At 32.7% G+C, this 144,179-nt stretch overlaps 1 protein-coding gene across 1 annotated transcript; it reads right to left on the minus strand.

Annotated features, from left to right (window-relative positions):
* Window positions 1-36,549: 36,549 nt before the first annotated feature.
* Window positions 36,550-103,859, minus strand: LOC129004110 (protein Skeletor, isoforms D/E-like). Its single transcript, XM_054432541.1, has 14 exons — window positions 103,736-103,859; window positions 80,699-80,848; window positions 79,084-79,156; window positions 77,099-77,207; window positions 76,771-76,933; window positions 75,186-75,445; window positions 61,209-61,308; window positions 54,366-54,553; window positions 52,301-52,496; window positions 50,299-50,450; window positions 44,006-44,168; window positions 41,402-41,595; window positions 39,983-40,210; window positions 36,550-39,026 (listed from the first exon to the last, which is right to left on the minus strand). The coding sequence occupies exons 1-14, from the start codon at window positions 103,776-103,778 to the stop codon at window positions 36,798-36,800; spliced, it is 4,248 nt and encodes a 1,415-aa protein (XP_054288516.1). The 5' UTR covers window positions 103,779-103,859; the 3' UTR covers window positions 36,550-36,797.
* Window positions 103,860-144,179: the final 40,320 nt, after the last annotated feature.

Here is a 144,179-nt window from a genome sequence, read left to right on the forward strand (position 1 = left end):
TTTTTCGGGGTCTTTTTAAAAAACGTTAACACATTTTTGGAATTTCTAAAACCCTTTATCAACATTACTTATCTAGTTGCCAATTCAAATCAGCCATAACAAGAAGGGTTAGGTATATTTTTACTGAAAAAATGCATTTTCTAACTTTGATTTTTTGGCGATTTTGGTCGTTATGGTTACTATTGTCACTTTATTCTTTCCTCCACAACTGACTAAATGACTTATAAATATTTTTAAGTTAATAAATAAAAAAGTAAAAGTTTTGAAATATTGATGATAATACAGCCACTTTCGTAAAAACTCCAGTTCTAATATTTTAAACAGTGATTCAAAGGAATTAAATATTATTTAATACTAGACTTACAGAGACAATTCACATAATTAGAAATTATCAACTCCGACAAAAAATCATACGTACCTTATATTTGATTACAAATTATTTAACAAATTGTGTTCGATGGTATTTTCACGCTTATTATAATGACCTGATTTAATTTTCAATATAATGTTTTATGAATGTATATGTAAAATTTTTGAATCATCTGCCTTAACATTTTAGTGGTGTCGTCGGTGTTCTTCTAATACGTATAATTGTGTAATTCATTCCATTTGTGTGTGAGATTATACGCCTAAATAGTTATAGCATGTTTAATGTAATATGTTTCATAAAACAAACAAAAAATGAAAATAAATATAAAACCACCTTTACACGAATCTGGACCTTAAAGGAAATACATATGTCACAAAGTTGTGTATGGTGCTATGTTAGCAGAAGAACTTATTTCATGTGACCACTGGGGGTCTTTTACGATCCGTAACTTCTGACAACATTGTTAGAAACATACTTGTTGACAGATATACCTCATGCTGCATTTACTATCTCCATGAAATATTTACAACACATTTCATTTACACCCACAGCATCCTTCATATTGCTTTCCCAACACATCATAATTGTTTGAAGCAGATTATTAGATGTTTGAGACGGATAAGACCTTATCGTTATTAAGATGTCCCGCTTTCTTTGTGATAAACTACAAATGATTTTTAAAATTCATTAGGTTTTTGTAGCCAAACACCATACATAAATAAGATCTCCTCTGCAGCAAACCTGCTGACTAAGCGAATTATTTGTCTAATTAGATTTCCACTAAAATATTCCCTTTAACAAGTCAGATTTATTTTCTGTTGCAATAATATTAAGTTTTATGAGTACTTACGTTTTTCGTTACAAGGATATGTACCCCTGCCACAGCAAACCTGCAGACTAAGCGAATTTAAATTTACTAGGCTAGATTTATACTAAAATATTCCCTAAAAATTGCCATATTTATTTCCTATTTAAATAACATTAATTTTAGTGAGTACCGTACTTAGGTTTGCTGCTACAGGGAAGATATTTAGGTGTGTTTGTTTTTATTCTAATGTTGATAGCTTAGTATTAAATAAACGAAATCCCTAAATCTGGTTAAAATATATCCATAAACAAGCAAACTACATCAGTTTATTTATTCTCCATAAGAATAACATGGAAATAAATTTACAACGTTTTTAAATTATCTCAATTTATATACATTATATACAAAATATTTTTTTTTAAGCTCTACAAAATGGTTTGGAGAGATATTATGAATTAGGTGTTTTTAGGGTAAAAATGGGAATAATCAATTTTTGCCACATAAACCCCCCCCCCCCCATAAACTGCAAACATAATAAAGAACAACACATGTAGGGTTAAAGAAGTGGCGGAAAGAAGCAAGAAGATTCCTTGCAACGGGTTTAAAATTTATTATATAATGAAGTTAAATGTTTATTGAATTGTTGTGCAGTAATTTATTAGATATTTTTTAACTATTTAATTTCTAAATAAAGCTATTTGCTTGCATTTTTGTTTTCTACGCTAAATTGGGGGACTGCATTAAACAAAAAACTACGTTAAAAACTTAAATAATTGGCATTAAGATGTTTTTAATTTCAAAATGTATCATTAAATGTTGAAGAAAGTAATGAAAATATGTCAAAAGTTCGCAGGAACCTTATCTTATATAATTTATTACGAAATGGAATGAAATATTATTTTAATGTATTGCATTATTCTAGTTTTTACCGTACACTTCGAATATAGGCGTAATTTAGTCAAACCTCTCAATTCCTGACTTTGAAGCACCGAGTGGTTTTAGGGGACTTTTGACAAAATGTATGTCGTTTTGTGTAGTGTCCACAATTATTTAACCATTGCAGTTGAGTGTGTTATATTCGTATATAACACTTAAAACAAAACATTGTTGCACATACATACAACATTGTAAACTTAAACTGAAATGCTAATCCTATGAGTTTGATCATCAAACACAAAGTTTTCTTGGGGCTACTTTAAATTGGCTTAGGCCTACTAAAAGTTTCTTGTAGCCTATTAGGCCTACGGTCTATAAAGAAGACCTTTTAGCAAACACTATTGAGTTCAACACACTCGACTGAAAGGGCTAAAGTTTCGAGTTTCTGAATTGACGTAGAAAACAAATATAAACAACAAATCAAGCAAACCCTAAACGAAGTTATATATTTAGAAAAACTTCAATGACCTATTTACAGCTGTTTAAAATCTGCAAAAGATATAGTTATGCATTATCAGGAGTTAACAAGAATTATTTAAATTTGTCGAGTCATCGGTTAAAGGTTTTAAAGTAATTATGAAGACGAATATCAAACAGTAGAATAAACATACAAAGATATGTCAATTATTGATCATCATTCGATAAATGGTCAATAATTGATATTATTTCTGTAGATTAGTATTACATTTGGATAGGTGAATACCCTAATAAGTGATTATTATTACCTATATACTAATGGAAGAGTGTTCCTGGCGAAGTATAACTTCAAGGCTAGAAAGGCAACTTACAACATCCTTCACCTGATATGTCTGCTGCTGAGTGCAACTCATAAACATTAGACCTGTCATGACTTGTATTCGTAGAAGACAGATACATTAACTCCTTCCTGCTTAGTTTGATGAATAGTATTGTGTTTGTAACTTTACTCAAAACGCATCCATACCACATATAATTTTCTCTAAATTTTGTCAGGCCATTTCAAGGAATAATAAATTATTAAAAAGGAAAACATTTAATTCAAAAAAAATTTTAATTTTTATTTTTTGTGGTCACTACCTTACTTATTGTAAAAAATTCTAAATCTCAATTAGATCCTTTGTTACTATAATTTTTGTAGTTGTTCCGTTATAAATGTAGGATTATTTGTCTAGGTGATGTCTTTATAGTCCATCACATTATAAGTCTGTTGTTGTGCAGTTTGTAGCTTCAAAAACGTATTTTTCTTACACACCGCATATAATTCTCAAAGTTTTTTTTTTTTTTTTTTTTTTTTTTTTTAAGGATGTTTAACTCTTCAAAGTTTTGTTCTTGTTCTTTATCTTGTTACGTTTGCATTGCATTTTTATTGTTATGCACATTAGTTGTTGTTTCCACCATTGCAACTTCTGCCATAAGACTTGTACCAATGAATACAAATAAAGAACGAAGATGGGTCACCCTAGGAGACATTGCCTTTCTTACTTTATTCGTCCGATCATGCTGGTTCGAAAACCCGTTCGCAAAAACGTAAATTTACACGTTTGTACCAAATTTCACGACAGTCGAATGATTTTTACTCAAATTATCGTGCTATTGTACATGTGTATAAATATAAATAAACAAGGTGTTTCCGAATTGTCTGGACATATTTTGTGGACTTGTTCCCTGGGCTAAGACAAACATAAAACACCACATAAGTATGGGTTTAAAGTGCCTAGATTTCTGTCTGTCGGTCTGTTTGTGATTTTTATCAATTATTTTATAACTTGGGCATTTTTCAAGATAGAGATTTGACATTTGGTATGAATGTGTAGTTCTAATAGTAAAAAGAACTGGGAAAATTTCGTTCGAAATTAAGTCGTAATCTTTAATCCGAGATTGTTTAAGTGAAGGTAACACAAAACATCGCAGACATAGGCACAAACGAGATAGGCACACAATGAAGTAACTCTCTGTAGTTATAAACACAGTCTTTACCAAGGTACTTCACTTGATATCTCTGCTGCTGAGTGGTTGTCATGAAGATTTGATAAACACGACTTGGCTTTCTCTATTTCCCCTTAAATGTATGCGGCGAGTTAGTGTTATTAAGAATAAATTAATGATAAATTGGACTAAACAAAGTGAAGTCTTTATACAAGAGTGAAAAAATGTAACGCCAATTTTGTGTGACACATACGTTAAAAGATTAGATTTTCGTACTACAAATATATATTTTGAGTGGTTCATTCTTACTTATATTTCAATAGTTTTCGTCAATGTTTTCGATTTAACGTTATCAAGTTGATTTTGTATTTTGTTTTTTTTTTTCATTTACGTAGTTCATTTGCAGCAGGTTTGAGCTCAAAATAACATCTGAGTAAAAATGGCAGCCTACAATCTTGAACCTTGAATCTTTGGAGAAGATTCAAAGTGGCAGATTCTAGAAATCTTTGAACTTTTTTGACACGCCGAAGAAGTGTGTGTGCGTGTGTGTCCGTTAGCGCGAAAGCTCGAGCAAAAAATCATCCCGATTTGATTACATTTGGTATTCACTTGTAAATCTACGTTTTTTTCAAACATGTTAAAAAAACCAGCACGATCAGATTATGGGGAGGGGGATTTATTTCCCCAGTTTTAACCGTAAACAAAGTTTGCAATTTGTTTCTAAACAATTTGGTAGAACTTAAAAAAGTCTTGAAGCAATATATTGAAGCATTGTTATATGTCTGATGGTTACTGAGTAATTAAAAAAAGTGTTAATAAAATTCCCTTTGTTAGTCTTATAAAGAAAATAAAACCTGTTGTAATTTGTTTGTTTTATTAATGTATTACAATTGAATTCGGCAAATTTGTTTATTTTGAACTAATCTATCAGCAATTTAATTAATTGAAAACAGTGAACAACAACAAAACGGCTTTAAAAACACACCAACGGTGGAAACACGCCTTTTTACCTTCCTTGTTGCATAAAAACTAAGTACTTATTAACATTAATGGTATTTAAATCAGAAAATAAAATGTTACTTTTTAAGGGAATATTTTAGTGGAAATCCAGTCAGGTAATTAGAAATTTGCTTAATCTGCAGGTTTGCTGCGGCGGGAATATTTATTTCTTACTCATACAACTAGATGAAACGCTAACCCTTCCAAAATAAAAATATCAATAAAGGTTATTTTAACTAGTGGTAAAACAAATTACTTAAGCTCCTCTTAAGCCTTACGTTCAAATAAGTGTGTTTACTATCTTAGCCCAATCTTCTACCACCTTCTTTTTACTTTGTGTTAGTTTAGTTCTAATTTTAATTAGGGGTTTTCAACAATATGTTTAATAATTCAACGCCAAAATAAATGTGTTTATTGTTATATATAAGCGGTTTTAAAAGTTTGCTATGAATAAATTTATTATTATTTATATTTTTTAACTTTCAATACACCTTTTTAATGTATAGTTACTAAAATACTCGTATACTTATACCAAATATATGCATACAAAATACATAAAATAGATAAATGTATTTAGGGATTTTTAGTTTTGAAATACGTTATGTATGTATTTGAAATCCGTAAACTATTTTCTTGAGAAGTATCCTTTAATATTAATGCCTTGTTTGAGTTATGATTGATCTAACTAAAGTTTGAGCGGAGATCTCTGTGGCCATGACTTTTCTCGTAACTTTGCGGACATTACAGAATAATTATTTTTGAATGGAAAATGGTTTGCTTAAAAAAATTGATATCGGAATTTATAATAAATGTTATTTTCAAACATAGTTATTACTATCCTGGTTTGCCCAATGCATATAGGTACATTACATAAGCTCTCAATTCAAATAAAATAAACAACATATTTTACGTAATTTAAAATTGGACTGGATTAATTAATTTGTTTCAACAATTTGATTAATCTATATTTAGCGTTTTGCAATAGTTTTTTTATTATTTACTAATAGGCAAAGTCTTAAAGAAATAGTATACAAAACCCAACTTAAGTAACATATCCAGCTCCGCAAACAACAGTTACATCCTATAGCCTTATAATGTTTGTTTTATATTTGAAATCTTACAAAAACCTATATCGATTCCATTGTTATTGCTGATTTCATGTCTGTTACACTTATAAATTAGGCTGTTTGGATTCAACTATTATAAACATACTTTTTCTCCACCCTTGTAATGTTTGGCAGAGTGAACTTCGAGCTAAGTGACTGAGAAAAGCGATTTATCACAGCAATACATGTCATCACTTAAAATTAATTTCTTGTTTATAAACAAGATAAGTAGGCCACGGCATTCTACTATTTTTTACAAACTAACATGGGGATATCAAATTATCTGTTTAGATTTTCATCATAACAACTAAACATACATCAACGCTTCAAACAATTTTTGTTTATTTTTTTATGCTCTCTTAGAGGAAGCTCTATAAAATAGTCTTAAACATAGAAAAATATTTCACTTCATATACATCTGTTCCTATTTTCAGATATATTATGTTGGCTCAAAAATAATCGATCGTATAAAAGTAGGTTTATACGTTTGTACAAAATCTTATCAACATTGGATGTTTTTTTCTTGAGTAATTGTGCTATCAGACACACATACAAAAACTTCGAACGGATAGTCGAAGGGCCCTATTACACTTGGTCACCAGGCGATGTCACCGGTGGCGTCACCGGTGACCAGACTAGTTGGTGGGCACTGGTTCTTATAGGGCCTATTACACTAGGGTCACCGGTTGCGTCACCAGCCTTTGGTGACTGACCGGTGACTCTGCCCCGTGACCAGACGAGTAACCACTGGTGACCAAGATTTTTCGCTGGGCATTGAATCAAATGGCACATATTACACACAATCGCCGGTGTTGCGTCACCACTGTATTTTTGTGTTCTGCAAGTTCAGATTGTTGCTAGTGTAGTGGGTGGACGTACTGATGGAAAAATATGAAGAAATGCTAATTCTTGCTCTTTTGTTGAGGAAAAGGAGGAGACGAGCAAGGAAAATGTACGTGCACCCCCAAGGAAAATGTAGTGGTATCTTTTTCACCACTACATTTTACACTAGACTGACTTACTTTTACTGAGTCTTCTTCTCCTTTTCCTTTCCCTGCATCTCTTCCCCGTTTGCAAGAGGTATGACGTGGATAACAGAGTACTTTGTCCTTCAACGAGGTGACAGCGCTGATTTTTTGTAGACACTGGAGTGGAGGAACTTTGGGGGTTGGTCTCACTCCTGGTGACTTCTCTGGTGTTGAGGCTGGCTGCCCGTACAGTAACCAGCGACGTCGCCGGTGACGTCGACTGGTGACCAAGTGTTAATAGGGCCCAAATAGTGTTCTTTGCTTCTGAGGACTAAAACGTAAATAAGTCCCGAGTCTAGGTATTTTTATGAGACCAACGGTAATATAGTTGTATTCTTATAAGGAAAGTTCCTTAATATTAATTAATATCAATAATTTTAGGCTTATTGATGAGACTACGAAAACATATTTTAAAATGGTGAACTGAGAAATATTATAAAAAATACTATTCGTTAAAAGTAAAGTAACAATCGCACAACTTGCATCAACACTGCATTTGACTTCTAGATAAGTCGCCTTGCCATTTTGCCGTTTCAGATAACTGAAACACGGATATCTTTTATGTTTCCCATCGTCATAATTAGTCTGCGATGGGTAGCGTTTCAAAGATTGGTCCATTGTAACTGAACACTTCGTTAGTAACAGGATTTCTGAGTGTTATTTAAAATTGTAGATATAATAAGACATTTTTAACCAACTTCTCCACCACCAACAAAAGGAGGAGGTTCTCAATTTGTTTGTGGTAATGTTTTTTTTTCTATGTATGTTCACTAATTTCCCTGTGATCCTTTTACCGATCAGTGTGGTTCCACCACCAAAATAACCAGGAGAGATTCTATTCGGTACCATATACAGCATTATGTTTAAGGGTAGTATTTGTTTAGGTGAAAAATGCTGAAAACCTCAAATATTTCACATTTATTTTGTTTATATTTGTGTAGAGAAGACAATAAATAACAATAATAATAATCCTACAGCTGTTAGTTGAAACCATTTAAATGAAGCAACAGACAGTTCTCCATGAACCAGTTGCTTTATATTGATTTATAAACTATTTATTGCCATGGAGCCTAAAAAAATATATTGCAACAATGCATTTTGTCTTGGTTACTATAAAAAAGGTATTTCGACGTTTGACCTAATTTGTGTAAAATCATAGATTAACGTAGGTACTCGAAGTATGTTTTATCTATGGTATAATTCTGATTTGAGTATTGACTATTCTGACTTATAAAAACATAGTGAATAGCTGCTGTATGATATTGACAAATAAAGGTGTATTGTGAAAACCAAATAATTCTTAAAAGAGGTCCAAATATAAATTAAAAGCAATTATTCCCTACACGATTAAGAAGTGTGAGAGCCCATAGTTATCAATCGTCTTAAAAGTGTTAAATATTTTAATTACTAAACATGCTTTTGCAGATGTGTAATGTTTATTATTATTCCCCACCCATGTACTACATCATTTCAATACTATTATACATGCTTTGGAAAGTCTAAGAGGAAGCTGATTTGCAATTTTGATTACATCTTAAGTAAAAAAAACCACATACCCCTTACACCACTTTTAAGATGAACCAATTATACATATTTTCCAAAGGTACCTAGTATACTTCATAATATCCAATTTTGTACTTTTAAAAGATTTTTTAGTGCTGGTGGCTGAGGAATAACTTTCATATTGTTCCAAAAGGCTTGAGACGGTACTGAATTTATTTTTATAATGTAGAAGTACAACGATTGCAGGAAACGATGATGTTTGACATTTCAATGTCTCTAGGAAAGACATTTAGTTTTTTATTAGGCCTAATGTTATGGACAACTCTTTGTCTTTTATGGAAAATCTAAAAATGTTAATATTTATAGCTATTGATGATGTAACCTGAACAGGTGACTCAGGTGGTTTTAAAATAATGATCGTTGACAAGAAAAAAATGGTTTTAATGATCAGAACTGATCATCTGTATACATTTCAGGTTCAGTGTGGTCCTGGTACATGTTCAATCAAGGCTCATGGTGCCTGACGAGAGTTTTTTTTTTTTTTAATTCCTAACTTGGGTATGGCAAGCTACACAAAACCGTAATGCTCTGTCCAATCAGCTTGACCTCAACCCTGCTCAATAAGCTAACAAATATCATATTAATGTACTCGTTGTTAGGTCCTTTAGGTCACCGTCAGCACAAGATTCTGCTGACCTCCTTTCTTTTGGAACGTAATATTAACAAGGTATGTTTGATCATAGTATTTATGACTGCCATGATGAAGGATAAGAACCACCACATATACATCACTAGATAGGTATATTTATGGGCGAACCACAAGACGAAAAATGCGGCAAGATTGAGATCTTAAAATAAACGGGGTCAGCAAAACTTTCTCCTGATAGACTGTCAACCACCTATGGGTAAGCTGTGGGACTAACTACGCTTTTTAAGGGGGAAATCACAAAATTTTCAATTACTTTCAAACCATAATTTTGACAGCAATTATGGTTGTACTATTTCTTTTAGAGTGACATGGTATATTTCGTACCTAGGGCCGAAAATGAGGTTTTGTTGGCTTGAGGTAGTTTTTAAGTTCGAGACGAAGTCGAGAACTTAAAACGATCGAGAGCTGCAAAAACATTTCGGTCCGTAGTACAGACGTTATTTTTCACCACACTTACCACTATTCACCACAATTAAAATGTACACTGATAGTCAACACCTCTACAACTTTAAGGTTATGTGAAGAAATAATTTCAGGAATCAGCGAAAATAATATTAAATAGTTGCAAGGCAGCGATGACAATAAAACAATCTATTGCAATGCTATGAATACTGATTGTTTTTTTTTAGTTTTTATTTTATTTTAAAGAGGTTGGCGGTCTCTATTTAAAATGAATTCATGTTTTAGGAAAGTAAGTGGGCACTTGATTGTGTGGTGGGATGTAAAAACCTGTTCGGTCCCCAAAATGACAATGACAGCTGTCATGGCCAGCAAAACGTAGCTTTCAGCCACCAATTAATGTATGTAAAACAGCTAAAACATCATTGTGTGTCGAAAGAGAATGTAACGTACTATATTTCAATCAAAATCGGGTACTTTAGTATTACCAACCACACCGATAAATCTACTTCCAAATAAATAAAATTTTAATTATTTTGAATAACAAAATCTTAAAATAAGATTTTAACATTACCTAACCTAACTTAACCTAAGTGTTTATTTTATCAATTTAGGTGTAATCGGTATAATCTGAAAGTACCCACTAAACCCTTTTCAAAGCCTTTTTTCGTTATTTTATGGGTTTTAATAAAAACGTCTGAAAAAATTTAAACAACTGAAAAAGTACCTAAAGATACCATGAAGTAATAGACCCAAACTCGTAAATTTTCACAAAAACAACTCTTTTTTCATATTGTGTAGAAGAAGAAAGTAAAAGGCTAGAATCAGTAAGAGCTGGCTCCTTTAGTAAGATTACTATGGGAGAGACAGCTTTAATCAAAGGGATCTATAATCTTTTGAGGTGAACAAATATTGGGCTACCTTTTTAAAGGCTTTTTATGGGTGGTAAATCAAACTGTTAGGTCAATGACTGCACTCTGAAATGTTATGAAGGTAGTTAGATCTGAAGATTTGAAAACATGCCTTTGCCAGCTTGACCAAAAGATTTGTCTGCCAGTAAAGCCTTTTTTTAAGGAGCTTCATATAGTCCAAGGTTCTCCAAAGTTGTCCAGAGATGTTCTTGAACTATAAATACCCCCGCTGCAGCAAACCTGCCGACTAAGCGAATTTCCATTTGTCTGAATTGATTTTCAGTTAAATATATTTTAATAAAATTAGGTTTAACGAGTACCTACGTTTGCTGCTACAAGGAAACTAATAAAGTGTGTTTTTGAGTAAAATATTGATAGCTTAGTACAAAATAAATAAATTTGCCAAGTTTGATCAAAATATTTCCCTAAACAAGCAAACTACAACATTTGACAATATTCTCCATAAGAATAACATGGGAATTTTAAATTTACAATTTTTTAAATTTTCTCCGTTACTAATAATCGAACAAAAATACTTTTATATACTAAATTATTTGTTTTTTTAAGCTCTTTAAAAAGTTCTAAAGAGAAATCGGAAAATTTTGTGTTTTAAGGGTCAAATGTGAGAAAAACCAATTTTTACCCCATAAAACCCCCCGTAAAGCCCCGTTCCCATGGTCCGATCGTGCTGGTTCGCGAACTCATTCAAGTTTATCCCGCTTTACACCTTTAAACCAAATTTCATCAAAATCGGACAAAAATTACTCAAGTTATCGCGTTCACGGACGTATATATATATATATATATATATATATAAGTCTATATATATATATATATACATATATAAAAATTTGAACGGATGGTGTTTTTGGCCTCTGGGGACATCAAAATGAAAAAGTAAATCGGTCTCGGGTCTAGGTCTTACCGTGCCACCTACGGTAATAGCTACTTCCCTATAGGGAAATTCGCTAAAACGGGTTGACAAGATAATTCAAGCGATTCTTGTTGATTTAATGGAACGAGTAATCAATGGATTTGTTTCGACCTCGAGGAATGTTGAGTAATAACGTCACTTGAAGGATTTTGTCGAAAAATAAAATATCCCTGCCATAGCAAACCTGCAGACTAACCTGCAGTGAATTTCCATTAAATGGATGGAACACCGAAATAGTTTTATAAGATTATCAGATTTTCCTTATTTAAATCATTAAGTTTAACTGGTACCTATGTTTGCTGCTAAAGGAAAGGAAAACTAGACTTTTGTTTTTTAAATTCTTATGGCATGGTTTATAAAATATATTCTCCAAATGTGATCAAAATACATATTCCTATTTATAAGAAAGGAAACAACTAAAGTTAACTAAAAAAGAATAACATGCCAAATTATAATGTAATTTTTTTTGTATATTCTAAATAACGATTAGATAACAAAAATAATAAAATATACTTCATTTTATACATTGTATAGCTGTACAAAATATTTCAGAAAGAATTTGTGAAATTTTATATTTTGGGGGCGAAAAAGGAAAAACCAACTTGTATGTGAGATAAGCTTAATTATGTGACATATGTATGAAGTAGTTGCCAATAAGTTTTAATACTTATTGATTGCTGTATTTTCATAGTCTTGCTATGTATTTCCTAAACTTACCTATTTATGGGATTTGTTAGAATTTCAAAGAACGCAATTGCCATAGGATAATATTCTGGTGTCAACATAGTGCAACGCTGTCTTGTAAGGGATTGGTTGAGGGGGATGGTGGTAGCTACTAGATAATGTCGTGGTTAGCTTCTATTATCCAATGGATGTTGGCTCCATTGTCACGAACACAAAAGATTGTTTGGTTGGTAAATGATGGCATATTTTGTGTGCCAATGCTTTGAAATATTTCTAAAGAACTAATTAATTTTGTAAAAGTAGATAATCACAACAATATATTTAGATGCAAATGTATAACGTTATGTTCAACGGTGTTTTGGCTGTCTCCAAATTGTATTCAATGTATTAAATTCTTAATTAATTTTAAACAACAAAACGTGTTGAACGATTTTTTTCACAATTATTTTCTATAATGTAAACGATTATTTTGATGTGTTTTGTATTCCTCCAATCTGAGTAGTACCTTGGCGCAAGGCCCCACTAGACCCCTCAAACAATTTTTATTGATATTTAAATCTGATAAAACCCATGTATTAGCAAGCAAGTCTTAAAATTATTTGCAACCTTACTAGAGTTAAAACTAAAATGTAAGCCAGGCTTTTAAACGCCTTAAGAAACAAAATTAACACTCTCTGCTAAATTTAAAACACATCAAGCATAAAAAAATTGTATTATTTCAAACTTAAATGTAAAAACATATCATACACATGGTAAATTATATCTCATTGGGTTAAATAGGTACATTAGTTATTATAGACTACATTAATTGTTTATCTATAAAAGCTATTACTTTAAAGAGTGTAAAGCCGTGCAATACCTTTTGTTAATACTTTCCTCAAGTGGTATTACAGTAATTTGAAACAGCTCGTTACAGGTTAGATAGAGTTTTAACATCATTAGGATGCTCGTTTTCTTTGTAAATTGTAATCTTCTTACAACATTTTGAATATCTTAACACTTTGTTGTATATTTAGAACACTCTTCTGCCCTAAAATATGAAATAAAATTGAATCACTGTACGATCCAACTATACAAATTATAGAATGTAAACTGTAAAACTCAGCCCTAAAGGTGTGAAAAGTAATAATAATTATATTTAATACGTTACTTACTTCGTATGACCACCAACACTTATTGTGTTTAACTACGTCTTTACCAACGGACCATGCTTTAAACACTTACACTCTAGATAATGTAACAGTAAATTATTATTGTTACAATCCGCAATGTATGTGTGTGTATCGATTGTATACACTGCTCTGAAACGTGTTTTTGAACGTGTTTAGTCTATTCAGCCTGAGGGCTCTCTAAATTAGGTAAATTGCTCTTTGAGAGGTTCTTTTGTTACAGTTTATCATTCAGTCTCTTTAGTAAAAACACTCCTATACAAAGCTCAATTTATCTGACTCTCAAACAACAGTTCCACTTAAAATGATGTTGATACAATATGTGTGAGAACTTAAAATTTAAAACAAGATAGCACAAGTTAAAATGATTTGAAAAAAAAAACAACCGTTATGATACTAGCGTCATTCTCTGAGTACTTATGACATTACGACAATTCTGGCTTTTTAAACAATCCGTATTAGTTTATTTTAGTCAAATAACAATCTCCGTCCCATGGAATTGATTCTCCATAATTTAAAAGCATGGAATAATCAAAAAATGTTTCTCCTTTATACAGTTTATGTAGATGGATAAAATATTTAAAATAAAAATTTAATAAACTTTGATACCAGCAGTTAAAGCGATTAAGTTATATGAAGATTGTATAAACCGTAACTATTATTGTGCTCCTTATAACTTTGGAAAACTCTTATTATATTTTGACTTAATTTTTAAATGAAACTAAAACTACTGTCCATTTAGTGTAACTTGGTACAGCCATATTCCTCAAGTTTACGCAAGACCCAAGGGGAGGAAAGATTTGTAAAGAATATTTTACCAATCCGGTCATTTTTATTATTTTTTTCAGGATACATATATATTTTATAAATTTGAAGGGATGGTGATTTTGGCCTCTGGAACCTCAAAAAGAAATGGTCCCAGGTCTAGGACTTACCTAGCTTATTCCCTAATTATAAGAATTTCGCTAAAAATGTAGAAAATTAAAAAAGCTCAAATTCCTATGTTACGGTAAGTTTTAGAACCTATATCATTAAAACATCTCTAATGATTTTCAATTAACTGTGATTTTATTTGTACAATAATATCTTTCATTTAATAAATTGTATTTAAATTATATTTATATTTTTGCTATGTTAAGGAGCAATGACTTCAGTGCATATAAAAATGAACTTGTAACCCCTAAGAAAATACCAAATAACTAAATAAATACATTCAGTTATATTCTAACAGCTCGAATAGAGTTTATGGAAGCGAAATATGAACGATGAATATGGAATAGCTTACTTCCATAGCCCCGACTGCGCTATCAATGATTGCATAAATGTTTGTTTGTTCATGTTAACTCGAAACATAAAACACATAGTTCAACAAACCTCTTTCGAATGAAAAATTCGTTGCTTGACTATTTTCGTTCCTTATGTTTAACATTTTAGAAATATATAATATCAGTGAGTTTTTTTTTTAACTAACCTCCATGAATATAGAAATCTAAGGCAAGATTTTAAAGACTTTTAAAGTTAATTTAATAAAACACTATTTAACTATACTGCTCTTATTTTTAAGAATATTTGTCATTTGATCATATACAGTAGCTTAATTAATTGAATCCTAAAAAGGTTTTTGTGTAATACCGGTTTTATAACATTGTTTTTCGATTTAATCCATAAAACAATTATGTTTTTCTATATTTTTAAAATTAACATTTTAATGATTCCAGCTTAAGTTTGTTTATTTGACCAAAAATATTAACAAATAAAAAAACTGACAAATCTACTCACTTATTATTATCAAAAAGCTTCTAATAAACAGTTTAAGTACGTAAAATCGTGTCTAACTAAATATATGTCAATATTACATTTAGGCCTACATATTGATGCAACTTCCTTTGTCAGATAAGTAACAAGTTGGTTAAACTGCTGAGCTCTGATAGATGAGTGTACACATTGAAAGTAATTGTTTTGTTTATGATTTGTTAAACAAGAGTATTCCTCCAATCTGAGTAGTACCTGATGTTCTTTTAACTTCTCGCATGCATGCATCGAGAGAGTCCATCTCGCCACATATATATGTATATATAAATATGTTGTCCTAATTGCACTAAGGCATCCAATGAAAATCTTTTTGGACCAATACTAGAAATGTCGTTGGTCTATTTTATTACTTAAGTATGTATTCCAGCGAATTAGAATGAATTTCCTAGATAAAGTAATTAGGGTATTAGAGTATCTTAATAGATAGTGTAATTTTAAGTCTTTAGAAAAATAGAACATTTATTATTCACAAAAATTGGGAAAACCTATTTATCTTAAATAGTTTGTTTTAATATTTTACTCATAGTTGTATTGAAATGATTTTAAATTTTGTTTGCAGTTAATTTATTACTCGAATATTAACACGCAAAAGGCAATCATTATTTAGTTAAATATTTTTCTGACAAGCAAGCGGAAGGTTCAGAAGAGTAACTTTACGATTATTTTACTTTCCAACGTGAATGCCCTACGTGTTTAATCTGGTTCACTCTTGGCTGGGATAAATTGGATTACTTTACTGCGCCTTTTTTGGTCCATACTTTTCAATAATAATTTCAGTAATATAAGCTATGTGTTTTAATAATACAGTGATATGGGTTTACTCTTATAAGGCCTGAGGATTATATTCAAGTTTAGCAAAAATGACTCGTTTGTAAAATTTTCTTAACATGTCTTCTTGGGTCTTACGTAAACTTGAGGAATATGTTTGTATCAACTAACACAATTGAAATTGTAGTTTTATTTTCTTGCCAAAATAAAAAAAAAATTGGTATCCATGCTTATTATTGTGATTTTGAATAATCTATACATCTATTTAATAAATTAACCTCATAAACTAAATACTTTTAACCTACCCTTGTATGTTTGTTTTTGGATTTAGATTAAACCTTCGCTGGGGTACAAGTGGATCCGACAATAGCGTATTAGTCTAGAGGTAAAAAGACAGTTTATAAAAAAATACCACAGCTGTTTAATCTATCACGTAAATAATTGGTATTAATAAAATGGGAAAAATCGGAAGATAATTAATTAATTCTAAGTTTTTTTGTTCATGTTGACAAGGTTATTTATAAACTTTTGCAGGATTATTTAACCATACGTGCATCTTAGGGCACCTATTAATTTTGTTGCTACTTCTAACTAGTTAACTTTATTATAGACTAATTAAAGAGGCTGCTTGTGATGACATTCTGAGAACCTCTAAAAACGTCAAATATATATAGACTCATTTCCCTTTATACAATTTGTTTACACCACGGCATAGCATTTCTCGCGTACAAAATTATTTTATTGTAAGCCAAAACATATTTGACAAACCAAATATTTTCCTGTTGAAATGTCAATTTGATCTTATTCAATTTATCAAAGTAGTATTTGTATTTCGAGATAAAATCATAAAACCAGTTTACATTGTGCTAATATTAAACACTAATATTTACCACTAATCGTACTACGTCTCTATTTGGTCTTGGATCTTTTCAAGATTTTTTACACAATGTACCTTATCGACTAAAATATTGTATGTTCGCTATAGGATTAAAGATATTTAATAGGAATATTAACTATTGGCTATTCTTATAAACAGTAAAAACAAATTTTCGTCATACTGCAGGAAAAACGACTGTTTTTGCTTGCGTTGCGGGTCTAAAGTAGCATGTTTACTAACTAGGGAGTAAAAATTGTTTGTAGCCCCTAGGGAGTAAAAATCGTTTTTAGCCCTTAGGGAGTAAAAATCAGCCGTTATTAACTCACTTGTAAATTTCGATTGTAAACAATTGTACGTATGGAAATTGTGTTTCGGTTGTTTAATCGATTTTAGCTTCTTGTTGCCATATTGTAAATAGTTCGACATATCGATAGTATAATGTTCACTAACATAATCGTAATAGATTAAACTATGCACTTGCTAAACAGCTTTTTGTTTCTATTAGCAATTGCAATTGAAAACAAATTAAAAGTAGTTTTTCGGGGTAATCTTAAAATGAAAACTATGTTTGTTCAAATAATGGCGAAAAATATAGTTCATTACACGGGAAAAAAGTGTCTTTTAACCCTGGCTTATTTTTCGACCTCGGCTTCGCCTCGATCATAAAACTTGAGCTTGGGTCAAAATAAGTCACTTTACTCAGTAGTGATGAAATAATACTATTATGCATTACGAACAAGTGTTTAACTATACATAAACAATTTTACCAAGCTTAGCGAGTAAACTTAGATTTTAACAAATATTAAATAAATAAACATAATATTTAATAAAGTAAAATCTGCAAAGGTATTTTTAACGATTAAAGCAAATGGCATTTGATATATTTTTATTTCATCCTCGTTTCACTCCTTTAGCCTCGATTGATTGATTGATTGTCATATAAGCGACAATCCTCTGTCATTATATCCCACTCTGTCATCTTTCAATGGTCCACATGAACTTATGAAAGAAAAACTACCTTACATTCAAAAACTCTGAGTAAAACTAATTCCGCAATAACGGTCGTGAATGTATCTAAAACATTAATTAAATACAAGTTTTTGTGTGTTTTCCCTGTCCTCTTCCTAATGAAGCTTCGCCAACTCTTATCTTGAAATAATATAAAAATACTGGTTAGTTTACGTGTAATATATCCAAGTGTGTTGTATACAATTAGAAAGGCATTTTAGTTTAGTTGTAGTTTGTTGTCATTGTAAATAGACGTATAGTAAAACTACCAACTTTTGTTTCAAGATAGCTTAGGATTTTATTGTAGGATGAAACTAGACATTTTATTCTTATGTTGAAGTTTTATCCAGCTATATAATAAAAAATAATGTGGTTGAATTGAACCACTCTGCCGACTGTGATAATGATAGTCACTAATTAATTGGCGTCGATCCACTATCATTTTAACCAAGCCAAAATGTAAACGTATCGCAAACTATAGGACCTTTTACGTCACATTAACCATCATTGTAACAAAACTTAAGTAAAAATTCAAACCCTGGCATACTCTGTAAGAGTTACTACGCTATTGTTTATACAAACACTATCCTCTCTCTAGTCAACAACGGTGGCCATGATAAAAAATAAATCATTGTCTGCAAAGAAGCAAACGATTACGGTCTCAAAACTTTAGGATAACCAATTAAGTTTTTTTAAGATCATCAGCACGAAAACAGCTCCCAGACCTATACCACAATAAAAATATAAAAAAATAATACGAGTGGGACAAAAAAAATAGTCTATCTTTAACTACACAGAGATAAAATGCAGAGGAGACATGCTTACGTACGATTACGCTCCTTCAGATTTAGTATCTTGTGCTGGAAATTGTGAGCAAAAAAATCCCGTGCAAGGATCACTGTGCATAAATTCCTATCGCACAAGGCACAGGACCTTAATTCACCGTGAACATTGTTGTACATAAGGACTAGGGGCGGACTTTGCCTTAGACACCAGCGACTATACTAGTGCTAAACGCCACATAAGTGCCCCATTGAATGTACCTTAAATGTACTTCCATGTGCCTAAACACACCACGTATTACTGGGTCGGGCCAGTGTAAGAGCTCATTGCCATTATAAGATACAGCCCAAGTTTAGGGTCTATTTTCGTTTCCTGACATCTCTGGGCAAACGTTTATCAAGGACTGTCAACGTAACCATTTATCACATCTTCCTCCTTGGGACATTGGCTCTCCTGAGACTAGTACAGTTATCGTTAGTGTGTAGTTTAAAATGCTTCGATTATGACAGTTCGTTTCCTCTTTTAAAACTACATTTCATAAATTTATTTTAGTCGATTTATTTATCGTATCGTTTACTTTATGGTAATACGCACACGATTACAAAACCAAACGATTGTATACTTAGGTCTTCAATTGGCTTACTATACTATCTCATAAACTATTGTCAAAGAAAGGAATGTGCATATACAGTTCGTAATGTAATCAGAGAAGGACTAATATAATTATAATAACATTTGATTAGTCACTATGATATAATGACGTGCATATGTTTGATTTGTGAACATTAAAAACACTATCAACTTACAAATGCGCAAGCTTAATTGAGTTAAATATTTGAGTTTGAAATATGGCAGTATGTAGAATTTTCGGTAGCGTGTGTGGAGTGGATGGAGTGGACTGTATTTATAACATAAGCGGAGTTTGATTCTTTATAACACAAATTACCAACACTTGAAGATACAATTGACAAATAGTTTTAATATCAACAAGTAAACTTTCAATAATTTCACAGAACTTTAAAAGAGATTAACATTGCAAAAGAGAGGGAGAGAGAGACAGAGAGAGCGATCTTCATTCTTGATGTTTTGTTTTCAACTAACAAAAGTAGCCAAATTACTTCATTGTTAAATCACATGTTGTTTTAAAACATTAAATCAAGTAAAAAATCCATGCCATCTATATTAATTTTAAAATAAAAGAAAGCATTATTATAACAAATCACAATTACACTGAATATTACAGAACACAATATAATAGCAGTTTTTTCATAGGGGCCAATATTTGCCTATCGGGTCTATATAGCCTATATTTACCATCTTGTGAGATAACAGTATGCGTGTATGCGTGTAAATATATATATATATTTCAAGTGATATAAGACCATTTAAATTTACTTTACCTGACTTGTAAGTGTCAAACGAAAATCTTTTTAAGAAATTTTGAATTTTTTCATAAAACAAAATTAAAGGTATCAGCAATCTGACACATATTTTCTCCCATTATAGCTTGTCAACAACTCCTACCATGGGCAAGCTATGGTAGTTACATTGATATTTTATGGGGGGATTAAAGTTGTAAAACCTTTTGAACCATAATGTTTACATCAATGGAGATTGTACCATTTTTTTGGTTATAAGATTCATAAGACACTCAATTTAAATAAAAATCGTTCGAACCGTTGTAAAACCCGATTGTTCTGTTATTTGATGGTTTTCCATAAGAAAGTCACTATTAAGAAAGAACCACTGGAGATACCGTAAATCAGTACACAATATATACTAAATTCCGTCAAACTTGGACCAAAGGTGGGGTCTGTATCTCTGTTCCACATACACACACAAACACACACGCACACACTCAAAGAGACATACATTTTTGGTGCTGTAGGGATATATCTATTAAAAAATCGAAAATTTTGACGAAAATAAATTGTTTATACATAAACTTAAAGGGTGAGAAAGTTAAAAGCTGGATAATATAAAAAAGTAATTAATACTTGGTGTTAAAGGGGCTAAAATTAGTACAGTATCAGATTTTTAAAATCTTTAAATTTAAAACGAAGACACTGAGTTGTATGACGGGTTTGTTTAAGGACGCTATGTGCCTATATTTACGGTTGACAATTTTCTTTAGAAGCCATTACATTGTGTGGCGTCCTCTATAGTTAATGATCCGTATCGTATATTCATTGTAAGCTGTCGGGGTGAGCAAATTTGTCACCGCCTTACATTATCATATTAGTAATGGTGTCTCACAAAAGGAATTTATGGAACATGGTTATTACAAGTACTTGTTAAACCTCGTGTTCTTTCTGAAAGTATTAATAGCAGATTGCTGGATTGAATCTTGAATATTATATTATTAATTAGTAGAATCACAAATAAAAGTTTAAATTTATATAGCAATGTGTGTTCTGTATGAAGTATTTTTCTGCTTCTAAATCTAATCGTATAATTCTGTATATTTCTAACAGATCATCGCCAAGCCTTTACTCTGTTGCCAAATAACGAATTCTACCTAAAGACTAATGGGTCATATAATCCATTAGCTAACGGGTTAGCACATGGAGTATTAACCAGCCTGAGAGTGCTGGGGTATTTACAAACTTGCTAAATGATTTCCCCATTAAGGCCAAATGTTGCGGAGTACTGTATGTATAAGCACAGACTATATACACCTATTGTCTGTTCTATAAGCTATTATTGTTCACTGTTAATCACACTTATAACACATTAGCGCTGTTTGCACGACTAAATACAACATAAGTTTTTTTTCTTCAAATTAATGATATACTTGATAGTTTGGGTATAGCTCTTTAAAGCTATCACTTTAACAGATGTTAACGGAGAATTATCTTTATTTTTATTTTTATTTCATTGTATTTTACGACGCTGCTCTTTTACTATTATAACATCTAGGAAATTTCAAAGGAGAACGCGAAAAATCTATATCTATAAAAGAGGAACTACGTATGTGTGTGTGTGTGTGTATATATATATATATGTATATACGTTATGGACTCAAAACCGCTCGACAGATTGAAATGAAACTTTCAGGCATTATTAAGCATCTTTCAAGGATGGTTCGAGTGAAGTTTAGTGCAGATCTGTCAAAAAGGCTTTGCCCCAGAGGGTTTTAAGTGGGCCAATGTCAGACTTTTTAATCTACAATGTTTACAAATAAATATAATTTAAAAGCAGATGTTTACCTTCACCAACTGTTTTGTACGTTTGAATAATTACAACAATCTCTATTAGCATTAGTCATGATTTGAAATAGTGCCACAGTGTTTCTACAGAGTGCAGCACAGAAAACTATTTTACTTTTGAATAAGTCCAAATGTATTAAACCCCAATCGCAGCACACCTGTGCACTTAACAACGTTTAAATTCTCCAATGTTAAATATTAAAACCTAAAAACCTTTATCAAAGTATTATAAACAATAAAAGGGATGACTTTTTTTTTAATTTATGAAAACAGCTAATTTGCAACCAAAAGGTGAGTGAGCGTAGCGAACGAACTTCAACCGGGACGTGATTGAGCCATGCGAATACTTCTGAAGTTAAACGGGGCAAAGCCCGTGGGTACAGCTAGTGCTTATATCAATCAAACCATTTTTGTAGTAAACTTTTTTTATTTAAATGTCATGCAAAAATATTTTGTCCTATTTTTTTAGATTTCTCCAAATATACATTTGAATTTTATTCTTATGATTGATGATAAAAAATACAAATACAAACAAAAATAATATTTGGCCAATGTATTTAATATAATGTATGTTGTTAGTTTTAGATTGTAGTAATTTAATAGCAGTAATAAATAGCCTAGTATGTAATATTAATATAACTAGTTGTTTTCCCCGTGCTTCTCAACGGGGCAAGATTTCTTAATAGAATAACGTGAGTCTCTAAATCATCTGTGGAAAAAACTGTTATGGACACCATGCAAATAATTTGGAAAAATCTCAGTCATACTCATCGCTTATTTCAATGGAAATGTCTTGTGCATTTGCCTAAAACTGTGTTGAAAAATCTAAACTAATAACTTTATCGTAATGCAATCATCTATATTGAGAGTTAAGCTAACCTAAGGGGAAACATAAACAAACGAACAATAAATTAGAAAAACATATTACTATGAGATATATTACGAATCAAATTTTATAATAGTTTCAAGTAAAGTAGTTTTAATTATCTTTAAGCATTCAAGAGAAACCTGTTTCTGAAGGTGGACAAAGAGCTGAGGATGACAATGGTCAGACAAATTAGTCCCTGCGTCCCCTGAACTCAACACATGAACCCATAGCTAAGCCCAAAGGGCATTACTTTAACTTCATATTATTAATCAGTTTAAATTTAAGTTATTAAAAAGTTAAAGTCTGCATTTAAAGTTCAACTAAATTTGTTACAATGTTACCCTGAAATATATAAATATGCCTACTCAGTAATAGCCATTGTGAGTGACAATAACGTTATCGTGGTTTTTGTTGGACAAAATCCGTTCAAATACCGTCAAATCTTACAACTAATCTCCTTAAGTAAAATATGCAAGTTACAATTAAACTGTTACTATTCTTTATATCTAACTATTTATACTCTTTGAAAATCGTTGTTAAAAGATAACATCTAATCATCTTTATTGTTGGTCGCCAATGACTTGCTTTCAAATCAAATGCCTTTATTCTAGAGCACTTCTCAGAATAAAACTGGTTAACAGAATAACTCAGGTCACTAAAACCTAATATGCAAGCCAATAATGGAAATGTTAATGAAATTATATACATGATCTATAATATACATGTACAACACACGGAGTTCCTTTTCTATTAACACACTCTATAGTGTTGCCATTAGTGCTTTATTAAACATGATTGTAAACTACAGTTGCCCATAAATTGGCTGGCTTGGTTGAAAGGTTTCATTAGTGCATTCACTAAAGTTGGAAATTCATCACGAACACGTTTAATTATTACTTTATAAATTAACTTTAGGGCACACGATTGTGACATTCATTATAGGTCTTCAACTGAATTATTTAATTGTTTTAGTTACATTTCATAATTTGAGGGCAAGTAGTTGATAACCTTAATTACGTTATAAAACCTTAAACAATTTAATACCTAAATGAATTGAAAAATAAATATATATATAGTTAATTTTGGCATAATTTATATTTAAATTCGCAGATCCATTTAAGTTATGTGGTAAAGTATGTCCTCTCTCATGTCCACTATACTACTTTAGCGGGGAGTGCTTTGTAAAGTAGTTTCGTAAAATTTTTTGAGCCTACATTTAAAACCTACTAAACAATTGTAAATATAACGTAGCATTGGTGTTAGCTGACGTTTGAAAGCCCGTTTTCACTGTCACTTATTGTATTAAGCAGGTACATTTAAATCAGTTAATATGAAATCTAGAGTCATACCCAAAGATATTGACCCGGACGTAAAAAACTCCTTACTTAATATTAAACGCATTCTTTGGGTTAGTTGTGTTTGAAATTAATTCACGTATAACTGATAAATAATACCCCCTGTTGCAGTAAACCTGTTGACTAAGCGAATTTCTATTTGTTTGAAAGGATTGACTAAAATATTTAACTAAACTTGTCAGATTGGCTCCCTATTCAAACTAAACACATTAGATTTAACGAGTACTCAGGTTTGCTGCTAAAGGGAGGGAAAACGTGTTTTATGAAAAATGTAAATAGTATGGTATGAAATAAAATATATTGGCCTAATTAGTTCAAAATATATTCATAAACAAGCAAACTACAACAGTTTACTTTTTCCTCCATAGGAATAACATATGAATTTTAAATGTACAGTTTTTAGAATTTTTGTTTTATGCTACACTTAAAGATGCAAAATTAACCTCTGCACGACAAATGTATAATTTTTATGTTTGCAAAGTAAATATTTGGAAAAAAGTGTCGTATTTTGTAAAAATTTCAAACCTGTATAACATCCCCGATCCCATAACCCAATATTGCTGGTTCGTAAACTTACTTATAAGGTGGATAGAGGCAAAACTTACCATAAAATCATATAAACATTACTTGATTTATCGCATCCATATGGATATCAACCTATGCCTACATTAAAGATTTCCTTGTGATCCCTAGTGGACCGTCCTCCTGAAGAGTTAACACATCTTCGAATAATTTGCGAAAATTATAATAATGCCCAGGAACTGTGTACCAGGTTTTGAGACTCTATCTTTATTACTTTTTGAAATATCCAACCGTCCTGGGACTTTCACTCTGTATACTAATGTTCGAATAATCTTTTTGGCCTCTGGTAACATCAAAATCAAAAAGTAAATCGGTCCCGGGTCTAGGCGTTACCGTGCAACCTACAGTAATAGCTACTTCCTAATAAGAAAATTATCTAATCCTTGATATATATATATATATATATATTACTAAATGAAATAAATAATTAAACATATAGTACCCTTTAAGTTATTAATTTATTGTATAACTAACATGTTTCGGCTCTTAGGCCATGATCACAGTTATGAACAAATAGTAAATATATAGAAATGTAAATAATAAAGAAGTAAATTATCATACGAATTTGGAATTTTTTCTAGTACATAGGTTGGCTCAGGTGTTGTTTTCTTTTGTTTTATTGTATAAGATTTTGTGCTTATATTCTAGATGAACCGTAATAGTTAATTTTACCCAATTTTTTTTCTCAAAATAATAAATACACAAAGCATTAGAGATGTAATTTTATGTTTCGTATTGTTATTATGATTCTGTTATTGATTCTAGGTTTATTATGAGGGGTTACATGATACAGTGAAAAATGTTTTCCTCCACAAAGATTCATTCTTCAGGGTTTCATTTATAAACAAAAACCAGAATAACATTGGTTGTATAAAACGTTACCGACGCAAACTAAATTTTAAAAGTTTTAGTCAAAAATTGGATTATCATATTTTGTTACTCATTTTTAATAATTACAGGACCATTGTGTCTCAAAATACACAAACAAACAATTCAAGCCCAAAAAATAATTATCCAATTTACAGTGATATAAAAAAAAACTTTCCTTAATTAATTCTCATTTGCATTTATGTTTAGTTAAATTGGTTTCATATTGATCGGGCAACGTAACTTTCATTTGTTTTAAATATATTTTCTTAGTAACCAACATGTTCAGAGAAGGGTGGAATCTTTTTACGAGTGTTTCACTTTCCGGCTTTAATGTTCTACGTGTTTAATCTGGTTCACCCTCGGCTGTGTTAAATTGGATTACTTTACTGTGACGTTTTGGGTTCGCCGTTTTATTTTATTTTCAGAAATATAAAATGTCTGATTAATATCTATATTTATGAGGATATATCTAATCATCCTAAATCCTACAATCTCGTTCATTTATTTGATTTAAAATGAAAAAGGAGTTCTTATGTAAACTCAAAGAAGAGGATTTGTATAAATTAATTTGCGGAAACAGAGTGTGGCGGCCTTTGAAATTTCCTATGATTTAACTATAAGATTTTCAAATTTTAGAGTCCTCATCTATTCTTCTAGCTCACAGTCATTTATTTAGTTATCAAAATCCTAGATAAATCTTAGCGTTGTAAAGTGAACCTTTTACATTTCAGCCATCAAATAAGTTACAAAAACCATTTATGAATTTTAGACTGAGTAAAAATTAACCTTTTAGAGGACCCCTGATTAAATAAAAATATAACAAGAAATAATCAATAAACAGTAAATATAAAATTTGAAAATTGATAACAATAAATAAATAGTTCAGTCTATGGCGAAAGCAATAAGTGCAATAAAATCTACATATAAATAATAATAATCAAACATACCATAGATAAACTTGAGGTATACGTTGGTGGGTCAGGAGTAGCACACCGGACGGGCCTTGAAGATGGGCGGAGAGTGGGCAAGAGTCCACAAGGAGGCCATGATGTAGAATTCCTCTCCGCCGCGGCGCATGGTGTTCAGACGGATCTCTTATGGGCCCTTGGTAAAAAAAAAACCCAGAAACCCGTTATTAAAAAGTCCAAGTCTAACGTTCATACACTTTTCACTGCCACATGAAAACTGTTTCTCAAAGATCCCAAATTTCACTTGGACTAACATTAGTTTTTCAAAAAGGATTCAGAATTTCAAAAAGGGGGTGTTTAAAAGCTTTTAGTAAGTTGAACCATATTTAATCAGCTAAACAAATACTTTAAGCAAACATAGACACGATCAAAAACATATATTTTTTAGTTAAAAATGCTAGAAGGACAGATGAGTATGTGAATGTGTCAAATATCACAAATTGAAGCAAAAGGTTTAAATTACCTGGACCAAAGTGGCCAGGAGTACAAGTAAAAAACAAAACAATTACATTAAAACATATAAATATACTTCAATATCTGCTTTAAACGTTCTTCAAAAAACTTCTAGGTTATCGTGACAACACATGTATTCTCGTTAATAATTCCAAACGTTACAGCCAGAATTTGCTCCGAATGGTCTTAAAAACTTGGGGAAAGATTCCAGCAACTTTTCTAGACCGTACCAAGCCTGACATAAAACCTGAGGCTGAGGCCGGTGGGTCTTACCCATGTGACACCTGACTGACAACTGCCAAACTTAAAAAATGCTCATTACTTAATTATTTCTTATCTTAACTGACTCTAAACTAAGGACAAAGGAACAAAATTTAGTTTAAAACCATGTGACTGGATTTCACAAGCTGACAATTTACAGGACAAAAAACACATTTTACAGGGGGGAAAATACAAACAATTGCTACAAAAAGGAGGCCTAGGCCTAGAATTGAACAGCCAAAGAATAAAACCTATCATTTAGTTCCTCTCAAACTGCAGTTTCTAACAAGACATATATCTGACAATTTCTGTCCTTTAGCATCCCAGGAAGTCTTGAAATTAACAAAACGATTTGAATTCAATAAACTAAGCAACAAAAATGTTTGACGTACGCCAGTCCTAGGCTCGAAGCCAGAGAAACGATATTCTCAGAGCAACTAACCTACGCAGATTAGTATGTTAACAGGAGTCACGCCGCAGAACCTCTAACCACTAAATTGAACCTTGCACATAGACAGGTAGGAAGAAGAAGAACCGCGTAGCACACAGTTTCACTTGGGACGTCGGAACAGTGACATGGCAAAACACATACTAAAATACTACCTATACAAAACTCACTTGAAACAAAAATGAGCCGTGACATTCGTCGGTGGAACGTAGTCACGGCTTACCAAAATGATTAGTTTCAAAACTTCATCCAAGTTCAAGTGTAGCAGACAATGACAGTAACATATTAGTCGAGACTAGAGTTAGAAAGACAGTTTACAGCAGATATTACCTCTGCATTTCAATATAACACGTGAACACTGTACTTGACATGAGTTTCATTCATTCCATGCGATACGAACACATAACGTAATTCATTGTTAGCGTTGACGGCAAAGTCAATAATGTAATTACATGTTTTGTTCGCTAATTGTTTGTACGTAGCCTAAACATTTAGTGCCTCCTCCTGCAATACATAACCTAAAACTAACCAATTTACTATGTTATATTTAGTAAGAGTTAAGAGATTTAATTAATAGTTAATTTTTCCAAAGTTTCTTTCAAAATCATAAAACAGGTATAAACAAATTCAGTATAAACTTTCATTTTTAGGTTTCTCATCAAATATTTTGTTGGTGTAAAGGGTAAAATATCATGTTTATTTTACGCCGACGATACTCAGACAACCCAAATATAAAACCATTCCAAAGGTTTATTTTGTAGAACCCATTCAAACTATAAGTAGTGTAACGGAATGCTAAATGATATTGCAAATATATCAACACTGTATATTTACCATAATATTGAATACATATTTAATTGGTTTTGGGTATTAAATTTTATCTAATCAAGCAATTTACATGGGTTATTAATTTTCGTTTCAAAGTTTATCAAACAATACATCCATGACTGAAATGTATTTTAATAACGACAGTCGACACATGGAGGCTGAGTAACATATTTATATATTTCTAGTTGTTGTATAAAATATTCAATTTTATAGACCGTCAAATTATAACAGTCCGTCCCGTTATGGAACCTACTGAACAGTAGCGGTAAAATGATTCATTGTTCTATCTCAGTCAGATCCCTCAAGGGTCTCAATGGATCACAAGTCCTCTGGAAGATGAACGACCTGAGTTACGAAAATACCGAATGAAGTGCAAGAGCTATAAATGCTCTTAAAACATGAGTAATATAACCACTTGGGGTAGGCAAATGGCTAGAAGTGCTCGCTTTTGCTGGTTTGATTCCAAGAGAGATCATTACTGGACCCAGATGCTTTCATTGGGTCATCAATTAGTGTTTGGACCGCTCCTTACAAAACAAAGTAATAAATTGCTACTGGCGTAGACATTATTATTATTCAATCAATCTGGTGTAAAATTGCATTGATATTTAGGGAAAATCAAATCCGGTTAAACGTGTACTTGAGACTGCCAATGTCACCATTACCCTTCCTGCCTTCTAGGACGTGGCCTATTCATAGGCTAGAGAATCTGATGTAACCTATAGAGACGGCCCATGGGAGGTACGTTGACAATTTCAAAGGTATAGGTTGATATGTATGTAATTAAAGGAGTTAGTAAACTAAAATAATGCCGCAAACCGGATCTCAAATGGACAAACGAGTCATAAATAGCTGGCGTTCGATAATTTCTTGAATCCATTGAAGCTCTTTTGAATCTATAAAAGGCTGTCATTTTTAAATTCGTGGCATTGTATTCTACTAACAAAGATCTTTAGTTTGATGTGCTTATCGTCATAGCTTACGTTTATGGTTTCCGTCCGTCTTATAGCGGGTGCCCGCTGCGAAGTTAGCGTATAATAAGTTAGCATTGCAAAATCCAAGGAATCTTTGAACAGCTGTCATTTTTTACTCGATCGTCCATTTGAGGTTCGGTTCAATGTTATTAAAATAGGAAATAGATCTGAAACTTTTTGGGATATATCGACCCTCACAACACGAAGTAGCGTAACTGACATTTATGGCAATTTTGAGATACGCCAGCTACAGAAATAGTATTTTGCCCTCTACAACGTCACGAAGTGGCGTATCTAAATGCCTAACCGTTTTAACGTTATAAGATATTTTCCATGCGTCGTAACTGTGTCTATGGATTCAGTGTACATCAAACAGGCGAATGGAAATTATTTTATTTTATAAGCTTACGGCGGCGAGTATATTTATAATTTTCAACGAATTACTATTACCTTTTAAATTTTTAAATTCAATATGCTATACAAAAATATTTTAAACATAATATGAGGTTGGGTTTGAAAGAAAAAATATAATCCCCGTAGCAAAATCACCATAGCAACATATGAAATCATACAAACATCGGAAAGAAGCTTTCAACTTGGAACGATCGGCTTTGTGGAGAATAGTTCCTCGTTTTGATCTTTAAGTGTGTCAGTTCTAAACCGCCACGTGTCATCAGATAAGATCCTTAATACGTTACCTATTTCACTTTGCAGTTGCGATTGAAGGAAACGAGTTATTTTTTCGTCTGAAACAATTTAATTAAAAAAAATATTATTTTACATTCATTTTTAAATGGTAAGCAATAGTTCTATTAAGTGCATCACAATAATTTCCAGTTTACAAGTTATTATTTTAGGATATTTTCATCGATCTAAAAATCATTGGAACGCATAAATTTGCATGTATATGTATAAAATAAATTAATTTTCAAAAATTCCTCAATAAACTTCCATTAACAAGCAAACTGCAACAGTTTTTTTTTATTATTTCAATTTACAATTTTAAATTTTGTCTGAATCTAATACCCATAAAAAACAATTAAAAATGCCAAATTATATGTTCTTAAGGCTCTACAAAATGGTTTAATGCGACGAGGGGAAATTCTATGTTTTAAAGGCAAAACCCTTAAAAAAACAATTATTACCCCATAAAACCTGTTGCCATGTTTTGATCATGCTGGTTTGTTATTTCGGTTGAGCCAACAGGTTGGTTAAACATGGTTGTACCAAATTTCATGAAAGTCGAATGATTGTTGGTCGAGTGTTTGTGAGATAACGAAGAGACACACACAAACACACACAAATATGAATTCAAAAGGATGGTTTTGTTAGCCTCAAAGTACATCGAAACGAATAAGCAGATGTTATTTACTTATTATCTTACCCTGTCTACGGTAATAGCTAATATATTGTACAATCAAAAATCGCTAAAAGGCCAAAAGATTACCCATAATGATTAACGGATGTTTACTAGCAACTAATTTCACCCAATAAGTGCTAACTACCGCAGAGTAATGGGCCGTATGTACCATTAGTTAACGGTTCAGAACATTAACAGGCCTGAAAGTTCGTAGGTACTACAAACTTGCTGGATTATTTTACCATATGTTATCAAGTAGATGCATAAATTTATATTCACTTTATATTAGCTCAGTTTTCATGCTCGAAGATCAATCTTGTAACACAGATAGTAAACTATAACAGATTTGAATAATCAATATGGCTTAGGTACTGTATTAGTAATTAAAGCTATAAATTCAACAGAGCTATGTGCAAAATAAACTTGCACGTACGGTATCCATGTTGTATTTAACTTTTGAAATTTTAGCAACACCATAATATGTTAGAAGACAATTTTGAGCTTCATTTCATTATTAATTATCATAGATAACTAAATCGTTTTTTAACCATAATTTAATTCTTTTTTCATAGAAAGAACATTTTTCGTATTATAAAGATATTATTTAAGTTTAATGCAATGTCGGCTTACTCATGTAACTTAAGTTGTAAGTTTTACGTTCCTGTACAACATTGAAAACTGTATCATTAGAGTACGAATATTATGTAGTTTGAGTATTATGAATAAAAACACACAAAGTTTCAGGAGTTTTCAATTAAATGTGATTGTATAATTTCTTTGAAGCTACCATAGGCCTGAAAAAGGCCAAAGAGCTAAGAATGGCATTATTCAGAACTAATTATTCCCTGTGCTGTCTCAACTCGGCAAATCAATCCCAGAGATTAGCCCTGAGTGCACTAACTTTAACCTTATGATCAAATCAATGGAATGAAAAGTCTGAGTTGGTTTGTGTGTTAGACCACTATTTTAATAAACTTATGAATTTATCAGAAGTTTATATAGTTATATTATATTTATATTATATTATATTTATATTATATTGTATTTATATTATATTGTATTATAAGTTTATATTTATATAAGTTGATGATTCATTAGTATAAATAAAAAAAAATTGCAAAAGCGTTTACTTTGTTTCAGTCAGATATTTAATTTCGAAGCGACAATAATTTGGTGATCCTCCTATTAGCGAATCAGTGTATGCGTTAATATTATTTAAACTCTTAGAAGATATGTGTATTTATTCTAATTTACCATGCAGCGGTTTGTTCAAAACTAAATTAGAGAGAGTTTGTAATAAATTCGCTTAGTTTTCTGGTTTCAAATGACAGGAACTATATTTTATTTTGTACCGTATCGTGTTTCATAAAATCATATCCACAAAAGTGTATTACAACTTAATATTGCAGCTTACCTCATTTTTGAATTTTTAACAACGGCTTCCAAATGACGGTATTCCGGTGTTGGTTGTATTGAGGATAAGATGGTAGTCTCGCTGTGTAATTTAATTTTACGTTAAAATATATTTTTAATGTCTATTTTTTTTTTTAATACAATTTCCAGTCCTTCAAAGAATAGAATGATGAACGTGTAAAATATATACTGTAGTTTTTTAGGATCACGCTATTTCCAATTTAAAATGTTGATACTAATGTTTAAAATAACAACATTAAATAGGAATCTACCAATGTTATAAATGAAACTCATTATGAAATGGGAATTCCCAATGTATTACTATGTAAAACTTTGCTTCGAATCATATATTTATCAGCAGCATGTAAAACAGTAAGGACAAGAAATATTCTCAAACTTAGGTGTATTAACTTTTTTAGCTTTTTTATAAATATTTTTTGGAATTATGTTGATTTATATTTCAAAAGATGCATTGAAGACCTAAGAATACACAAACAATATAAATATTAACCTAGAATTGATTATTTTGTTAAATCGCCATAAAATACAAAAATAAAAATTATCTTTTAAACACTCAATACATTTTTTTAAACCACGTATTAAGCAGTCAAAATAATTGTGTGTTCATATTTTTAACCGAAATTAGTAAAATGAAACAAAACTAAATAAAAAAGATGAATATGGATTAGCTCAATTTGAACACCTGTCACAACAACCAACTCTGACACAAACAACTGAACAAACAATCACTGACTGTGCAAATGTTTGTTGCGTGCAATGTGCATACTCTTCCATTTGAAATATTATGACTCAAAGAGAACTTGTTTAGGAAACTCATAGTAGGCAATTATGTTACGATACTCATGTTCTTTTGCATTTGAATACAAGAAAATTTTATACAAGAAAGGACCCTATATTTTCTATAAATACTATTTTTTTCGGTTGGTAACTGTCCATCCATCTGTCTGTTTGCCTGTCCGGTTATCAAGACTAAAGCATTTGAATTGTATAGCTCCAATTGAGCACAAAAGTGGTCCTTATATCGAGGAATGTCATAAGAATATTCACATCCCTAGATTCCTCTTGTGATATGAGGTGAGTATTCCAGTGAATATTGATTGGTCCCCAATGCAGGATAAGAAAACTTACAAAGTTTGCCTTGTCATTTGATGTTAAAAACAGAACTATCAATCAAATGCACTTATTTCACCAAACCCAAACAGCTGATCTAAACAAATTAACTATAATATTTGGCACAACTAATTGGGAAGAATTAAAATTAAAAAATTTGTCATTGATTATGGCAATAATTGGGTAAGATTTTAAATAACCATTGCTGTAACAACGTAGGCTCTACTCTAATTTTTTTTAAGTGTTAAGATTATGAAAACAATTGTCTATAATAATGGTACAATACCTCGTCAAGTAGTCCAAATGATGATTGAGGTTAGCCACCTACATGTTTCGCCGTAAATACGGCATCGTCAGGGTTACAAAAACGAAGACATCGATGTCACACGCACACAATAAATACACGAAAATAAACATTTAATTACGGAGAGTAAACATTTAATTAACATTGATAGGCCTATCGGCAGTCTACTACCTGCGCCGGGACCGTCCGTGTCGTGTGCGTGTGATAGGCCTATCAATGTTAATTAAATGTTTACTCTCCGTAATTAAATGTTTATTTTCGTGTATTTATTGTGTGCGTGTGACATCGATGTCTTCGTTTTTGTAACCCTGACGATGCCGTATTTACGGCGAAACATGTAGGTTGCTAACCTCAATCATCATTTGGACTACTTGACGAGGTATTGTACCATTATTATAGTCATTAAAGTAATCCAGGGGCCATCAACATGGAATTTAATAAAACAATTGTATTTATATATTTGTGTGGAAAAAGATTTTGACGTTAAAAATTGTAATGTATAAATGTCAAAATGGTTTTAATGCGATAGATTTTTTCCTACAAATTGTAACTCAACTTGTGTTTTGATCAGGATCTAAAATACATAAATAATTTTCATAAGTATACCACAAATGTAAATTTTGTTAAGAGAATCGCAGTTTACACTATCATTTGCATTGCGTTGTTATACAATTTAGCCATTATAATTTTTAATTACTATCACCAATGTTTCTTCTTAGAAGTAGATACGACTTACCTTTTCTTTTATCGTTGGCTTTGGTTTCTAAAATTACTAAGAGTCTACAATTTGCTAATCTAAAGCCTTTTGATTTAACTGAGTTTGATTTCATAGTTACAATCGAGTGCCCTGATTTTGGTAAAATATCTTTTTACTTCAAGGAACTTCCTTTTTACTAACATTTTCATATTTAGAGGAAAAGGGGTGGTTGTTTTCCCTATACCACTGCTTTGTTAAGCAAAGAAGAATAGATTTTATTATAACTCTAAGTTGAGCGCATTTATTTACATTTGCTTATAAAATCAATTAAGAATACGTTGTAAATATGTTTCTTTAATCAATTGTTAGCTTGTAAACTAATGTAAATGAAATCAACTATTGGATTGGTAAAAGGAAAGAGTATGTTCAAATATTGTTTGTTCATGTCTCATTTATGTTGATGAAATTTGTGACTTAATTCACAACAATAGTAGTTTGTTTTACTAAATACTGGGCTGCAGGTTAAAGGATTTGGCAGAAATTTCGGAGTTTTGTTAAACGTATATATTTCATGGGACATGAAATTTTTACACTAAAAATGGCTGTTTATTGGTTTACTACATTACCCTATGTTGTACGATTCTTCTCACATATAAAATTTAAATATAGGTAAGTCTTTCAACTAAATATGCATTTACATAAGGCTAAATTTTAAATGTTTTAATTTAAATTTGATTGTATTAATTTACTATAAACGTGCATCACCACCTCTTACTATTCGTACTATGTAGCCTAATAAGTTATCCTTAATTAAACGTAAAGGTTTTATATGCCAAACAACGTTATAGCGTATATATAATAGTGGTTTTCATCACTAAGAGCGAAATTAGCCCTTTCGTTTTACATTTTTATATTATGTTCACACTATACGATTAAGTTCCAAAAAGACAATTTCAATCCGTACCATTAAAAACAATTTTCATCATACTGTCGAAATAACATTTTATTTAAAATTGGACCAAATATTAAATTTAGGCTATGCAAAGTTGTCATCATTGTTTACATTCTTCTGTTTAGAAACATAATTTAAAATACCATGTAATTAGCAGCGTTTGAAAACAAACTTTGAGTTAAGATGAACCAAAAGATTTACCATATGTTTTTTATGTTCAATAGTAGAAGTTACCCCCTATTCGAAGCTACCCGGAAACGAGGAATTTGCGGATGATTAAGAGAACGAAAAACGGTTGATTTCCGAACAGTATGATGAAAAAGATAGGAATAAACTAAGTTTTCTTTCCGCGTTTTTCTGTCCGTTGCGCTATCTACACTCATCCGGTGCAGTTCCAACGCAGGTCCGGCAGTCATTCCGTACGTCCACAGATTTTTCCACTAATATTTTGGGATTGTTCAGACGCCTGACGGCTAAGTGTTGACTGTGTTTGACGTAACAAATTATTGTTTTTGTTATCTAAATAATTATGTGTACATATAATTATGTACCAAATAAAGTTCCAAGAGTACAAAAAAATTACAATTGTCATAATGGACAATAACAAGTTTTAGAATATTGAGTATAATTAAAATAATCTTGACTGTAACATCACTGTAAATAAAGTGACTGAAGACTGACTGAAACCAACTGACGTACAGTTGACTGAGGAAATGCGGATGCAACTGGGACTGAACTGGTATCGGTTGCAATCTCAGTCTATGGGATTGGACTCTGACGGAACTTAGACAGGGCCGATGTGTGTAAATCGGCATCTAAACCATTTAATTTGCTTACATTATTGAAACGAGGTATAATGTTGGCGCCTTTTAATATTTTACCAATTATTTTTTTTAGTTTAGCACGATAGAATTTTTCAAGGTTTATATATTATTTTGTATATTATTTATATTATTTTGTAAAGAGTGAAACATTTTATTTATTTACAGTTTTTTTTGTGTATAACAATTTTTAAAATTTACTAAAATCTGTAATTGATTTCGAGTCAAAATTTTAGTAATTATTTGGTAAATACTTTTTTAGACTAAAAATATATGAAATACTTTTCTACTTATTATTTAAGATTTACAATTGCAATTCAAGAAAGGTGAATGGTTGACTAAAATATACTAGAAAATTCGAATGTTTATTTAACATTCTTTTTACAAACATATATTTATATACAACTTAATTACGAGCGGTAAAAATCAATCAGCTGTTGGACTGACTCACACATTTTAAAATACTTCAATCATACAGTCACATGACATAGTTTCAGCTACATATTGTCTAGTCTCAACGTTACAAATGAGTATTTTATTGACATAGGTAATTTACCAAAGTCAATGAGTAATATCGTTTTCATGAAACATTATTTATAACATATAATAAACAAAAAATAACAAATTAACAATTACGAAGGTGGGTTTTGTCGTTATCCTGAGACCATCGTTTCTTGACAGGGTTCCGTTCTCCATCATTTTATGATGATCATGATTGTGGTGCATCTCATCAGAGTCGTCTCCACTTACTGGAACGTTATGAGCAGACCTTCTATCTCTTTTTTGAACGTGAGATTTTTCTCCTACATCTTTACTTGTTTCCTTCGTGGAATGTACTTCTCTGTCGTCTTGCGTCATGGCCGTTCCGTTTTTTAAAGTTTCAGCCAAAACTATAATGACGTTATCTTTTCCAGTTGAGCTATCGTCTCCTTCTGATACATCATATTTGTACTCTTCTAGTTCCGAAGCCTCGGGAATCAGTCCATCAGCATCCTCTTCTTCTTCAACTGGCCTAATGACAGACAGCTGTGTTCTTCCTTGAGGAGTTGAAGGTGCAGGGTTTAACGTTAGAGCCATGGCATGAGCTGGTCTCTTATCAGATTTAAATTTTAACTGTGGGATGTTTTCTGGGCGGATATTGTCAGGTACAGGGGGAGGGACATCACCTCTAAAGGGACCGAATTGGGGAGTGCTCCTGAGAAGTTCAGCTGAGGAAGACTTCCGTTTTAATGTACCATGGTTAAGAGGTGGGGGGACAACGTTGTTTCCTGACACAGGTTTGCCATCATATGTCAACAGAGTGGGAGTTCCACTGTCAATATTGGCGGGAATCGCTACTTGGCCGGACTGGGACACTCCGTAGATAGGACCCGACGGAGGAAGATAATAAGTATCCATCCTCTCAGCTGCCATTGGAGTTTCATCCAAACTATCTTCCTGTGACCTAGATGAAGGACTAATCGGTCGTCTCCTTATGACAATCATGTTTTGTCTAACAGGTTTTCTACTGGTGTATGCCTTCTTTTTGTCTAAAACGTCATACTCTAGACCTGTTGGTTTCTTAGCGTGTTTCTGCATACTATCGGGAGGAGAAGGGATAAACATAGGCTCAAAATATTCAGTAGCTTTTGTGTCTATATTTATTTCTTTAGGTATTTCGTCAGCTGTAAGATCGATCGTTCCTTCAGTATCATCTGTTTCCTCGGTTTCTGATATCCTGTCTTGAGCTTCTTGTGTGTTCTGAATGATTGGCTTAAAACCACCTTCTATCACTAATGATCCGGGGTTGAATCCCCCCGTAGTAATTGATTGGGATATCTTGTACTGAGGAGCAGAATTTTCTGGTTTGTATGGTTTATGTTGTGGTAAAATGTATTTCTTATTTTCACTCGGTTCACTCTTCATTTGCATAGGTATTTGAGGCTTTACTTTTCCTTTAGATGATGAGTATGAAACTGATACTGTCTTTGTGACCGGAGAGTGAGATTGAGTTATAGGCGCACGAGGTGGCATCATCACTGTCTCTGCGTGAACAGACTGAGGAACCATCATCACTGGACGATGCATTGAAACAGCTGGCATCCTATAGATCGGCTTCTTTACATAAACTGGGCGGTACTGAGAAGGAGCTGACATCAGGGTGTAAGGACGGTGCATCACAGGCTTCGCAACCATCATCATATGATGGTGAGGTGCTGGCCTTCTATGAGGTCTAATGATAGTCATAGTTGACATAACTGGTCGTCTCTGGTGGGGCCCAGGTCTCATACCATGTGGATGAGGATTTCTGTTAAATGCAGGTTTGTATGATTCCTGCTGTTGGTGGTGATTTGTTTCACTTACGTTGTATTTATCTTGGCCTTGGGGTAGGATCGGTCTGTTGCGCTCGGTCGATACGTCTTGACTGGTATCTTCGCTAACTGGAATCATCTCTCTGCCGTCCTCAGTTGAGCTCTCTATCTGCTTGTTTATATACACATCCATTGTACTTGCAGGATATTTGTGATTACTTGGGATTCCGTGCTGCAACTCATACTTTTGATCTGGGGACACCTGGAAGTTAACTGGAATTTGAGCAAAGTTTTTCTTATACTCAGCCATTAAATCCTGGTTCTTCAAACCAACATTTGATACAAGAGGTAGGTAGTTTGGACCTTCAGGTTTGATTCTGGTGGCTACCCTTTGACTTGGGTGGGATTCGAGTTCGTCCTCATCCGGTTCATATTTCACTCTTGTTTCTACTGGTTCACTTGCAGACACCACAGGTAAGTCGCAGCGATCGTGAACGTTGATTTTCCAGCCCAAGTGACGATGAGTAAAGCACTGAAAAAGAAAGGACACACGTAAATAAACTAACTAATGAAATATACTGAAAACACTAGGTATGTGTTATTTTTAGCAAATGTTTCTAAAAAGAAAAGCTATTGCCGTAGGTGGCACGGAAAGACCTAGGACCGAATTACTTTTTTATTTTGATGTTCCAAAGAAGCCAAAAACATTATTCGTATAAATTTATATATGTATTTTGTTCGCATAATACTCTTCATTGAGTTGACGAACCAGAAAGATCAGTTAATGGAAACGGAGTGTAATGAATGCTTGCATGTCATTTTTTATTGGGTTTTAGAAAATGTTTAACTATAAATCATGAAAATGCCTAACTTCTTATATAGGCCTAGTAGTTGTATGGAGCAAAACAGTTTTTTACAACGAAGCATTATTGTACAATTTAAGGTTGCAGATAAAATCCTAAAAACTGTACATTTAATATTATGTTATTATTCTCATGCAGAAAATAGAAAATAAAATTATGGCGTAGTTTGCTAGTTAATAGATTTTAAATACAATTTAAAAATGTTCTTTATATTTCTCTTACTATTAGCATTAAACTTTTATCAAAACACTTTTTACCCTTTTTCGTTGCAGCAAATTTAAGTACCTACTCATTCTATTTATGTGGTGAATAAAACACTTGTTTATTGAAAGATTTAGAGAAAACTCTAATCAAATTCCTTAAAAAATATTAGAATTAAAATTGTAAATTATATAATATATTAATAATAATATAATTATATTTTAATAAAAATAACAATTATATAATGTATATAATAATATATAATAATATTATAATATTATTATTACCTTTAAAAATAAAATAATCCAAACTAGTATAGAACTAGTAGACACTAGTTCACTTTGGCGGTATTATTTTACTATTAATTTTACCCTGATAAAATAAATAGATTACGTTTACTTAAAAGACTATATTTGCATCTAACCTGGTAGAAAACCGTGTCAGGAGTGTCTTCGTCAGGGGTCCACTGTATGACACCAGGCTCGCCGTGGTCACATATGAGAGTCAAAGTCCTCTGGTAGGCGCCGAAGGAGACGAACTCATCTGCAGGTGGCTGCTCGGGATCTGGGGTCCAGTTACAGAGGCGGCCTACCCCAGTTGGCACTAAAACTCCACTACGAGTCTGCTCGACTCCAGCGAAGATACGAACTTTCTGCAAACACAGTTGTGTTATAAAAATCCTTAATTTCATTTAAAATTTTAAATTATGTGTTGAAAATTGAAAATTTTGTAAGTTATCGACTGTTATTATAATTGTTCACATCTATGTTTCGTTACTGTTAAATTTACATTTGTAATTGTAATTATTGTTAGAATCTTAAGTCATTACCCTCAGGAATTCATGGACTATGCCATTTTCTGTATTACATGGACCAAATGCAATAAAGATTCATGATTCTTGATTCTAGAAAAAATTCATATTTACAAACTGAATAAAAACTGTTTGTTCATATGTTCAAACTTAGCTAAATTAAAATTTGTATTTCATTGTTTCTTATGAACAATACTTTTACTCACGCATGTAAATTAGAAAGATTATATGCATGCATGAACAAAGGTTAACAGAATCAATTTGTTCACACTACAACAGATGCAAATATAACCTTAATTACATTTCCTGTTCATTTTATTTAAAACCAACTATATGTACTTACGTATGATGTCATTTTTAAACGTAATTATATCGCTTCCAGGAATCATTTTTTTATATATTATAATATAAAATTATTTATAATTATAATGTTATTTATATTTTATTTTTTTTATCTTATAGCAAATTGTATTTAATGATATAAATTGATTGAATGAAGAAAAAATCTTTAAAAAAGTCTGATTATCCTTAGACAGATTTCCGCCCATGGAGATTAACATATGCTGATAGAAACTGAAACTACCTAAATTACAATAACTTATTTCAGAATTTAATTTATACCGCTTTAATGACTTAAATGCCAATGTGTATTTTTCCATCATACAAAATACTCAAAAACACCATAGTCAACTGTTCGAATGGGCCATTTTGCGAATTCATTTATTTAAGTTTTTAAGAGATGTGACACTATGTGTAAGGGACTTAACCTACCCATTGAAGTTTTTTTAACACTCGTTTGCAAATTAGTATGGTTGTAAACATTTTATACGATCGATCAAGTCTTATTATTTGTAGTAAACCTTTTTAACTCCCTCTCCCCTTCCCAACACATTTAAAAGAATAAGAAACATTGCAAAAAGGTTTTATTCTGTTATTAGAGTTATTCATATTTATTCCAAACGTATACACTAGAAAGTGTTTCAGAACTAGGTAAACAATTTTGCAATTATCAATGTTCTTTCAAGTTTTCACCTTCTGCTCCTCGGGGCTCTTGTTGGCATATCCTCCCACGGGGTCGTCTGTGATGTAGAAGGGATGGTATTTGGCGGGAATGCTGGGGTCCAATCCTCCCTCCACCACGAACGTGTACGTCTTACCACGGACCACGTTGATCTCGGGGATCAGCAGCCCGTTGATGTAGTAGCTGATACCCCAGCCGACATGCTCTAAGGGCAAATGTTACCAGTTATTTTACCACGGACAAAGTTGATCTCGGGGATCAGCAGCCCTTTGATGTAGTAGCTGATACCCCAACCGACATGCTCTAAGGGCAAATGTTACCAGTTATTTTACCACGGACCACGTTGATCTCGGGGATCAGCAGCCCGTTGATGTAGTAGCTGATACCCCAACCGACATGCTCGAAGGGCAAATGTTACCAGTTATTTTACCACGGACAAAGTTGATCTCGGGGATCAGCAGCCCTTTGATGTAGTAGCTGATACCCCAGCCGACATGCTCTAATGGCAAATGTTACCAGTTATTTTACCACGGACAAAGTTGATCTCGGGGATCAGCAGCCCGTTGATGTAGTAGCTGATACCCCAACCGACTTGCTCTAAGGGCAATTGTTACCAGTTATTTTACCACGGACCACGTTGATCTCGGGGATCAGCAGCCCGTTGATGTAGTAGCTGATATCCCAACCGACATGCTCTAAGGGCAAATGTTACCAGTTATTTTACCACGGACAAAGTTGATCTCGGGGATCAGCAGCCCTTTGATGTAGTAGCTGATACCCCAGCCGACATGCTCTAATGGCAAATGTTACCAGTTATTTTACCACGGACAAAGTTGATCTCGGGGATCAGCAGCCCGTTGATGTAGTAGCTGATACCCCAACCGACTTGCTCTAAGGGCAATTGTTACCAGTTATTTTACCACGGACCACGTTGATCTCGGGGATCAGCAGCCCGTTGATGTAGTAGCTGATATCCCAACCGACATGCTCTAAGGGCAAATGTTACCAGTTATTTTACCACGGACAAAGTTGATCTCGGGGATCAGCAGCCCTTTGATGTAGTAGCTGATACCCCAGCCGACATGCTCTAATGGCAAATGTTACCAGTTATTTTACCACGGACAAAGTTGATCTCGGGGATCAGCAGCCCGTTGATGTAGTAGCTGATACCCCAACCGACTTGCTCTAAGGGCAATTGTTACCAGTTATTTTACCACGGACCACGTTGATCTCGGGGATCAGCAGCCCGTTGATGTAGTAGCTGATACCCCAACCGACATGCTCTAAGGGCAAATGTTACCAGTTATTTTACCACGGACCACGTTGATCTCGGGGATCAGCAATCCGTTGATGTAGTAGCTGATACCCCAACCGACATGCTCTAAGGGCAAATGTTACCAGTTATTTTACCACGGACAAAGTTGATCTCGGGGATCAGCTTTCTAGCAGCCTGATCATCTGGGGATTAGCAGGTTGATGTAGTAAATAATAATCCAACCGAAATTATCTAAGGGCAAATGTTACCAGTAGTTACTTTACCCGTTCGATAGAAAATGAAAAGAGAATAGTTAAAATGAATATAATTTAGTGTACCCCTCCAATTGAAACTAGAAACAGCACTTAACCAAACCACTAGGCTTTATAGAATCATTTTGGTCAGCTGTGCTACTAAATCAAATCAATTTATAAAAATTTAATTGACGTAAATGTACATGCAAATTTTAGTATTTGAGTTTTTTATTTCTATTGCCAATTTGACCAACTCAAAATTACCTAAAAGAGACCAAATTTATCACTCTGGAAAGCTACAGGTCGTCCTCTTAGAGTATTTTAATGTCGTAAGTTGGAGGTGTTCGAATAGTTCATAATAACATTTTAGATTTGAATTATATTAACTCACATGCAAATGAAAAGTGATCAATATAGCTTATCAATTACTGTTTATACTCCTTGGAATGGATAAGATAGTGTACTTTGTTTATAATTGATGGTAAAATCAACTGTCCTTTCAGTATTTGGTTTTAGTTCAGTTATCCTAGTGCTGTAATTGTACTCATTTTCAACTAGTTTTATTTTAGCTGCATTAAACATAGATGAAACAGTATAGTGTTTCTAATGAATCGTGACACTTATTTCTAAGTGGGATTAAAAATAGTTATATACCAAAATCTACATTTTATACATTTGAGCTAAAAACCCTTAAGTGACAGGACGTTTAATTACCTAAAGCCAAACTATTACATAGTTTAGTTACGATAAGTATGGAATTATTTGCATAGACAGTAAATGAAAAATTGATTTCCATAAGTTATTGTTGGAATGCTGTAGTATTTAAGGTGTGTTAAAAGTATAAAAACACTTATTTTGACTTAATACTTAATACCAATAGTGCTTGGCTGCTGTCTAGGTTCTCAACAGCTTATGACTATTTTTCCCAACTGATGAATCCAAAAGTGATATTTAAACATTTATTTTAGACTTTCCTCATTAGTAAGGGCCAGTGATAGGAAACTTTTACACTATCAAAAGTACAAGCACATAAACTTTTTTTAGTTTATATATCTTGTTTTAAACTACAGGAAACTTACAATTATTAACCTAATGAAAAGACTTACTGGTGATTGACGGGTAGCCTCGCTTTCCTCCCGTAGGTCCCATCTGGGCGTAGAAGACTCCGTCGTCTGGTTCGTTACACTGGATGGGTGGAATCTCCCAAGCATCGGACTGTCTGACGGCTGCCGCGGGGGGAGGTGGTGTCTGGTGCAAGTCTCCGACAACCTGTAGAGCAGGAAGGTGTGATTTAAACTAATTGAACTTCAAATAAACTATACATCTGTCCATCCGTGCAAAACTAACGATATGGTGTCAAACTGTTGATCTTTCTACCAATTTCCTCAGTTGAATACACTTTTTTCCAAATATTATCTTGTGTTTGGATAATTGGCTTTATATATAACTAGGCTTTCAATCCACCTACATCAATGTCAAAGAAGTACCTGCTGTTGAATTTTTTGCTGCATTATATACTAGTCTACTTTTTTTATTGTTTTACTCTGGGAAATTATATGTTGAAGGGAATTAACTTACAATCTTCCAAATAAAATTTCCTTGAATATATTTTATTACAAGTACACAGACAGCTATTACATTGCTATAGGAGCTGATTAGTTGGTTGTTGATTTTTATATGTGTGTGTGTGTCCTTGAACGCGATACCTCCAGTTTCATTGGCTTGATTTTGATGTAATTTTTCATGGATGGCAACATAAGTTCCACCATAAGTGTTCACCATAAGTTCAGGTTAAGTGTAAGAAAGGGCCATGTGGCCCTAACTTTGCCTGAAAAAATAAAGGATTTTTCATTTCATTTCATAAGTTGAATGAGCTCGTGAACCTCTCATAGAAGCTATTTTATGGTTTGTCTCATTTAGTTCGTCTCAAATGTTTACCCTTACAACATAAAATTTCCAAATTAAATTATAGCTTTAGCCATCGTCGAATTACCACGGACGAAATTGATCTTGGAGATCAGGAGTCTATTGATGTAGTAGCTGACACCCCAGCCGACATGCAAAGGGCAAATGTTATAATTCTTTGAAAACTCTTGTATATTTAAGCGTTGCTATACAATTTTGGAATAAAAAAAATTTCCAAAAACATTACATTTAAAAATCTAATGTTATTCTTATGTATAAGAAGTAAACTATTGTGGTTTGTTTGTATAATGATATATTTTTTTATTTGGCAATTTTTTTAACTTGATACTAGTTTTTTACATTTCACAAAAAACTCGTTCCTACCCTGTAGAAGCAAACCTAAATGATCGTTAGACCTAATGTTATTTCAATAAATTGGGAAGACATCTTATATGAATATCTCATATATTATGGTTTAAATCTACCTAAGAATTAAATATTCATTTCACTTATATAAACGCACGTAATATGCCTGAATACCTACGATAATAAACAATTTTCGGTTGTAGATCGTAGAAATACTTCAGGCCTTTGATAATGATGTCAGTGAATTGGGCACAACACCAGCTGCAATATGTTTTAGTTTCTAACCTTTGTGATCCAGGGCTATACACCTAAAAACGTAATTTTAAATGATTTATAACTAGTTCAAAAACATATTAGTTATCTGATTAAAACATAAAGTCGATCCTTGCATCAATTTTAATGCGTTGAGCTGCACTACTCCTCCAAGCGGACTCAACGCCGAGACTGTCTAAATTGCATCACATCCCTGCAGGCGAGAACGTAATCCATTTCCTGTCAGGAAATTGTAGCTGCGCCGTGCATCTGGCTCGTTTGAATTTTAAATCATCTTAAATGACAGGAAAACGGTTGTCTTTTCATAATAATTTGAAATTGCTTTGGATGAAGTATTGAATTATTATATTAGTTTACATCACATTACATTTTATTACTCTAAAACATGACGTTGTGATTATTTTTTTTTTTTATTAAATCATATTATCATATTGCAAAGAGGCAAATTGAATTTTATTTATTGTTTTAGTATTGGTGCAACGTATAATATTACCGTTTATTGAAGTTACATTGGTAACACATTGGTAATATGTGTAACCTACTGTATTTAATTAGTTTCATCCACGATTTTATTTTTTATACCCTCTGACTAATATTTAAATATCGTAAACATAATAAGCTGTGGTACAAAGTATAACAGTTTTATTTATATCGTTTATTTGTAAGTTTTTCAAACATATTTTGCTTGGCTATACTTGTGCTCTACAGTACGTCACGTTTAATTGCATTGTTCAAAATTCTTATTTAAGGTCACATTGGAGGTGTAAATCAGTTTTTCCCTATAAATAAGCATATACTAAAATTATTATTCTATAGAAGTACATGGAATTGTGTTTCTCAATCCATTCATTATTATAGAGTATTCAGTCTCAGTATATAAGTTTCAACGAAATACTGAGTTAAAGTTGTTCTTGATTAAAGGGATTTACTGAACTAAAATACACACTTTGAAGACACGACCTACTTCAACATACGCAACAAAATAAATTACCTTTACATCAACAACCGCAAAGGGAATCCTAGTGATGAAAATCGAAGCCGCAATCGCGGTTGAAATAAGGTAGGTCGATTTGTAAAACGAAACGTCATAGATGCCAGGTAGTTGAGGACCGTTTGGAAAGGACTGAACCATTACCTCCCATCACTAGGCCGTTGACTCTGGGATGCGGTTTTGTAATGGCTAATGGTAATGTAGCCCCTTCACCTGCTTGCTCAACTACAAAGGTCAAATATGTAGGTCAAGGTCATTCCGGGATGTGCGAAAACGGAGCTGCCGCGTCTGGCGGCAGTTGATGTTTTATTGCGTTTAATTAGTTAAATGGGCTACTGTTCACAAATATAACATTTTTTTATATTTTTTCCAATAAAACATAGTTTTTTAATTATGGCCAAGAAAATGTAAAAATTTGATTTTGCATTATATAAAATGCTACATTGACAATGACGGTTTAGGCCGTCTCTCAGCCACTTTAGTAACCATGCCAAGAAAAAACATCTCCAGCCTATATTAAACATTGGTTGAAAAATCCTAAATACTGTCTTAAATTATTTAATTTGCATGGATAGCCACGAAACAAATATTTTGGTTTAAAAGCCCCTCACAGGAAACTTAAGTTAAAAGAGGAAAAACAGAGTGGTTCACGAAATTTACAAAATAAATTGTGCCAATAATTTTTTTTAAAAGACAATGTTTTAAATTGTAAGTGAATACTTATTAATATCATGCACAAGATTGTAGTTTTAACAGTATTTTTAGGCTCTAAGTATTCCAAAACGAAAATGCATTGTTGGACCAAAGCCTATTAACTTTAACTAACCATGGTAACAGCAGTGCTACTTCTCTTTAGAAAAATGGAGCAATTTTCTCAACGATGTTCTAAATTTTAAATCAAAATTAATTTTCAACACATATATTTTATTTTTCAGTACCTGGGGACCAAGCTTTACTCGGGGAGAAATCATTGGTATACTATTGGACAGTCTTTGGTCACTGTCATTAATCCAAATATTCGTTTTCATTCTAATAGTATATTTCGTTCCTAGAGCCAAAAATGAGGTTTTGCCGGCTCAAGATAGTGTTTAAACTTGACACGAAGTTGAGAGCTTAAAACGATCGAGAGCTGCACAACCATATCGGTCCGTGGTACCATCGCTATTTTTCAGCACACTATACCCTATTACCACTAATCACCACAATAATAATAATGAACACTTAACTGTCAACACGCCTACAGCTTTAAGGTTATGTGAAGAAGTAATTTGAGGAATCAGCAAAAATAGCAATAAATAGTTGCTAGGCAGCGGTGAGAATAAAACAAGTACATTTCAATGCTATGGATACTGATTGTGTATTTAATGTGCATTAATGTGTCATGTAAGAAAGCGAACTGCTGATTTTGGTCCCTAGGGATGTAAAAACCTGTTCGGTCCCCAAATAACAATGTCATCTAGCATGGGCAGCAATACGTAACTCTCGGCCTCCAATGAGCGTTTGTAAAACGGCTAAAAACATCGTAGTGAGGTGAGAAAAAAAGCATAGTTTTAGGCCAGCTGCCCAGTCTTGCATATTGCAACGGACTAGAACTAATGTTGTTGGGCTGTCAACATAGCTTCCTCCCCCTCCACAGTGCGTCTACCTTAACAATGTAAATGATCTACTACTTTGAGTGACAAGCGCCAGCGTGAAATGTGTTACTGTGGCTATACAGGGTGATCAACTCAAGGAGGCCACCATTGGGATATCGAAAACGGTAAGAATTAGAGAAAACTTTAAATGGGGGGCATTCCTTTATTTTTTGTGGCAGTAAAAAATATGATTTTATTTTTTTGAAATTCAGCCGCCATTTTCCAAAATGGCGGCCAACTTTGAAATTTCTCATGGTACACCCTATATTTTATCATGTTTTCGGATAGAACAGGCAGTTTAAAAACTTTTTTATTCTTGACATTTTTTCGATAAACCCACTCGTTTAGGAGTTACAGCCTATGGAAAAATGACTTCCGGTGTACATTTTACATCATGTAGCTCCTAAACAAGTAGGTTCATAGCGAAAATGCGATGAGTAAATAAGTCAAAATAAAGACCATAAAATACACAGTTTTCCACTTTTCAAGTTTGCCACCATTTTGGAAAATGGCGGCTGAATTAAAAAAAAATAAAATCATATTTTTTACTGCCACAAAAAATAAAGGAATGTCCCCCATTTAAAGTTTTCTCTAATTCTTACCGTTTTCGATATCCCAATGGTGGCCTCCTTGAGTTGATCACCCTGTATAGTTTACCCACTAATATGAATCTACGACTTACTGTCTCAACTGTACTTTAAATGTAGGAATTATCATATGATAAGCTGACCTCTTGTTTATGTGATATTTAATTTTATTTTAGGCTAGTTCTTTCTGAATACAAAAGTGTTTCAATGATTTATAATCGCTTCTTTTAATTACTTTATTTTGTTTTAGTACATTTATATAAGGCACAAGCCTTATTTGGTGACTCCTTATTATTGTCATTAATTCAATTAGACCATCATGAATAAAAAAGAATCTTTTCCAACTCCTAGTACAGCAGAGGCTTCACAAATCTCACCAATTCAAGTGAAAATACCACCAAAAATACAAATAAACTGAAAGTAAGATATTAATCAGTTAAGTGTTGTACATAATTGTATTTTGTGACAAACTGGTCTAAATGTATTTATGAAATTAACAATGAATCGATTTTTACAAATGATTTGTAGGTAAACGGTTAGTTGTCCATAAAAATATATTAGGTAAAATAGTAAAAACTAAGTTTCGTCTAATTTAATTCTTTTAAAATACATTATTCACTCTGACACTGTTGATTAGAATAGAATGCTATTATTATGCAAAGACTCTAAGGCAGGCGCTCCTTATATTTCAAATTGGAAAAAGAGTTAAGCTGGTGGATGGGAGTGCTCCTCAAAACGATCAGTAATGCTTTAAAAGCTGTTTCAAACTGTGATGCATTAAGAGGGCTTTTCAACTTTAACGTATTAGTGTTCTTTTCTTAGAGCTATCTTCTTTGTTCTAGTCAATAATTTCACGAGATTAATTGTAATCAATATGTATATATACAGTATATTAGATTTTTCGAGAAAATTATTAATTAAAGATGCGAATTTAACAAATGATATAAATATATGTTATATAAATTAACCGTGGTTTTTTGACCAGGACAAGAGAGAATGTTACAAAAAAAATTGTTATAAGGCTATATCACAAAACCGACCTACCGTTAAGTGACGTGTTCGTTATTGTCAGAACTCTTTATTATTTATATAACCATAATCAGTTTCATCCTATTTTACTCTGTTATCGAAATGTTATAACCATTAATTTATTAAAGATATTGAAATAATATGATATTATAATAATTGTTTAAACTTGTTTATATTTTTTTTATTTTAGAGTACACTTGTTTTAATAAATCTGTTTTTTTTCAGTTATTCCAAAGGATTTTCTGCATTATTACAACAAATAATCTTTTTGCTGTCTACATCATTCTTTGAATCCTAATGCAAAGCATATTTGCTAAACAATTTATGACGTCTTGGTTTTCTTACACTTTCATTCATTGGAAAAAATGTTGTGGTTAATTAGGAAAATAAAAGTAAAACAAGTGTTTATTGGTACTAATGAAACGTTGTTTATTATTCAAAAGAGTTTTGTTATATCTTATATACTAAAAACACTTTTGCAAAACCTACGACAGCTAGCCTGGCCATTCTACTGGACCGAATTACACGTGGTTGGTACTATAATTTGTAATATAATTCGACTCTGACCAAAACAACAGTAGGTGCAGTACAGTTAATGCCTAAGCTCCAGTTACCTGTCCGTGGGTGTTGTCCTGGCCATGGGCAGTGGACGACGCCCCGTGGACGTCCTCAGGCTGTTCATGGGTAGAGGCAGCCAGGGCAGCATCCGACTCGGGAATGGGACAATTCCATTGCGGAGTCCGCCCAAAGTCCAGCAAAATGTTTTCTAGAACGATCCAAAATGTTCATAGTTTTGGTCTGTAATTTTCAGATTATCACAATTATACGGGTTGACTTTTTCCTGTTTTGCCATTCTTTTTAGCATCCGGATAACAGGCTATTTGCAGATTAACGTGATAAGGGGAATCTGAATGGGTTGAAAAAGGACAATGGTTTAAAGTCTGTTGTGAACACCCAAACATTGGTTTTAAGAGCTTTGCTGTACACTGTGTGTGTGTATGTTTTTGTGTGTGTTTTTTATGATATGCTATTTCTCTTATAGTGGCGTTAACTATTCACGAGTCTGGGATTAAATAATAAACCTCAAAAATACAATGTGTGAGAAACTATCTTTTTCTCGCTAAGTAATCAGGTTATATTGTTGAAAGTCACTAACTTATTGTACGAGTTGTTATATCTTGTTACATATTGACTATGCATGCCTAATAAACGATGCTGATTTAATATTGAGATTACTACATTTCAACCAGCTTACTATGATAAAAACCATCGATAAATTTATTTGAAATGGTTGAGTTACAACATTCAGAAATGAATTCTCTATTTCAATATAAATAAACGAACCAATATTGAATACGCTTTCATGAGTATTATTGAAATGATATTTATGATTAAATTCTCTTTATTTGTTCAATTCGTCTGTAACCGCCAGTGGCTTTCATTATTTTTGAATAGAGATACGTATTTATCCATAATACTCCAAAGTATGGGATTAGGGATTAAGTTATACGAATTATTGAGTTATTGTTACGAGTAGATAATTGCTTTTAAATTAGTTTTCCGTTTTATTCACTTTTAAATGGTTTCATTGGATAAAAATTTATAAATTACGGAAATTGCTGCATCTGCATTGAATTAAATGAATACAGTATTTTGTAGGTTAGTTGAAATAGTTTTACTTTTCTGAAATGGTAGACTTTTTTTCAACGATGGTATTTTGTGGGTTGTTATAATAGCAAAGTTACACCTCAGTAATATTCCAGAAGCCATGAGTCTAAGAGGAGTAATCTATCTTCTATGCTTCACGAGAAGTGAAAATTTATATTTTTTATATGTCCTCACATTTAACCTGACTTTGACTTCGGGTCAAATCTCATCGGGTTATCTTTAAATGTTTTTTTTCTTTCCTTAGCTACCTGTGTGTAACAATTTATTATTAGTTGGATGGCAAGAATCGTTACATGTGTAAAATTTATTTTATAATTTTGATAATTTGTTGTTGCGATTTTTATTTATTATAATAAGTTATTGGATAAATAAACAGGTTACTACATTTAGATTATTTTAGAGAATATATTACAATGGCAGTCATGATTGAAAAACAAAATGCCTAATATTCTGTTCCAAAACTATACTAAATAAGATATTTTTTTATGATCAAATATATTAAGGTACCTCGTAATAGTGGAAGGGACATTTGCAAGCACGTTCATAATAAAGTAATTACTTTACTGACAGAGGCCATAAAACCATTTAATCATTTTTTTACAAGTAAAAAGTATGTTAAATCCATCGTAATTAAATTTTTAATATTAATTTTGACGTTTTTGACGAGATTTTTTTAGGGAACTTAGAAATCATAAGCTTACTACCATTTAACACAATGCATTTCATTATTGTCAAACATCCGTTTTTTAATCATTTATGTAAAACTTTCTATTTGCAATTGGCTTTGGGTAAGGTGGCGGAAGTTTTATATTGTTTTATTGTTGAAAATCATTTGTAATTAAATCCTTACTGGATTTCAGCTTCCTTGTGTATCAAGTTGGATTTTTAAACTTGTTTAGAATTCAGCCTTTGTCTTTTCGAACCTAACGACATTACCAAGTATCTCACCTTTAGACCACACAGAGTGGAAAGAGACTTCCTGTTTCTGGTTGAGAGGGCCGACTCCCCAGATGACAGCTTGGCTGGTGTTGGTGAGGATGGGTCTGTCTAGAGAGTCGTGAGCCCTCAGTGGCCTCTGGTAGGTGACTATGGAGTAGCCGTTAACAAGGGCAGCATTCAGCAGTCGAACACTGCTGGTGTTGTCCTAGACATTAATAATAAACAGTTAAGTAAATGATTGAGTATAGTATATATTAAGCGAAAGAATTCACAGTTTTTCTAAGTATTATGAAGAAGTTAAAGGATACCTGTTCACGCACTTAAAGAATCGTTTCCGAGCAGAGTTGTGTTATAGCAATAGGTTCATGTAAGATAGTAACAATACCGGAGTTTAAACTGTTCGTTACGAAAACGCAATGAAAAATGCAAAAAATTTTAAATATATCTAAATAAAGTAAAATTAAATACACTATATGAATAAACCAAGATAATTAAAATATGCAAATTATTTTAACTAAGTGAATGGGACATAGGTACCTTCTTTCAATAACTTGGTTAACAATTACAAAAAAAATACTAATTTTGAGTAATAATTTATTTTGTAATCCGGAACTTATTCCAGGAAGTTATTCCACTTAATCAATGGTGGCTAGAATGATCAGGCCAATATCTTATAATTTTTTGTGTTCAATTGAATACAATTATTAAGGATATTAAGTTTAAGTAGTATATAATATTGTATTAGGATTTCAAAATCCCATGCATTATAGGAACATATATGCAATATATTTTATTTTCGTTGGTGTTAATACTCAAAACTGTTTGCTTAATGTCCCTTTAATTTTACAATAAACTTTAATCTATTTAATTTTCAATGTTCTTTGTTTTATGGTTCAAATTCATTCTTTTTTTATTATGGTTTCAATTCCACAAAAGAGGGAGTGTTTTTCGAAATGTCACAAGGAACAGCCAATAAACCAACAACGATCCTGATCTTTATTGAATCATTGACGAGAAGCAATCCTGTTCCCTACAGCTATTCTCTTATCCTATGTGAGCGTTGGAATGCTTTTATCTTCTTTCATTTCCGTAACGCTCTTAAACCGCTTCGACTCCGAAATGCCAAACTCACTGGTGGTTGTGTGTAATGCTCAAATGTCTTTGTCAGCTCTATGCTCGCTTTGTGAAACTAAGCAAACAATACGTTCTCTTTGACAGGACTTTTTATGGTTCTAATTATTCACATGGCTTGATAATTAAGTAATTGTAAAGGTTAGTTAAACAAATTGAAACATATTATACCTTTTATTGTGCCACCACTAATAATATCCATGCACATAAGCTAAAGTTTGTAATATTGACTTTAGGCCTATTATAAAACTTATTCAATTATTAACACTTTTTTTGTCTCCAAATTACAACATTGCAATGTTTGATATGGTGGAACCTGAATTGTTTTTTAATTAAAGTCAATGTTACTAATAGCCTAGTCTATAAGCTTTAATACAAATAAGTTAAAAACTATACGCTGCATACATAGATTGTGTTCATGTTTGGCAGAAATAGCTGTAGATACCTTCAGGTCTCAAATTATGTTATGAGGACTTACTTGGAATGAAATATTTTTAGCTTATTATTGTTACACTTTTTTTTAAATAAACTTAAAACACCCCCGTAGCAACAAACCTGCAGACTAAGCAAATTTTAATTTCACTAATTTGATTTTTACAAAAATCCATTTAAATAAAATTAGGTTTAATGAGTGAACCTATGTTTGAGGATAATAAAGTGTTTTTGTAATAAACATATACATATTTGCATAAATATTGTGAATGGACTTAATGTTTTCATTTTAGCTTCCCTTCATAAAAAGGTATCACAGAGACATTTAAATTGATAGTATTATTATCACACAACCCGGTGTTTGATATGTTGCTATGGGAGTTTCCGGTTCTGAATTACCTATTTTATATTTTTATGACTAATATTTACTGCTCATTACACTAGGGCGATTTAAAAATGATTTCACGTACTTTACCCTCCAAAACAGCATGTTTTATATCTAGTGTCTCACCGGCTCAATCCTGTAGTCTGGGCAGCTTCCCCGGGTACCGGAACACTGACTCTTGTCATCCAAGAAGTAGTCCACGGCGTAACCGTTGAGCGTGGCGTGGTCCACCCAGGCTACCACCACGTCGGCTCCTATCATCTGGTTCTTCCTCTCGTGGCCCGACACTCCGAACGACATGTACTCTCCATTCTCTGCAATAATGCAAATGGATCAAACAACAGAGCACGCATGGTACAATAATAATTAACATAGAAACACTCCACACTATTCCACTCCACTGTTTGTAGGAAGAGAGCCAGTTTAGTCTTTACTGCAAAACTAATTCGTCTCATTAAAAATACACATTTACAGTAAAGGGTAGGTACTAGTTTCAAAGGTAATGAGAATCACGATGTTAACGTAGAAGGTAGTATACACACTACAAACAATGAAGGTGTCTTAGACAATTTTACAAATCAATCAAGTCACAGAATATAAATTAGTACTTTACGAAATATTTGGATGAGTACGTTGATATGTTATCCTTTCAAAACATGTTAAACCTGAATAATACACGTTAACAATGGAAATAGTATTTTTAGCGAATTTCCCTATAGGGAAGTAGCTATTACCGTAGGTGGCACGGTAAGACCTAGACCCGGGACCGATTTACTTTTTATTTTGATGTCCCCAGAGGCCAAAAACACCATTCGTTTAATTTTTTATATATGTATATATATATATAGACTTATATATATATATATATATATACGTCCGTGAACGCGATAACTTGAGTAATTTTTGTCCGATTTTGATGAAATTTGGCTTAAAGGTGTAAAGCGGGATAAACTTGAATGAGTTCGCGAACCAGCACGATCGGACCATGGGAACGGGGCTTTACGGGGGGTTTTATGGGGTAAAAATTGGTTTTTCTCACTTTTGACCCTCAAAACACAAAATTTCCCGATTTCTCTTTAAACCTTTTTTAAGAGCTTAAAAAAACAAATAATTTAGTATATAAAAGAATTTTTGTTCGATTATGAGTAACGGAGAAAATTTAAAAAAAAATTTTAAATTCCCATGTTATTCTTATGGAGAATATTGTCAAATGTTGTAGTTTGCTTGTTTATGGATATATTTTGATCAAACTTGGCAAATTTATTTATTTTGTACTAAGCTATCAATATTTTACTCAAAAACACACTTTATTAGTTTCCTTGTAGCAGCAAACCTAGGTACTCGTTAAACCTAATGTTATTAAAATATATTTAACTGAAAATCAATTCAGACAAATGGAAATTCGCTTAGTCGGCAGGTTTTCTGCGGCGGGGGTATTTATAACTAGAGGCCTAAAGTGACTCTTTTTTGCCCTAGAACAAGTTTTAGGATCGAGGTAGAGTCGAGGTTGGAAAATGAGCGAGGGTTAAAAAGTCAATTTTGCCGTGTGGTGAACTATATTTCTCGCCATATTGCATCGTTATTTAATTAACAAACAAGGCTAGAAAAAGAAATAATTGTTATGTTAAGATAACCCCTCAGAACGACTTCCAGCTTGTTTTCAATTCTGCTAATGCAACTAAGCAGCTGTTTAGTAAGTGATTCAATAATTCCGTCTATTACGATTGTGTTACAGTACATTATACCATCGATATGTCAGTAATCGACAACAATATGTTAAAACCTTACCTAGTAAATCGATCGATAAATAATTTCGAGCGATACGATTGCCACAATTGAAATTTACAACTGTTTACAACAGCTGATTTTTACTCCCCAGAGACTAAAAATGATTTTTACTCTCTAGAGAGTGAAATTGCTACTTTAGACCCACAACACGTGCATTAAAAATGGTCATTTTTGCTGCGGTATGACGAAATAGTATATTTCATCACTAGGGCCTAAAGTGATTCTTTTTGACCCGAGGTCAAGTTGAGTAAAACTTGACCTCGGGTTAAAAAGTCACTTTTTGCCCGTGTGGTGAACTATAATTTTCGTCATACTGCAGAAAAAATTAGCCGTTTGGAGTATGACGAAAAAGTATTTAAATTTTTATAGAGACAATCGAAACCTGAGGGTAATCTTTTTAGCTTGACGTTAGTAGGGTGTATATATTTAAGTAATACCAGTTTATCACCATTTAGACACTAAAAAATGATACGTTCCGAAATTATTAGCATATGTTTAACGATTGGTACATAAATTATTACTGAAATTGTATATTTCAAATATTTTATTATAAATGTAAAATCGATGTTTACAATTGACTACCGTACATGTATATTTTTCATTTACGTAGCCTTACAATTATGTGACATGTGAAAGTGTAGTTTGGTGGCATTGGAGGCATATTATAATTAGAAATGGTGGCAGCCAAATATGGAAATATGATGATACTAAGAGAGTAAGTAAATTCATTAATATCCTTTCTTTTTGTAATTGATCTTTAATAAAATTGTAATACCAAACAGAAATGTAAATAAGGAATTTCAATTTGCATAAATTGATCATGGAAGTTCGAGTTAAGACTGTTTGGAACACAAGTTTGAAAATATTTCCATCTCATTATCAAGATTAAAAGACTAAAATACTAGGTTGCGATGCGAATCTGTAAGAAATCACCGACAAAGAAGACCTGCATAAAACTTAAGACATCGCTTTTGTCAAACAAGATTTAATTAAAATCCTCCAGTTACGTTTTACGAATGTTTATTTTTACTGTTCATCTGCCGGGGTTCATATTGTTTCTTAGTAAAATGCGGTGAACGTTTAAAATAAAAGATCCTCATCTTTACTACTAATTTATAAATTTACTTATTTAATTACAATGCAAAACAGGCTTACACCTAATTACAAAGTAGCATTTAGTACGCTACATAATAATCTTATCTTAGTAATATTATAAATGTGAAAGTTTGTGTGTTTAAGGCATTAAAAGTTATAACATTTATCAATAGGCTGCAGCACAAAATTCTTTTTGGCATTTATGACAACTGTTGACTATATACCACAACGTGACAACGAACCAACTAGCAACAAAAAGCTGTGATATACAATGAGAACTTAGCTTATTTTTATTGTTTAGGCTCAGTGATAGAACATTATGGCTATGGTGGATAAAGTAAATTCAATCTTGCTGAATATAGTATTTACACTCACGACGATAAAACATAAAACAATAAACGAAAAAATAAGAATAAATACAATCGAATATCTTCAAAATAAACAATATCAATTATTTAACTATACAAAAGAACGAGAGTAAATAAAATAAATACACGAGAACAACTAAGTCTGAACAAAGTAATTTACTATTCATTATTATTAAGGGATATTTAAATATTTCAAAACCGATCTCCGGAAAACACTGTGCAGGTAAAATTTTATATATGACACAATTAAAAATTGACCATAGCGGCGAGTGGTGAAACATCCCTAGATTGAGACGAGCAAAAGCGAGCTTGCTGTATGCCAGGGCAACGTGAACCGCACACAGGACAGACAGCAGCGCTGTGTCGTCGAGCTTACCTCACACCAACCGCCTCTGATCCGAAGCAGAAGACACCCTACCTCTATCTAGTAGGCCTACTCAACTAATCAAATTTCGAACAGTGTGAGCAGCTCTGAGTATGGGACAAACGTATTATATTGCCTTATGGTTTTGAGCATGCAAATAGGTTAACATAACTTACGTCGTCAATCCTAAAATTAATCTATGGCGACTAGTTTCAAAACATCAAGGTTTCAAAACATCTTGTCATCGCCATTACACATGGTACTGTACATTTAACATATAAACACGAACACGGACACAAACTACAAAAATGAATGCGCGGCCGGCCATAACTACCGCGGTGACGGACACGATGTAACTTGGTAGTTCTCTTTTGGTTAGTTGCACATTACAGTTATAGAACAATAGGAAAGAACAACCGGATTTTTTCATTGAGCATTACTACAAAATGAATAACCAATTATGGTTGCTGGAATTAAGCTAATGCACCATTGACTTTAGATACTCCAAATATACATTCAATTTGTGTGAACCAAATGCACTATCGAGTTTGGATACTGTGAGCAGACAATTCCCTTAAGTGAACCAGACGTACCATTGATTTTGGATACAGCAAATAAGCATTCCATTTATGAGAAACAAATATATATTATTGACTTTAAAAACATAGACATTCCATTTATGTGAACCAACAGTTACTGCAAGTAGACAATTCATTACAATGGGAACTCCGATTGATTTTGCAAACAGTTTTCCTAGCTTGGGAATTAAGTTAACAATTGAGAAGGCAGTCTTAAAAATGGAAATTACATCAATGTAATTGATGTAAATATAGAATCAAATGTTACACCCAAATCTTTGACTGAAGTTTTCGTCGAAAGAAATAGCCACTACTTTTGTAACATTTCATGCTGAGGTTACTTGGGGTTTCCTTTGAATACGTTACAACAAAAAATCAATCCACGTGTAATTTAAATTGCCATGGCTGCAAAGAAACAAGATCGAGGTCATACTGTAAGATAGCACAATCTTGTGGATTGTTAATTATTGGGAATAGTTCGAGATCATCAGCATATAGAGGAAACGTTCCGTTAATTATAAAAGCTCTTTTAGATCATAAATAAACAAAATAAACAGCAAAGGTCTCAATTTCAGTCCTGACATTTTATTCAATGAGATTTATTACGAAAAATCTGGCAACGATAGTGTATCCTGGAGACTGATGCATAAAAGCCTAATAAGGCTTTTATGAGGATTAATTACATTGAGTCATGTGTGATAGAAAAAAATGCTGTGGTAAAACAATTGCTCGTGCTACGCCAACGATTTTACAAACTACAAAACAATAAATCATTGGAAGTTTAGAATGACAAAATATTATCATATTTCATAGAATATATGATCGTAGAATTTTAATTGTGTTTTTAAAAGAATATTTAAGTGTAGAATCACTGATTCCACTGTGTGCCACCAAAAGATGAGACATAAGCGCAACTAGCGGACGTCCGGCCAATTGCTCAACGCACAACAAACTATTGTCTGACAGCGCATGACTACGGCAACAACAAGTAGCGTGGGGACCTGTGGTTACATCTGTCCATTGTCTTCTGAAGACTCCACTGTTGGTACATACGATGTTACGTGGGAGATATGAAAGTGATCCACCGCAAGATAAGGATGTTTTGTAAATAGAAATCGGTGAATCGTACGTGATTACGCTTCCAGGAGTATTCCAAATATAGAAATAGTTTTGCTTGTTGTTTAAGCCCTTGTTTTGTTTGAAACTATATCATTTTAATAAAACTCTTTCCTAGTTGTAGGTTTAAGTATGAAATAATGATAATTATGAAAACTCAAATACATCACATAAATGCGTGAGTTTAGTAGGATACATTTCTTAGCTTTCTTTTCTCGTCTGCTAGCTAACATTGACTTTAGTAAATTATAAGATCAACATCACCATAAAACCAGGGAAATATACTTTCCCGATTTTCATCAGAGGATTGGAAAGAAAATTAAATCAGTTTAAGCACTTACTTTTAATAACGGGTATAAAACAGGGAATTGGAATTACTCTCTGAATTGGCTTTTGTTGAGTAAATTGTCGACTTCTATGTCGAAAAACAGATTTCTTTCATGAAGGCTTATTTTTCTCATTGATTAATGTTATGGATTTATTTTATATTTTGTGTAGTTAATTTAGTGGGTAAGCACTACGCAAGCAGCCCGCCCAATTGAATTTCAGAGATTTCACAAGGTTGTGTACAATGCATCGTATAAAGTTGCCTAGACGTAATAAATACCGGTAGTTAAAAACAATGTGTGTTTGGGGAAACCATATCCCTTGTACCACTTCACTTTTACATCACTATACTCTTAAACAAGTATTTTAGTGTTGCAATTAATCATTCCACTCCTGACATAAAGGCCACGTTGTACAGTTCTAGTGTAGTGCAATGATGTAAGAAGAGCCACTATCACTGAGGAGCCAAGAGAGTTTATGCCATAGAAAGGTGGTTACCGCCGAGGAGCCAAGGTGACGTACCACGTGACTGGCGTGAGAATCAGCTGATGTTAGGTTTATTGCAGCTGACTCGTTACGGGTTATTACAGAACAGCTAACATTCACGACTAACACAGTTCTGCTGCTGGTCTTCGCGTTTATGGAACCGCCAACCTCGTAATTACCAATTAAATCCTAAACCGTTGCACTGTTGTGAAAACTGATAACGTTGTTTTGTTAGCTTTTCTCGAAGTCTCAAAGGAATATCTAGGTTCGTTATAACGTAATTTGACCCTACACTGATTTTATTTTAAACTCGATTGACTTAAGATTTTGACGCGTTTTAGAGGTCTGATTTTTATGTACTTTATGTAAGTTGTTTAGTTTTATCAAGACATGAAAAATTATGAAAGTGAACTTTGCTTCCCCTTTGAAAATGTTTAACCAAACCCTTCTACCTACTACCTCTTAGGGTATTTTTTAGATTGACCATTATTAATGTACCCCCTTTATATCAATGAGGGTTGCCGCAAACCTATTCCTAACATATCAAATAGTAAATCAGTTAAGGGAGGTGTAAATTGCTTTACACCATTGTATATTTTTTCGATGTCATTCATTTTCATTAATGTTATGTCCGTTTACAAATTATGGAGTATTAAGTATAAAGCATTCCTTCATTTTTACGAGTTAGAGCTCGGGACAGTCTTAATATTTTACTAACAATCATAAATTTGAAGTAGATACAATTTTCTGCAATTTTTTATTGAAAATAATATATTTTACTTACTGAAATGTAATGTTTAGCGTATTAAATTTGTATATTTGTAATTGTACTGTATATTTAACTTACCTAGCTTGGCTACCAGTTGGACTACGATGCTGTCTCCGGCAACTGCCCAACGGACCTCGAAAGCTAAGTCTTCATGCAGAACTTCACAGTTAAGTTTAGACTGAAACATCCAACATTACATTCAAGAGGCAATCCCATTGATTAATCAATTTGCTGATTGAATGTTGAAACAGTCGATGAATACTCAGTTTCATTGACATTCCACATGTTACAAAATATTGTATTTATGGAACATTTTGAGCAATATGGGTGTAAACAGCATGTGCTGTATTTATTTCTGTTTTCATTTGCTGATACAGTATAATACAATGTTTGAATTCATACTTTTCTCCTGGTATAAATATATAATGAATATAAGGCAGCATTTCCGTTCACCTATGCCATGCCAAAAAAATCTAATTACTATAAGAGTGCTAGATCATTTGTCATTCTCGAAATAAGAAACAATTGTGTTGACATAAAATTAAAATATTCTTCTAATTAGTTATACCTATTCTCGAGATAGTATTTTTTTTTTTTTTTTTTTTTTTGAAATTTATTGTTGTACATTAGTTCGTTCAGATGACGTTCGATCACAGCTTAAATTGTGATTATACGGCATGGTACAGTTTTAGTACAGTCTAGAAAATGAGCTTTTACCATACAAATTTCAAACAAACAACAAACACAATACAATATTTTGAACACAACAAACCACTAATTCATTATTGTGGGATTAATGTATACACCACTTATGTACAAAATTCAAAAACGTTGGTTAGATTTTAAATTATTGTTTTATTTATATTTAATTACACACATTATTTGAAGTATTGAGTGTTCGATACTTTGAAACAAACATACTCGTACATTACTTCAACCAACTATTATATTGACAAAACCACAGTAGGGTTTGAGAATTACAATTTGAGGTAGGTAGGTCAGCTGATTGATATTAAATAGTTATTTGTGTAACTAGTGGTGAAAGTGGCACTTTGCTGCACACGAGAGCAATGTTTACGCACGAATGATCTCGAGTGCAGCAAAGGCCTTTTTCACTCGTGTTACACATTATATTTTTCCTACAGTCACTATAAAGCATTTAAATAATTAGTCTTCCAAACACTATACAACACGTTTTTAGGTTCAGCTGGCAACACAAATGGTGCCCTAGAGAAAGTAGTACCCGCGGTCCGTATCACTCCGCTATTTTTCCTCGGCAAGAAATGTGCTATGTGCTCCGCGTTTTGAGAATATAGTTCCGTATTTTTTTGTAGTTTGAAGTGGTTTCCGCGCCTAAAAAAATGCTTTAAAGGTATTTTATTGTTTATTAAGATCGTAGGAATGTTTTAAAAACGTTTAAAAGAAAAGTCCAGAAAGTTCAGAAATACCGAAACTATAAACACGAAATGACAGGTTAAATCGTAGTTATAATAGTCAATCAGCTGTTCGTAGAATTTTTATCTTTAAGTGTTGCCAACCTATTTCCAAGCGTACACGGATTACGTGCGTAATAGAACCACGCTGTTTTGTGTTGTTTCGTTGGAATCCTGATGTGCGGCAAAGTATAAACCGTACGGCAAAGTATAAACCGTACGGCAAAGTATAAATATGCAGCAATTAGCAGCTTTCTGGACTATAAACAGTACAAGGAAGCCAACTTTGTCGGGTGACTGTAGGAAAATATTATGTTTAAAAATTTGAAGAATGAAGGAAATATATATTATTTTCCTACAGTCACCCGACAAAGTTGGCTTCCTTGTACTGTTTATAGTACAGAAAGCTGCTAATTGCTGCATATTTATACTTTGCCGTACGGTTTATACTTTGCCGTACGGTTTATACTTTGCCGCACATCAGGATTCCAACGAAACAACACAAAACAGCGTGGTTCCATTATGCACGTAATCCGTGTACGCTTGGAAATAGGTTGGCAACACTTAAAGATAATTATACTATGAGCAGCTGATTGACTATTATAACTACGATTTAACCTGTCATTTCGTGTTTATAGTTTCGGTATTTCTGAACTTTCTGGACTTTTCTTTTAAACGTTTTTAAAACCTTCCTACGATCTTAATAAACAAGAAAATACCTTTTAAGCATTTTTTTAGGCGCGGAAACCACTTCAAATTACAGAAACATACGGAACTATATTCTCAAAACGCGGAGCACATTTCTTGCCGAGGAAAAATAGCGGAGTGATATGGACCGCGGGTACTACTTTCTCTAGGGCACCATTTGTGTTGCCAGCTGAACCTAAAAACGTGTTGCATAGTGTTTGAAAGACTAATTATTTAAATGCTTTATAGTGACTGTAGGAAAAATATAATGTGTAACACGAGTGAAAAAGGCCTTTGCTGCACTCGAGATCATTCGTGCGTAAACATTGCTCTCGTGTGCAGCAAAGTGCCACTTTCACCACTAGTTACACAAATAACTATTTAATCATTCAGTAATCTGATTTATTGGATTATGGATGTAGCCAATTTAAAATACTAGTGTACCTGTTGCTCGAATTCGAGTAATTGCTAAGTATTACAGGTGTTATTTTAAAACTAATAACAGTTATAATTTCTGATTACTTTAAAATATTCGACTCAAAGATAATGGAACTACTCAAGATGTACATAACAGATTGATATAATCAACATTTATTGTAAATAGTGTTTTCTACAAATAGCCTTACTCATATCCGCATTAGGTTCCAGACACATTATGGGTCCAAAAGCCTAACAGCACGACTCCCGTCCCCATACCGCCCTGAGCGATAGGGATCATTGAGATTCGCTCTAACCTTTCCTCTCCCCTTCATGGGCAGGTTTTCATTCCTTTTCTTTCTTAGTTTTTGTTTGCTTCTTTTTTAAATTTTGACGCCTGTATGTATCCCTGGTTTTTCCTATTTCCCTAGCTAATTTTCTAAATTCTCACTTGTTTCCTTGTCACTCATCATGTTTTATTTTCTTATCTCTAGACCTCTCTTATCCAAGACTTATTCCAGTTCTCTCCTATTTGTCTCCTGAAGTGAACAATTTATAGAAACGTTTCTTTTGGTTTTTATTTCTCCACATCTACATACTTACTTTTCCACCATGTGAAATCTTCTCAAATTTGCCTTGAAATTTGCCATGTCCTGTGACAAACTGCGTTTCATAATTGCCCATCTCCCAATCATGTTCCAGTCCCTTTCTGATGTTAGGTATATATCCAAATGTTTACCTTAAAAATGTTAACATAAAACACTCTGCTCCCGACGCATTTGCCAGTCATCTAATATCTTCTCTCTTCTGTTTCCAATGTGGTCCTACCCGCCTCATTGTCAGCTTATGCAGCGATTTAACCAACAGATCTAAATTGAATGTGAAATCTTCAGGTGGCTGTTGGAGAGCACACTTAAACCCCACACGGAAGGGTGCTTGCTGTATTCGGCTATCAATGACAATAGTATTGTTTGTATTTCTTTCACATCTACCAGTTAAAGTTCGTCAGCCTCCTCCTATTGGCCGTCCTGGTTAACGTCTTATAGTCTCCATTATGTCGAACGTTTTTTGGTTATGTTTTGATTTTGTTCAAAATTTTAGTATAACCAGCGGTTTCAAATATTAGTGTCAAAGTATTCATCTGTTCAAATGTAAACAAACATTTTCTCCATAAGAATAACGTGGGAACTTTGAAGGCCACTGGAGCAGGGCCCTGATGGAATTTCAAAGTTTTTTTGTTTGATGGCAAAACTACATGCTAAGACCTTTCTAACGACACCTTGGACATGGTGATCGGTAGCACCACCGCTCCAAAACAATTATGACCAAAATATGCCTAGCGTATTAAATATATAGATTTTTCTAACTGCTCTTATCCATATGGTGTTTACTAGTTTATTCTACTGTTGTCTATGCCTTACTTTTATTCATCTATGTTATTCTGTTATTATTTGTAATGGCTCATCTGATATTGTAAAGGCAATATTTGCCGTGCACTGAAAAGTTAATCAATCGATTCACAGGAATAGGTTGTATCATTGACTACACACAGAATAGACTTCCCATGTAATGTAAAGATTTAAACCTAAAACACGTGGTGCAATCTGTTGAAATGGTCTACCAACTAATTACAATATTCTGTGTTAAGTGATGAATCAATCATCTGTTTGCTGACAGGCTGACAATAAAAACTACACAAATCTATGGTTTGATGTGTCAGTTTGTCCCGCCAATTTTAAAACTAAACGTTTTATGAAATAAATAAAACTCTGACATTACATTCTTCAGATGCTGAAAAATTTTATATTGAATCAAACACGATCTGGACTTGAAATATCAATAATTTTCAGGCCTCATCTTCATGTTTACCTTAAAATTAGGCATGTTCACCGAAATGAGTAAACATTAAAATAAATTTAACTGTATCGTGTAATTTTCTCGTAATAACTCAAGTCAAATATTACGTACTACAAATGAAATAACATAGAGGGTATGTTATGGAATAAAAGATTAGTTAAAATTATTCAATCATTGTGACGTTAAAGTAACGTTGAACTGTGTTTCGTTCATAAAGCTGTTAGAGGATTAGTGTAAGGGCTCTTTTAAATGAGTCCTCAAGAGAGCTTAAGTGTAATGAATTGCCTTTTGAGCTCCATTTGGTAAAAGAAAAGTAAGCTTTATTTGACAACTATTATTTAAAATTTCATTCTTCTTTGTTACCAACAAATATCTGTAAATTGTTTGAAAACTTGTTGACTTTTTTGTGCGTTTATGTAAATGTTTTTACACGTACTGTTCTTATTGACATAACATAGTTGATAAAGAAGATTACTTGTTTTTGGATATGAATAAACTGTTTATGTCTTATAATTTTTATATTTTGAATGTACCCAACCCATAATGGTAAACAATTGAATGAATTACCAACGAAAAAACTATTTTATAATTTTAACTTATCTTATTTTAATTAGCAGACATTGCAGAAATAAGATGATATATTACATCATTATCTAATAAAGGAACCTCTCCGTTGATTTACTATCACTCAGTTTTTTAAAGGTTTAAATGTTTAAATGTTATGAAGTTCCACTTTTTAGCCCCTGAACTGCTCAGTATAACCTAAACTAAAACATGCCTCGTCTTGCAGTTCAAACAGAGTGTTTTAATCCACTACATATGTTTCGCCATATTTGGCATTTTCAGGTTCCGTAAATTAATTTTACTGTAGGGAATGTTATTATCTACATATCCTGTTTGGGATTAAGCTTGATAATAGGTAATAAACATAGACTGGGTTGGGTTAGGTTGCAACCAAGACATAGCTAAAAACTTCAATAATAGTCTATTTAGTACAATAAAAATATGTTTTTACCCAAAAAAAATAGCACAACCGGGGAATTTAGTACAGATGTTGGGTGTACCTTCCTTTTGAACATACTAAAAGTCCCCTAAAACTGAAGCTGTGCTACGGCCGCCATGTTGGAAAATGGCAGCATATTTCTGTATTTTTCGCTATAGTGACTTTATTATTAGAGATACAGGAAAAAGGTAAATATACAAAATGTAGTCCATCTAAAAATACACATTTTTTGATTTTACCATCTTTATTAAAACCCAACGGTTTTTTAGTTATTTGTTATTAAGTATATTTAGTTTTTTCTATTTATCAAAAATAGGTAAAACACATGGAAATTGACCGTTACTTTCAAATATTATGATAATTTATCCCATTTAGTTAAATGGTGTAATAATATAAAATCTTAAAATTTAAGCTTATTTTATGAGTAAAACAACTCCGCCACAGCAAACCTGCAGACTAAGAAAATTTTCATTTGATTGGATGTTTTATTAAATGTATATAAATAAAATTAGGTTCAACAGGTACTTAGGTTTGCTGCTACAGGTAGGTTATTATAGTGTGTTTTTGTTTTAAGTAAAATGTCAATAACTTAGTATAAAATAACTAATTTCCCAAGTTTGATCATAATATATCTATAAACAAGCAAACTACAACAGTTAACTAATTCATAAGAATAGCATAGGAGTTTTAATTTTACAGTTTACAAATTTGAATATACAAATTTTGGTTATGTTTACTAAAAATATGGCGATTATTCGTCACGATTAGAATATTAACCAAATGGGTTTTCAAAAGGAGATTGAGCCTGTTATTTAAGTAATATCAATTCGTACCAAGCACCAAAAATATTGTGTGCAGTGAGGAAATCAACCATATTTTGTAAAGTACGCAATAGTCATATTAATATTTTATCCTCATTTTTTACCCATGTAATAGTTAACATTTTAGTATTTTGATGGCACCACCACACTAACTAACTATACTTGACATCCCATTGTAAATTTGGAAGGCTGTTTTTCATGTCTAGTTCATGTGAAACCCATCGCAATCAACGGTTACTTTCAAGGTTTACGACAATTATTCGCCCCACTTAGTTGATTTCAGAGTGATAGTGGTAGTGCCATCAAAATATTAAAATGTTAATTTATTAAATGGGTAAAAATGAGTATAACATATTTATATGACTATTGCGTAGATATATTATGATCAAACTTGGGAAATTAGTTATTTTATACTAAGTTATTGATATTTTACTGAAAAAAAAACACACTATAATAACCTACCTGTAGCAGCAAACCTAAGTACCTGTTAAACCTAATTTTATTTAAATACAATTAATAAAACATCCAATCAAATGGAAATTTGCTGAGTCTGCAGGTTTTTTGTGGCAGAGTTATTTTACTCATAAAATAAGCTTAAATTTTAAGATTTTATAGTATCACACTATTTAACTAAATAGGATAAATTATCATAATCCTTGAAAGTAACGGTCAATTTCCATGTGTTTTACCTATTTTTGATAAATAGAAAAAACTAAATATACTTAATAACAAATAACTCAAAAGCCGTTGGGTTTAGAGAAAGATGATAAACACAAAAAATTTGTATTTTTAGATGGACTACATTTTGTATATTTAACTTTTTCCTGTATCTCTAATAATAAAGTCACTATAGCGAAAAAACAGAAATATGCCACCATTTTCCAATATGGCGGCCGTAGTGCAGCTTCAATTTTAGGGGACTTTTAGTATGTTCAAAAGGAAGGTACACCCAACATCTGTACCAAATTCCCCAGTTGTGCTAATTTTTTTTAGGTTTATGGAATGTTTTTCTTATTTTTACTGCACTTATTGTGTTACTTGCAAACTATAAGGGGGTAGTGAATCAACAAAAAATGATTATAATTTAAAATCAAAATATATTTCTCATATGTTAGTTTTAACGTCATGTGTTCTTGTTCTTTGGAAATTGTAAAAATAAATTTACAAACTTCATGTCAAACGTACTCTATAACATTACCAAGTTTTTTTTTTTAAAAAAACTTCGTGCTCTCTAAACATTTTAAGCGGCAACACTACGTTAGAAACTTATACAATTTGCAAATGCATGGATTCACGAATAAACCAATTTCATAATGGCATTGCATTTGCATTATAAGGATTGAGATACTAACTACAAGGGAAGGAATCATGTTGTTTTTGTTATTCTTTTCATTAATTGAAGGATTTTAAAGATACCCTGTTTAGTTGATAGCATATGTGACACTATCGCTTCAACTATCCCAATACTATTAATTAAATTGTGGTATTTCTTTGATAGAACATATTTCATACCCATGATGTGTGATGAGCGATCGGTCTAATTAAGTTTTCTACACATTAACTCAACCAGAATCTGTTTTTATGCTAAATTTCACACTTGTCTCAGCGGATTTACGTTTAAAAGTTTGTAGGATTAAAATGTAAATGCCTCCTCAATGGTAAATTGCATGGTTGTGTGGTTTTATACATCAATCAAGCAAATTGTAAATAAAACATAAAGTATGACGAACGGTTTGACTACAACCTGCCAGTTGTAACATTGTCACGACAACTAATGTCGACAACACGATCATTACGCTTGTTGTGGAGGTAAGGGTGAACGTTCCAAGAGATGACTGCTGTACAATTACCGTGTAATAGGGCCAAATCGCTGCGGATTATATGCAAACAAGGACAGTAATTTGCCGTCATTTAAAATGTCAACAAGCATAAGTGAGCCAATAATAAGTTGCTAAATACTCCTAAAGCTTAATTAATTGTAAACAACTTTGTTTCTTGATAATTTTATCTTCTTTTTTTCACTACAAGCGTGTGATTTTTTAAAATATTTATATAATGTTTATTAAATTAAAATAAAGAATTAGGTTTTAAGAAGGATAAATTAAAATCGTTTTGTTTTGCTGCACTATGTTTATTTTTATTAAATATACATATCTGCAAAATACATGACTTGCCATCAAAATTGTTGATGGCCCGTGTTTCTTTATAAAAACTACAAAACTTATCTATACATTATAACTAGATAATTGGTAACTTCTTTTAAAAGGAAAGTCATTGTTTTATACTTATATATCATCCATGACATAAATAAAAAGAGTTGTTTTACTTTAAGAATAAGTCAATTAAATTAAGATATTTATCTAAAGTGAAGGTAGTTGCATATTGCATAGGTGTAAGATTAAAGAACTAGTACATAACAGTAGATGTAAAACTATTCAACCTCCTTAACGGACTATATTTTGATTTTTAACTGTATAAATGGCTGATAAGTGTAATGAATAAATAATATAAATACATATATAAAATAAATAATACTTTCAGGAACACCGGTATATTTAGGATTTAAAAATAAATATTTACTTAAAATAACGGTGGTAACGTAAATGGTAACTTTTTTTCTTGATTACATATTATACATATTTCAGAATGATAAACTCTTTTTTATAAAATACTATACATCAATAAGGTGATTTAGCGTTCTATCGCCTTTGAGCTTGTGTTCAATACTTATATGTGACTGAGCTTTAATTAATGCTTTACAAACTATTTTACAATGAAAATTACATTCTTGTTAATGTCTTGTATTTGATAAGGGCGATTTATTTGGTAGTTAGAAGGTTAAATAACATTTTATATGACAGTTGTTATGTGGATCCATTTCGGTGAATTTTACAAATTAGATTGAAAATGAAAAGTACAACAGTCAACATGTAATTGAAGTAGAGTATGGTGTTTTGCCTACAATTATAAATCTATTTAACTTAGGCCTTAAAATATGTATTTAACCATTAGACAAAAAATAAATATGAAAATATAAAAAGCACCTGAAGTGAGAATTTAAAGCTACAAGATAAGTGATCGTTTACAGTAAATATGGTGCAAGTATGTTTTTATGTTGCATTCAATGTATTGTGTAACGGTTGTAGTATTTAAAGTTATTTTAGAACCCAAGCTCACGCAAGTTTGGGAATCATAAAATTTTGAAACCAATATTGAGCATTTGTATACATATTTATCAATGCATTCGTAAAAATATGCTTTATTTTTCGAATTAACTTAACATTTTTGCTTAAACCCTTAATTTTTAGTTTTGCTTTACTCAGAATTATCATTGTCCTGTAACAATATCCCCCCCCCCCCTCTTTGAATGCATTTTCATTGTAGTCTATGTTGTAATTAACTTTGGCCGTCCCAGTTCAAGTATTTTTTTTTTGTTTTATGAATGAAAGAACAGTGATGTTTGTATCCAATTTTGAAATCCTGTTGGTGCAGGATTAATGTTCCATTTATGTTTACATGCTAGACACACTTCAAACCAAGGAAAGATCTTAGTGAACGAACTTTGTCCAAGTATACCAAATGTGTCTACAGTTCTGTCGAGCGCTGTATCGGCGTGTGGTGGCCGTGGTGACCGGTCTCCGTCCTCGCCAGGAACTATGATCCTGCACGGCTACTTTCACTGTTGCACAACTAGGGTCATCCGACGCCGCTGCTTGTGAAACGCCGAATAATCCTTTCTATCGACTCTTCGGATCTCGCACACTTTCGCCATTCCATTCTTTCTCAACACCAACCGTTTGCGAACCTTGCCAAAAACAAGTTCATGCTCTTGAAGAAGAACTTACGAGTACATGCTCATAGGGATTAGCTGATTTCGTTTGAGTATTTGATATCTAATTCCAATACATTCAACCTGGCATTTCAATTGACAACTGGGATATAATAGGAAATTTACTGGGATATAGGAAATTAGTGTAGCGTATTAAATTACCGTCAATATGGCAATAAAGCTAGGATTTACTAAGGAAATAAAGTGTGTAAGTTGATTAGTTGATAAGTTCGAGTAAAGATGATTTCTAAGAGCTTGTGAATTTATGGAGGGCACAATAAGCTTAATTTTGGTTGATGCTTTGAGAATATTTTTGAAGTATTATTGGTGGTTTGAGTAAGAAATGTATAAATGCCTATGGAGCACCGTCTAAATGATACGTCGATTTCATTTAACTTACAATATTAATATTTAACCAACGTATCATGGATACTTGAACCACTGCTCAAGACAAATCTACTAAATGATCCTTGAGGGTTGCCAGTGAAGGCTGGTATGGTACGAGCTGGGGCACGAGGCACTGGTCTGGCTACGGCACGAAGGTTCTGAGCTGCTGCTGTAGATGGTCTAGAGTTTGCAGTGGCAGGCAGAACAACTTGAGGTGCAATAGAGCCAAAGTCGGTGCTAAACAACCCATCATTGATAAACTGAGGGACTGCTAAGAACTCAAGAGGTACAGGAACTATTGCCTGTCTGGGTTGAGGCTGGTTTTCAACAACGGTTTGTTGAAATTCGTCCGCTAGAATAGAAGACGATATGGATATCCCCGTTCCTTGTGGAATCAAGGGTATTTGAAATGGTTCAGTCTGCAGCGGTGTAGGCTGAGTCGGTTGGATGGGTTTTGTCGTGGGTTGGTTGGAACTCGGTCTCTTTATGGGTTTCTGTTGTTTGACTTGTTGTGTCTGTTGTTTTGGCACAGTGTTTTGTTGCCTGTTTACATCTTTGGAAGGGATGGAATTTACCGGAGGATTGTCGGAACCCTTCCTAATAGGTCGTTGATACGCAAACTGATCATCTTGAACATTGATCAAGAAAGGATACTGGCCGTTCCTGAACTGATCATACTGCAGTGGCTGGTTATAATAGGCGGGGTCTATATACACCTGTTGGCTCAACGGACCCAGGTCGAACTGGTTCTGCTGGATCAGGCCGTTGTCGTCATTCAATGAGATGGATGGAATGATCTGAACTGATGGCGTGGGAAAAGATCGTTGTTGGTTTAGCGTATTGTATTGCGGTTGGGGTCCCAAATGTGGCCGAGTCTGTTGACCGGCTTGTCCCACTTGGTTTAAGGGTAGGTAACCGTTAGTGTGTTTCTGGCTAAACCTGTGATCGGCACCGAGAAGCGACTGTGGATCTATGGTTGTGGGTTGAACGAAGAGTTGCGGGCGGTATGTAGTTGGCCTAATAGTCTCCTGGGGGTTGAAAAGGGGTAGAACATTTTGATAGTTAAAGTTAGTGTTGTAGTTTTTATCGCGGTTCCCTATCCTCTGTTTGTAGTTGTTGGAAGGTTCCTGTTGAAGCTGTTGGGACGGTTCGAGGGCCGACAATTGGAGAGAACGCGACCTTTTCTGTAACAAGACAGAAAAAGAAAAGGTTAAGTGTTTACTGTTACTATGTCGGCCCTCTTACTAGCTAAAGCTATTAATATTTCCAACAACATTAACTTAAAACAGAATTTATATAAATAGGGCATCGATGGATATATTATGATTTCATTCATTTTTCAAGTAATGTTTATATTTGTTTCATATTACAGAGATTGTAAAAATGTAAGCTAATAGGTGCAGAGTCAGTTAAATCCTTTCCTAACTAATGAAATATGAAATAAAATATAATCAATTAAAAAATGCTAACGTAGCGAAAAATATTTACCAGACTTAAATTCCCAAATACGATCAAACACTATATGACCAAACACGATAAATTGATCATTTTCTGCTTTTTACAGATATTGAATTTATGTGAACGATTAGGCTATTTACATACAAGGATTTCTCTATAGCTAAACGATTTCTCTATAGCATGTAAGCCTAAACAAAGAATCAAAAGGTTATTGGTTGTAGTTTGTTTTATCTCTTGTTTATCAATTAAATGTTATATTCCTAAATAAGGTTGTTTACATGTTAGGCAGAGATACAAAAGAACCAATCTCGTCGTTTTAAATGTTATAGTTAGTTATAATATTTCTTTACACGATGTGAGCGTCTGGCGTTTGAGCTAACGGTGACTCTAGGTCACTGAAAGGTAGCCTTCTTATCAAATTACCTATGTTCAATCGATCCATAATACTAGCGAATCCTCCGTTAAGTCAATGTGAAGGCCGAAGGTGTGGATAATCGGAAGCCACGTGATCGTGTGCTGGATGGTGTGAAATACACACAGCCTCGTGTGATGTTTCACGAGTTCGTGGCCGGAAGTTTCATCTTCACATACTTCCTAGTGACTTCACCTTGATCATTCTTATTTGTACGCCTCCGTGATCTCACTTCAAGTCTTTATGCACGATTCTTGTGCAGTCTTTGTCTAATGAAGCCTCTTTGCTCGGAGAAAGGCTACGAAATGTTTACCAACCAAATAATCGTCTAGGGTTAGCACATTTCTAAGACATATTTCACATCGACAAATTGGAAAATTTCCAAGGACATTTTAATCTTTATTCGAACTAATTTTAGACTGTTTACATAAAAATGTGTTTATGGATTTATGTGAACATATGCAGTCATGTTTACAAGCGGAGTAACCCGGATACGCACAGGTATGGGAGTCAGGCAGGAGCTATTTTTTTATTTGCTAGGTAAATCAATGTTCACTGTAACAACTTAGTAAAACATGTAGAAGCAATATTGTGATTCTGTTGGAAGCCATTTGAAGAATAACTTTTTTATTTATTCGTTATAACACTTAATTTAGGGAAAGTCAGATTATATTATTCCTACAAAGTTTTCGAAACTGCACATTTCTAGGTTAAAGGATCGTTTTCAAAGTCTTATGCAGCAAGTTTCTCCCTGTTTGATCATCGTTAAGGGACACTTCTGTACACCATGTAAGTCAGGTGCACTTCCTAGTGCTCTAAGAATAAACCAAGGTCGTTTACTGAGACATAATGATAGTAGATCCTTGCGACAGTCTAAGACAATGAACCTCTATACAGTTTCTTATCAAGGTCGAAATTGTGTATGCTTTCTTGAGCTCAAGGTCACCTATACGTTCATGTGTCAGAGTTAGAGATTATTCAACATAACAAAGGATATTCTTCGTCCTCTGTGGTGCAGAAAGCGTGACGTTACTACGTTTGACCTTCACAATATTATATAAATAGAATTCTTCTTCTTACAACTTCTGAACACATGTAATTTATTTCACGTTATCGATCTAGTAATATTGCTTTTTTTACGTGTGTCTCTGAACACTTTGAGTGTAAGTTTTTCCTTGATTGAAGATATTCAGTTGAATAACTTTGCATATTACTTTTGAATAACTTTATTGCAAACATTATATTTTGAAGATAATCACAATATAGTAATTAAAATAACATTTACTGATGTTAAACGTCAGGTATATAGTTTGTATGTGTCAGTTGTTATCAATCTTTTGTACACTGTCATATAAAGTTACGACATTTAACATGTCTTGTGCGTTATTGTTCTAATGTTAACTTTGTTAATTGTTTTTCGTTTTTATCATCCCTAGTTGCCACCGACTACTTTAAATAAAATAACCCTAATATACAAAACACGCTTCTAGAGGGTTACTAAATTTACCCTAACTTTAGTATAATATGTGGTAAAGTATAGCATAGAAAATCAATATTTGCCATAACCTTAACCGTAACTACCAGTACGAAAGCAATTGTACAAAAGCACTAAGGTTAAGGTGAGTTAAAACTACAAGACTAGATTTAGTCTGAAATTGGTTTATTACTTTGCAGTTAATACAGTAATGTGAGGTAGGTAGGTGCACTAGTTTGTTACGGGTCTATCCATTAGTAATCCTGAAGAATCTTACCTGGGGCGAGACCCCGAGCATCTTGAGGGAAGGAGGGACGTTAAGACCGGAGGGGATCTGAATGTGGCCAAAGTCTACAGTGAAGGCCTCGCACCAGACACCGAAGTGGCCAATCTCGAACACAGTGAGGTCCCCTGGCAGGGTCAAGACGATGGTCTTCCTGTCGTATCGCCTCAGAGGGATCTCCTTGCCATTCTCGTCAGGGACTCTGATACCCTGGGGACTAGGCTTGCTGCCTCGGCCCACCCAGAACTTGGCGTCTGGTGACAATACACTTCCATTAGGCTTTCAATGCAACGGTTCAATGGTCTTATAATAGGTTTGATAAATAGTTAATGAAGTTAATGATTTGCGAACAATTCAAATAGAAATTGATTTAATTGTTGTAGCGGTAAACTATAGTGAAATTAAAAGGTTAAATCAGCACGTTCTATTTTTTATTCATTAGTTATACTTAGATAATTTGCTTTTGATCGGTGACTTATATAGTCTTATTCTGAAGAGAGATTGACTTGGGTTGCATGATTTGGTTAAAAGATTTAAATATATACGGTGTAACTTAAAAAAAATAGGATGTCACACATTACTAGTTTTAAATATATTAGAAAATATATCATAAACATGATGGTGTTTTTAATTGTATTTCTTTGTTTTGTATAAAAAAATATGACACGTTAATTAGTAAAATATTATTATATTTACATAAACGTATAAAATAGAGTAGACTATATTTACAACTACGACAGAACCTAGATTTCATGAATACGACTTGAGTTGCACTACTGTTACGAAATGAAAACTTTAGGACATTGATTGAGTTATTTGAAAGTTAAAAGGTCTTTTCTGAGTATTGTTAAATGTTGTGGCAAGTTTTATCTTAAAAGGCCTTAATGACGGAAAGCATTTACAAGTTCACTAATTGTATTGCAAACTCGACTGGCTATTACTTCTTACTCAGTCTAAGCTGGAGTTTGGATTCAAGATGTACGTACTCCTACAAAAGACAGGAAATTTTTCTTATTTTCATTATATTTTATTTTTTAAACCCAAAGTACCTTAACAATGTAAACATACCTAATTCCCTATAATTTGCTAAAAACCCACGAACTTTCAAAGTAGGATTGTCTACTATGATTATATTATTGATGATTTATATTGGTCACGTCTAATTTCTAGTTTGTCCCTCAGCTGTTATATAACAAGATCGAAGATTAAATTTGTCAGACTTCTTGTCAGAACGTAACAAACCAAAATTTAAATACGCCTCTGCCTAAGGTGTGTACGCTATAACAGATTAACGATAGAAAACGTGTCATTTTTACTAAACACTGCAGTCTAATCAAACAGTTAGTTATTCAATCAATTATTAAAATTATTAATTAATTATCAATTATTAAAAGGTACCGGTATTGAGTTGTTTTGCGTTGTAGTTCTAGCTAAGAATTCGACTAAGTAGACAGCTATTATCTCACTCTAACACCAAAATAGCATGTGTTTGGGCCCGGCCTGCACTGGAGTCACCAAATAAAGCTACAAAAATACTGGTTACATTTTAGTGTGGTGACAAGATGATTGTATTTGTTACCTGGAGCTTCGCCGTCATATGAGAAGGAAGGTATGAGCAGAGTCTGCGCGTCCACCACAACAACGGGCTCGGAGGAGACAGCGTGCACACCGTTAAGCTGAGCAAGTTTCTGGGGCCTCGGGAAGTCTAGGTTCTTGGGGATCTTTACGTCGCCAAAGTTAACCTATAAATATATGAGAAGTTGTAAAACATGAATATATCTCATCATTTTTATGTGGACATACAATTCACTGCATGATGGGTGTTAATTGGATTTCTTATAATAATTATTTTAAAAATCAATAAAGACAACAGGTTTTAGGTATATTTATGTATAGTATGGACCTACCGAAGCCTCATCACACCAGACGGCAAACCACTTGATGTTAGCGAGCGTTTTACCCTCTGGCAAGGTAAGGGTGATGTGGCGACGACGGTACCTCTTGAGGGGTTGTGACCTGCAAAATCAACACGGGGTAGTTATTTAATATGTCTTTTATTTGTTAAAATTACCATAGACCATAGACGTGAAAATTAAATGTATCAACCCTACATTTGGCATTGTATTTTTATACATTTTCTGCAATAAAATAGTTCAAACAGATCCAAAGACGGTGATACTGATTGTGTAATCAGATAACCGCTAAAAATTTCTAATAAAAAATTACAAAATACAAAACAGAAGTGAACTGCAAAATCACTGTTATTCAGCTTAAGACTAAACCATTTATTCATACAGTCTAGGCATTAATAGTTTTTGAATAATTGTTTTGGTCGTTTGGGCCAAATTTTGTGTCCTAGTAAAGCTTAGAAGGATGTGGATTAAAATAAAAACCTCATTTTATAGTCCCTACAGGTACGTTGAAAAACACCTAGTCATTGTAAAACTATATGGGACTAAACTATATGTGTGTTGATAGGCGTTATGAATTATCATATTTTAAATCTAGTTTTGTCCATTCTTGGCAAGACTGCAATGATATAATGACCGTTTGATTAGATAACCTTCCCGCGTGCTGTCTGTGATGTTATCAGTATTCCTGCAACCCAAGCATCACGTTAATCACAACTCACGATGTCTTTGACACATTGACTATAGTGAACATTATACACCGGTTGCTTTATATACGCTTTCAACACTACATATATGCGATTAGCTAAACAATATAACATTTTATTGTTTAGGTAGGCTATGTCCCTCAATACCATGGGTTTTTTTATTCTTTATAATGCCTAATTTTTTATAGTTGTAGAATTTTTGAAACCCTTGCTTGTGACGCATAGGAAGACACAACACGTTGCCATATGTCAAAAAAGGATTTTTGAAAAAAGAACTTGAATCAACTCTTTTTTTTTTGGAAAGTAAGACTATATACGTCCTCTGCAGATTCAATATTCCTACTTATTTTATTTTCATGTCCATTGACATTGACAAGTGCCTTCAGGGAACCTCTGTGGTGTGTGGTTAATTACGACCACACGATCCCATAATAGGGCCGAGCGAGATGAAAGGATCAGTAATTGAGTAATTATCGTAGGTTCCGAAAGTTGCATATGTAGCGCGAACTGTGGTCTGCTGTGCATGTGTGTGTGTGCGTGTGCGTTAGATTGTGTGCGTCATGGCGTGGTGGTACTTGGAGACTCTAGTCCTGTAGAGCTACATGTCAATGATCCGAAACGATGAGGCAGTCCACCGGCCACCTACATTTACAATCAACTACTTACTTCCTTTCTATTGCATGTTCAACCATATACTTTCTCCGAGGGTTACTTAACCTCTCTTTTATGCGTTTCCCAGACTTTGTTTGCAAATGTATTATTTTTTACTTATAGATATTCCAATTTTTAACACACTTTAACGTGATGTCAGTAAGAAACTATCAGAATTCCGAAAGATTTGTATTTACTAATATTTAAGATTCTTAAAATTGGGCTTATAATAAAACTGCTGATTCAAGTGACACAATAAAAGAATTAAGAACATTGCTGAGCATGTAATGCAATTTGTTGTATGCAGTAACAGTAAAAAAAATGTTTTTAAAGAATACTTACCAAATTAGTTAGGTATATTTAGGAACTGTGTTGTCAATATTGAAAATAACAAGGGCATGCTAACCTTTACAATCTAGGACATTGTTACGTTCTCGAACAACGAATAATGGTAATTACTTTTACTTTACGAAAAAAGTGTAAAATATAGTTATAGTTTAAATTGATATACTTTGAAATATTTTCTACTTGTTTTCACTAACTCGGCTCGTTTTCTCAAACAAATTATTATAATTAAACATTTTATAAGCCACCTACGTAGTCAAAGCAAGAATCAATACTTACATTCCCCTCTCATCTTGAAGACGATGACCATTTCCGTTCACAACTTTTGTATGCCCCACATAGAAATAAGCGGCTGAAATCAAAAGACAATCCCTTAATAACGTATTGATAAAGTGTAGTTGATATTTATATTTCAAAACAAGCTTTATAACATTTACTTTATTGAAAAATATTATACACAGCAAAACATACATTTTCTAAACCAAGTTTACCAAGACGTTTAAAGGGTACAACACATTATTTTTTTCACAACTTGTTTTGAATACTAGATATTTATTATTTTTATTTCTAATACTAATGTTAACAAGAAAATATTATTGAGCTATTGTTGAGAAAGGGGGTAAACATTTAACTGCGTATCTTATTACTCGACGCCAAAACATGTTATGAAAGAGGTTCCATTACACCAACAATAGCTTTAATTACAAAACTGGGTGAGCTAAAGTAAACAAAATGTTGTCACTGAAAAGAAATAACGATCCCTCAGGGCAAAATAATTTGCTAGAGAGTCACGTTTCTTCCATCACCAAATTGGTGTAATCATCTTTACACATCATTGGTCCTACAGTATTACCAAACTAACTGAGAGATATTAAAAGTTGCAGAATCTAAGAAGCATTCAATTACCTGGAGGAAAGATAAATGAGGCAACTAAATTGCTTTTGAATCTTCAGTTTAGTCACTGTAAAATGGCATGTTTAGGTAACTAATTTCAGCCTAAATCTATTCAACCTAATTGTAAGGCGGTACGATTAGCTTAAATACTGTACATTCATGAACATTTCTATATTTGTGCAGTATTCAATGAAGAAATAAAGTAATATGTATACAATTAATTGCAAAGGAAACTTTTGTGGTTGGCCAAAATTGACTTCATTATTCATTTAGGCTACATATATTATTTGACGAAGGAGACGAAACTGAAAAATCACATTCAGTGCATGCAGACGTATGCTGAGACTCAACGTCCGTGTAAGTTTTGTTCGGTCAACTTATTTACAAGGGTGCGTTAACTCATTTAATGAAAAAATTAATCATGTTTTGCTTCCCATGTTTCTTTTTTTTCAAATTTTAGTTTAAACTCGTTTAGTGACTTTCTAAAGACATTTTTCTTCAAGAACCTCCGTTACGTTGAAGGACAAAATGTATTTTTAAATTTATTTTAGGGTCCAATGAGGGGTTGTTTAGTCCTGAACTCCTCCCCCCCCCCTCATGGAATCGTCACTGTTAACACGCTGAATTTTGCTAGGGGACTAGTTAATATTTATCATGCAACTGCTGTCATTTACATAACCTATGCTATATCATCGTTGTGAATAATTGATCAAATGTATTATTATAATACGGTCAAAAACAAGTTTGACTCTACGGAGTAAAACAAGTTTGACTCTACGGAGTAAAACAAGTTTTACTCTAGCATAACATTCTTCTTCGTCTAGTAGCCAAGTTATAAAAATTATATAGCTGAGGCTACACTACCAATAGAAGTTCCTTTAGATTTAGAGGTTCCTTTTCATTATTATTCATTAACCTGACACATATTTCATTTTCATGTTTGAATAACCACACTTTTAACTGACCCTCTTTTTATTCCATAAACAAGTGTAAGACTCACCTGGGCCCTGGCCGTCGTAGTTGAAGTTTCGGATGTGCAGCGTGCGAGCATCTACAGCGTACACATCACCGCTGACTTCGTGGTGGTAGTTAGACAGAGGTGCGATGAACTTTCCGTAGTACTCAACAGCTCCCTGGCTCACTGATATGCCTGTAACAACATGGAATCGTCAAATCTCAGACAAATCGTATGTCTATTTATAAGAGCTCTTGAATAATAGTGATAACTGCCTTGGAATTCGGAAAAGCTGCCACACTCTGGAGGAAATGTATACATTAGATTTGATATTATGAGGGAGGACTCTATCAGAATTATAATATGGTTGAAAAGATTATGCCGTCAGCCAAGCCAACCAAAGATAACTACTCTAGAGGCAATTGTCATGGAAATATATGGCTCAAAACGTCAGGTTGTTCTTAAGAATGTCCAGACTTGTTCTAGTCGACAAATCTACTCCTATGGCAATTTTCCTCATTTTTTTAAATACGAAAGTGTCTTACGAATCATAGCTTGTAGGCAATATCACTAATATGGACTTATAAACTAGAATTACTTCTTAATGGTTGCCTACTATTTGCTACCAGTAGGGCTACTTCCTGGAATTCCCGCAGTTACCGATCCTATGTGTCTCAACCATTGTTATACATAATTTGTTGTATATTAAACAAATGGTTATATTTCTAGTTACAACAAATGTGCATTGTGAAAATTATATTTACCATCTTGTTCGACTGATAAAATACTTTTGAAATGCTATAAATGCTATTTATGTGTAAATAGGACTATGAAATCGTAGTTCAGGAAAATTGTTACGAATGTTCTCCTACAAAATAAAGATAACAGAATCATTACGTGAAGCTAAATCTACATAATGTTTAAGTGTTTTCACTTAAATACTGACTAGTTTGTAGATAGCGTTGTCTCTGTCTTTTTTATTTGATGCCACTTTCCTTACAATTATTAAGAAGCCTTGTCGGACATCACTCGACAGCTACCCTGTTGCTGTATACAAATGTATGTTACCGGAAGCTAGATGTGTTTCCATTTATTACAAGCTGCTATGTGTTAATGTTAACTGAGTAGCCTATTCCATGCTATTGTGTGTTTGTTATGTATTGTGGTAAGATTACCTGATTTTTCGTAGATATTATATTTACGTGTAGTACCGTGGAGGAGGCAGATGGCCTGGAATACCCAGTTTGGTCCAGATTCTTCCCACTTCCGTTATGTATCAATATAACCTGCATTGTGGGTGATGCATGTGCGGTTTATTGTTATGATAGTGTGTGTATACATGTTTTGTACGTGTAGTTGTGTGGGGGAGGAGCTGACCTTGCTATTTGTCCTGGAATGCGGCGTTTGGTCCCTACTCATCCCACTTCCGTTATGCAATATCGGCCGGACCTAACTGGTGCTAACGGTCCTATCTGGGACACCAAGGTCACGACAAGGCCTTCGCCTTAGCACCCACTTCCGTGCCGCAACGGGTTGCAGCGCTGGACCAGTCGTCCACCTGCACCCTGCCTTGCACGCCACATCACCGTACCGAGAAGTGAGAAATAGTGGTAGTTAATGAGCAAATCTGTATTCAAAAATATCCAAAACAACGATAAGGATAGAGTTATAATTTAAGAAAATAGTAAGCTCGAATAATGTTTAGAAGTCCTAAATGTAAATATTGAAATATGGTGGAGCACACTAATTTAGAACACTCATTAGAACTTGAATTCCTTTTTTGTATTTAAATTATCGGCATTTTTTATAATAATGATTGTTTTTGTTGCAATTACAAAATTTTACCTAAAATGTTACCCAATCATTTTCATATGAATGGTGTTGTAATCAATTCAGTGTTTCATGAGCTTCAATTTACACATCTCATTTTTGTTATTATTATTGTTAATAAAAGAAAAATAAGAATGTACTCACATTTCATCAGGCCATTCATATAGGATTTTTCATTTAACAAAACTTATATGATGGTATAGATAGATACCGGCCTTAACATAAATACCATTAGATCCAAGTGGAACATCGGCAGCCTGCCAAAAAGGGACAATAACGGCAATGTGCGTGGAAAGCATTATTAACCAATACTGAATAGGTTTGTTTTTACAACCGAGAACTCGTGAAAACTGTCTCGATTTATTCTTTGATTTTTAAATTTATGACGCAGCTATAATATTTTATTTCAGTTTTGAAAAACCATTCATATTACTTAGATTGGTGGTAGGGTATTATTTACGTTTGATTAACATGATATACGCTATTTTAAAATATTTTCCTACAAAATTTTGGAAGAAAAAAGTACCGTGTAAACGTTACTTTCAAAAAACGAAATGGATTAAAAATTTTGCTCGGGGTCAAATAGGAGATGTGATTAAATCCTTAGTGTACAATAATATTTGTTACTCAAGACCAATTACGATAGTAAAACTTTTTAAAAAAGTCAATGTTTGACATGTTATGCCCAATGTATGCAAGACTACTTTTAAAGTCGACGGATGATAATATGATATTCTTATGACAATAGCCTAATAATAACGTACGTGAAGGTCGATAAAACATAGTTTCACATTTCTTAGTAAACAATGTAAACTTATAAGAATTTTTTTTTTTTTATTTCATCACAGTCCATTTAATATTTTCCAAGAATTCTTTACCCTTTCAACTATATACATAATATCTACATATTTCTCGAAACAAATGTATACAGAAAGTGATCGATTGAGAAACATAGAGTTGATGCAACACAGATCATGCAGTACTACTTATGTAGATGAATAGTTCTGACATGAATGGCCTCTTTGATAAATCTCTGAGCGGAGTGCCAGAATGCACAGCATAGTTCCATGTCGGTCAGCAACGGTTCGAGTGGTACGTCATTCTGATAGAGTAATCATGTCTTTGTGTTGCAACCAGCCGATAGGTTGGCCAGAAACGCGTGTGGGAGGCATTGTATTCAGATTTCAACTTAAGTCTCGACCCAAATATTGTTGTCCTATCGTACGTGTTATTCTGTGAGTACCTGATTAAAATCTTGTAATAAATACCTGGGCATGGAAATGCAGCTATTTAACTCGTGTGATAGTTATTGAAGCCCGTGCATGCAAATAGAAGTTAGTTTCTAATCCAGCTATACAATATAAAATACAATTAGCACGTTTATTTTTATCTAAATAAATTTTTTAAAGCATAGTATATTTTTTATAGGTGGAAATTCGTCCTATGTTGATAGGAAAATAATCTTAGAATTTTTTAGTTCTTTATTTAAGTTGGTTCTCTCATGATTGAATTTAGCATCCAATTTAACGTTTGCCATCAGCCAAATAACTATTTCAAGTTTTTATCGATTTTATGACTATTACGAGTTAGTATGTAGTTTTATTTATATTTAGTCATTTTGTTCAACGTTTAACGTTTCTAGTGACACAATAATAAATTTGTTAGTTTTAGATGCGTTCGTGTTATGGTTTTGTCTTGCATTACAAACAATAATATCTACTACGAGTAGATCGATGATTTATATAATTACAAACATTATAACCTTTAATCCATCGGCCAATAATGTTTTGTCTTCCACAATAGAAATGTAGTGCAAGGCTAACGTATAAAGACAATAGCTCAAAAACATTGAAATTTGAAAGTCAATGTGTTCAGGCCAATTTAATTATGATTGGCTAATTAAATGACCTATTTCATGGTCATCTGAGCATTTGTTTTGTTAATCAAATAATTAGTTTTGTCTAAACACTGCTGAACTATTGTTCCCATTGAGTAAAAACATTTATGTTCAGGACCTTTGAAAGACAAAGGGAATCAAAAGTCACGACGCTCGTTGAATCGTCTCGATAAGAGGACTTTTGAAACGCAAATAGTCTTGACATTTAACTGATATATGTCGCAACTGATCGTGAACCGTTGTCTCAGATCTGTGGAACGGCCGAGACAAATCCTTTAACAACACGGTGTTATCTCAATAAATGACGTCAAGAGGCCCTTGACCTTAGCGTGACGGTCGCGCGAAGCGAGGGAAGAACAAGGACCAAACATGGGACCCAGAGAAACCATAAGTTGAATAGAAACAAGAGAACACAGAGATAAAATAAAAAGAATAAAATGAAAATCGAATAGAACTTAGTGTGCACTTAGAGAATGCTTAAGAGTAAACGCAAAGGTCTAAGGGAATCAGAGCATAAGAAGAAGGGACCTTAGATAGAGAACAGTACACAAGAGTCATAAAGGAGAATTCAATGAAGTTCTGGTTGAGCTCGGTGTAAAGTGTACACCCACTAGGGACATAACGAGTACACATGAATATGTCAGGAAGAAACTCAGTGAAGCTCTGTGAAATCTTGCGAACACCAAAGGAGTGCTTAAAGAGAAAATATAAATAGCTCAGGGATAACAATGAGGAAACAGGAAGGAAGAGCTCAGTGAAATTTTAAGGAACACACAAATGGTTCTTAGGAAGTAATCATAGATCACTCAGCGGAGCTCTAGGAAAAGCTCTAGGAACTATTTAACCAAAGCATTATTAAACATCTAAACTAAAATTATCAAACCCCAAACTTGAGTTTATTTTAAGAAATGGATTAAATGCATTTGTGAATAAATAGTTTTTTGTGATATTTTATAAATGTTATATTCATTTCTAAGTAGGTGTACGGTAATATATGTTATTTTTATATTAAAATAAAGGCTAACGTGCTTTGATAATAAGATTCCTTAGTCAAATTATTATTCGTTTCCCAACAGCTGGTTAGCCTAGGCTATAGTATGGGTGTCTATAGACATTCGCGATAATACCCTAAAATGTAATCTACTATTTTAGGTAGCTTAGTTTAGCAGTGGCGTATTTTGTTATTACTTTAGTAACAATGCAGGTTGCCGTCTACTCAATTATAAAAATAATGTAAGCTAATAATACAGTTTAGGTTAACCATAGTTACTTGGCTACGTTGATTCAGGAAATATATCTTGTAGGACTTTTACTTATATTTATTACTATGCTGTATAGTAGTGGTTACTACTGTAAACATTAAGATTTAAAGATTGTGTTAAAGGTCAAAAACCATGCTTATATGGAAATGAGAATAAAAACTACATTGAGTTGCTCACAAACACTTTAATTGTTCCTACAAAGCAGCTAACTTTATTATCTTTGTCCCATTTTCTCTGAAATTGGCTATAAAAACTGTTTTGGCTTTAAACATTAAAATGTATTTTATTTATTTCAATGTATGCGTTATACATGTACCAAACTATTCTACGGGACTAGTTTTTACAGGTTTCACTTTATCAGTATTATATTAAAACAGGAAACTAGGATAGTATATTTAATGAAACAAATATGTTTAAAAATATACTCAACAGTTGTAAGCTGGGTTTTATTGTAATTAGAAGGAAACCGTTGTATCGATTGATTATCGATAGGCTTTAAGTTCAGTGTTTAGGATGAAATTAAATATCTAGCGATAGTCTGGTAAGAAATAATTAGTAAATAGAAACCTTTCAAACTAAACTTCAAACAGTTGTAGAGTAATACGTGTGGTATTATTTAATAGTTTTATACATACGTGTGGTAACAGAATCAACAAGTTAAAATTTACTCGCTACTGTAGCAAGGTAAATGTTTTCACGTACACTGCCGAATAAGTGTTTATTTATGTAAGAGGTTCGTGGTTAAGTCGGTAAAATCTGGCCCCATAAACTCTCAACAAGTTCTATCGAAGCTCAGCGTGTTTACAAAAAGTTGAGTCGGTAAACTCGGATTTTCTTGCTTATATTCTAAATGTGCAGTAGTAAATAAGTTCGCAAAACAGCTCTCGTCAAACACTTTCTGGAAATAAGTTGTTTTGGCAACAAATCGCTTTTTTATGCTTCATAAACTCACGTTGAATCAATCACCGTCCGACGCTAAACGTTTTATGTTTCAATTCCATTCTCACAACTTTTCCAATCAATATTCCTCCCTACTGATAGGGATTCTATTTATTTTATGCAAATAAAGAGTTCGTTTTGTCCCATACAAATGGTGATTTAGGTAACCTTGACAAGGCATAGTAATTTATATTTCTGAGTATTTTATTGTGAACATCTTTCAAATTATGATTTTGAATAATAGTTAGAAGACCCTAGAACCACATTTATGTATTAGATTTAGACCTAGTATACAATCAATTAAAGAATAAAAAAAAAGTATTTTCGTTCAAACAAATCCTTTGTATAGCAAAAATGGTAAGTTTTTTTAATCAATCATTAAATTAAAAAGAAATTTTAAATTTCGAAATTGATTGCTTACGAAAACCATAATGCTATTTTAAAGATTTGTTTATTACTATTGCACAATATTTCTTTTATGTTGTTGTTAAATTTGCATGTATATTTTATATCTTATAAGATATTTACATAATTTTCAAGTATATGTATAATTCGATTAAGTTATCTCTTTTATTCTATGTATTTATATTTGTCAGGTTAAGTGTGAGAAAGGGCAATATGGTCCTAACTTGACTAAAAACCTTTTTAATTTCATTTGATTTTAATTTCAAGATTAGCTCATGTACAAGCGTAGCGATTGTTTGATTGATGATTATTGATAAGTTTACAACTGATTATCTAGATAAGTTTACGAACATGCAGGCTTAGTACTGCTTTGCGTTACTTTATGTTAAATACTTATCTTCTTGGCTGTATGATATTACTATCATGGCTTGACACTTTAAACGTCTGTCAAAATCTATGTTTTATTTTCGTTTCAGAACTCGTAAATGAATTAAACACGAGTTATTTATAATATGCAAGAATATGCATATCATTAATATCTTATTTCAACAAAACTTACAAAGTGATACACTCTTTTGTCTTGATGTCAAAATTTCATTATAATGGTAACGTAGGCATATAAGTAACTTCATAAAACATGTATTGAATCCATACGTTATCGAATGTAACCTCAGTCCCCAAATAAAAGTGTTTGTAAGCTTACCACTTGGTTGCAAAATGCCTCAATTGGCTTTATATGCAACACACAGAGTGGTCACTGGTCAGTCAGTACTCGGTATGCGAGAGGAGGCATGCATTAAGCCACGTCCACGTGCTATTCACATTCATGTTCTGCGCCTAAAGCCTAACACCTGCTTGTGTGCAGCACTCTGAGAAAGCGCATTGTAACTAACTGACCGTTCCAACTACCTTCCTGGTCTCTCACAATTGGACACTCTACTTCTGACGTACTGTAGGTCTTTCAGTAATTGAGACAGTCAATAACGAGGTCGCGGATTGTCGGAGTAAACGAAGACATATGTTTCTGTTATGGAAAAAAATGGTTTTTAAACTAAAATCGCCAAAGGAGAACTACAATTTGTTCACATTTAATCAAACATAATTCTAGTTATCAGATTGCTGTGGTCAATCTTTCGTTCTACCTTGTAAATAAAAAGGTAACAAGTTCTTTTAGTACCTAAGTGAATTAATAAACCATATTCGTATTAGATTAACGAAATAGGCTACATCATAAACACGACACTTGACTACATTTATTTACTCTACAATAAGTTATAATTTTTTTTAGGTACATCCCATTTTTTATACGAGATCTTTGGTTCGACTCTGATTTGCAGCACTTTTCATCCTGCACGTGGACCTCGTATTTTACTCATCTACTGTTGAAGAACGAAACATTTTAAACCGAAAACTGTAAGATGGTGTTTGTTACTTCAATCCGTAGCCAAAATCGGTTTCTGAGCGCAGTTCAAGGTAAAAAATTTATAAAATCAGATTGTTCATACCAGGTTTTATAACCTAAAAATTCATACACTTACCTATACGTACTATTTGTAGATTACAGTATAAATGTTCAGGGTTTTCTAGCCTAAAGGTTCCTCATTCGTTCATTTATTACCGATATTGTTTAAAATTACCTTTATTTAAGAATTTAACAAATAATTAGGTTACCATTATGAGTAGTTTAAATATGAATAATTATTTGCAAAAACTCGGTCAATATTAAAAATCCATTTGAGCTGTACCAAGTAAAGAACAATCATTTTTAAATGTTTTCAATCCTTGTTTACCCGTCGAAATATAATGTGAGTATTCAATAACCTTTATTGGACAAGGCCTTTCATCAGTAACTTGTCAGTATCAGTCCGGATTGAATTGTTCAGATGAATAATTGAAGCACCTGCGCCTGCGTGTGGATGGCATTGGCCCGGATGTTGAGAGCAGAACCATGAAATCCGCGGCACAAGTGGAGCATAGAGTGACCGAGAAAGTGGCGAGAGCGCGGCCGAGGCTCGAGCTGCCGATGCCACCCCGGGCTGTCCGATTGGTCTTTTGACCAAGTTGCTAAATTAACTATAAAACATCGTTGTAGTTTTGGTAAATTCCCACATACATTTATGGTTGGGCATTTTCTACGCCAATATCCTGATTATTTTTACACATTTAGAATATAAATGTCCAAAAGCTGTCTCGTTACTCTCTCGGTAATATTTTATTCGAAAGCATCGTTGATGGTGGGGAGCCCAATGGAAAGGGGCATCTAGATCCAGAACTAATCCAAGTCTAGATCCAAATGGGAACCTAAAGTTTTAAAGTCAAACACTATAACCACTTGTTCATTTAGACAATTTACTTTCGAATTTTCCTAATACCATGTTATTCTTTATAAAATAATTGTTTTATAACACATTTTTGCTTACTTTCTGACTGTCCATTGTATTGATTTTCCCCATACGATTTATGCTAACTTATTGAATAGTAACATGAAAATTATTATAAACGTACAAGTTTAAAAAATGAAGTATCAAACAGGTATATCTCTGGCTGAAGACAAGGTGATGGCGGCCATAAGAAGATCGAATTAACATGTTGACAGATTATGTATTATTCTCCTAAAACCAAGATGACACACAGGGGATGACTGAGTTTACAACGGAGCCTAATGCGGTTCTAAATATGGTTGTGTTACTAAAGCTATGAAAGGTGAAATTAACATCACAAACATACAAGTATAATGGGTTTTATGGAAGACTGCGAATTTGCTTCAGCGCGTGTGCGTTTCAAGCAAGGTAATATTTACGTGGGGTTATAATGTATTATTTATTTATTTATAGTAAATGTAATAATTGATTTTAACACTAAGCACTACTAACTGCTAAATGCCTATTCTTCTTCAATAGTAGTGAATACGGCTGTTGATGTATTCATCAAATTTATGAAATTTATTGTGTTTAATACAATATAAAACAAATATTGGCAAAAGTAATGAAAACTTATACTATTTACCTTACTATTTATTAAGTAGCCTAATTGGTTAATTTACTTTCATACAAATGATAATTCAAAATTACTTCTAAGAGAAATAAGTTTTTATTTTTATTTTTATGTATGTTTGGTTTTTTACAAAAAAAAATACATAACCGAACTGAGAAAATATTAATAATACACAAAAAATTCCATTGATTGACAAAATGAAAGAGGGGTGAATAAAACTGTTAACCTTGAACCCTCATAAGTCTATTTAACTATATAAAAAATTTTGCAGGCCTCTAGCTAAAATGATCGTTAACTGTGAATCCTCACTATAGCGAGAGACCATAATGAAATAAGAGTCATCAGACGTACGCTCACAGCATCGGCGGAGAAAGTAAGAGAAGTGGAAAGAGTGGAAAGAGTGGACGTCCTTGCCAATGTCCTTGAAAAGACAAGGGAAACTGTAAACAGGAGAAGCAGATCGTCAGTTGGCAACATCACGTGATAATGAAGAAGAAATATCAACAGTCAACAATACTGGTGTCTTTTAAGATGACCATTGCAGTCCTAGAAACTGGTCATGATAGACGTGGACCTGGTCAGTATGGTTATTAAAAGATTGTTCAACCAATATGTGTTTGTCTAACTAACGTACCGAAGAGTAGCTGCTTATGTATGCAGAACATAAATTTACTTTGAATAAAATTAGCGCTATTTTTTGTATTACTGTATGCCATCACTTTTAGTCAAAAGGTGTCTTAATCAGCAAGAGTAACGTTACACAGTAAATTGATAGTAAATAAATATAATAAACTTACCTTGCACGTCAACCCTAATAATATTTTCCTATGAACTAATGAAGTTTTATGATTGAATCACCTAATTTTACTGAATTTTATTTCAAACAATATCCAATTTTAAATTTTAAAATGAACGAACTTAAATTGTTGAAAAAAACTTAAATATATTTTTTTCAACTTAATTGATTGACTGGTCTTGAATTTGTTTGAAGACTTATAAACGGCCTTATAAAGAACAATCGACAACAGACTTGACCCGTGGTCCATCGAAGAAAGTTTCAAGTCGAATAAATTTCCATTACATTAAACTTCAAAAATCTAGACTTCAAATTCACAAAACTCAATTGCCTTGAAAAAATGTTCTTTGAAAGTCGTCAACAACAAACGTTAAACTCAGAGTTTACTAATGAAGTTGCTCATTTTGTAAGTGAGTTTAGGAGTTGACAAAATAATTCCTAAGCGATTAAAAAGGCGGGTGATTGAAGGCAATCTGTTAAGCGGGAAAAATTGAGTAAAGAAGTTATTTTTCTTAAAATTGGAAAATGATTTTATTGTCTACTATTTAACTGCTATCATCTACAAAATGAGTTTTATAAGTAATAATGAACAATGAGATAAACAACTCATGTACGATGTAGTGGTTTATATAGTACATCGTTTACATCGTTGGTTATGACAAAGGTGAAGCCTAATGAACGTGTATTTACAACTTAGTGAGCCGTACGGTGCATTTGTATTTACCTTTTGCACCACAAAGAGGAACCAAATGTTACATGTGCATCAATTACCAGCATCTGAAAACCTAATTAGTTATAAACATTGACTGTTCGTTTACACCCATTTTATGAATTTATCACACCCATAATGAATAATTTTAAGGCAATAGTTAAGGCTGGGAATTTAAAATTGAGAAATTGTGACAACATATGTATCATAGTCACTATAATTTATACGTTAATTTCTAACTAAAAAGTTTCAAATATTGTAATGCTTCAAATCATTTTAAAATAAGATTTTAAAACAGAATTAACTACTGAATAACACATACATGTTTTGAATTTCTGTAAACCAAGCCAATTGGGGACAATATCAAACCTTTTTTCATTTGGAATAGTAATTCAATTTGTTCATTTTTCATTTCCACTTCGCGTGTTTTTTTTTAATCTAACTATTATAATCAAGATAGGTAAATTATATTTATCTTAGCGTTGTCATTTCAGCATTTTCCCTTAGATTGATGTTCATTCTCCTCTTTAAATGACCAAGTATAGTTATACTTATTACAGCTCTGTGTTTTTTACTTTCTCCCCCTATACCATAGTATATGGAGAAAGTATTGTTTTCGTCAAAATTTTCGAGTTTGAGTTTTGAGTGGATATATTCGTTTTGGGTCCCCCTGGACCCAAAAAAGTGGTTTTCGAAGTGATGTCTGTGTGTGTGTGTGTGTGTGTGTGTGTGTGTGTGTGTCTGTGTGTCTGGATGTGTACAGAGCTAGAGACTACACCTGTGGTCCGATTTCGATGAAATTTGGTATGTAGGTTCTAATCCATGGTATCTCCAGGCGTTTTTTTAATTTTTTTGAAATTTTGATTTTTAATGGAGATTTTCCCATAAAAACCCATAAAAAACCGGAAAAAATCAGATTATCTCAAAAATGGCCCGAACGATTTTGATAAAAATTTAGTATGTTGTAGCCCTTTAAATTCTGAACAAAATGGTACAAATCCCATTTCTTTAAAAATTAAGGTTCGAAAGTTATGGTAAATTTTGTTATTTTCCCATAAAAACCCCATAAAATAACGAGAAATATGATTTTAGGAAAACAAATCCGGTTTTTATTTAACATAGTATGTTATGGTCCTTACAAATTTGATGATTTTTTTATTTTTTAGAAATTTTGATTTTCAATGGGGATTTTCCCATAAAACCCCATAAAATAATGGAAAAATAGGATTTTCCCAAAAATGGCCCGAACGATTTTGATAAAAATTTTGTATGTTATAGTCTTTTATATTCTGAACAAAATGGTACAAATCCCATTTCTGTAAAAATTACGGTTCAAAAGTAAATGTAAATTATGTCATTTTCACATAAAACCCCCATAAAATAACAGAAAAATCGGATTTTCACAAAAATGGCCCGAACGATTTTGGTAAAAATTTAGTATGTTATAGTCTTTAAATTCTGAACAAAATTGTACGAATCCCATTTCCGTATATTTACTCTCACCGCTTACACATGATAAAGGTTGTTAACAAACTTATTATGGGAGAAAGTATGTGTCAGAATGCTGATACCGTTTATTTAATTAGCCTATATAAAATAAAAATAAAATATATTTTGCTAAACTACCACTGTAGCTTGGAACAATAGAATTTAAATGCAATCTTTAATTAATATTTCATCTCTCAGAGCTGAGATCTCTGAGACAAACACTTCATTAGCCTAATGCACTTCATTGTATAAATGAAGTAAATGGAAGAGGCACGTCCTATCATTTACATTACCCGTTATTGGTGTCTATAACTCAATTCTCGCTCGTTTTGTTCAATGGACTATTTTCATTATTTATTTTGACATCATTCTTTATCTCAATTGTTTTAGGTCTCTTATCTGAGCTTTATATTTTTTATTAATTAAACGTGTTATAGTTTTTTTTTTTTTACTTTCTTTACTTACTCATATCTACATTATTACTCATATGTACATCGTTTGGTAATTCTTTAAGGGATAATTAAGTTTAAAAAATAATGATCGCCCAACAGTTAATCTTCAGTTGCTAAAGTAATATTGGAGGCCCCTTAAATGTTACATGATATAATAAGTCGTTTTAATTCTAATGACCGAACTGCGAATTGTTAATTATTTTTGATAAGTTAATTATTATTTTTAGAAAATAATTGTCATTGATGAAAAAGTAAACAGAATTTTTACTCGAGATTTATAATTATTTATATTAGTCATCAAAACGTGCCCTAATAATCATTCGATTAATTACAGTAGCAACATAAACATATATTTTGAACCGTAACATTATTTTGTTTACAACTCGACTGCATAGCATTACCATTACACATGCAGTGTTTATACATGCCGGAGCAAATGTCATTCAATTACAACAAACAAGAGGTCAGATCCATGTTAACAATGTTAACAAGTCCGAACTAGAGTAACGATACTCCCAGCGAGAATATCAACAAATCTAATTGACATAATTTTTGTTTGTTAATTATAACATTGCTACATAAGAGCTTCAATTTACCTACTTATAAAGAAATTTGTACATATTTTCATTAAATCAATTCAATCAGGATTTGTAGTGGGAATGACAATCTTCATAATGTTTTATTTGTTACTATAAAACTATAATTATGAACCAATGAAATTCAGATTTACGTAATTGTAATGATGTTATAATGGTTGTACACAAATTATTTAGAAAAACAATCAAACCCATAAGCTTTCACAGTATTACTAGCATAGTACCCGTCCTTTGTACGGGGTTGTCGTATGAGTATAAAATGCGTATTGCAGTTATACTCGTGCTTTGCGTTTACAATGGGAGAGGACACGGTTTGAGAACATATGGTTCTTTTAATTCACGTTATGTTAAAGTAGCATATAACACATCTACCATAGCCATAATCCATAATAGTATTCTACCACTACAACCACAATGTACCAAATCCAAATCCTCACAACAATCACCAAATATTCGCACAATATCACAAATTATTTATAAATCGAAACCATACGCATTCCCCATTGTGTTATCATAGCTTTTTGTTTCTGCTTGGTTCAAATTAGCTGTTGTCATAAATGCTAAAAACAATAATGGTGCTGCACCCTGTTTGTAAACACTACATCCTGTAATGCTATTGAATATCATAGAACCAAATTGTGTAGTTAAAACAGCTGGCAAAACTCCTTTTGAATATGAATACTGATAAGGTTAACATGGGAATTTTCAGAGCCACTAGGGAAGAGTACGAAAGGATCTTTGAAATAAGAGTATGTCTATATGTAAATCGGAAACGAAAGCTATCTTCGTACAAAATTTCAGCTCAATCCGACCAGAATTAGTGCGTGATTTGAACTTCAAATAAACAAACACACACACACTTTCACATTTATAATATTAGTATGATTATTATTGTATGTTAGTAAAGGCATGCTTGTTTTACAAATTCTCTTCCTGAACGGCTGAAGCGATCTGCACGAAATTTAGCACTGTCATTGTAACCAACCATGGGAAGGTATGAATCTAAAATGGTGCAAATCGGACCACAAACCCTTACCTACGTGAACTTAAACTAGAAATTTAACATGGGCCTGATGGGTTAACTGGTTGCCATGACACTAGTTGGGAGACAATAATAAAAAAGTAAACAAGACTCGCAACATATGTTAGTCAACGAATCATCTAAAATAGCACATTACAAATATCGTACAGAGAAAAAGGGGAAAACAATTGGATTAATATAACTGAGCATAATACCTAACAAAATGAATAACCAATAATTAGGGTCGCCAGAATTAGGCTGATGCACCATTGAATACTCCAAATAGCCATTCCATTTCTGTGAACCAAATATAGGCCAACCATTGAATTTGGATACTGCAAGTAGAATTTCCAATTTTGTGAACTAGACGTGCAGACTTTGAAAAGGTAATGCAAATAGGAATTCCATTAATGTGAAACAAAGATACCATTGAATTTGGATACGGCAAGTAGACATTCCATTGAAGTGAACCAGACGTACCATTGACTTTGGATACTGCAAATAGGCACTCCATTTATCTAAATCACATATAAGTGATATATTCCTTAGAAACAGCTGTTAATTAATAGCTCATACAGCTAATGGCAATTAAGGGACCCACAGGTTATAGTGGAATCCGAACCACATTTTTGCCTTGGTATCAACAAATTGGTCTAATTATCAGGATAGTATTGCGAATAGACGTAGTCCGTTAATCCACACCAGGGAGTATTCTATCCACAGTGCATTTTATACATATCTTGTACCGGTACTTAGTTAAAAAAAAAGAGATAAAAACACTATTGATTATTTTCCATTATAGAAAATTTTTTTATGCAGAATGTACTTTTTAAATTATAATATCTATTTTGTAGGCCTATGCAAAACCTAGTTTATTTATTCAAAACGTAAAATTGAATCTGTTTAGTTATATTACTAAATTAATTTGTTAGGTAATATTCTCCACACTTCTGTGAAAAATCCTCATCATTAACTCTGGAGGTATCGATTATGTTTATGTTGTATCATAAAAATATTTAGCTTTTATTAACAACTAGCTGTGTGCCCGTTCTACGCACGGGGATCTTATAGTAGTCAGTTGAAACCTTATTATATAAAGAACAGCAGTTGGTTTGCATATTTTCAGACGTGCTGGCAAAACTATTATATATAAACCTAATATTATGACATATAAAGAAAAAGCAAAACATATATAAAAACTTTAGTGACAGTTTGAACCAAACAATCTCACCCAAACAGCTTTTTGTTATTTAGAATATGACGTATTCTTTAAACGATGTTTGGTATATGTAGTTAATATTACTGTAGAAGGAAATGTGAACAAAATCACACAATGTTGTGTTTTTGAAAGTTTTTCATTTGATTTCCTAAGTAGGTACCTAGGACATGTATTCTAGGGAAAAGTACCGGTATCAAGGATCGTCGTCGAATAGGTTGTTATGAATAATTGGGTAGGCCTATGTACCCAAGATACAGTCTTATTGGCCTATTGGCTGTATGGTCCAGCGATTGTAGCACATAGGGGTCAGTAGAAACCGAAAGTGACACATTGGAAAAGCGAGTTTAGCATCATCCGTAAACCTCTGTTACAATCACCCACTGCAATTATGATTTTTCACTTTACGCTTTACACAACCGTCATTGAAACGCCGTCAATTTAATAAACGTAAGTTTCCCAGCCCTATACATCACTGTTTCAAGGTCTTTTTCCCGGTTATCAAAGCTTCAGAGCAATTGTATACACATAGAATCTCTATTTCATTTTACTCATTATTGAACTTGCGATTAATGAAATCCTTTATGTAAGGAAAATAGTTTTTAATCTCACTTGGTTTTGGATTTTGCTTTCAAAATGTGATCGGAAATGTTTGCGGTATTTGTAAACAACCTTTAATGTAAACATATCAGTGACAGCTAGAAAAAATAATCTTGATCCGAACAGCTGTTCGTTATTTCATTGATGATTAAGTGATGAACATTGGACATTGGGAGAAAACTTGACAAAAATCGCACGAAGTCGGGGTTTTAAACGTCCGTCGTTTTATATACAAAGTAGTGACGCCATATTTTAATGGCTAAAGACAATCTCGCCAATCCAGTGAATACATTAAAATTATTTGGATCTTGATAGGTACTCTAGTTTTTCAGGAGAAGACCGCGTAAAATGGCTCTTTGCCCGTAACAGACACGAAGACAGACAGAAATTTATATGAGACTTGTTTCGGTTTGTTTAATGTATAAAACGTAAAAATAATCTAAAAGTTTATGATTCTGAGCAATGTACAGACAAAACTCTAATTTTATTTACATATATTTACTTCTGAAATCGTTGACAGTTAATTCAATATGGTATGAACCTTACTTACACCGTGTTATATTATACATTCTTTACTTATCATACTTTGTAAAGTTTACAATGGCGGAGTACTGACATCACGGGGCACGGGATTCACAATGCAGGTCGTAGTACCAACAACGTCTAGTTACATACGGATCAGCTACATTGCAAGTTTGTTTCTCACGGCAGGATACTTTGAATACGAATTGATGTTTTCCTGCTGGACACGATCGTTTCCTATTATTACAGTCCGTGGCAAGGAGCTAGTGCCTGCAGGAAGCTGCTCGGGTTATGCTTCATTTTCTCTCGACTTTCTCGAGCAACCCGAACTCGACCGGTTTCGACACGGTTCTGTCCTCGTGTATCTGTGTTGGTGGTGGTGCGTACAAGTGTTTTTGTGTGTGTACATAAATAATTGACCGTCCAAGGGAGGTGCGACTGTGGCATTGTACTTATTAACAATGTGCAGGGCGGGGCGTGCCCTGTATTTGTTAATTATTGTTGCACAACATTTAGCCAACCTAGAGTGATTACTTCACCTGTCACGACAATATGGATGCGACCATTATGTTCAATTATTCTTCTTTCAGTGAATGTCAGACAGAACCTTGTGCTTCCCTTACCTAACTTACCTTGCATTGGTATGTCAGAACCTTAATGCTTATGCCTTGAATCTTATGCTTTCATTGTGTGAAAATCTATATATTATTTTATATGCGTAAAAGATACAAAAATGTATAAGATTTTCTAAATAGTTTATAATGTTATGTAAATTTTATATTTGGCATTTTACTACTCTGCTGACAACTATCAGGTTTTGGGTCTCAAGACATTGGTTGAAAACTAGTTATACAAATCGTAAACAAAGTAAAAATGCCTATTAATTGATGATTATAGCTTTTACATTTTGTATTTAGATTTATTGAATAATAGTTATTGTATTTTGTAAGCTGAATTTTTATTTGTTTGGTTGGTAATTATTATGAGACCATGAGACCAATCTTACGGGATTTTTTCACCATCTTATATTTGTATATTTAGCTTTTTGTAAAATCACAAAACACCAATCATTAAATTTTGAACAGAAAATAATTTGATATTGTTATCATATGGAAAGAGATTTGAAAACTGAATTGTTTGGAACATTTTTTTAGTACATCTCTAAGAATCTAAACTGAGTTTAAGACCTCGGCCTAAACCTAAAATATAGAGGTCAGTAAATAAAATATAGTTTTTACTTTTATGAATACTAGTGTACCTGTTACTCGAATTCGAGCAATTGCTAAGTATTACAGGCGTTATTTTAAAACGAATAACGGATGACACCAAAAACATGTCAATCGGTTCAGTATAGGATAATAGAGTTTGATTAAATCTTATGAAGTATCTATAGTTAAACATCTTATTATCATCTTTAAAATAATAGATTTTACCAGATATGTGAATTAATAAATAAGCATTTTTTTGCACTATTTCATGAGTATAGGTATTATAACAATCTATGCAATTAGATTAAATTGAGCACAATGTGATGTTAAGTCACTCTTCTCCTTCAGTCATTACCGAATAGCGTTGTTCATTGAATTAAATCGCCCGGTCACTAATTAATCTAAAACAATGAACACTGCTAGGAAATCTAATCAGTCAAGAAGGAATACAATGAAAACAACGCGATCTATTCGCATGACGCGTCTCACTTTTTCATTAAATTTCCCGCCAAACAATAGAGAAACTCAGTTCCAACCCTGTTTTCTTTCAATCACTTAGAGCATTATCAAAGTGGATTTTTCTCCTATTCTGTAAGCAATTTTCTCTCACGAATGGGGTTTTTACCGAGTCGTTTTGTTTATCGATCAACGTTATAAGAAGAGTTTGGAATCGTGGTTGGACGTTGAAACCCCCGTTGGAAATTAAAGTCAAATTGGTAGAGGCAATTAATTGGTAGTCAAATTTGTTCGTGGTGTATCTTCGGTCATATATGTTATGTTTACTCACTTATTAAAAACTGTTTTATAAAACCAAAACATGACATACTTGTTTATCCTTTTAAACATGTCTTAAGTTTTGGTTGCTATTAATCCCTTGGTCCGTGTGGTTCGTTACCTATCCAGTACACACTCTATTTATTACATCCATCCTTGTAAATAATTATAAATCTCTGATATTCTTAGTTTTAAAATACTATAAACAATTTCGTCTCAATACAAAATCTAACTTATTATTTTATATTTTTTCATGATCTTAGTAACCAGAAATCCTGGTACGAAGATTGCATAGTTTATATAAATAACATTTTAAAAGTATTTTCTATTAAAAACCTTATGAAATACGAAGCCCTTAAATTTTAGATTCTAATACTGTAAATACTAAACAAAGTTACTTCATTTCAGAAGTTTAAATTATTTTATGAGTTATTTTTAATAGTAAGAATTCACAAAGATTGTTTTCATACCGATGCAACGCCAGGTCTCTGAAACGAAGGAAGAAGCTAATTTAAGTTTAATTAAGGAAGCTACTAATGGTTACAATTTTCATCATGAAGCTCAACTTGTTTGTTTACCTGCAAGAATCTTGTTTACAAGTTGACGGACTTAGGAGGTAGGAGCGATGGTGGATTATATTTGCAAGGGCTTCATACATTAAAAACACTTTTATGAGCTTAATTTTAATTTGTGTTAAGTAAACAAGGTTTTCGCTGCAAGCAAAATCAATGGAAAAGTCAAATTATGTTTATAAAACTGATGTGACCTCCATTTCTTAAAAAAAATACTAATATTTCAATCATATTGCTTTCATCTTATTTATATAAATAAAAAAAGGTCATTACTCTATAACCAACGGACGTTAATTAGTTTGTAGAGTACACTCGATTTCAAGGGGCAATAACAATCACTTTATTGGCTTTGCTTACCCGACCCTCTAATTGGTACGGACTGTTTCAAGATTACAGTTTTAACTAATGATCAAACTAAACTCAAGTAATCAACTTCCCAACTCTTTATAACTTTGGCTACTAATTAATCTTTGTGCTTAATCTAAAATTGTAATTTCCCCAAGGATTTGTGATAATTAACCAGAAACTGTGAGTTTAGTGTGGGTTATTACGTTTCAGTTTAGTAGATCTTCACCAGAAAAGAAAAATCACCACGTGCCCTCTCTCAATATAATATTTCGTGTTTTAGACAGGAGATAGGATGTTGATTAGCAATTGTTTTAATACGGTTTCGTCTACCTCCGATGGACTGAGCCCAGATTTTACTGATTATCTAATCCATGCAGTCCATTATAGAAGGATTTAAGTCACAATTCTTACGGCAAGAGTTATTCAAAACCTGTTGTACAAACAAATGAAGCAATATAGTTGTCGTTAGTTTCTCTGGTTTATAATTTTGGTGACCTTGGGGAAGCTATATTGGACAAGCCGGGGGCGGCACAAGCTCTCTACTCTCCTTCCCCCACGACAGAAAGTTGCATGGATGTACACGACGGATATACACTAAACAGCAAATGACAACCTGTCCCGCCGTACAGCTTCCTCAAACTCTGTAGGGGTACTGCTTAAATTAGCATTACGATGTTAAAACGTTCTTAACGTCATCTTGCACGCACAATATTTGCGTTTCTAATGGACAAAAAATTTTGATTAACATATTATTATTATTTCAAATATTACACTGCATCACTTAAAAGAGCATTATATCAATTATAAGATTCTGGTGACATCTTAATTTTACTAGTTTCCTGTTGGTTCATTAACTTACCTCGCTGTATGGGCCTAGCTTAATTTAGGGCAGCACAATAAAACGTAAACAAGTCATGTTTATAAGTAACCCCGCAGACAAGTTGCGTAATGGTGGTGATATATCGGGCTAGGGGTAGTTTACGACTAGGGGGTCACCGAGCCACCAACAAGGTTACGGTATATGAGTCGTAAAGACCAGAATAAACAGTGGTACAGTGACTCTCGATAGACTACTGCCAGACTGAACCGATGAAGATAATGGATGCTGGGTTTTGTGTCCATATAACACACAACTGTAAAGCAAATTATGTCCATAACTGGTAAGACGATTATGGAAATAACTAAATGTTATTTAATATTATAAATATAACTAAATGACTAACTATATAATGTTTTTCATTTTAATATATATGGTGCAAGTATTTTTGCACAGATCGAATATACCTGTAGTAAAAATATAATAAATAGTGTAATGGGTAAAAAAAGTTAAAAAAAGTTGTTAATACATATTTTTTTATTGACCTATAGGATTATTGAGTTCAGACAAATTTGTCCTTTAGCTGTTAATTATTAAAGATTGTTTGTATATTGACAATTGACAGTATCAAAGCCATAAACTAGGCATCGATTAAAATGAAAGAAACTACAACATTAATGTGGTTCGACATTAACGGTCGTCAAATAAATACAGGGCATTTCTCTAGATAATATTTTTATAATTAATTATCAAAAGTAACTGCAATATTTCCTCCTGGAATATTCCAGGTAAAATAGACTCTACTTGTTATGTTAATAATTTTAAAATAGTGCTGAACTGTGTATAGATGGACTTAAAATTTTAAAAGTGTTAGATGAAAAAGTGTTATTCTTATTTGAGTTGTTAATCCTCCAGCTTACAATACATCATTAATCTTATACTTATTTGTCAACAAAGCTAAATTACTAACGATAAACGACATAAATCTTCAGCTGTTAGCACTGACGCTAGCCAAGCTATATTCAAACTAGCCGGGGACAAACACTCGCTGCTCTGGTTTCCTGCAATGAGCTTAATGTTGTCCCGAGCCATGTACGTATTAAGTAGCTTCACCATTAGAGTTGACATTTACCGGTTTTAGTAATTTCACTGCTTGGAGACCATGAAAACTCTTTATTGTAACATTGTCTTTACTGCCAAGTTTTTATGGACGCTCCGTTTCTTCTTTATGACCGCGACCTTAATACTTCTAGGTTCTGTTTTGCCCGCTCTCCGCCTCAAAATTACCATTTGTTTCCGGTACGCATTTTAACGGTAGACGGATACGTTTTTTTTTTCATATTGTACGCCGCAGAATGCCACGGTAATGTTTTTTGCACGTGGTACAAATATCAACATTCGATGTATTTTAATTCTTTATGAGCGAAATTAATGTAAATTTCATGTACCTAATTCTTTCTATGTATTTTATTTTTTTACGAGCGATATGATGTACCTAATTCATTCTATGTATTTTAATTCTTTATGAGCGATATGATGTACCTAATTCATTCTATGTATTTTAATTCGTTATGAGCGATATGATGTACCTAATTCATTATATGTATTTTAATTCTTTATGAGCGATATGATGTATTTACAAATTTTAATGCCAACTACGTAGTACCATTGTTTTATTCTTGTTTATTTGGGAATTCAACAATAATAATTGTTTAGGGTACAGGATTTAAACGTAAATGAAACTTATTTATACTAAAAATTAGTTTATTCCGCCTGAATGTGAAATAAAAATTTATGAATTTAATTTATTTAATCACACGTAATCAATATTATAATAGTTTTTGTTTAAATCAATTATATTAATTTAATCTGTTAGAGATTACTTATTTATTGGATATGTTTTTTCCTTTCACTAAAAGATAAAGTTTATTTTTACCTAATTATGTTTTGGATGAATTACGCACGAAAAAAATTCCATAAAAATGTTTATATAAAACAAAGCAACAAGTGTTGGCTTTAAAATACTGATGTAAAAAAGTAATAATAAGAAACCTAGTCAATCTATTTGTTAAAATTCGGTTGAAATCTGCTTCAAGCAAAGCGTCATGGCTTTAAAAATTGTACCCAAAACACGTATAATTGCACGTGCTTGCGCAGTTTTGTCAACACGGCGCAAGTTCCACAGCGCATTTTGTCAACGTAGCCGCTCACTTCCCTGAAGAGACTGTTAAATTCAATATCAACTAACATTGTTTTGATTTTTTCATGTATCTATGTGTACAATATTTCTCACCATACTAAAATTTAATGTATGCCATAAATGTGTTTTTTTTTATTTGTGAATTTATATGTTATTTATTCTGAATGTGTATGTATTATGACTTATTATAGGAAATTGTATATAAAAAAAGAAAATATTAAAATTTCAAAACTTCCCTTATCTAATTTTGCGGTATAATTGAGCTATCCTGTATGCCCGATTACTGACAGGCTGTGCCGAAAACAGTGTTGTTGTCTTCTTTCTATATCGAAGTCATGTTCATATCCCGAGCGTACTAGGACAAATTACAATATTATAAAACTACAACTAAGTGTGTTATAACCGACGAACCGTCTAGCAAGTGTCAGATACTTACAGCAGATGCAGAGTAGAGCTAAGACAGAGGTGTAGGCGCGCATGTTGATCACTGGAACGCCCAAGCGCCACTGTTCCACTGGGCTCTCCAGCCTAGTACCTTCTCCTAGCCCCCTCCAGCCTCATCCCACACTACCAGGCGTTGGGTAACTGGAGTCCAGACGCTCTTCATTCATACGGTAACAGAGAAATGGGCCAGTAATCTGTCAATCAGTTTTGTCACCTAGACATTGCTCGCGCGCTCTAAGGCATCAGGTAACACGTGAAAGACAAACAAAAGCTATGTCACAGAAGAGCTTTAAGCTTTTCTAAACGATTGCAGTAAGAGTTACTTCGAAGTTGTATCTTTTTAGAGCTGCTCGAGGATTGCTTCGTTTGCATCAGTTTGAATTAGGATTTGAGTATGAAATTGATTTTACCTTTGATATTATGCCAATGGAATTTTTGTGGATCTACATTTATTTTTCTAACTTGTTTTGTTTATTTGCTACTCCCAATTCTTTAATATTCATAAAAGAAATATATGAGGACATAGCTTTAATAGTTAAGATATTGATATACGGTGAAATTTACATCTAAAATAATCTAAATCGATTAAAATATAAATAGGAGTTCGAGTCACAAAACCACCTGACATTGTAGTCTAAATTACTAAATATCGAAGACAATAATTCTCTTGAGTGATTCTATCATTGACTATTGGATACTGAAGTTGTATCAATAGTTAAAGATCCTATACATTAAGCTGAAACCAGGAATCCCTTTTTACACGAAATAATTTTAATTCCGTCAAATAATGGAAAGACACATTTTATGAGCAAGGTAAAATTGAATTATGCATTGAATAAAATAAACGCCTATGGGTTGGTTAGTAGGTCATATTCACGGTTAACTCTTTCGTGCTAAATCCATTTAAAATTAGGATAATACAATTAAACTTCACAGTCTAAACATCTACTAAAACTTTGCTTTTAGAACAGGATTACGTTTAAAACAAAGTTTTGACAAAACCAAGGTTTAGCGCAGTACAGATTAAGATGAACACGAGAAGTTGTCACGAGATTGTGACTTGGAGTTGGTGTGAAATTGCTGCCCAAGGACTTCTTCCCCCTTCTCCACCCAAATACTCGCTCCTACTACCCTAGCCTTCCTTCATATAAAATACGGTATCCCACAACGTACCGACCATGTCAAACATGACGACAGTTTGTCTTTATTTGTGTGTTACGAATCTGTCAGGACAACATTTGATATTACTTGAAATCCTTTCATTTATCAATTGATAACACTATGATCATTAAATTTTAATTAAATACCTAATCCTAGGTATATACTTATAATTGGAGTTGAATTATATTGTATTATTTATTGATGTCGGTGATCCCATCTTTTAACTGTATTGTATGAATATGTACGATAATAGAACATCCCAAAGACGTTTTGACCTAGAGATGAATTGTTTCAGGGTTAAATAATTCATAAGTAGTGTTAAAGATACCTAATCTAAGTTATCTTAATTTTTAGCCATGTAATCTTTGTAAAGCAATTTGAAACAATAAGAATTTTATTATTTCAGATTTTTATTTTCTATTTAGGTAAAATTTCTTGCGGTAACACATTCAACTCTATTGACAACCAGTCGTAAAATGCAAAAGTAAAGTGTAGAAGAAAATGTGTTATCAGAAGACGTGTTTATATCATGTTTACAGAGCGGGACATCTAACTAAGATGGTCACATTTCATCCCCTTCAGTTGACACTGACCCTTGTGGGAACGCCCCCAATAGGTGATTTCAAGCCCATCTCTACCGTAGGTCCATTTATTTATGAAATTAGCAAACAATGTATCTCTCGCCCAAAAACGTCGTCTCTTAATTTGAAAATGTTGTTTTGTTTTACTGTATTACGAAGCTTAATATTTATAAAATGTTACTTTATACAGTATATACTCAAGCAATAATTTTACCATTGTAGGCTGTATAATGTATACACCCACTGACACTTACACCCTATCAACCAAAGATCTCCTTTTTGAGCAGATTGCAAAAGCAAATGAAAGCTAAAATAACAAGAAAATTGTGTCGTACATGAAATTAGTTTAAAGAAATGTTCTCAGATACAGTTAAGTAATTAAGCTAGTTTTCGTCATCGGTGGCTTGGCGCTGCAGTGTCATCATGTCAATTATCGTTATGAAACTTGAGTGTGCAGCGGCAACTCCGCTAGTGAAATGCCGTCCTGGGGCCTTACGCAGAAACTGGTGGCGTTGTTGGGCTTACATTACACGTTCCATGCCTGGGACGTGTCAGACACTAGTGCAGTTTCAATTTTGTTTTAAGTTTCGCATTTCATATTTTTATATCAATAGGCAATGTTTGACTACTAATTGGTAAACGCAAGTCTAGTGTTCAATAAATCATTAGTTAATCAAAATTATGAAAGTTAATTTTTATTTTTATTTTTATTCTGATTATTTGGTATTTTTTAATTGTACTTGAGGGTGACAATTTTGTTTAGCTCAGTCTGATCAATAATAAGGATCTGCATTATACTTGCATCTTTAATTACCCGTTTTTACTAAAGTAGACGTACAGTAATTATGCATTTGGGTATATTTTTGTGTAATGTTGATAAAAAAAAATTTAACTATACAAATTTATAAATAGATAAATTGTAAAAAATGTATTATTATTATTAACTTTACTTGGGGAAATTGCTTCCGTAAAACTCACTTTTCAATCGAAGGCAATACGTAAAGGGTAATTTTCTTAACATGTAACTAAATGAATTATTTAGCCATCGATAGAATAAACCAAAATATTAAAGGAACTTCATTTCTTGTCTGTAACATGAAACAGATCGATCGGACACAGCTTGGCCAGATTATATGAATTAAACATTTCTTGTGAAAGAGCCCCAAGAGTAATACTGGATGGTATTGGCTTGTTAACAATGGTCTAGGCGCTACGATTTGTGGGTTTGGGACTTGGCCAGAAGTGGATTTCCCGAAGTAATAAGTTATATCAAGAACTTAAAAGGGCTGACCCATCGCATAATGCTACACATGCTTCCAGGGTATCTTGGCCTCTTCATTGCTCATTATTAAACAGCTTGGTGTGATGATGGTATGAAATGAGCTTTCTTAAGTTCTTAAATTTAGATGCTAGTGCTGTAATCTCAACATTGGGTATAATTCTCTAGTGAAGCAATGCAACAATTGTGTGAATTATTGCACTCGCCAAGACTCGTACCTTAAAAATAGTATCAAAAAGTACCTATGACAGTGATGCAACAAATCATTGTACCAAACACTAATAATTGCACCTATCATTAACAATTAACTTGTTCTAAACAGCTGATTAGATTAAGTTCAAAGTATACAATTTTAATTCTTCTCTCTCAATCCTTGAACTTCATTGGTCCGTTACCCGTGTTGTTAAGCAAAACAACAGCGCTGTTAAGTAAGTAAACAATACTGTTAAGTGAATCTTTTCAATTCTATGAACTGAACTGAAAAGGGTACTTTCAAAAACGGTCGTAGGTAGATTCTTTAACATAATAATTGTAATTAATTCAATCAACATCATGTATTCCTTAGCTATTGTTTTGTTACTGTGTGTTCATTATTCCCTTTATTATCGCGCCAAACTTGAAATATTTTATACAATAAATCATCAATAAGCTGAACACATTAAATCATAAGAGTAAGTGCATTTTAAGAGAGTTGTGATAAATGTATGTTTCAGTTACGTCATAACCACAACAATGGAGTTCTAAAGCTCCACATAAGCTTGATTAGTTCTCACTTACAGCATACAGACGAGCATCATTAGTGCTTCAAGTGCAATACATATCCATTATTAGTTTAGACGCTGTTACACTGCTTTTATTGAGTTCATCTACTAGTCCTTAATATGTTTTCATAGTCAGTTTGAATAAAATAAACTATTAAGGAGAATGGATAGTAATTACATATTTATTAGGCCTAGTACGACTAGTAAAATAATTCCGTCACAGCAAACCTGCATACTACGCGAATTTTCATTTGCCTGGTTATATGTCCACTAAAATATCTCCTTAAACATTTCATATTTATTTTTATGTATTTAAATTATATTGGTTTAAAGAATAGAGTTGCTGCTACAGGGAAGGTAATGAAGTATCTTTATAGTTATATGTTCGTAAAGTATAGTATGAAATAATTTTCTTTCAAATTTGAAATAAATATGTTCATAAGCAAGCAAACCACAAAAGTTGACTTATTCTCCTTAACAAGAACATGGGATTTTACAAGTTTTTTATTATCTCCTCAACCATCAAGCGCATGACAATGCTTTAATATACTAAATTATTTGTTTTGTTAATCTCTACAATATGGTTTAGACAGATATTGCAAAATTGTTTGTTCCAGTGTCAAAAAATGAGACAAGCCAATTCCCCATAGTACGACCACGCTAGTTCATGAACTCGTTTAAATTTTTCGTTCGGCGTTTACACGATTGCATAACTGCAGTTTATTTCGTTTAGGCCTTTTTTATATTGGCGTTTTTGTGTAAGTGGTTGACATTAAAAAATGTTCCATTAAATCAAATGAATTGTGTCTTGTTCTGTAGGTTAATTTAAAACTAGGCAAACCTCGTTAAAATCGACTGTTACTGTTGGGTTTTCAAGTGAAATCATTACACTATCAATACATGATAAATAACTCAATTTTTGGAACAATTTGGGTTGTTCGTGATTCAGCAGCGTACTTCAGTTACGTCCGATATTAATAATCAATAACTCAAATGAAAGCTGGTATTACACTGCAGGTTCTTAGATCAAAACATACAGGATAACGTAATTAGAGTTGAGTAAATATATCTAAAATTAAATTCCATATCCAATAATCAATTTTTTGTTGTTTTTTAATTGAGTAACACAGTACCTTGTACTTAAGTTATTCAATCGACCAACGTCTCAAATGAAAGCCTTTATATCTAGGAATATTTTCTTACAAATAAATAACTGAAATAATAATGGAGTTACGTAATATTGTTGGCAGATAAGTCCCAAAATAATGATTATTACTGATGATTCGTGATTCAGCACCGTGCTTCAGGTGCTTCAGGGTCTTGATAAAATACACCAACAAACGGTTAATAGCTTAAATAAAAGCTGGTATTTTACTGAAGGTTCTTTGACTAAAACATTTAGGGTAATGTAATTAGAACTACTGAAATACACCTTTAATATATTTTTTTTATTCTTTCTTCAATTATTGAAGTAAGAATTCGAAAAAAATTAGTTTATGCTTTTTGGTTGAGTACAGTAGGTAAATGGATGATGATGTTTGATGGCAAATCGGTGCGTGCATACCTTTAATTTTAGACCAACATTATTAAAATCGGCCAGGTAGAAGAACCAAACGTACTCGGAAAAGAAGATCTAAATTTAACTCCCTTAAGTAATTTATAGGGAGGAATTGCTTTTGTGCGAAACCCGAAATAGACATTAGATAAATGAATGCCGATGCTTGATGGCAAATTATTATGTACATACCTTAGACCAAACTGATAAATATCAGTCGGGTAAAGGAGCTAAACCGACTTGGAATAGAAAAACCAATATTTTTTTATATATGGATTTCGTTTCTGAAATAAAGTGGACATAAAAATGCATGCTTTTATTTATTTTTTCAGCTTGTTGGTTTTTCTTTCTGCTTTTTTCCTAATCATTTTGTCTATTGTTGTTATATCCATGCTATATCTGCTAAATCCCTAAATCTGCTAAATCTCTTCGCTAATTTCGTTATATGTTCTTTTTCATTAATAAAGCCTTGGGAATGTTTATAAGTATATTAATATAGGAATGGGATGTTGCCATTTTGTGCTTCCAGGGATTATTTGAATTTGCTGTGATGTGTAGGGTTTATTTTTATTTTAAATTTATGTTCATTATTTTCTTTAATTATATGGTCAGCTATAAATATTTTTTGGTTGAACTATGAACTTCTAGGATGAATTTATTTGATTTTGATATGGTATTCTAGTGATCTAATAGTTCATTTGGAGAATGATTGTCACCGGTAAATAAGCATATCATATCATCTGTACCAATATATGATATCAATCATCGTTGGGTTGACATAATAGATTCTTTTCCGAATGTTGCAAGTAATTAATATTGGCTAATAAATCAGATAGTGGTAAGCCAATTTTTCTTTTTGTTTATAATATTCCGAATTGAATTCAAAATATTTTGCTACTGTGGTTTTGTGAGTGGAATTAAATCTTTCACATTGCCATGTGTTAATAGATTTTTTTATAGAGTTTCTGATATAATTTCAATGTTTTCTTTTATTGGTATATTTGAATATATGTTTTTAACATCAAATGAGAACACATTAGGATTTTGTACATCTTTTATATTGTTTATCAATTAACCCGTTGTGTGTTTTTTTTCAGTTGATGATTTAGAAATGTTGAAAGTGTATAGCGGGATGCGTTGTAACATTGATCTAAATGTCTTATTGGTATGTCGATTTTATAAGTTTTAGCTTTGGTAGGCCTACTTATGTATAGTAATAAAAAAGGGCATGCCTACTTATGTTATTTTATATAGTAGCCCTCATAAGATAACAGTTTTCAAAACGTATAAATGTGAACAGTGGTGGTGTTTTGGCCTCTATTGAACTCGTAATTAAACTATATCTGTTCCGAGTCCAGGTCTTACCATGACACCGTAATAGCTTATTCCCTATATGGTAAAAAAATAAAAGGAACATCATTTTTTTAACGACATGTTTTAATACGCTTTGTAATATGTTAATATTAATTCATGCTCTGATTATATACGAGCGCCTTGTACATTGACCTGTTAACATTCAAATATGTGCGTAAATCATTGAGTATACACGTATCAGTGTATAGACGTGTTATAGTTTTGTCTACTAAGAACTAAGTCAAAAACATATACAGTATATACAACAGCTTTAAATTACCAATAAATAAACCCACCCAAACAAAATCAAACTTTCCAAAGTCCCTTGCGGATGATCTTGAAACAATTTTATCTTAGTAAATTACGTTTCCAAATCAGAACCAAAAGCTCTCTAAACGTTCAGTAGCTCCCTCAAAGGAACGGCTTGGGCGCGAGGCAATCAGCAAGAGGCAGTAAATAAGCAACATTAATTCCAGCTTGCGGCAACATCGATAAGCCATTGCTTTGTTCGATCATTAGTTCAGTCCATTACTGTTTGGTTTCCATTCAAATGTCGAATGTTTTTAAACTAAAGCTATTTATCCACGAAACGAATTCAGTAGATATCCAACTCGTTTACATGTAGGCTATATGTTATAAAGGGTTAGTACTATTTGGAAAATGCGGAATCATAAAAATGTATTTTAAGAGTACTCATAATTCTTCAACTATACAATTATATTATGGTTCTTTGTATTAATATAGCTAATATATCACAGAAAGATGTGGTAGAACTTCGTAAATTGGTTTTGTTTACTTAACAATTAAATATTTTCTTTCTAAGCTACGATTTATTTTATGATTCCAGCATTTGAACTATTACTTATAAAATTTTAAAAGATAAATAATTATTCTACTCATAATGTTTCAGAAAAATTTAACTTACATGTATTGTCACATCCACATCTATAATCACTGGTATAAAGGATACTATGCCACACTACATTGTGTTAGAAAACCCATTAGCATTAGATCCAGCGAATAAAATTACCAACAGGAACTTAACATATTAAACCCCAAAACGTATTTTCTCAAAGTACTATTTAACAGCACTATGCGTTATATCGATCCAAACCTAAACACACACCATATAGGTAACAACCAAGTAAACATGTATGGAACAAGCCCATTAGAGCGGAGTTTGAAAACTGTTATCGATTTGTTGTAACAAACTTTTCAATTCCTCTTTAATGAAAAGTGAGTTCAAATGAAATGTAAAAGTGATATAATGACGAAAGTTAACCGGGTACAAACGGGGACCACGATCACAGAGCCATTATGCGAGTGATTTAATCGTTCGCTGCAAATGAAACCTTTCCACTACATTAATCAAACGAACCGAGCTTTGATATTAGAGCTTCATTATTTGAAACTAATTTAGAAATATTCCTTGTTTTGATATTACTTTGTAATCACCAAAACAGGTTTTTTTTAATGAGGTGTTTGTGCTTGTAATATAAATTATTTTCAAGCTGTTTAATTTTGAAAACATTTTCATTTGTTCATCTTTGGTTGATTTTATTGATCCTGATGTCATTGAGAAAATATTATTAACCAGTTGAGTTTTATTTGTTCTGATGTGAAGTTAATGTTGTACTTTTATAAACATTAAAAATATTTTATTATTCTTCTTTAATTTGCATGTTAAATGGACTTACAATGTTTTTTAGCGAATTTCCCTATAGGGAAGTAGCTATTACCGTAGGTGGCACGGTAAGACCTAGACCCGGGACCGATTTACTTTTTCATTTTGATGTCCCCAGAGGCCAAAAACACCATTCGTTCAAATTTTTATATATATATATATATATATATATATATATATAGACTTATATATATATATATATATATATATATATACGTCCGTGAACGCGATAACTTGAGTAATTTTTGTCCGATTTTGATGAAATTTGGTTTAAAGGTGTAAAGCGGGATAAACTTGAATGAGTTCGCGAACCAGCACAATCAGACCATGGGAACGGTGCTTTACGGGGGGTTTTATGGGGTAAAAATTGGTTTTTCTCACTTTTGACCCTCAAAACACAAAATTTTCCAATTTCTCTTTAGATCCGATATCTAAGAGCTTAAAAAAAACAAATAATTTAGTATATAAAAGTATTTTTGTTCGATTATTAGTAACAGAGAACATTAAAAAAATTGTAATTTTAAAATTCCCATGTTATTCTTATGGAGAATATTGTCAAATGTTGTAGTTCGCTTGTTTATGGATATATTTTGATCAAACTTGGCAAATTTATTTATTTTGTACTAAGCTATCAATATTTTACTCAAAAACACACTTTATTAGTTTCCTTGTAACAGCAAACCTAGGTACTCGTTAAACCTAATGTTATTAAAATATATTTAACTGAAAATCAATTCAGACAAATGGAAATTCGCTTAGTCGGCAGGTTTGCTGCGGCGGGGGTATTTTTTATACTGACGTTAGTTACCTTTGTAAAACTATTTTAAACGTATCTTTTACACAGTAGCTCACTTTAAAATATTAGCTTGCTCACAGCTATGACCACTTTATATAAAATTAATACATTGAATAAATTATAGTTTATAATTAAACGGTAAATACTTTGAAAATCAGTAGAGGAAACCAAATCATAATTCTAGTTATACAAAGCCACGCAAATTCCCTTAGGGATTTTATGGAAAACATTTGCATTTATAGTTGAGATATACTGTAATTATAATTCCTCAATGAAAAGCAGGAAACAGCGGTCCTTTGGGAAACTGTAATTTGGCATGCAAACAAACTTGCAACATATTCAGCTGCCAGAACGTGTTAAACTAATTTACCCGATATCATCAGGATAGTAATAGAATTATTGACAAACATATAGAAGGCTATATTATAATGTTTAGGGTTAAATAGGAATGTAAAATAAATAACGCAGTGTTTTTGTAATGTGTATTTATATGTGAATTACGATTTGGAATATCAGTAGATATCTCTTAACAAAACAAGGTTGTTTGATTTTTCTTTAGTTTATTATATGTTTAGGTTCTACTGGGAAACTGATTGATGTCATTTTATTATTTTAACTATTTCTTCGTAATAAAAGGATCAACAAATCAATAGATTTTTGTACAACAATGGATAATTACTGTAATAAATATTAAGGTATACATTTTAAAAAGTCTTTGTTTTCCTAACTATCTTGTTCATTGAACAGCCACGTTTAGGCAGTCTACAGTGGGACAGGGAGTGCTATTGATGCTATTGATGATGTGTCTAATTCATTACCCATTTAACAGTTCCGCCCTGGTTACTATGGAGATGGTTGGATGTTAGAAAGTGATTGTTGCCTCTCATCTCTGGATGTAACTATAACCAAGAGGAAAATTAATGTTTCCACTTCAATTAGAAGAGGACAAACTCGGTTTCCAGATGAAAGAATGAACAACAACCGTATGCTTTGCGTTTCTCTATCTAATTGTACAGATACTGCAATAATTAAGACTTTGCTTAGGATTGTATATAACTTGCCCATGTGATATTTTTATTTTAGTGTTAGTGTAGATATAGCATTCCAATCCATGCATGGTAGATAAGTAATAGCTAAATGGCCACATTAAGTATTTCTTCTATTCAAGAAGAGTAATATTATGCAAAAACATTTAATTTATAATAGAGCATATGCATATGTAATTTTTTTGATAATTGAGAAACATCAAAATAACGATGGTTAAAGTTTTATGTTATTGACAAGTATGATAAAAAGCCAACTGGTGAATAAGCTTGTAATGATTTGGCTTTTATTCATTTTTTTCATTCTTCAGGCAAGAAATGAAACTGATTAAATCTTTGGACAAAAATTAATCATTCATGGCACACCGTTAGTGTGTTTGGCTGTTTACTTACTTCGTAATAAACAAAGAACGAGCCAAAAAGGCTGTGTAAATACTTGTCTTCTGGAGGAAGTTAGCTAACAATAGTTTCATAGTGTCATCTGTTTTTTTCATCTTTTGACTTGCTCAATAAAAATTAATTTAATACAGTTTTTATTCAATGGCAAATTTTTACTTTGCCGTTACGCAACAAGGTTCGTGGCGAATATGAATGAAGAAAGACGCAAAATTAAAATTGAAATAAAACCTAAAACTAATTGAAATGTTTTATCCCCTGATCTGGGATTAAACTTGAAAATTGGCTTGACTTACTTCCGTTACAGCTCACAAGTTCAAACTTGGGTACGGTCGTCTCCGTATTAAACTCACACATTTCCAAGCTAAAGCATAATTATGTTTTGACTCTTACGACACTGCCTCCCTACGTGACTGAGATTGAAATTTACACAAGTTACAACTCGTCGAACATTTGACAAAACTAAAGCTTAATTTTGATCAAAATTCAAAACTATGGCCACGTCACTAATATATAGCTAAGGTCTTCTATAGTGCCCAAATATAAAGGGCTGACGTGTGGAAGAAATAAATATCAATTGTAAGCAACATAGTTTCTTAGATAATAACATTCATTCAACGCTCAACATTGTTTTAAATCTAACTTGAACTCCGTCTACAAAGTGCAGTTTTATCCTTAAAAAAAATCAAGTAGGTTCACATCAAACAACCAATTGGTACTTTAAGCATTTTATAAACGTGAGTTATAAGGTAAACTTTACTTTTTATAGCAAAACCAAGGAAACTTGTAGAGAATGTATTGCCTCATATCATATACCGTGAATTGAAGCTGTTAGCTAATTGAGGATTATATCAACCCTGTCAATGTCTAGAGCAGCCGTGTGTCTGCAGCTCCAGGATCAGAGGTCCTTGCTCTCGGCCCACATAGCCCCAAGGTGAGCTGCACCGCCGCGCCGTCCCATCCTTTCATATGTCCAGACATCGAGACCCTCCCAGAGCTTCCTGGAGTAAATGTAGCCTTGGACTTTAATTTGAAATGCTGTATAACATTTTAAGGAATATAATTAAATATTGATAACCACTTTTAAATTTACTATTTGACTTGTATTTTCTTACTAGATTTGTCTCATGGTAAGACTTGGACCCAGGACCGATTTACACGTTTTCGTTTCCGTTTCGATGTCCCCAGACCCAAAAAACATCCTTTAAAATTTATATATATACGAAAGTATGTTGTTTTTATGTGTATATGTGCACACTAACTCTAGCAATAACCATCCGATTTTGATTGAAATTCGGTACAAAAGTGCACACCTACGTTTATTGGAACAAGTTCGCGAACCAGCATGACCAGACCAAGGAAAAACGGGGTTATTTGGGTTTTCCCCATTTTCCCTCTAAAAACATGTGATGTAGCAAATTCTTTCTCAACCATTTAAAACAACAAATGATTTAATATATTGAAGATTTGCTGAATGCCTTACGGTTACGGAGAAATAAAAAAAAAACTGTAAATTTAAAATTCCTGTGTTATTCTTATAGAAAGTAATTAACCGGTTATAGTTTAATTGTTTATGTATATATTTTGATGGAATGTGGTGAATTTGTTTGTTCCATACTAAGCTATCAACGTTTTAATAAAAACACTCCTAATTACGTTCCCTGTGTCACCCAACCTATGTTGGTACTCATTAAAATTAATGTTTTTTTTATAGGAAATAAATCTGACAATAACAAGGGAATATTTTAATAGAAATTCGGCAACTTATTTTACAGGTTTGCTGCGGCGGGGATATTAATAAGTGTACAAAGTTAACAAATGTAGAATCTACAGTCAATCTACAGTTGTTTGTTGATACATTGTTTTTGTTTGTGTATTAAGTATTAATAAGGACACATTTTACTAGAATACCAAACAACTTTTAAAATTATGCAAAGATACATTGGCATTGACCAATTGGAACCAGCATGGAACATTTAAGCTCTCTTTAATATCATCTCGGGATATTTGAGTAATTTTAATTGAAAATACTGTCTTCGACAAATTTTCAGCCATATTTAAAAAAGCTCTTTAAATTTAGAATCTTAATTTATCTTTAAAAAATCAATTGATTATGGAAAACTGTAATTTATTAATTCGACCGATATTCATATTTCATCAATTCTGTTTAAAGTGATGTAGCCTCGTCAGCACAACAACTAGTAGCCTACAGTCCAATATAACATAATATACAATAAAAAATTGAAAAGGTAAATTAACTTCCCACATAGTAATCTGCATTCTAAGAGCATCAATAGCGTCAGAGAACAAGATTCTCTTTCTTCCAAATGCCTATCCTACTCAGACTCCAGCCATTTTGGAATTACAGTATCATCAAACATTTAAACTCATACAAACCCCCATGAGGGAATTAGTGGGTACACATTGGGAACACACGATAAACATCAGCTGTTGCAGTTGGCGTAGTAGCGCGTATAGCGACATTCATATGAAATCCACCTGCACAGTTGATCTTCTAAACGCTAAGCTATGTTATGAGACAATAATCTTACAAATTTGCCCGCGGCCCCGGCGGAATGACATTTATCACTGTGTTCTGGCGGGTGAAAGTCGGACTCAAGGTTATAGTGCCAATCCGACATTGTTCCCGCCATTATGCAACCGCCACTCCCGCGCCTGCACAACCCCTGTGGGAATCCACGGCTTTTGTTTTTCGGAAGTTTAGCTTTTCGGAAGCTTACATGCTTCGCACTTTCCAAATTGAATTTTCATACAAAAAAACACTTAAGTGTGCTTTAATAAATCATATTAAAATAATTAAGTGCCTAGAAAGTTAAAATGTTTGCTGTTGTGGCGGTAAATAATCTAAATCCAAATTGGGGTTCTTACAAGTTATTTAAGAATGGCCTTAATGAAAATTTTGATCTCATTTACTCAATAATGGTTGTGCTTATACACTTCCTATACTGATCCGCTGAGTGTGCAAAAGTAGACTGAATAAATAGGGCTACTAAATATTTATGTTTGCTAAAATAATATTGATCTTATGTAAATAGGCATTAAATATAAAATTTAATGAAACTGTTTTCAACTAATTGGCTTACCGTCAAATCAATGTTCACCTTCATAGGTTCTTAGACACACGCGGTTATACTGTTTACTTTAAACATCACAATAAACTTCCCATCATGTTGTTAAATTGGAAGCCTGTTTAATGAATGTACTTTGTTGGCGACAATTCAGTGCGTTGATATTGACTAAACATGTATGTTTCTCTATATTCTATAGTGTAAGTAAGAAGTGTGTTAAAAATATTTTATAAATAATTCATACGTTTTTGCTTGGGTAAAAATCCTTAGGGATTTACGAACAATAATTTAAGAAAGAAAACAAATTCTAAAATACTACTCGTATAATTATGACAACTTAATTTATTATGGTGAATAATAAGAACAAAACTTAGAATCCTTAATGTTCCTGTTAACATAGTTTATAGATATTACGGTATAGTACTGTACTTTATGGCAGTCCTATAAGACACATTACTCCCATAAACAATAACATGACTGCTACCACAAAATCAGATGAATGTAAACTATTTGAAGAAACAACTATTAAGGAAAAAGTTGTGTGACACTTCGGACTAATCTTTGGGCATTTTCAAGCACATGAATGAAATTAAATTGTAGCATGACAAAACATTAATGAATTTTAAGACGGTTAAAATTACCTTGAATATTTCCTAAATTGTGTTTTTGTGCGCTGGTACAAAAGCAACTGTGAACACTTGGATTTTTTTTCTTGTTTTGACATGTTTTGCACTTAAGTCCATCTTCAAACTTCATTTAAAAGCAAATATAAAAAGGGCGTACAATTGTTTCTAATTAACTATCTTAATAAATTAGCAGCCTTAATCTGAGAACATAACAATTTTAAATCGTGTATCTTGATACTTTAGGGGCTCGTAAATGTTGGGTCCTCTTTGTTTTACTCTGTCTACAGAAAATGTGTTTATATTACATTATGTTTTGCTCTCTTACGCTTCATTTGAAAATAACCAAACGTTAATTGTCCAGCATGAAAACACGTCACAAAAAATATTTTAATGCCGTTGTTGCATACTGAAAACTTTTAAAATCACGATGTAGTTTGTCTTTCTTTTTCATGAGATTAAAAGTACTGAAGTTTTGTTTGTAACACACAAATAAATCACATATCACTTTTAGATGGTTGAGGGTCCACATTGAAAACTCCGTCTATAGGTACCCAATATAACCTCGAGATACTCGTATGACAGACATCAGCTGATGTGGCAGGGTGCCAGGTCACATCACCTCTACGAGACTATAACTTTCCGTTGGGAAATTCTGGAGTACACGCCTGCAGAGACAATCGAATGCACACAACGTTATCCTCTTATAAGATTTATCTTTTAACAAATTCCTCTAAGTAGTTATTGATTTGATTTTTCTGTATTTGAACAATTAGCTTACACCGACTGAACCTAACAGAAAGTCAACTTTAAAATAGCCCATTTTATCTACTTTCATTAAGTATATGGTTTTATAGGTGTATTTTAAAAACGTGTTGGAGCGTTTTTTGTAAATGCCTGCAAAACTGCCAAAAATAGGGTGACATTAAATTTGAGATTTTTCGATTTTTGTATATACATATATTTTATATGGCAATAAGTGTAATTGAGGTAGTTCAGGATTGTCAACCCATTTACTACTAGTATTAAACCACTTACTAGTATTATTAGTAGTGCACTACCAGTATTGGCTTTGTAGTCGATCTTCATACTGAAAACTAAATTTGTAGTATATTGTTTCGGCCACGTCTATTCTATACAATTTATTGTTTAAAAGTACATTTAATTCAATGCACTTCTATTATATTTACTTACCAGAATACCCGATCAAAGTACAAATAATAAACCTCTTGCTTAACACTTGTTACTGTAGTTATTTTTTGTAAGAGAAAATATTACGCAAAATGTCCTAAAAAGGCTCAACAATTTTATTCAGCCAATTCCTAAACAATAAACTAAACTCAACACATAGCACGGAGAACATACTAAAGTAACATTTGAAGCAGTGTACAGTAGAGCTACAATACTCTATGTCCACGAGTGCTGACGACGAGATACGCCAACAAAGGCAGGCTTGTATGTTTGAGTTGTAAGCTGTATAAGCCTATTATAGGCCTGCTAGAGTGGTGATTAGTACCACAACAACCACTAACACGCATTTCATTTGAAATAGATCTAATTACATTTCCATAGTGGCACATGGCAATACAAAACCGGGTTTAGAGATTTAACAGCGTTTTATTTATCGTTGTTGATGATTTTATAACTACATTTTAAATACATAAATAGGAGGAAAAATAAGAAATAATAAAATAGGGACAAATGTGTCTCAGTCTGCATTGCTTGCTTTAAACCAGAGTAAGATTTATATCAAGTAAACATAAAGCCTGGCCCTGAGGCTGGTTGGTATCAAAGCACGTTTACCAAGGAAACGTCTTCTGTTTGCAAAGGGGTTTTTAAATACACTAACTGACAGAGTAAATTTATTTTGGGGTTAGTATTCTTCCTCAAAGTAAAAAAGCAGGTATAATTGTAGCGTAATTATATATCAGTACAGGAAATGAACGAGTAAATTTGTGTACGCCGTATTCTGTTTGAAGTAGTATAAAGAACTACTATAGCTTCGTTAACCAATTTGGTTTAGTGGTTTGAACCAGTTTGTAATACCATTTAGTTTTATATACAGTTTTATATAAAACATATTTGGTTATAATAGTTTACTGGGTTTTATATTTAATTTACAAAACCTGTATTGCTGCATCGTTATAAGAAAATAAGAATTGTTCCTAAGGTATATGTATGTTTACCATATATCTAATTACAAGAAATTAATACACAATGCTTCGATAGTTGTAGCAAAAAGTATTTTATGGGCCTATAGTTTTGTTAAAAAAATATAGAACATATATTTTACCACTACATATGTCTTAATCATCGCCAAATGTTGTATTTAAATGAAACTTTCAAATGCCTTTCAAACCAGCTGGTTCGGTTATTAGTACATATATTCGGGCCAGTTACGTCATCTGTTTGTTATAATGAACCATACCGTTTCTGTTCTACTGCTCATCAATTCACCGTGTAAGTGAGACGGTTAGATACATATGGTGTACGAAGACACGCCGCAGCAGACAATTATCTTGCTCCAAAACAGCGTTAAATTGCCCGGCTACTTTCCCGCGAAATCACCGCGAGCGGGTGGTGTATTGAGTGGTCTCCAAGAGATTTAAGGCATTAGTTTGTTTCTAATGTAGAATAGTTGGGTTATTAAGGTATTATTTTTCTCATCTCCAGATTATCTTGAGTGTATTAGTTTACCACGGGCAACTGTTGGAGGAATAATGTAGGAATGTGATGTTCATGTTTTAGGGTAGAACAGAAATATTGCTACATTTGGCGATTAAAATATTCACTACTTACCAAATAACTCGTCAATGTTGTTTGAACTGGATTTGTGTACGGCTCAACTTTGCATATAATTCTCCGTTTGAGTAATCATTTTCTATACAAACACTTTTAACTAATACGCAATCAATAATGTTCAAACTGTCATTTTTTCTAGAACTAAAATCACTCTTCTCATCCTCTACACTCGTTCTAACTCTATGGACTATTACGTAGCTAATGTATTTTTTTAATGGTTTTAATTTGTAAACAAATTAATTGTAAAGCTCATTACAGTTAGATGTTACAAAATAGTGTATTAAAATATTTTATAACATCTAATCAACCATTTTTTAAATGTTCAAAGTACAATAATGGATAAGATAGCTTTACAACAACTTTCTGGCTTATTACTGTGTTGCTAAGACTTGTTGATTTGTAAAACAAAATACAAATTTTTAGCATTAGAAATAACTTTCACTCATATTGCACAAGGTAAAGAACTGCTTTGGATAGGCCCTACACTAGACTGATAACAGTACAGAGAAGTTTTGCTACTATGTAAAAATAGTCAATTGCTTTGCAAGTGAAACACTTGACATTCCTTGTACTCAGCTAAACGAGAGTTGATAGTTTGGCTTGACGACCACCCTTTTTACAGTTTAGATTATTTTTTGCACAGCACAAAATAAAATCTTTATCTAGTTCTTAGGCAGTCCCTAGTCAACTGTTACCTAGTTATTTAACCCCTTTGTTTAAGTACCTACCTTTTGTTACTGTATAGTTCTGTGAGTAGTGTGTAGTGTGTGTCTCAAATAATCTTTATTAATTTATTTATTTTTTGTCACTGTTATATTCTCACTGTGCTATTTCTACTAGTAATCTTAGATAATTTTATTAAGCTAGGCCTAGTTTCTTTCTTTATTGGGCTAAGTCAGTGAAATTAGATTTTGTATCTGTGTCAGCCTTGAGGGGTTTTTAATGGCTGTGTTTAAACTATTTAGTAGTCTAAGGCCCTTTTTGACGCTATTTTCACTGTTGACGAGGTATATTTATTGTAAATTTACTATCTGTCAATAAAGATTTATGATTTATGATAAACATTAAAAAATGTTCTTCTCAAGAATAGTACAATGAATATTAATTAGAAATATTCATATTTTTATACAACAAAATCAAAATCTGACTAATAATATTACCTTTAGCAGGAATAGATGTAATCAAAATGTTTCATCTTGGGTAGTCAGAGAATGGTGAGCAGCAATACCCCTATACTCTATTCAAACGGGGAGTTAGTTAATTTAGAATAATTGTTAACTACAGTATCGAGTTAACTTAGACTTTGTACTAGAGGCACTAGACTATTGTTATTGCCCCTATATACTGAACATAGAATATATTGAAGTGATGAATAGACAAATGTTTAGTAAAGTACTAGGCTTCCAATTAGATTATTGATATTACAATGATAAATGGAAATGAGAAAGTCTTAAGACAGTTGGTTGAAACAATATAAAGGATTGAAGTGTGTTTAATTTGTTTTGTTATATTAATCTGCCGTGTATTTCAGTTTCAAGTTACTTAAATCATAAATAATCATAAACTATAAACCCTTACGACTTAATTTGTTGTTTCCCACAAGAAAGTCATTATAATTTAAGTGAAATTTTCTTGACAAGGCAGACATACAGCCAAGTCTTGTATTGTTTGTAATTGTTAAACAAAATTATCATACACGGAATAAGCTATTACCGTAGGTCTTATTGCCACCCGCTCAAATGTTCGTACATGTATAGGCCCATATGTTTTATATATAAATACATATGTATATATACACATACATTTACATGTAGTTAGCACCTTTAGTCCAACTTTGATGAAATTTGATACAAATGTAAACCTGTGTTTAGTTCAATGTGTTCGCGAAGCAGCATAATTGGTCTTCAGGAACGGGTTTTTATCGGGGATTGAATGTCGTGAAAATGGAGTTTTCCCAAGTTTGTCCCTCTAAACACAATACTTAACAATTTTTTTCTATACAATTTTAAAGCTTAAAAAAATGTTTAGTACATTGTAGCGTTGTTATACACTAAATGGTTACAGAGAAAAATTCAAAACCTTACATTGAATCTTTCTATGTTAGTCTTATGGAGAACAAGTCAACTGTTGTAGTTAACTTTTAAATTCATGTATTTTTAGCGAATTTCCCATATAATCTTTTAAATTTGGAACTAAGTGTTACAATTCCTATTGCTGTATAAATTACGGTTCTAAAGTTATTGTAGCTTATGTTATTTTCCCCATATAAAAAAGCAATAAAAAAATCGAATTTTTTAAAACCGGTTTTTAGTTTAAATTACTATGTTATGGTCCTTATAACTCTAAACGAAATAGTGCAACCTTCTGTTGCTCTAAAAATTACGGTTTAAAAGTGATAGCAACTTTTTTATTTTTCCTGTAAAATATTAAGTTACTCCCACCGCATACCCATGATAATGGCTGTTGACAAGCTAATGGGAGAAAGTGTGTGTCAGATTGCTGATACCGTTTATTTCAAAATCTGTTGACATTTATTTTACTGAAAAAAAACTTTTTATATTCTCTACAGCATACATAATTACTCATCAAACCAAATATTATCTTAAAATTTAATAAATCTTACTTTTTCAATACAAATTTTATGAAAAACAAAACAGGTAAACGGATAGTTGCTCTGTCTGTATTTTTGCTGTGGTGGGGGTATTTTATAGTAATTATGAGATACAGAATGCATAAAAAATACAGGTGATCATACCCTGTCACAGAATATAATATTCTGTGCACCTGCAACTCTATACATACTATCATGAGGCAGAGATGTGATCAATTTAGTTGTACCTTTACCTGCAGGCGCTAACAACAAATCATGTGATATTTAGATTTTATTTTGTATTCGTGCATTTTACCTAATCCATAATATTAATTTTTCTATATTCAACAGTATTGCCAGTATAGTTTATAAGTTCAGGGGAGAAGAGTTGCCTTTAAATGAGCAGAATTCAATTTCTCTAATGACATACAGAGAATAAAGCTCTTCTTATTTTTGGGAGTAAAAAACTAAATCTAAATCCTACTATCTAAATCTTACTAAAACTAATTATCAACGAATAGATTATGTTTTTGGTTAACTGTTATGGTATTACAATATCATTATACTTTACTGTAAAGTCATATGGTAATTTTTACTATTTTCCTTAATTCTTAGTCAAAATATTAATTTTGTACTTATTATTGGTAATTAAATATTAGTGTATAGTTTAAAAATTTTGTATTCTAACTTAGGCTATAGGCAAATATATTCACATCATGTTACAGTACTGTGAAACCTTGAGGTAGAATTAAAAGCTACTTTCCACAATGGTTAAAAGTAGATAAATACTACCACACCTAGTCTGATAATTTCTCATTATTGCTTACTTTATGTTTAAACATCTTTGCCACCAAGACTGATTTTTAAATATATAATAGGTCACATACCTTAGTCAGTCTTCAGTCTTAAATTAGTCTAGCAATGACTAGTTTCGGGTCAAAGACCCATTATCAAATCCTTGTCAACATCAAATTGGAGTTAGTCATAAATCCAATCCAGTTAGTCTTTCGTCCAATCGTCCCGTGAATTAATGTGGCCGGCTTATCGTCTTTTAAATGTATTTAAATTGTGAACTTTATGTGTTGAGCTTTATGTGTCGTTACGTGTTGATGAATACTTCCGTCAAATTTATGACTAACTCCAATTTGATGTTAACAAGGATTTGATAATGATGTGATGGGTATTTGATTCGAAATTAGTCATCCCTAGACTAATTTAAGACTGAATACGGACAATCTATCTTATTATACACTTTTATACTGGCTGTAAATTTAATTAACCACGGTGCTCTTTTCTGTGAATCGCTGAGAAATAAGGCTACCATTGCGTTACTAACAGATTTACACAAGAACATACAGAATGAAATACAGGATCGAATTTTCAAGATTCAAGATCTATTCAGCCGTTCAATTTTTAACAATTGGCCAAGTCATTCAAACTAAACTTAAATCTAAACTATAACTATAAACTTTAACTATGACTATAAACTATGACATTTCTATTCCTTCCCAATTGTAATAAACAATTATCGATTGTTGCGGGATTTAATTTTTGTTTTATTACTGCAAAGAGTAACATATTAATTAGTGTTTAATTTGTTACCATAGTTGCCAATACATACTAGTTATGTATCGTTATTATGTGAGTTTTTTCTCCTAAAAGATTCCATTAATACTTTTAATTGTGTATGTAATCGGACAAATGTAAGTGCACCAGTGGTTGTTAATTTAAAAAAACGAGGACAATCCAAAAGACCTATTATATTTAGTTTAATTTTGTTATCTCGGGATTGATGACAAAATATTTCTAGATAGAGATTAAAGGCACCTCTAATCAGGCATTTGCCTGAGAGGCCCAATACTTTATTTTCTTGGTTGCAGTACAACAGATTTTTTAAAATTATTATTATAGAGTTATTAAATGTTTCTGGTATATTATTAAGATATGTACATAGGTTAAATATGTTGTTTAAAAGAAAAAAAAAACAAAAACTCTGTGATGTATACAAAATAAAAAAAATAAATAATTAATTTGAATTTGAAACAGAAAAAAAAATAACGAAACTGAGATGCATTTCCTCTTGACTCACAAAACAAAATGTCCAAAGAGCACATAAAAAAGTTCAAAGAGAACACAATGCAAAATAAATAAATATATTAAACTGTAAAACATGCACAGAAGAGAAAAAAAATGGAAAATGTACAAAGCAGTGAAGAAGCAAAACGGTAAACTTAAAAAACCACTCATGCCTGTAGGCAGGGTTAACGCGCTATCCAAGGCAATGTGCAGGTAAAAATGTAGTATTTGAAATCATTTTAGTCCGAACAAATTGCAACACATTGAATTTACTTATCGTGTAATGGTTATGCCGTTGGCAATAACAATCATAAGTAGAGAGTAAATGTCTGTTCTGGAACTTGATTTTTGGAAAAACACTGTCTCTTCTGGAACCGAGCTTTTTGTTTCAAAAGGCGAGTGCATTATTTACTTGAGGTTTTCATATAGGTTTGTTGGATTATAGAGTAGTATCAGAGCGATTGCTGCGCAACCTAGTAGAAATGTAACAAACTAATCGAGAATAAAGTTCACAATATGAATAGTAAAGCGCTTGCTGCGCAACCTATCAGAAATATAATGAACTATTCGAGCAAAAAGTTCATAAAATGAGATCAAGTGAGCAATGCCTTGGTTCCCTACCACTTTGAGTCTAATACTTTGGCACTGAGCTAACTTGATCTCTGATAAGCGTGCTCTAAACAGTTGCTATTATATTGCATTATATGGTAATTGCCATTTATTAATGAGATTTCATGGTGAACAGACTATAATGTCTCAGCAAGACAATCAGCAGCAGCCTCAAAGAAACCCTCCTGGCCAGGATTTAAGAATGAACCTTTACCTGGATTTTCCTCTCCCATATCAAAGGCAATACGAACGTCAAGCTGATTCTAGCTCAGGGCGACCTGTTCAGAGTGGGTTTGTTTCTTCAACTAGCTGGTCACCTGGTGTAGCAACGATGTACAAAGCACAGACAAAGTATGCACCGTCAGAGAGGAGTAGTGAACTATTACAAGATCGTAAAGTAACATGTGTTCAGGAGGAAGATGCTAATCATTTTGTGAGAGATTTGTTAAGTGATTTTTAGTTATAAAATAAAGCTTGTTTTTTTGTATAAAAGTGTGTATTATTTGCTATATCATTTAGTATAGTTCTTGACACCCATTAAGAAGGATGGAGGAAGAAAGAATGTTCAATATCTCTGAAAACTTTAGGGTTTTACTGAGAGAAGTTAATGATAAAACATATATTGCTTTTGAATCTAATGGTGATAATTTTGTTATCTATGCTCAAGCATGGGAAAAACTAAAACCATATCTACATGAAATTGATCAAGAGTTTATTAAAAGGCATGATTTTAAAAAGGAGCAAAACAAAGTGTTTTCAATTGTGGATAATTTTAAAATAGTAGTTGGGGATAGTAAAACTAATGCATATGTAAAAATAGAGTTGGGAGATAGTGTAATTCAATTGGATGGTGAAAGATGGAAAAAATTTCAAGAAATATTTCCTACAATCAGTGAAGCATTTGAGGAACGTTATAACAACTAATTAACTTATCTGACATGAACTTTGGATGTGCTTATTTAGCTTAACCATGAACTTTGACTTATATTTGCGTCATAATTACACGTGATTAACTGGAATATAAGTGGTGTGATAGTTGAGTGATATATGTTATTTTGCATCACGGACTTCAAGCTGCTGTTTGAGTGCTCAGGTAAATTTTAGAATGGATTTGTTTAAAAGTTTTATTATTACTCATGATATGAAAGTGGAATTTAGAAATGTTCAGACTGATACAAAAATTATTATAACAATTAATTCTCCACTGGGAAGACAAAGTATTTCTTTGGATGTAGATAAATGGACAGAATTAAAGAAATCAATTACCGATATAGACAAAGAGTTTTATAAAAGATTTAATTACCAGTATTCAGACTTAAATGGAAGCTTTTATGAGGATGGGGAATAAATTATATCATATAATTTACAGGTTCAATGGAGTTTATTTTGGATTTCCAAGGATTCAAGAATAAGGATAATGAATTCATCATTAAGGAGCTAGCAATTATATCTACAGATGGGCAGATATACGAGCTTCAGCTTTTTCTACCCCCCTGCAGTCTACACGAGTTACCAAAGACAGTGAGGAAACAAGTACACTGGGTTGAACGGCATTTGCATGGTCTATATTGGAGTTCAGGATTCAAAGGTTACTCTCAGATTAAAGATATATTTAAATATATTGATATAAAAGGAAATGTGTATGTTAAGGGTTTGGAAAAGAAACATTTTATTGCTCAACTTCTGTCTGAGTTCGAGGTTAAGGTGTTCAATCTAGAAGATTTGGGGTGTCCAAAGCTATCAGATCTAAAAGCAAGAGTGCACTTAGGTTCTTTCAAAACTTGCAGTTTTAGCCATTCCCCAACTAACTGTGCATACATTAATGTTCATGTTTTACTGCAATGGTGGAATATTGAGAAGCAGGTTGCTATTTACACTAGTAAAAATATAGATTTAGCTATAAAAGAATGGGTTGAAAAAGGATGTGATGCAGGATGAGTTGGTTAAGTATCTGCCAAAACAGTTTATCATTAACTATGTGAATGTCTTAGAATATATCTATCACAAACTTCCACTGCATTTGCAGTCTGATCCAGACATCATAGAAAACTTGCGTTGCCAAGAACACTATCAGTTTGCTAATGAAGGTGATGCAATTGATGGTCCAGTTATCAAAAGAAAATATTGCTATTTTTGCAAACATAAGATAACCTTTGATCTGCTTGCTAAAAATGAAAACACATTACTTGATTCAGTGGCTAATGCACCATGATGGAGTCACCAACTTCAGCATCTTGTTCCTCAACATCTAGTAATTCAGGTGAAGCTTCATGTTGCAACTTATTTAATTTTAAAAAAAGTGATTTGATTAAATCTGGGTTTTATAGAACTAAATTATTTGAAAATATTGTTTGTTGTGGATGTGGATGGGAATCTGGCTCTAGAAAGTTAACATTAAAACACATTAATTTTGTACATAAATTAACAAATCCAGATTGTGAAATGAGTAAAAATGTGTCTTTGGATTTTAAAAATTATAGCCAATTAAAGGGAAGTGTAAGGGAAATGGAAGATGTGATGAGAGAGACATTTCTAGCGTACCCTAAAGCTTATCCAAACATAGAGAAGATGGTTCAAGCTGGATTCTACTATACTGGTATTGATGATGCTACTACTTGTGTAAGCTGTGGCCTTATGTTGGATCAGTGGAATCCTGATGAAGATCCAATGGTGGAACACAAAAAAGCATCACCATATTGTGATTTATTGTAAATACATAAAAGGTTTTTGATAATTGTTTTATTTGATGTGTTGTAAAATAAATAATTTTATGTTAAAAGTGTTCTGTAGCAATTATTTTCATCATTCCCTTTCAAGCACTGTAGTAAAATGTCAAATATCAGAGCTGAGATTGCTAGTGAGTTACACAAACAGTCAAGAAAAAACTTTCCAACCCGGTATGTAGAGTTAAAAGGTATTAATGATCTTTATCAAGCTGATTTAGTAGAAATGATACCTTTTTCATCAGTGAACAATGGATATAAATACATTTTGACTATGATTAATTGTTTTTCAAAATATGCAATTGCTGTTCCTTTAAAATCAAAAACTGCTAAAGAAGTTGTTATTGCATTAAAACCTATTTTGGAAGTTCATAAAATGAAGCATTTTCAAACTGATCAAGGAAAAGAATGGTTTAACTCACAAATTCAATCTTTATTAAGAAGTTTTAATATAAATCATTATTATACTTACTCAGATAAAAAAGCATCAATAGTTGAAAGATTTAATAGAACTTTAAAAGGTGAAATGTGGAAATTTTTTACTGTACAAGGTAATTTTAAATGGTTGCAAATTCTTCCTGACATAATTAAACGTTATAACAATAAAGTACATAGAACAATTGGTATAAAGCCTGTTGATGTTAACAAAGATAATGAAAAACAAATTCTCTTGAGAATTGTAAGAAGTAGAAAATTAAAAGTGTATAAGCAAAAGTTTAAGGTGGGAGACAAAGTTAGAATAAGTTTAAGATTCAAACAATTGTCAAAAGGTTACTGGCCAAGGTGGAGCAATGAGGTTTATACAGTGTCAAAAGTTCAACCAACTAACCCGCCAACTTATATTCTGAAAGACTCCAAAGGAGAAGTGTTGAAAGGTGGGTTTTATCAAGAAGAACTAAGTAAAACTAAGTTTTCAGATATTTACTTAGTTCAAAAAGTTATAAGGAGAAAGGGGGACAGGCTATTAGTGCGGTGGCTGGGTTTTGACAAGTCACATGATAGTTGGATTAGCCAGAGTGAGTTAGTGTGAAGTAAGATATGAAATTTACCAAACAAAAAAATTCTTTTAGTGTTGTTAATCTAGATAAGGTTATTAGAGTCAACGATAAAAATAAATCATCCAGCAAAAAGCATGGTGTTCTCCTTCCAAATACTATCAGGTGCATTATTTGTGGACCATCAAACTGTGGAAAAACTAATTTGATGTTAAATCTTCTTTTCTCACCAAGTGGATTGTATTTTAAAAATGTATACATTTGTTCTAAATCCTTATATCAGCCTAAATACAAATTTCTTGAGTGTGTTATGAAACAAATTGAAGAAATTGGGTTTTACATGTTTTCAGATAATGATGAAGTTTTGCATCCTTCTGAAATCATTCCTAATTCAATAATGATATTTGATGATGTTGCATGTGAAAAACAGCAAAATATTAAAAATTACTTTTCAATGGGGAGACATAACAATATTGATACGTTTTATATTTGCCAAACATACAGCTATGTACCAAAACAATTGGTTAGGGATAACGCTAATTTTATTGTTTTATTCAAACAAGACAATAGAAACTTACAACATATTTATCATGTCCATGTTAACACTGATATGACTTTTGGAACTTTTAAAGAAATGTGTTTAAAAGTGTGGAGTAGTGGGAAAAATTCATTTGTAGTGATAGACAAAGACAGAGAGATGGGTAAAGGTCGCTATCGAAATGGATTAGACGTTTTTATCAAAGTTTGATAATAGTGGTGGGGAGAAGATATAACTTTCTACCATGTTACATTTTAACCATTACCAGTACATATGTTGACAGCAAACAATGGCTGAACAATTTGATGATGATTGGGTTAAAGATAAAACAAAGGAAGAAATGGTTAAGGAGATTAGTGAACTTAGAAGGAATATTAAATTAAAGCATCAAGCGCTACAGCGTCAATTAACCGATAATAGTGAATTACTGGAAAAGCAGTGGAAACCTGTTGCTGAACCTTTGATTAAACTACTAGAGGAACAGGAAGAAAGTAAATCAGAGAAGGAGAAATTGAATAATCGCAAGAGAAAACCTACTGAAAATTTTGAAGAAGCAACCCCAGTTAAACATTTTATACGCGCACCCGATCAAGGAGTGAAACGTAAACAAAAGATTAATCAGCCTACGCGAGAGGATTATGAAAGTGACTATGAATATGATGATGGAAATGAAGGTCTACCACCTTCCAAACGTCCAGCAATCCCTAGTACCACATTTGATACAAATGAAATGGAGTATGAAAATCAAGGAGATGATGAACAAAGTATTGAAGAAATGCAACATGAGCCAGTGGTTTATGAAACAACAAGTACAGGTGAGGCTCTTTTAAAAACACCAAAAGGAAGACACTATGCTAAGGAATTTGTTGAACATACTTTCACAGGCAATATAGCTAAAGATTATTTTTTCAAATTAATTAGAGGGGGTAAACCTATTGACCACAACTATGGTGTTCGTGTAGAGGGAAATGACTGGATGATTGGTGATAAAAAAATTGAAATTGATGAAAATGACATTATAGTAAATGGTGTGAGGTATTTAGGAACAAGAGGGCTTTATGAGCTGATATTTATGAATTCACCAAACCAATACATTTATACTGAAGAAGATTTAAAAAGTTATGCTGGTATTTTAAAAGATACTAATGTTTATCGAGTGAATTATTCAGCACTTGGTAGACGAAGGTCTAACAGAGGTCATAAGTATTTGCATATAATTGCTCCAATATTAAATGAATGGGATAATAATGGTGCAAGTGGTAGTGGTGTTTTAAAAACTACTCCAAAAAGTAGAAAAAATAAATTACCACAGCAAGATTATGTTATTAAAGCAAATCCAATGACAACATATCCTGATCTGCTTGCTCCACAATCAGATTCACACGGAGTTACATTAGGCAATGGAAAGCCGGAATATATTTACTTTGATGATCCAAATGAGCTTGTTGACCGTCTCCGCCTCCTATATGGATCACAAGAAGCAGGAAATAATGGACATAAAAATGAAATAAATTCTATTATTGAGGAATTGTTGGAATTGGAAAACAATGGTGTTATTAATGTTTAATTTTCAATAAATAATTGTAATTAAACTGATTGTTTTATTATCTCTACCCTCATTTCAGTTCTGAACTTCATGATGAGTGTTGATAAATTTGGACGCTACTCAAGCTCTGGTAATGCTCAAATTGCACAAGGTCAAAAGGGTCCTAAAGGTGATGGTTTTAATCTTACAGATGATGGTGATTATGATATCCAACTCAAAAGGATTTGTAATGTTGGAGCACCAACAGAGATTGGGGATGCTGTAAATCTTTTTACACTTAATACATCTGTTGGAAATTGTTTATTGGTGAATGAAAAGAAAGAGTATAATGCGAAAGGGCTTAGAGTAAGCAATTTGGATGTACCAATTAGTGATGGTGATGCTGTTAATAAATTATATTTTACTTCTAATTCACCGGTAAAACTGCTTGACAGTTACTCTTTTCACCAATTCAGAGTGCAAGATATAAGCTTTCCTATAGCGGATGGTGATGCAGTAAACTATAGAACTTTAAAGGAAAATGCTTTACTTGTCGATAAAAGTGTCTTTAATGCAAAGAATTTAAATATTTGTAATGTAAAAGATCCAAAACTGTCACATGATGCTGTAAATCTTCGTTATTTACAAGTTAATACTCTAGCCTTAAAAGAAAATAAAGAATATGATGCTAAGGGAAATGTTATAAAAAACATAGGTTTTCCTAAAGCAAAAGGAGATGCAATAAGCTATTCATTTATTGCTGATGTATTGGCTGAAATGTCTTTTGCGATTCATAATAATTTAAAAAAGAAAAACAAACCAAAGCTTACTAAAGAGGAATGGAAAAAAAGAGTAAATAAATCATTGCATACTTGTGATTGGAGTGATTTGTTTGGAGTTAGTGAAAACGCTTTGGTGCAACCAAAAGCTAATACGCCTGCACCAGTGATAATAAATAAAGACAAATCAGGAGCTGAAAATCATTAATAAATATGATGTTCTCCCGACCTGGTCGCATCAGTTATCCAAGAGGCTCCGGCCTGATCAGTAGTCTTACAGGCGCAGCTGGGAACATTTTAAACCGTGCTATAGACATCTTACCAACGGAACTGCATTTGCCAGGCTATCAGTACTGTGGTCCTGGAACGGATTTAAAGACTAGATTGGCTCGTGGTGATCCAGGTATCAACAAATTAGACTCAGCCTGTAAACTGCATGATATTGCATATTCCAAATTTTCTGATAGTAAAAACAGATCTATTGCTGACAAACAGTTAGCTGAGCAGGCTTGGGAACGAGTGAAAGCTTCTGATTCAAGTTTCGGTGAAAAGGCAGCAGCTTGGACTATTACAAATATAATGAAAGCTAAAAATAAACTTGGTGCTGGTAGAAAAAAACAGGTAAAGAAAAAGAGAAGATGTAAATGCAAAAATAAGAAAAATACTAGAAAAGCTAATGCAACTAAAAGAAAAGGTAAAGGCTTATATCTAAGACCCTATAAAGGATCAGGATGTGCAAAGAAAAAAAAAAAGATCGTCTACTTAACAAAGGAGATAAATAGTATTCCTAACAGACCGCTTAGTAACAAGGATATTTTAAAGTGGGTTTCACGTTTAAATATACCTAATTTTAGAGGAGTGTTTATGCGGGATTTACTGCCTCATAATATAAGTGAAAAGGAAACTGGAATTGTTAATTTGGATGACAACAATGGAAAGGGGACACATTGGGTGTGTTATACAAAAAATGGTTTCAGAGTCCAATATTTTGACAGCTTTGGAAATCTCAAACCACCAGTTGAACTTCAACGCTACTTTAACAGTGGACCTTACCACACTGAGGTTAGATATAATTATTTTCCTATACAAAAGGAGGATGAAGTGAACTGTGGTCATTTGTGTTTAGACTTTCTAGCCAGTCATACATAATGATTTGCATAAAAGGGAGTTCATCACGTATTAGGTATACGCTGTTTCCACCATTTGATTTATCAACATCAAATGAATGGGAAATGGGGTTCCATGATTTGTTGACCTATAATTCAATACCCAACGTGGAGGAGAATGAAAATAATAAATTATATTTTTCAAATGGAGATGTGATTAGCCTTCCTACAGGATCATATGAAATTGAAAGTATAAATGAGTTTATTAATAAGCAAATAGAAAGGCAGCAACTTGACATTAAATTTAAACTTGTTGCTAACAATAACACTTTAAAATGTGAAATATTCTGTGACAAGGGAATAGACTTCACAAAAAAAGGAACATAAGGGTCTCTCCTTGGATTTAGCGACAAAATCATGGTTGAGCCAAATAAATGGACTGAATCACCCAATCAAGTTTCCATTAACAAAGTAGATGTCATACGGATCACTTGTAATATTGTAAGAGGATCTTATATTGACGGTGTTGAAGGACATGTATTACATGAGTTTTATCCAACTGTAGCACCGGGGTTTAAAATTGTTGAGAAACCAAATACAATAACTTATCTTCCAATAAACAAACAAAATAGTTTGGAAGAGTTTATAATTGCTTTAGAAGATCAAAACGGGGAGTTAGTTAATCTGAGAGGGGAAAATATAAATATACGTATAGTTATAAGAGAAAAGCAGCGCAGATAAAAAATGGGATTAGTCTTTTTTAGGAATTATAATCAAAAAAGAGAACCATTTATACATAAATATCCCAGCATTCAACATACAGTCATTGAGGAAAGAGCAGCCCTGCCATCCACATCCAACTTTACAGTGCGTAGTAACAATAAGTTTATCAAAACTTTATCCCCTGAAAATTTATTATTTTTGCAAAATATTGGGATATTCAAGAAGAAATGAATCGAATATTAAATATAAATTCTGAATCAAGCTTTGACAACAGTGTCATTGACTTTCAATTCCATTCTCACAATCCTTATTCATCAAACACTTTTGGAAACAGTGATGAAATAAGAATACCAATTCACCAGCAAGATGTATATACGTTACCAAGTGAGAGTTATATTTTAATTGAGGGAACTTTGAAAAAACAGGATGGAAATGATGATACTACAACTAATCTTATAAATAATGCAATCGCATTTCTATTCGAAGAAATAAGATATGAGCTATGTGGAACAGAAATAGATCGAGTAAAAAATGTTGGAATAACTACTACAATGAAAAATATACTTACATCACGTCCTGGAGATGTTCACTGGATGGGGAACGCTGGCTGGACATTACCTAAGATTGATGTACTTGAAGATAAAACCAACTTTTCATTTTGTGTACCACTCAAGCTGTTGCTTGGTTTTGCTGAAGATTTTAAAGAGATTTTGCTAAATGTGAAACAAGAACTAGTATTGTTAAGATCTTCATCAGACAAAAATGCAATATTGCAAGCTGCAGCATCTTTACAAACTGTTAAATTTGTAATAACCAAACTTATCTGGAAAATGCCTTATGTGAAAATTGATGATGAAATTAAACTATCACTTCTAAAACTAGTGGAAAAAGATCAACCTTTAAGAATTGCCTTTAGGAGGTGGCAAATGCATGAGTACCCTGTGCTACCTCAAACCACTTCTCAAACATGGACTGTTAAGACACTATCAGTTATTGAGAAACCTAGATATGTTATTGTAGGTTTCCAAACTGAACGTAAAGAAAAAAATAATAAAAATGCATCACATTTTGATTTTTGTGATTTAAATAACATAAGGCTTTATTTAAATGGAATATACTACCCATATGATCCATTGAATGGAAACAAAGCTTTGTTATACTACAAACACACACATACATGCTTTGTTATACATTGTAGTACTATGCAAAGTTTCAATCTTCTTTCTATGCAGGAAGTGATGATCAACCATGTATAAGCAAAAAAGACTTCATTGAGAGTTCACCATTATTTGAATGTGATTGTTCTAAACAATCTGAAACTTTAAAAAGTGGCACAATTGATGTACGTCTTGAAATTGAAACTACAAAAGCAGTTCCTGCAAATACTGCTGCATATTGTTTGATTATAAGTGATGGATTAGTGTATTACTCTCCATTGTCTGGAACTGTCAAAAAAGTTATGTAAATAGTGTATTATATAAATAAATCTTGTTTTAAAAATATGTTGTTATATGTTAACCTTATACCATTATAATAAAGGAAATTAAAAACACAAATTAATATCATATATACAAGTTTATTTACATATTTCACTGACATAATTTAAAATGCCCATAAGCTAAGGTGTTAATACCATCATCTAGAATATGTCTTTTGTCATCATTTGCATTCATTGCAATTTTATTGATAGTAATAGTGCTAATTCTATGATCTTTTGACCGAAACAGAGTTTGTTTCTTACAAATATTCAAGTCTCTATTAAACAAACATTTTTTTAAATCATCAAAATTGATGGCTTTTTCCACAACCTTTTTGTTAACACCTTTAGCTTTTTTCCTAACAACCTGTTCAAATATTTCATAACAGTAAAGCTTTGGACGCAAACCTACATACTCAATAATTATTTTGCCAGAACATTCATCCTTAAATTTACCTAGCACTTTCTTGTTACTAGCTGAAAAGCATGGATGATTCTTACAAAAATTAGAAGTATCAAAATACTGTTTTAGTTCAGGGCTATTCATGTCTACATATATATCATTAGTGATAATTTCATAAAAAAGTGAATCTGTGTCAGAATACAAGAGTTTAACATTAGAACCAAAAAACCGTTTTATGATTTGGTAGTGAAAATCGTACATATGAAGTTTACTCAGCTCACTGTAAACCCAATATAAATGGGTTTATTAAAAACAATACTTTCTTTTGAACAAGAGACGGCAGCTAAGGATTCACTGTAAATAGTTCTATTCAAAAATGTAGGCTTACAAACTAATTTATCCAAACATTTTTGTGATGTCACCAGTTCAAGAGACATTCTTTTACGTATATTTTCAATACTCTTACCAAACATTGCATTGTTCATTTTTTTATACAAGTCTTCCTCAAAAGGGTTTTTAGCTAATGTTCTTTTTGCAGTATTCCAATCTATGTAGGGTTTAAGCCAAGGGCTTTGATTGAATTTTAAGACTCTATGGACTTTTGTTACTTTCAAGCCTAGTTGAATAGCCTGTTTAAGGTTTAAATAATGGGTAACGTATCTTTCCTTATTTTCTAAAGTAGTCAACAGTTTGGTTTGCTTAGAATTTGGTGGTGGTTTATTTTCAGGAAAAAGTGGTAAGTCATTATGTGAATCATGGAGATAAATTGGATATTCAACATCAACTTCCAAAACAAAACCAACAGAAGAGTCATCAGGAATATCATCTACTCTAAAAGATGCTATGTCTTGTTTGTTCATCCATTCAAATGAATTTAGTGGCATAGATTTACTCATGGCTAGGCCATATAAGTTGTTCGCGTCAAAATACATTAGATAAGAACTTTCCACTTTTGGGTCATAAAACTCTTTCATATATTTATTGTTAGCACGAGCATATCTTTTAGAGCATGATGTGATTCCACCTCTTACACCTTTTTCAATAAACAAATACATGTCATAGTTTGTAAACAGTTCTAATTCTACTTTTGTGTATTTTAACATAGCATCAAATGTTAAACCTGGCAAAGAAAAGTAATGAGCACAATCCAATCCATAATTTTCAACACAAATTGATCGAAAGTTCTCAAATGTATCACAAAGTAGTAGTACATCTACTTTAAGATAGAGATCACTATAGCTTCCTAAGTCCCTACATTTAAAATGTGACCAGACTGTTTTTGCATGCTGATATTCATTTTCATCAATCGGTTCTAGTTGATAAGGGTACGAATCATTTTCTGGATCAACCATCGTTGGATCTCCCAAACCCTTGTAAAAGAAGGATTTGTCTGGCAACTGTTTGTCATTTAGTTTTTCCCAGCTATCCGTATACTGGTATGGGTACACTCCCTTACGAGTGACCAGAGGTAAATCAGATTCATGAAAAAACTTTTTAGTATGGGAAAAGTTTTCTTTTGGCAAGTTATTAGCCAACTCACTTAATGATCGATCCATAAAACGATAAGTATCCACAAATCTTAAAGTAATGCCTGATTGAGTATATTTGGAAAATGTAACATATTTTTCCTTTGAATTAGGTATTACACCCACTCTGTAATTATCACACCCTAATTCTCTTATTACAAAATGGTTGTCATAGTTAGAACTTCCATGCATAAATACTGGTAAAAATTTCTGAGATTGTCTCTTAAGATTACATTGTGAACACAGCACATTCCTAAATCGTCCACTAAAGTGGCAGTGATCACGAACTGGACAATTAATTAATGTAAATTCACAGTCACACAGTTCACAGTTTGAGGCATTTTTAAACCGTTGTTTCTCATCATTTGTTAAAGGCAACATAGGGACATTTAATTGGGTTAAATCACCAATTAAATTAGCCAGAGTTTTCATGTAATGCATAAATTTTGCTGGAGCATCTAACCCTCGATAAATGTATGGTTCTTTAGGCAAATAGTTAGCTATATAAGAAGGCAGAGAATCATCATAAGCAACATACACCCCAAAGCTCATTGGTTCATGAACATTATTAACATAGGTCTTATCAGAAACTTTTTTGTTTGTTTTTAATAACAAACATTCAAAATCAGCATAACAAACAATTGGCAGTTTAAATAAATAGTGATGATTTTTGAACTTCAAAATGTTTGACGGGTCAGATTGATTATTTACTGAAGGTTTGGATGGCATTACTACTCTTGCTGGGGTCTGTTTGGAACAGTCAGTTAAATGGGCAGTTAGATTTACTTTCCTCTTAGGACCTTGGTAATGTTTAAAACATCGTTTACAGATAGACAATTTTCCAGTGTTGGTAGTTAATTGTTTCCTTATTAATCTACTTAAATCTTTAATATAACAGTAATGGTTAACACCATTTTTTGAGATAAAAAGCAAGTCAAAATGGTTAGGTTTTTCTTCATTGGTTATTCTTAAAGGATAGACTATGTTCTGTTGATTTAAACCATAAACATTAACACTGGTTCCGGGATTTTGTTTTTCAAATTTACTTATTTGTTTGATTGGTGTGGGAAAGGAAATTCCTGTGAAGTTGAATTTGTGTCTATGTTCTAAAGTTTTAGCAGTTATTCTACAATCATTTGTGTATTTTACTAGGAGAGACCATTCAAAACAGTTCATATCCCGATGGTTCTTAGGATTGATGACGGCTTTCTTTAATGCGATTTCCTTTGGTAGAGGAATATAGGTGCTTCCTCGCAATGGTCTATACCTGCTAAATCTCAGAAGCAATCCATCAACAGTTGACAGCGTCCACCCCGATCCCTTCCCTTCGTATTCATGTTCTTCATAACACAGCTTACTAAACATTTTTCTCAAAATTGAGTTTATTGAAGAGCTTTCCAGCACAGCCTTGTTTTTGGTTTTAAATGTTCTTAGTTGAATTTCGTCTGTCACTGGTTTAATATAAGTACATTCACTAACTATATTGAACTTTAAAGCCCCATAGTCACTTAAAAGGTTTTGAATAATACTTTTAATTTTTGATTCCACAGAAATTAACAAAAAACACAAGTCCTTATTTTCCTCATCACCGTTTTTAAGATAAAATGTTTTCAAGTTCCCGCTGAATGCATTTCTTAATTCAACAAATTCATTAAATGGTCCAGAACACGACCGGTAAAATCTAGAATGTGTTCGAGCAACACTTTCATCGTCCGTTTCCATCTCCCCTTCCGAGCTTACCTCCATCCTGTGGATTAACAAAACTATTTAGAATGGTTTCTCCTCTACAATTGTGTAACTAACACCACTATTTATAAGTTATTAGTAATAAGCTAACTATCTAATAACGTACTACGCCTACAAACAATTGCTTGTTAATTAGTTTTCCTATCCAGCTTAACCTCCTCACACTCTACTCCAGGCGTTTCTTTTATTGCTCTTCCTACATCATACAAAACATTCCTAATCTTTTTGAAAATGTGAGTTTTTGGCTCTGTCAAAAAAACAGCTTTAGTTGATACTTTAGTCCAAAACTTGCTTGTTGGACATTTCTTAAGATCTTTAGTGTCAGTTAGCTCTATTTTAATCATGTAACGGCCCTCCTCACCGGGTGTAATAAGTTTCTTCCTCAATCTTTTCTTTTGAGTTTGAAATGTTTGCCTAATGTTAGAGGATTTTTTTGTGGACTTTACAACAAACAACCTATCAAACTTGTCTGAGTTATCTGATTCGGATCCAGAATCAGAAGCCTCGGAATGTTCATCACCCGATGATGCTTCAGATGACTCAGATTGTTGTGTTTTAAATAAAGAATAGATTTGAATAACTTAATGAACTCATTTTATTAAGATGTAAACAGAAAAACAAAACTGTAAAATCAAAACATAAACAATCATATTAAAATAATGATCAGCTGGTATAGCAATCCTCCTCCCTTATTTTTCTTCATATACTTACAATCTTCTTATTTGGTCCACATGTCTTTTACACACAATTCCTTCTTCCATTTTAACAAGATAAATAACATTTCCTATTTGTTTTTCAATTTTTCCAACTGTCCATTTGTCATTTGAATTAAGGGAGTAGTTCCTCACCAGCACTCCCTCTCCTATATTAAAGTGTCGCTTTGTTACTTGCATCTCTGTCTCTTTCAAATTAGGCTTCTCTACTAATAGATCAAGTTCTGTTCTTATATTCCTCCCAAACATGAGGCTATAGGGAGACTTCCCAGTCGTGGAATGCTGTGTTTTTCTCAACTGTTTTAGTATAGTGTTAATCTTGCTCTCGACACATCCATTTGCAATTATAAGGCTCTTCACAGTTTGGACCACCCTTTTAGCTTGTCCATTTGACTTAGGACAAAATGGAGCTATGGTTTTTTGTATTATTCCATACCTTGTGAGAAAATCTTTGAAAGGTTTTGAAGTTAGCTGAGTTCCATTGTCTGATACCAGGACATGAGGAAACCCGAAGGTTGTAAATAATCTATCCAATTGCTTAACACACCAAGCTGTGGTTGTAGATTTTGTAGGTATAATTTCTACCCACTTACTGTAAGCGTCAACGACGATTAAGTACCACCAACCCCGCAGTGGACCAGCAAAATCAATGTGTATGCGTTCCCAAGGTCCGTTCGGGAGCTCCCATGGGTGAGTTGTCTCCTTAGGTGGATTTTTCAATTTTTGTTGACATGAATGACAATGTTTCACCATAGCTTCAATTTCTTGATCCATATTCCTCCAATAACAGTAGCTTCTAGCTAGCAATTTCATTTTTGTCATGCCCATATGACCAGCATGTAATTCTTCCAAGACTTGTTTGTGTAAAGTGGAAGGTACACAAATTCTATGCCCTCTGAATATGCAACCGTCTTGTAGACAAAACTCATTATCATTCAAACTGAGTTCTTTTAAGCTTTTTCCTGATATAAGATGATCGTATACCTTTTTAAGTTCCTCGTCCTTTTGTGTTTCTTCTTCAATTTGTCTTCTTGATACAGGCATCATCTCTACTTGATTTATTAGATACCGTTCATGGTCGTCACATACATTTGATACTTCTGTAACAGGAAATCTTGATAAATAATCCACATTAGCATGTTGTGTCGTACTTCGGTATTCAATCGTATAGTCAAAACCCGATAAGAAATGAGCATAATTAAAAATCCTTGATGCAGTCATAGATGGTAAGGTCTTTGTCGGGTTGAAGATGGCTACAAGGGGTTTGTGATCAGTTATTAAAACAAACTTCCTTCCATAACAGTATGCAAAGAATTTCTTTAAGCCCCAGTAAATTCCCACAGCTTCTTTATCTATCTGACTGTATTTGCGTTCTGTTTTCGTAAGCGATCTTGATGCAAATGCAATGGGCCTCTCAGATCCATCCTTGTATCTATGTGATAAGCAAGCTCCTAGCCCTGTAGGACTTGCATCTGATGCTAGGATTAACGTTTCATTTGGGTCATAGTGAGCTAGAGTTTGATCACTTGTTATTTCTGCTTTTACTTTCAGAAATGCATCTTCACATTCTTGAGTCCACGTAAATTGTTTTCCTTGCCGTAACAAACCATTCAGTGGTTCCAGTAAGCTGGACATGTTTGGTACAAAACGTGTGTAATAGTTGGCAAGACCCAAAAATACTCTTAGCTGGTGTACATCACTTGGTCGTTTGGCTTTAATTATAGCTTCGATATTATCAGCAGATTTGTGTAAGCCATTTTCGTCTATGACATGTCCTAAATATTTGACACTCTTCTGGAAAAATTTACATTTGTCACGATTCAAGCGCAAGTTAAACTGTTTGATTCTTCCAAAAACTTTCTGTAGGCGATCTAATGTCTCTGAAATAGTGCTCCCCTGTATCAAAATATCGTCAAAAAAACAAACTGTACCTTCCAGACCGTGGAGAACCTTATCCATAAACCGTTGCCAAATACTTGGTGCAACTTTTATGCCAAACATCATTCGATTTACTCTATAAAGTCCTAGATGTGTACTTATGGTCTGTATTTCTCTAGATTCTTCGTCCATCGGAAGGTGTAGATAAGCATTACTTATGTCTAATGTGCAGAAATATCGACCTTTATTCATGTTAGAAAAAATATCTTCAATTCGCGGGATTGGGTATTTGTCGTCAAATATAAGTTTGTTTGCCGTCACTTTGTAGTCAGCACAAATTCTTACGTTTCCATTTGCCTTTCTTACTGGAACAATAGGAGTTCCCCATTTTGAATTTTTAACTTTTGATATTATTCCATTACTCTCCAGTCTATTTAGTTCTTCTTCAACTGATTTCTTCAATGCGTAAGGAACTTGTCGAGGTTTGATAAAAATAGGTCTAGCTCCTTCTTTTAACTCTATGTGACCTTGTTCTGATGTAATTTTTCCGATTCCGGGAGTGAAAATTTCTTGAAACTCTGTCAATAGTTTGTCCAATTTTTCTGAACAATCACTTTCAACCACTTTGATATCTGCCCAATCCATTTTTACTTCTCTCAGCCACTCTCTTCCAAATATTGGCTCAACCTTTTGTCTCAGGACATACAACTTTCCATAGAAATTAAAATCTCTGTATTTACAATCGACAAAACAAACTCCAATAGGCTTGATGATTTCACCAGTATATGTTTTCATTTCAACAGCGGTTTTGAAAAGACGTTTATTTACATGTAGTGATTGAAAATCGCTGTAAGATATTGAGCTTAACGCTGCTCCTGTATCAAGTTCCATCTTCAGCTTCTTTCCCTCAATGTCCACATCTATTAAAAACTTATCACTTCCAGATGAAGTTGATCCCATTGTATAAACCTCGTGGATCGATGAATGGTTGTCCTCAATATCAATTAAGTTTGATTTCATTTCCTTGTTTTTCCCAGTTCTTACATCAGTTCCACTTCTAGATAAGCAAACCCTTGAAATATGTCCAATCTTATTACATTTCCTACAGAATTCGTTCTTAAATCTGCATAAATTAGCCTTGTGCTGTTCACTGCCACACCTGTAACACTTGCCTCTTAAATCTTCAAATGAAACTATGGGTTTGTTTCCCTTAAATTGACTTTGTTTGTCTTTGTATCCAGATTGTAGGCGGTTAATGTTTGCAGTTTCTTTTAGCATTGTATTTCCATCTCTCCGGTTAATCTCATAACTTTCAGATTTAGATTGTTCTATGGAAATCGCAGTTTGTACCACTTCGTTGTAAGAAATTTTACCATCTTTTTCTTGAAGAAGTCTAATTCTAATTTCATTGTCTTTTAACCCCCGTATGAACTGCATTTTTAAGAACATATCACTTACCGTACTTTCACAGTTATAACAATCAAAATCACAGTCCGTTGCTAAACGTTTAAGTTCTCTGGCATATACGGCTATGTTCTCTCCAGGTTCTTGAACCTTGCAAACAAATTTATGTTGGTTAGCTAGTATGCTAGGTGAAGGCTCAAGACAATTTTTCAAAGATTCTGTGAGTTCATTGAAGGTTTTGTCACCTGGTAACTCAGGAGCTAATGTATCACACAATGTTTGGTGCATCTCTGGAGAAAGTGTACTGACAAACAAACATGTCTTGGTCTTTTCATCTGTAATTTTCTTTAATTGAAAATAGTTTTCAAGTCTCATCAAAAAGTTTTTAAATGTCTCGTTCTCTGTGTAAGGTGTAAAGTTAATGTTAGGTACATGGCTATCGTGTGCAACTGATATAGAAGTTGTGTGTTCATCTGTAGATTTGTTCGGTATAAAGAATGGC

The sequence above is a fragment of the Macrosteles quadrilineatus genome, unplaced genomic scaffold, assembly GCF_028750875.1.
Source record: "Macrosteles quadrilineatus isolate MER2022 unplaced genomic scaffold, UCM_ALF_1.0 Scaffold_1__1_contigs__length_201487025, whole genome shotgun sequence".
NCBI lineage: Eukaryota > Metazoa > Arthropoda > Insecta > Hemiptera > Cicadellidae > Macrosteles > Macrosteles quadrilineatus.

Excerpts from the sequence above, each read along its gene's own strand:
- LOC129004110 (XM_054432541.1), bottom strand. The coding sequence starts at position 103,778 with ATGCGCGCCTACACCTCTGTCTTAGCTCTACTCTGCATCTGCT. Across the intron at positions 80,849-103,735 it reads AGCTCTACTCTGCATCTGCT|GCATATCAGTGAGCCAGGGA; the intron begins GTAAGTATCTGA and ends ATGTTGTTACAG. Across the intron at positions 44,169-50,298 it reads AGGACAACACCCACGGACAG|GTTGTCGGAGACTTGCACCA; the intron begins GTAACTGGAGCT and ends CCTGCTCTACAG.